The 117,863-nt window shown below is 53.8% G+C and overlaps 2 protein-coding genes across 2 annotated transcripts; one reads left to right on the forward strand and one right to left on the reverse strand.

Moving 5' to 3' along the window:
- Positions 1 to 21,056: 21,056 nt before the first annotated feature.
- CCL25 (C-C motif chemokine ligand 25) lies at positions 21,057 to 24,712 on the forward strand. Its single transcript, XM_004771683.2, has 6 exons — positions 21,057 to 21,102; positions 21,307 to 21,401; positions 23,217 to 23,334; positions 23,441 to 23,565; positions 23,888 to 24,007; positions 24,283 to 24,712. Exons 2-6 carry the CDS (start codon positions 21,332 to 21,334, stop codon positions 24,288 to 24,290), a joined length of 441 nt encoding a protein of 146 aa, XP_004771740.1. The 5' UTR covers positions 21,057 to 21,102; positions 21,307 to 21,331; the 3' UTR covers positions 24,291 to 24,712.
- Positions 24,713 to 26,143: 1,431 nt separating this feature from the next.
- FBN3 (fibrillin 3) lies at positions 26,144 to 78,941 on the reverse strand. Its single transcript, XM_045085108.1, has 63 exons — positions 77,515 to 78,941; positions 77,299 to 77,381; positions 76,675 to 76,773; positions 76,364 to 76,459; positions 76,026 to 76,121; positions 74,325 to 74,522; positions 74,106 to 74,231; positions 70,882 to 71,034; positions 70,590 to 70,772; positions 70,148 to 70,285; positions 69,915 to 70,034; positions 69,689 to 69,814; positions 68,488 to 68,610; positions 68,096 to 68,371; positions 67,767 to 67,820; positions 66,208 to 66,333; positions 65,997 to 66,122; positions 64,871 to 64,990; positions 64,589 to 64,726; positions 64,396 to 64,446; positions 64,005 to 64,130; positions 63,298 to 63,522; positions 62,971 to 63,096; positions 62,520 to 62,648; positions 61,414 to 61,539; positions 60,558 to 60,683; positions 60,317 to 60,439; positions 60,044 to 60,169; positions 59,016 to 59,141; positions 57,606 to 57,728; positions 57,279 to 57,401; positions 56,713 to 56,838; positions 56,483 to 56,605; positions 55,450 to 55,572; positions 55,202 to 55,363; positions 54,248 to 54,316; positions 53,304 to 53,429; positions 48,709 to 48,834; positions 48,170 to 48,319; positions 45,722 to 45,793; positions 43,681 to 43,806; positions 43,278 to 43,403; positions 42,840 to 42,965; positions 42,345 to 42,461; positions 40,737 to 40,865; positions 40,105 to 40,224; positions 39,221 to 39,346; positions 38,213 to 38,365; positions 38,022 to 38,087; positions 37,727 to 37,852; positions 37,333 to 37,452; positions 37,095 to 37,217; positions 36,252 to 36,386; positions 35,974 to 36,099; positions 35,131 to 35,337; positions 33,999 to 34,124; positions 33,382 to 33,504; positions 33,077 to 33,193; positions 30,485 to 30,613; positions 30,276 to 30,395; positions 28,599 to 28,827; positions 27,907 to 28,057; positions 26,144 to 27,121 (listed from the first exon to the last, which is right to left on the reverse strand). Exons 1-63 carry the CDS (start codon positions 77,703 to 77,705, stop codon positions 26,783 to 26,785), a joined length of 8,439 nt encoding a protein of 2,812 aa, XP_044941043.1. The 5' UTR covers positions 77,706 to 78,941; the 3' UTR covers positions 26,144 to 26,782.
- Between the last annotated feature and the right edge of the window lie 38,922 nt (positions 78,942 to 117,863).

Consider the following 117,863-nt stretch of genomic DNA (forward strand, 5'->3'; position numbering starts at 1 on the left):
AGCACACGTTTCTCAGAGCGCCCCATGCTTGCCGGTGTGCCGTGGAGAGCAAGGTGTGCGGTAGGAACAAGCCATGTGTTATCAGTCTATTAAGAGCTCACGCAAATTGATAAGAACCAAGGGAGCAAAGGTCAGAAACAGTTTGCAGGCAGAGTCCACAAACCTGAGAGCAAGTCAACCAGGGGGCCCAAGGGTAGGACCCAAGGTGTAGATCATTCCAGCATTGCCAGAACCCCCACACTGGCTTTCCCCAGGGCTGGCAGCCATGTGATGCCAGAAAGACACCCATTGGAAGATACCTGCCCAGCATAGAAAGAGGTTCACTTTCTGCCTCTGTCGCTGAAGTGCTGACCATTCTCCTGAGCCACCCATGAAAGGGCTGTAGGCCGAAGGACATTTGGCATTCTAGACCTTCGGCTTGGCACTGGTCCAAATGCCCAGAGATGAGGCTGGCTTAATGAATTGCCCATTCACTAGAAAAAATGGGTAGAGGCCTGCGACCATATGGAGTTAGAGTGGCTCCCGGCCTCTAGGTTGGTCACTGTGTGGATGCCTTTCCTTTTTAAAAAACTTAATTTTGGGGGGTGCCTGGGTGGCTCAGTGGGTTAAATCCTCTGCCTTCAGCTCAGGTTGTGATCCTGGGGTCCTGGGATTGAGCCCCACATCGGGCTCTCTGCTCAGCAGGGAGCCTGCTTCCTCCTCTCTCTCTCTTCCTTCCTGCTTCTCTGCCTACTTGTGATCTCTGTCTGTCAAATAAATAAATCTTAAAAAAAAAAAAAAAAAGATTTTATTTTTGAGTAATCTCTTCACCTGACGTGGAGCTCAAACCCACAACCCCAAGACCTCGAGTCGCCCACTCCACAGACTGAGCCGGCTGGCGCCCCTAAAGAGATGTTTGATATTATCATATGTATGTGAAGGTCCATTTGAAGTAAAATCGTTTTATTAGTAAACAAAGTTTTTTCCTCACGGTTCGTTCTGGAGGCCAGGAGCCCAAGCTCAAGGTGTTGGCAGGGCTGGTTTTTCTGAGGTGTCCCTCCTTGGCTTGCAGATGGCCGCCTTCTCCCTGTGGCCTCACACGGTCTTCCTTCTGTGTCCTATTTTTCCCCTTTCTGTAAGGTCACCAGTCACTGGATTCAGGCCCACCCTAATGGCCTCATTTTAACTTGATCACCACTTCAGTGGCCCTCCCTCCAAATACAGTCACATCCCAAGGCCCTGAGGGTTAGGGCTGCGACACATGAGTGTTGGAGGGGGCCCACAGTTCGGTCCGTCCCCCTAGGTAGGCCTGCTGGGTTTCAGCTCAGGTGGCCCTTATCTCCCATGGGCACTGCCAGCCTCTGCAGTTAGGGATGCGGGATTCTCTGGTGGATGGGGCTGGCCCAGAGCCCCGGTGGGAGGATGGGGGGGGGGGCCATCCGTCAGGGGCTCAGGCCTGGTGATGGGCCCCATGGATGTCCCCAGAGGCTGGCCAGATGAGCTACAGCTGGCACAGGAGCAGGAAAGGGGATCCATGGAGCAGCTGCCGGGGAGGGGACACTGGCCATCTTCCCAGACAGTCCTGCCCCTAGGAGCAGGGGTTCCACTGGGCTCACACCGAGAGGGAAGCCCCACAGGAGCCCTCCGTGCCTCCGCACCAGGCCCGGTTTTGCTCATACCCCTGCCTCCCTCCTTTCCCCTGGCCACCAGCCCCGACCCTTGCAGTAGCAGTGCAGCCAGCGTGTTTCCACAGGCGCTGTGATGAGAACAGAGCTGAGAGCCCCCAGCAGCCGCCAGCACGAGCCCTGCTCTCCCCCGTCGCTATGGCTCCCTACGGGACCGGCTGGTCTCGTCCCCACCAGTGCCCAGCACAGGGCCTGACAGCCAGAAGATGTCAGGTTTGTTGGCCGAAGGGGCTAGAAACAGGCCCTTCCTGGGAGGCCAGCCACACTTAAGACCCCAGCCTGGGTTTGTCCCATTCTGGCTTGGCCCGCCCCTGTTGCCCCCGGTGGTGAATTAGGCCACTCACGCCAGGGTCCCTTCCATGGCTGGTGAGCAAGGTCTCCCCACTCCTGCCCCAGCCCAGGGACCACACAGCTAACCCCTCCACCCGTCACCCGTTCTGTCCCCTGCTGCCCCATGCTTTGTGAATGAGCTAGCTTAGTGCCCGCCCAGTGACCAGTGTCCTGTGTCCTTAGTGCGTGCGGGGACCCAGAGGCCAGAGTGACAGCCTGGAGTGGGGCGGGGCAAGGTGAAGCGGGGTTGGTTGGGGTGAGGAGAAGCACCTCGGCTCTTCCAGCTCTTCAGGCCACTGTCCTGGGTCTGGGTCTTGCATTCCTGGGGGAGGAGTGTTTAACCCATCCGAGTGCACCCAGGGCAGGCCAAGGGTCAGGAGGAACTGAAAGCTGCTTTTCCCAAGAAAGGCAGGACTATTGTGAAAGGCCAAAGGTCTCTGAGCAGAATCCCTCTAGGGGGTGGGGGGAGCCCCTCCAAGTTTGGAGAGACAGAGCCAGGAAGCAGCTGATAGTCTCTGTGCTGTAAACGGGGCCTGGCCTCTCTCTCTCTCTCTTTCTCTCTCTCTGTCCCATTGACCTTTGAGCTGGAGGGGTCTTCCTGCGGGGGGCGGGGGCAGTGCAGCTCCAGCCGTCCCTCCTTCCCTGCTGTGCCAACCAGTTCTCTGTCCAGTCATTGCCAGGTGTCCCCTGCGAGCAAAATCGGCCCAGGTGAGAATCCCCCACCTGAGAGAACCAAGCCTGGAAAGAGGCCTCCTTTGCCTGGGGTTCGGAGGCTGATATCAGGGGCCTTCAGATCACATCCGGGGCAGCTATTCGGGGAGCCTGCTGTTTGATGTGCCCTGTTCGGGGGCCTGGAATTCTCCCCATCCCCACCCGCCCTTTTCCAGAACGGGGTCCACATACCACTTCCCCCAAGAAGTGTTCCGTGGGTGCTGTGGCAGGCAGAATCGTCCCCGGCCCCAGGTGTCCATGTCCTCATCCCTGGAACCTGACGCTGTCACCTTCCACAGTGGAAGGGACTTGGCAGATGGGGTTGAGGCAAGGCTCTGGAGAGGGAAGATGATCCTGGGTGATGCCGAGGGCAACACGTCATACAAGGGTCCTTAGGACAGGGAGGCAGGAGGGTCCGAGCCAGAGAGAGAAAGAGACAACAGAAGTAGGACACAGAGAGAGACCAGACTGAGCTCCAACTGCTGGCTTTGCAGGAGGAGGAAGGCCATGCGCCAGGGAGCATGGGCCACTCTGAAAGCTGGAGGGGCGAAGACACACATGGCCCACAGAGCCTCCAGAAGGATCTTGGCCCGGCCAGTAGCTTGATTTGAGGACTTCTGCCCTCCAGAACCAAAAGATCAGAAATTCATGTTGTTTTTAGGCACTCTGCTTGGGGGTAGTTTATGATGGTGGCCACGGGAGCTCGGGACAGGCATGCTTCCCTCTGGAGCCCGAGTCGGGGATGGGGGTGCTGGGCGGTCAAGCTGGCCTCTGTCCTTCTTGGGGCACGAGCTGTGCTCTACCACAGGCCTGCTGTCTCTCCCGCTTGTGCCGAGGACTCCGCGTATGAAGGTTGGGGGTCGGGCTTTGGGTGGACCAGACATTCTCAGGCTGAGGACACCGCAATGAAGCAGACCGGGGGGGCCCCTTTTCTCCCCACTCCACGCACCCAAGAATCACACATAAAAAGACCAGAAAGCTCCTGTCTTTGCTTCACGTTGCAGACTTGGAAAGTCTCGCGTTCTTCATGGCATCATGGGCCCCGTGCCTTTCGCCCCCATCCCCAGGAAGACGCCTCTTGGATTTTTTTTAGCCAACATAAAAGGGAAAGTGAATTTTGCGTTCAGAAGTTTGCAATTAGACACCTAGCCCAGGAGGCACCTCCAGCCCCTTTATCAGCAGCAAAAATACCAAGTGGGGCTCGTAGTGTGGCCTCAGCCTGACCCCAGAGAAAGGGACCAGGGACTGAACCATGAGAAAATGCTCTTGTCTCAGAGGTGACGGAGAGGAGGGGAGAAGGACCCAGAGCGGGTGGATCTTCAAAGCCAAGGCAGGCGGGAGCCCTAGGGGAGCCACCAGGGGTCTGCGGGCCACACAAGCAGCTGTCAGGGACCCGTGGAGCCGGAGCAGGGGTGACAGGGACAGTCGGCAGGAGGGGTCGGGGATGCCAGGTTTCTTGGGGTCGGGGAGACTGGAGAGGCATCCTTGGCCTTCATCCCCAGCAGACGGGGTGGCCGCACAAACAGGCAAGACGGGAGAACCGGTGGTGGGAGCAGAGGTGGGGAAAGTGTCCGCTGTGGTTTTTATTTTCTCTGCTCTGATGCTTTGAGTTCCGGGGGCCTCGCTGCTGTGGGAGGAACTGCCCCTCCCAGGGCTCGCTGATCCTAGAGAGAGCACATGCCTCGCCTGCCTCCGCTCCTCCTCCGACCCATCAGCAGGCTGCCACGCTCCAGAAGGCAGTGTCCCCTTGCCCTGATGTCCCCAGGGCCCAGGACCAGATGACTAGGCCGGCCACTGTCCCCCAGAGCCCGAAGACCTTGTTCAAACCAGCCGGTCCTAAGCCAACTGACCCTGCCTTCCGTCCTGTAGAAACCACTGTGAAGGCTCCTGCCCGCGTCTCTGGCTTGCTTGCTCCCTTGCGTGGCCGCACGGGGTGTGATGCCCCCTCCTCCTGGGGTCTGTGAGTAACGGACTGTCTCCTGCTCTGTTAGCCTCACCATATGGCACCTGGGTGGCTCAGTGGGTTAAAGCCTCTGCCTTTAGCTCAGGTCATGATCCCAGAGTTCTGGGATCGAGCCCCACATCAGGCTCTCTGCTCAGCAGGGAGCCTGCTTCCCTTCCTCTCTCTGCCTGCCTCTCTGTCTACTTGTGATTGCTGTTTGTCAAATAAATAAATAAAATCTTTTTAAAAATGTAACTTAAAAAATAATAATAATAATAATAAAACCTACATTTTAAAACCCTGGGGGACCCACCTGTCCCTGGGGAGGGCCAGAAAGGAGAAAATGGTGTCCAAAGGAGGTAGAGGGAGTGGACACACGGGCCCCCTTGTCTGGGTGACACTGGAGGAGGGGGGACTGCTCGCTCAGCTCGAAGCCCGCGGGAGCTGACGTGTGTGGGAGGTGACCCGTCCTGTGCTGTCATCCGCTCTCAGCAGTCTCAGGGCTCCCCGTGGGCTGTGCACCGGAGCCGCCACGCCCTCACCCTCTGCGGGTCCCACCCCATGATCCCCGTGAGGTAGCTGGCCTTGCCCCCCTCCTGGCTGGCACTGGCTGGCCGCAGCAGCCCAGGACGAAGCTGCCACTCGCCCCGCAGCACCAAAACACCCGCATCCTTGGCCCTGCAGCCAGAGTCAGCTGGGGGAGAGCCGCCCACGGGCCGAGCACCATGCCCCCCAGTCCCCCAGCCCCGACCCCCTGTTGCTGTCAGCTTGGGTACAGCCTGGGGCCCTGTGGGGCTTTCGGGCCCCTCAGCTTACCCGTCCCTTCCTTTTTTAATGGAGGCACCGCTCAGCCCAGCAGTTAGGAGGTGCCAGACTTCTGCAGTCAAGCAGGCCTGGCCGAGCTGCTCGGCCCTGAGTCCCCGCGCACAGCACTGACTGGCCCCAGCCTCAGTTGTCGCATCAGTGGATATAAAATTCCTGGGGAGGGGACCTGGCGTGTTGCAAGTAGATGACAGTGGCGGTTGCATTCTTTGTTGCTACAGCTGGGGGAGCCAGGGATTTTTGTCCGGGGACAGTTGGGGCTGTCACAACCAGGGAGCCATGCCCGTGGCAGCTAGTGGGTGGAGAGGCCAGGGATGCGGCCCAGCATCCTGTGACACACAGCATGACCCTCGGCAACACAGAAGTGTCTAGCCCCTAGTATCCACAGTGCCGGGACTGAGAAGCCCTACCCTTGAATGTGAGCTGTGAGAGGCCAGGGGTTTAGTTCCTATCACTCACTGTGTAGCCTCCTATTCTGGAACATGGCCTGGCAGAGAGTAGGCTCTCAGAAGCATCCATGGTACTCACGCTGTCCCAAGCCACGAGTGCTAACACCTGCTCCCAGCACCCTTGGACCCTTCCAAAGCACCAGTTGCCACTCCAATGCCCCTCGGCCACCAGCCTCCTAAACCACCTGCCATGGTGACAACCATGACAATGGTATCCCCCTTACAGGTGGGCTCGGACCACCACCAGGACCTGGAGGCCACCGTCAGCCACCGGATCCCCTTTGAACTCTGTACCTCCTGCATCTGCCTGTCCCCATCTTTCTATTCTGACCATGATGAGTTTGGCTTTGAGGAATGTTGCCACTGATTTTCCTCACCAAGCTCTTGAGGAGAGGGACCGTGCTGAGAAAATGATGGCACTGTGGGACCCACAAGGTGGCCAAGTTTTCGTCAGGATGGCAAGAAAGCAGACTGTGGCGACTGGGAGAGCAAGCTGGAGACCTCGGAGCATAGGTTACTCTTGGTGCAAAATGTGATTCAGTCACCACCAGCACTGCACAAAGCAGCCATCAACAAAAATGGCCAAGTCATCCCTGTAACTTCATCCAGTGAGGGTGACATCCATCAAAGACTTGGGCAATCACCTAACCAGCCTGCACAAAAAAGGACCCCAGAACCCCTGCATGGCAGTTTCTTTTTGACAAGGGCACCCCAGGAGGGTGATAATGACTGAGCCTTCGACAGGCTTCCCCGCAGCCATGAGTGACGTCCACGGCAGGGAGTGAACGTGCGCCGTGTGTTCCATGCCCTTTTCGCTCAGTGGTGTCCACTTCGTACACTTGTACCATTCCTTCAAATAGAGCAATTCGTTATCTCCTTAGGAATTGTGTGTGCCTATTTTGACCTGTCTGGGGGTTCCTTGAAGGAATGATGCAAGGCCCTGGCTTCTGTTTTTCCCACGTTGTAGCTCTCAAAGCAGAGAGGGACTATGCAGAGGGCATTCCCTGAGTACAGCTGACAGGCAAATGAACAAAGTGCTGCATATGCGGGAAAAGATGACAGTTGGGACAAACAATAGAAGTGCTGAAAGCCTGAGAGGAAAAGCTGGGGGAGGAGCTACTTTGGGGAGGAGCTACTTGGGGGAATAATGGCTTTGAAAATCCTCGCATCCCCGGGGCAGGATGTGTGCTCAGAAAAGATTTTAGAAGCCCCTAAGTGTTCACCTCTGGTGATCTTTAGTCTCACCCCAAGCAGGAAGTGAAGGCTAAGGCAGAGTTGTAAGCGACCTGGCTTGGAGTTACAGGAGTGCCCCAACGCAGAGTCAGTCTGCAAACACCAAGAAAGTACTTTGTCTCCTCTCCTCTTTCCTCCCTTCCACCCTGCCCTCTTCCTCTCTCCTTTTCCACCTTTCTCCATCTCCTCCCCCTCCTCCTCCTCCTTGTGTCCTTCCTTCAGGCCTTTAAGAAATGTCCAACAGCTGCTAATCAGAAGCTAAAGGAACTGACCACACACAGCAAGAAATACAGTTTTAAAAATATTCTAGGAGGGGCGCCTGGGTGGCTCAGTGAGTTAAAGCCTCTGCCTTCGGCTCAGGTTATGATCTCAGGGTCCTGAGATCGAGCCCCGTATTGGGCTCTCTGCTCAGTCGGGAGCCTACTCCCCCCTCACCGCCTCCCTCTCTGTCTACTTGTGATCTCTGTCTGTCAAATAAATAAATAAAAATCTTTTAAAAAATTCTAGGAAAGTCATTCAGACAACTGCAACCCACAGCAAATAACAAACCCAGAGGGGGACAAACCTGATTTACAGAATTACTACATTGTAGTATTCAAATTACCTACTTTTCAACAACAACAAAAATGAAGCATGTTGAGAAACAAGAGCATGGCCCATTTGCAGGAAAATGAGAAACTAACAAGTGATCCCTTGAGGACACATACATTAGACTTGAAGACTTTAAATCAACTGTGTTAAGTATACTCAAAAAGCTAAGGGCAACCATAGACAAAGAACTAGGGGAAATCAGGAGAATAATGTCTCATCAAATAGAGACTATCAATAAAAAAGAGAACTTATATAAAAGAAACAAATAGAAATTCTGGAGCCATAAAATAAGACAAGATGAAAATTTCCCTGGACAGTTTCAACAGAAGATTTCAGTGGGCAAAAGAAAGAACCACTGAACTTGAAAATTGGTCAATTGAAATTATCCAGCTTGGGGAGCCAAAAGAAGAAAGAATGAAGAAAAATGAGTAGGACCTGAGACCCCTTTGGGACACCAGCAAGAGTATAAGCGAGGGTATAATGGGCATCCCAGAGGCAGGGAAAAAATGAGAAAAACTTTCAAAGAAACAGTGGCTGACTGCTTGTTTAGTAACAATCATGAATCTGTACGTGCAAGAAATTTGACAAATTCCAAGCAGAAAATAAACCAGAGATCCACACCAGACATTATAATTAAGTTATTGAAAAATAAAACCAAGAGGGGTGCCTGGGTGGTACAGTCAGTGAAGCAGCTGACTTGGTTTTGGCTCAGGTCATGATCTCAGGGTCATGAGATCACACTCAGCACAGAATCTGCTTGACGTTCTCTCTCCCTCTGCCCCACTAAAATAAACAAATAAATAAATCTTTACAAAGAAAAAGAAGGACCAAGACAACCTTTAAAGCAGCAAGAGAGAAGTGACTCATTACATACAAGGGATTGCCAGTGAGAATAACAGCTGATTTCTCATCAGATATCATAGAGTCCAGTAAACAGCGAAAGTCATTTAAAGTGATGAAAGGAAAAAACCTGTCAACCAAGCATTCTGTATCTGGTAAAACTATCCTTCAGAAAAGAAAGAGAAACTAAGATACTCCCAGATAAACAAAAGTTCAGAGACTTTGAAGCTAGTATACTTGGCCTACAAAAAATTACTAAAAAGAGTCCTTCTGACTGAAATGAACACTCGCTAGCAATTAGAAGACCCAGGAAAAAATAACACTAGGAAGGTAACCACGTAAGTGAATATAAAATCCAGATTTACTGTATTCTTGGTTGGTAACCCCTCCCTACATATATGATTTAGGAAACAAGTCCATAAAGCAAGAATTATAAAGGTATGTTAATGGGAATACAATGTATCAAGATATAATTTGTGATAGTAACAATACAAAGGGGAAGGGATGCAGATGAGCAGAGTTTTTACACTGTTGACGATAAGTTGTACTAATTGGAACTGGATTGTCACAAGTTGAGGACACTAACTGTCGCCCTAGGTAAATAAGAAGAAAATAATGGAGCATATACAGAAAACAAAATAAGGGAATCAAAGTGGCACACTGTAAAAAAAAAATCAATGAAACACAGAAGAAAATTGTAATAAACAAATTAAGGAACAAAATAAGTATAAGACACACTTGTAAAACAAATAATAAAATAGCAGAAGTAAGTCCTTTCTATTTTCTTTAAAAGATTTTATTTATTTATTTGACAGATTGAGTGAGAGAGAGAGCACAAGCAGGGGGAGCGGGAGAGGGAAAAGCAGACTCCCTGCTGAGCAGGGAGCCCAATGTGGGGCTTGATCCCAGAGCTCTGGGATTATGATCCCAGGTGAAGGCAAGACACTCCACCAACTGAGCCACCCAGGCACCCCAGAAGTAAGTCCTTTCTTATCAGTAATTACTTTAAAGATAAGTAGATTAAACTCTCCCAAGAGAAGGCAGGCAGTGACAGAAGAGATAAGAGACAGGATCCAGCTGCATGCTTTCCACAAGAGACTCATTTTAGATCCACAGATACAAATAGATTGAAATGAAAGAGAGGGGAAAAGAAAGTCCACGAAAATAGTAATTGAAAGAGAGCTGGGATAGTGGCTCAGTGGGTTAAAGCCTCTGCCTTCCAATCGTGCTTCCCTTGGGATCAAGCCCCGCATTGGGGCTCTCTGCTCAGCAGGGAGCCTGCTTCCTCCTCTCTCTCTCTCTCTGCCTACTTCTCTGCCTACTTGTGATCTCCGTCTGTCAAATAAATAAATAAAATCTTAAAAAAAAAAAAACTATGAGAAACAAAGAAGAACATTACCAACTGATAAAAGGGTCAATCTACCAAAAAGATGTGAACATTATAAACCTACACCTACCAGGGTGCCTGGTCAGTGCAGCAGGTGGACCGTGGGACTCTTGATCTCAGGGCTGTGGGTTCAAGCCCCATATGGGGTGTACAGATTGCTTAAAATTTTTAAAAAATCATTAAAAATTAAAAAAAATAAACGTATACATACAAAACTACAGAGCCCCAGAAAATATGGATCAAACATTGGTGGAACTGAAGGAAGAAATAGACCCTTTTACAGTAGTAGCTGGTGACTGCAGTACTCCCATTTTCAACAACAGGTTTTTTTTTTTTTTAATTTGTTAGTTGTTTATTTATCAAGACAAATGATTCCATAAACCAATATTCGTGCTTCAGAGTTCAGGAACACATGTCAGTGACAAACTTCAATTGAACTCAACCCAAAGAAATTCTGTACATTCCAAAATCACTTGGCACTCTGAAAGATACCAGCCCTCTTCATCGCCTCAGAATCTTTCATGGAATCATAATTTCTGTAGAAATCTGCATATGCCTTCTTTCTGGGTTCAGCCACAGCAAACTTAAAGAAAGCTGCAACCCCCAGGGATACAATGAAGGCTCCAACAACATGAAATCGCAGATGCTTGGCCAGAAGGCCTCGCATGAGGTTTCGTCAAAGCATTGGAAGTCATGGTACTTATTCCCCTCAACACCAACCTCAAACCTAACATCCTTCCTACCTGATAAAGAAAATCCCCATTTTCAACAATAGTTATAACCAGACCTACTCGATATGCTGAGGATGCTCCAGCAAACAACAGCAGAACACACATTCTTCTCAAAGGCGTGTCATACATCCTCCTGTATAGGCCATAAGTCAGGCCACGCAAGTCCAGTGAATTTTGAAAGATTGAAATCACACAAACTATCCTCTCTGACCACAACAGAATGAAGCTAGAAATGAATGATGGAAGGAAAATTGGAAAATTCTTCAGTATTTGGAATTTAAACACCACTTAAAAAAAAAAAAACTCCAGTTAACATACAGTGTTCTGTTAGTTTCAGGTGTGCAATCCAGTGATTAAACACTTCTATACACTACTCAGTGCTCATTGCATAACCATAATCTTAATCCCCTTTACGTATTGCACCCATCCCCTACTCCATCCCCTCTGGTAACCATCTCATCGTTCTCCATGGCTAGCACTCTGTTTCTTGGCTTGTCTCTTTTTTCCTCTGTTCATTTATCTTGGTGCTTAAGTGCTACATACAAGTGAAATCATATGGTATTTGTCTTTCTCTGACTCATTTCACTTAGCATTATACTCTCCAGCTCTATCCATGTTATCGCAAATGGCAAGGTTTCATTTTCTTTTATGGCTGAGAAATATTCTGTTGCATATGTGCTATGTTGCCTTTATCCATTCATCTGTCGATGGACACTTGGATTCTTTCCATAATTTGGCCATTCTAAGTAATGCTGCAGTAAACATAGGGGTGCATATATCTTTTCAAATTAGTGTTTTTGTGTTCTTTGGGTAAATACCCATTAGTAGAATTACTGCATCACATGGTAGCTCTATTTTTAATTTTTTGAGGATCCCCCATACTGTTTTCTTTAGTGGCTGCACCAGTTTGCGTTCCCACCAACAGAGCACGAGGGTTCCTTTTTCTCTACATCCTCACCAACACCTGTTGTTTCTTGTGTTTTTGGTTCTAGTCATTCTGACAGGTGTGAGGTGATATCTCATTGTGGTTTTGATTGTATTTCCCTGATGATGAGTGATGTTGAGCATCTTTTCATGTGTCTGTTGGCCATCTGGAATTCTTAAGCAACACACTCTTAAACACCAATGAGCCAAAAAAGAAATTACAAGGGAAATTAAAACCTATTTTGAGATGAATGAAAACAAAAACACAACATGCCAAAACTTACAGAATGCAGCAAAAACTGCTCAGAGAAGTGTAAAGGTATAAGTGCCTGCGTTAAAAAAGAAGAAAGATCGTGGGGGCACCTGGGTGGCTCAGTTGCTTTTGGCTCAGATCATGATCCTAGGAATCTGAGATTGAGTCCTGCATCAGGTTTCCTGCTCAGCAGGGAGCCTGCTTCTCCTTCTGCTTACTGCTCCCCATGCTTGTGCTCTCTCTATCTCTGTCAGATAAATAAAATCTTAAAAGAGAGAGAGAGAGAAGAAAGATCTCAAACCAACAACTTCACTTTATACCTTAAGGAATTAGACAAAGTAGAGTAAATTAACCCCCAAAACTCGCAGAAAGAAGGAAATAATAAAGATTATAGAGGAGATAAGTGGAATAGAGAATACAAAACAACAAAGAACGTCAACAAAACCAACAGTTGGTTTTATGATAAACTGACAAACTACCTAGACTAAAGAAAAAAGAGGAAATAACTAAAATCAGAAATGAAAGTGGGGACAAAACTCTGGACCTCAGAGAAGTAAAAGTTTGTAAGACAATGCTATGAACAATTAAATGCCGACAAATTAGATAGCCTGAGAGTAATGAACAAATTCACAGAAATACACTACTAAAACTGACACAAGAAGAAATAGAAAATTTGACCAGTTCAATGTGCTACCCTAAGGATTTGACTCCTCCCAACCCCCGCTAAGTCAGTGGTTTTTCAAACTCTTTTCAGAGGCCTAAGGGTTCCCACATACCTAGAGTGAATGGGGTTGGGGGTGCTCTTAGGCACCCCAACCCCTGGTTGAACCACACAGTTCTATTTTCATCTGTTCTGTTCTTGGTGGGTGAAGGGGTCTGCAGAGCATTTCTTAGAGAGTCAGGCCCTGTGGATTTGACCTAGCAAACCCTGTGAAGAAGAAGGAAATCTGGCCAGGTGGAGGTGTCAGAGCTCTGTAGCCAAGCAAGGGGCAGTACCAGGCTGGGGCTGCTCAGAGGAAGGATGTGTACAGCCATAGCAGCCCGAGGGAGCTGCAGGTTCTGACAAGTCCTGCCTGGCTGGTCCCACTCCCCTCATGGTAGCCCTTGTCTCCTGTTTGATTGGCTGTTCAGTGTCCCCTGCAATTCCTTATGAATTTTAGACTCCCTTTTTCCATTTCTGCAAAAATGTTCATTGGTATTCTGATAGGAATTGCACTGAATGTATAGGCTACATTGGGTAGTACTGTCATCATAACCATGTCAAGCCTTCCATAAACATGGAGATGTCTTTCCATGTACTTAGATTTTCCTTAATTTCTTTAAGCATGGTTTGTAGTTTTTAGTCATAAGTCTTGTGCTTCCTTAGTTAAATTTATTCTTATGTATTTTATTTTTTGTTGATGCTATTGTAAATGTAATTGTCTTTTAAATTTCCTAGTCAATTGTTCATTGCTATTGTATAGAAATGTAACTGATTTTTTTATGTGTTGAGCTTGTGTTCTGCAACTCTGCTGGCTTTATTAGCTCTAATTGTGTGTGTGTTCTTTAGGATTTTTCTCTCTATATGATCATGTCATTGGTGAAGATAGTCTATTTCTTCCCAGTTTGATTGCCTTTTTAATTTCCTTTTCTTGCCTAACTGCTCCAACTCTAGCACTGAGCACACTGTTGATTGGAAGTGATGAAAGTGGGCACCATTTTCTTGTTTCTGATCTAAGGGGGACAGCTTTCAATCTCTCAACTGCAGAGTATAATGTTCAGCACTGGTATTTTGTAAATGCCATTTATCATTTGATGTTGAGGAAGTTTCTTTCCATTCCTAGTTTGGTGAGTGCTTTTATTGTGAAAAAGTGTTGGATTTTGTCAAATGCTTTTCACTGCATCTGTTGAGATGATTGTGTAGTTTTTCCTTCATTCTATTAATGTGTTATATTAAGTTGATTTTCAAGTGTTGAACTATCCTTGCATTCCCAAGATATATCTACTTGCTCATGGTCCATGATCCTTTTAATACGCTCCTGGATTTAGTTTGCTACTCTGGTGTTGAGGACTTTTTTTTTTTTTTTAAGATTTTATTTTTTTATTTGAGAGAGAATGTCAGCATGAGCAGGGAGAGTTGCAGAGGAAGAGGGAGAAGCAGGTTCCCCACTGAGCAGAAAGCCCAACACAGGGCTCAATCCTGGGACCCAGGGATCATGACATGAGCGAAAGGCTGACACTTAACCGACTGAACCACCCAAGTGCCCCTGGTGTTGAGGATTTTGAAAAATTGTTTTATTTAAACTCAACTTAATTAACATATACTGTATTATTAGTTTCGGGGATATGTGTTGAGGAATTTGCATCTGTCTTCATCAGGGACATGGGTCCCTGCAATGGCTTTGCCTGGCTGTGGTATCAGGGTAATGCTGACCTCATAGAATAAAATAAGGTAGAAGGTGTTCCCTCCTCTTCTGTTTTTGGGGAAGCGTTTGAGAAGGATTGGTGTTAATTCTTCTTTTGATGTTTGGTAGGATTCACCAAGGAAGCCATCTGGGCCTGCATTTTCTTTGTTGGTTTTTTTTAAATTAAATTTATTTATTTTTTTAATAAACATATAATGTATTTTTATCCCCAGGGGTACAGCTCTGTGAATCGTCAGGTTTACACACTTCACAGCACTCACCATAGCACATACCCTCCCCAATGTCCATAACCCCCCCCCTCGACACCCCCTCCCCCCAGCAACCCTCAGTTTGTTCTGTGAGATTAAGAGTCACTTATGGTTTGTCTCCCTCCCAATCCCATCTTGTTTCATTTATTCTTTTCCTACCCCCAAACCCCCCACGTTGCATCTCCACTTCCTCATATCAGGGAGATCATATGATAGTTGTCTTTCTCCGATTGACTTAAGAGTAATATGTTGGGGGGGTTTTGATTGCACATACAGTCACCTCACCTGTAGTAACCCTTTCCGGGTTTTCTGTTTCTTCCTGAATCAGTTTGGGTACCTTGTTTCCAGCAATTTGTGAGTTTCATTTAGATTATCTAATTAGTTGGTGTACAACTGTTCATAATATTCTCTTCTAATCCTTTAAAAAAATTTTGCGAGGGCAGTAGTTCATGCCTTCCCATTTAAAAATTATTTATTTGTTTGTTTATTTATTAGTGCTCTCTAGCCCCATATGGGACTTGAACTCATGGAACTGAGATTAAGAGTTGCATACTGTATGGACTGAGCCAGCCAGTTGCCCCTGCCCCATTTTCATTCTGATTTTAGTTATTTTTTTTTTCTCTTTTCCGGTTCCCTGTTTAATGTCATGTCAGCATTCCTCAGATGCCTTTCTAAACCCATTGTTATAAAGGTAAAATTAAAAAAAATCTTTGTCATAGTAGGGACTAAATCTGTCTTGTCACATGTTGTAACTACCAAACCCGGCATGTAAATATTCTCGGTAAATATTTCCTGAATTAGTTCTTGCTGGTGTAGAGCACGGAAGGGACTAGAAAGGGCCTTGCTCAAGCCCTAACAAAAGACAGGCTGCTACTCTTGAGTCTTCTCTTGCCTGGGCTGATGTCCCCACACTGTATCTTCTGCATGACCTTGGCAGAGCTCAGACACGGGGCTGACCACAACCCTCCCCTGGCTAAATCCCTCAGCAGCTCCCCGGTGTCCTTTCGATGAAGGTCACCCTTCTTGGCTCAGTGTGGGAGGCCCTGAATAGACTGCCCCTCCCACCTCATCTTCCACTACCCACCCCATCTCCCGCCCCAGCTGTCCTACACTTGGCATGTCCCTCAGGTGTCCTGCTCTGTCTGACCTCTGACACCTGCTTCCCCTGCAGGTCTCCATTCAGTAGCCATTCTCCCTGGAGACCTGGGGGGCTGCCCTCTGCATCCCCACAGTCTGCACGTGGACGGTCCTCCAGAATGTGGACTATGATCCCGCATCGGCTGGGGGCTTATGCGGGGAGTGGTATGTTGTTAGCTGCCCTCTGTCTCCAGCTTTCTGCACATTACTTGGCACCTGTTTTCAAAGATAGGTTTTGTTCTTTTTCAGATGTGGTGAGGCCAACAGATCAGGAGACAATGGCCATTGAAAAGACAGATTGCTGGGGCATCTGGGTCGGCATCTGGTGTCCGACTTTTGGTTTTGGCTCAGGTCATGATCTCAGGGTAGAGGAATCAAGTCCTGCCTTGGGCTCCCTGCTCAATGTGGAGTCTGCTTGAGACTCTCTCTCTCCCTTTGCCCCTCCCCCGTTCATGCACACATGCGCTCTCTCGCTCTCTCTCAAAATAAATCATTAAAAAGAAAAAAAATTGCTATTCACAGATCTCAAGAGTAGGGGGCACACCCTGCCACACTGGGCTGCAGGGGAAGCACGAGAGTTGGTCAGGAGGCAGAGGGAGTGAGGAAAAAGGGGGGTAAGAGCCTGTACTCCAGTTTCCGTGCGAGGGAATGGGTGAGGCAGCCCCTGCAGGCTCACTGGCTGGTTTGCATGATTCCAGCGGGCTCTGGGGCGTAGGGGCTGTGTCTTAGTTGTCTGGCACCAGGCTCTGGGGTGATCAGGGCACGGGACAGTGTCCCTGAGTGTGAGAGCCAGAAAGGAGGGGGCTCTGGTGTGGGCTCTGGATCGGCTCGTTTGCAGATGGGAGGTTCGCTTGGGAGGCATTTATGATCTCTAGGAATCTGCTCACCTTAGGACGGGCAGTCCTTCCATGATCAGGGAGGTCCTGGCTTTTGAAACATCATAAAAAAGACATGCTTGGAACACAGAGGATTTTTAGGGCAGTAAAGTACCCTGATGCCATAAAGATGGATGCGTCTCATTATACGTTTGTACAAACGCATGGAACACAGGGCCCCAGAGTGGACCCTGATATAAACTATGGACTTTGGATGATAGCGACGTGCTGTCCGGGGCTCCAGGGCGGGATGGATTGATAAGAAGACTGTCCATGCGTGGGGCAAAGGGTATGTGGGAAATCTCTGCACCTTCCCCTCGGTATCACAGCGAAAATTAAGCTGCTCTTTAAAAAAAAAATGTCTTTTCTTTTTTTAAAAGACTTTATTTATTTGACAGAGAGAGAGATCACAATTAGGCAGAGAGGCAGGCAGAGAGAAAGGAAGGGAAGCAGGCTCCCTGCCGAGCAGAGAGCCTGATGCGGGGCTCCATCCCAGCACCCCGGGATCCTGACCTGAGCCGAAGGCAGAGGCCTTAACCCACTGAGCCACCCAGGCGCCCCTTAAAAAAAGTCTTAATAAAGAACAGAAATGAAAAAAGAATCAGTATGAAATTATGAATAACAATTATCTGAGGCTAGAGCCGCCCTGCCCACTAAGGTAGCCGCTAGCCGCCCCACCGGGCTGTTCGAACGACTCTTGAAACGCCCTGTGAACCTATAGCCAAGTTCTATTATGCCAAAAAAGGGGGCGCATATCTCATGAGTTGTTCTTATTTGATTATATGTGGAAATGATAATATTTTTATAGATAGGATTAAATAAAATACAGTATTAAAATTTTTTTGAAGACATGCTTTTCTTTAAAAAAATAAAGATTTGGGGCGCCTGGGTGGCTCCTTGGGTTAAAGCCTCTGCCTTCGGCTCAGGTCATGATCTCAGCGTCCTGGGATTGAGCCCTACATCGGGCTCTCTGCTCAGTGGGGAGTCTGCTTCCTCCTCTCTCTGCCTGCCTCTCTGCCTACTTGTGATCTCTGTCAAATATATAAATAAAATCTTTTTTAAAAATTTAAAAAAATTAAAAAATAAAGATTTTATTTATTTATTTATTTATTAGGGAGCACGTGCAGGGTGGGGAGTTGCAGAGGGATAGGGAGACGAGGGCTCCCAGGTGAGCAGGGAGCCCAATGCAGGACTCGATCCCAGGACTCTGGGGTCGTGACCCCAGCTGAAGGCAGCCGCTTAACCGACCGGCTCAGAGCCAAGCTTCGAACCCGCCGCCACTTACTTGGGCAGACAATATAACCTCTTGTGCTTTAGTTGACTGAGTTTTTCCCAGTGAAATGGGGATGAATGTTAATCCTACAGAGTTGTGATCCCCTCCAGCCAGTCTCTTTGGAGGAGCCCAGGCCATCCCCAGCGTCTTCCCGTCACACCAGGACTATAGCCGTGATCCTAATCTCGAAGCATCTTGCTTCACATTTGCCGCGTGTCTTGTGTGCTCTACCCTGGGACCGTCTGTCTCCTTCACTGGTTCCCCTGGCACCCAGCCCGGTGCCTGGCATACAGTCGGCACTCGCTAAGTGTTCGCTGAATGAACAAGGTAACGAATTGCCCCCAGCACATGTTTGGTAAGGATCGGTGACATCACTGTCATCTTCCGTGGCTGGGACACATCGGCCATCACCCCGGGGCCTAGCAAATGGCCGGCATGGGAGAGGCGCCCAGGAAACCTGTGTAGAAGGGGTGACTAGAGCTCAGCAACTTCACAGAGGGTCTCCTGGAGGGCCCCATGGGCACGTCACCTCAGAGCCCACTGCCCTTCCTCCCCACAACAGCCCTGCCTGTGCCCCAGCCTGGCAGGCCTGGTAGGAGGCTCCCTTCCTACCTGGGGCAGTCCAGCTGGCCTGTCCCCCACACGTCCTATGAGAGCAGGGGAAGCACCAGGACTGAGGCCAAGGCTGCATGCAACCAGGGCCAGTGGCCCAAGTCCCTCTGGACGGCCTGGCCCCCACCTAGACAGACAGTCACCGCAGCTACCCCATGGAACACAGAGACCACTGGTCAGCCCGCGGAGGGAAGCCCCCAAAGCCAGCTTTCTAGGAGGTGTCAAGGTCAGCCACATCAGGAGCACAGTGAAAGGGGTCACACAGGGACAGTCTATAAATTAAGTCGCTGAAAGTCAGGCCAGAGGCTTGCAAGGCATCCTAGAAAAACCTTTTTTCCTCCCTTCCTCCAGTTGCCTGGTAACCACTGTGCATCTGGGCCAGAGCAGGAGGCAGCTAGGCACAACGGGAGTCCAGGCCCCCAGAAGGGTTGGTGTGCTCCTCCTGACATGCGCAACAAGGAGGCGTAGGGGGAGGGCCCCTAGCTGCTGCTTTCCCAGCCCACCTGAGCAGGGAGCTGGGGACACCAGAGGTTCAGGAGAGCTGTCCACAGCACTGGGAAGGGGGGGGGAATCTAATGTGCAGCAGCAACTTCAGAAGGACCCCCACTTCAGCTGGTGGCACTTCCCCAGGGCCCCTGTGCCTTTCTGATGACTCTCAGAGCCTCCCTGACCCTCTGTCTCTTCCTCTGCAAAGTTGTCCAACACTGAACACCTGGGAGGGTTCTCCAGCAGAGAAATGAGAGTTAGCCAGGCCCCCAGAGGAACTCACTCCAAAGGGAGCACCTGCGCCCGTGTGCCTCAGACAGTCTCCTCCCCGTTAAGACTGCGGGTGGGACAAACCGTGCGGGGGAGGGAGGGGTGGTGGGCTAGTTCGCGGGGGATCTCGGCCAAGTCGGGGTCACACCACGTCTTGGCGGCTGCCGCTGGCGGGACGAGCAGGTGCAGTAGACTGGAGCAGAGAAGCTAGCCGGCCCGCCACGCTGCGTCCCTACGCCCCCAGCCACGCGGAGCCGCGTCCCGCCCCCCTCCCCCACCCAGAGCAGGAGGTCGAGGAACTGCAGTCTCACGGGCCCTGGGGGCGGCCACAGCCACTGCCTTGGGACTGCTAGGCGCGGGGCCCCACTGTGGCTCACCCGCCAGAGCGGGGCGGGGCATGGCTCATAAGCTCCACCCCACGCCTAGGCCCCGCCCCGCGCCAAAGCTCCGCCCCCAAAGCAATTCGCTACCATCCAGGGGAGCCCCCCTGAAGGGTCCCTGCCAAGGGGCTCCCGTGGGCTGGGGGTGGGGGACGGGGAGATGAGAAATGGGTACGACAGTGATAAATTCCTGGGGTGGTCTCCAGTTAAGGATGCGGGGGATTAAAAACTTAAAAGTTTCAAGCGATCAGCTGCGAGGTCTCTGCAGAGGCCCCCTCCCGCGGCAACCGCCCACTCCCACCGGCGGCACCTCTGACCCGGTGAGCCATGCAGAGCCAGGGCAAGGCAAAAGAGGCCTTCTGCATGGGTTTTTGCTTTGCTTCGTGTCGCCGTGGTTACCTAGGAATCCGGGCATTTCTTCCCAAACTAGAGCATGTCTTTGTTCTGGTGGTTGTTAATAACATTTTCCCCAGATAATATTCGAGAAAATTCATATACCGCTGGAAGGGAAGGTCGCAGGGGCGCCTGGCTGGCTCCGTCAGCTAAGCGTCTGACTTTTGATTTCAGCTCTGGTCACCGTCTCAGGGTCTTGGAATCAGCTCCAACTGGCCAGGGCTCTGGGCTCAGCCCGGAATCTGCTTGGGGAGTCTTTCTCCCTCTCTCTCTGCCCCTCTCCCTGCTGAGCGTGTGCCTGCTCTCTCTCACATAAATAAAACTTTAAAACAGATCAAATAAAATCTTTAAAAAGAGAAAGCATAAGGTTCATGGGCTTACTGTACTCGTAGTACCGAACCCCTGTTCTTTCCTCCCAGCTCATGGCAATGACGGATTTTATTTTCTGCTTCTATGGATTTTCCTGCTCTCAAAACCAGGGCATTTCTGCAGAACTGTAAGGCTCCCCATTGTGGGGAAGGAGAAAAAAGTGGGGTGAAGTCAGGGCCCCATGGGAACAGGTGGCTTGGGAGCAGGGAACAAGGCAGAGGCTCTAGGCAGCCTGAGGCCGGTCTGTGGGAAGCCGAGGTACGCCCTGGGGTCCAGCAGGAGAGGGAATGCGAGGAGAAGAAAGGGTCCCTTGGGGGAGAAAGCAGGGGCTGGCTGAGATGGGGGAGGAAGTCACGGGGGCTCCCGAGGCAGCCAGCCTGCAAGGGGCCTGGGCAGGCTGTGTCTGTCCATCTGTGTGGTCCAGCCTCCAGCCCCCAAGGGAGCCAACCCTTGTCTGTCTCACATCCTCATAGTTGAGAATGGCAGTGTTTCCTGCCAGCTCTTTGAAGTAGGTCCTCGTGTCCCCAGGTATCTACAGCCAACTCCCTCCAGGCGCACCCTGACATGGGAGAGAGGAGCTAGGAAGAGAAACTGGGAGAAACCCAAGGTGGAGGCAGAGGCTGAGTGAGAGAGGAGGAGGGGGGCCGGGGTGGGGTGGAGGGCCTTTGGCAGCAGGGTGGGGCTCCCGTCTATAAAGGCTGATACCCAATAGCCTGCCAGGCAGGAGAGCGTGGAGACACTCCTGCAGGCACAGCTCCTGGGTCCCTGCAGGTGTTGGTGAGTCCCGACCCCTCTCCGCACCCTGGGCCCCCCCCCCCCATCTTGGCTGAGACCAGCGCAGGGGCCCTACCAGCACTCCTGGTCCCTCCCCTGTGCAGAGGGCCCTGGGGGTCGGACTTGAGATGGGGGTGCTCCCAGGGCCCGCTGCTGTCCATCTTGGGTCCTCATTACCCCTACCCCTCCCCTTACTCCTCAACACAGCCGAGGAGGAAGCCCAGTCTGCACCATGAACCCGCGGCTCCTGCTCTGCCTCGTGGCCAGCTTGGTGGGTGCCTGGTCTACCATCCACGCTCAAGGTAATGTCTTGGGCCATGCCCACCCTGCCTCCTGGGAAGCCCTCCTCTCCCTACCCCTCCTTCCTGCCCTCCCCCCTTTGCCCCTCCCCTCCTCCAGAAGCCTCCCTGTTCCATCTCTGCCCTGAATTCTGCCGGACAACTCCTGCCCCCCAGGGATGTAGGAACTCCTGGCATTTGTGAACCTCCCCAGGGCATGCAGGCCCCCCAGCCCCTCCTTCCAGAGCCCCTGTGATGCATCCAAAGGGGGTCGTGACCCAAGGCCTCCCTGCCGGGACTCTAGCTAGCCCAGGGACTGTGAGGAGCAGGGGTGGCATAGCCAGGGGCACACTGCAGCGATGGGACCCTACAGGAGTGAGTGTCCCCCTTCCCCCACAGGCTACCTGTGCAGTCTGGCTGAGAGTTACTACTCAGTCTTCATGAGCCTCAGTTTCCTCATCTGCAAAGTGGGGCTCTGAATTCCCGCTGCAGAGACAGGACACCAGAATCCAATGGGCTGATGTTTGCAAAATTCTTCAGTGCCCGGTGGCAACACAGCCAGCCATTACTGCTATTAATGGGGAGTCCCTTCCCATTGCTTCCCCTATTAGGCATCTGAGGGTTTGGTACATACAGAGTCCACCAAGAGCCCGGCCACTGTGTCCTGCGTCCCTAGGACATAGACAGGGCCCCAAGGGAGGCAGCTGAGCCCCAGTAACTGGCTAAGCAGGGACCCTGGCTTGGTCAAAGCCCCAGAGCCACCCCCACCGTCCCTGCCCGCCCTGCCCCGCCTGCCCCTCACTGGGCCTGAGAGGCCCTAGCCCTGCTTCCAGGAGACCTTACCTTTGCCCAGGTTGGGGCTGGGCTTCGTTCTCCTTGTCCTGCTATCAGAGGCCCATCCTGGGGCCCTTTGATTTTGGGGACAGAATGGCCCCCGGCTTGCCTGGTACTCCAAGCCAGGGTCCTTCCAGCACCCCTGCCCGTTGCCCTCTGGGGCCACGGTTTGGAGATGCAGGAGACCACTCAAGTCCTCCTCCCCCATCCTAACTACTGCACGTGGCCAGAACCCAGGTGTGGCACCTGGAGGCGGGGGTCAGCGGAGGGATGGATCCCACAGGGCTTTGAAGGCCTCTCCTTGTCCGTCTCATCAGGTCCCCCTGCTCATCCTCCCCGGCCCTGCAGGCACCAGCACCTCCTCTCCCAAGCCCGCCCTGCTCTGGGTCCCTGCTCCTCCACCTCCCAGCACAACTGACCTCTGGGCTCCCCCTGTCCCCAGGCTGGGAGATCCCCATGTCCAATTCCGCTCTGTACACATCCGGCACCTAGTAGGAACTCGAGATGCCTTTTTTTCAACCTACCAGTAAACGAACAGAGACGTCCTGGTTTCTGGCCCGCTGAATGAGTGGTCACTCTGATGGGGACAGAGGCAGAGGCATTTGAGAGAGCTCTAGGCGGGAGGGCCAGCCTGGAGCAGGAGCTGGGACATCAGGAGCAGCTGGCCAGACCCTTCGTTTTAGAAGGGACTGGGCTGGGCATGGGGGTCCCTGGCCCCCCCTTGGAGCATACCATTTGCACCCCTTGCCCTCTACCCCAGAGCAGGAGTAGAGACAGCTTTGATCCCTTACCCATTGTGTGGTCCTGGGCCCATCCCAGCCCTGGACTGTGGACCCCCTCCAACTCCTACCAACTCCCCATATCAGGGGTCAAAGGTGAGCCGAGCCAGCCTCCTTATCACCGGGGCTGGGAGGGCTGTGGTCTGTTTCGGGGTGCGTGCGTCTGGGGCAGTGCTTGCCCAGTGTGCGTGCGCACAGCGACCTGAGCCTCCGGCCGTGTTTGCAGGTGTCTCGGAGGACTGCTGCCTGCACTACAACCGCTGTGTGCGGTCCCAACGGCTCCAGCTTGCCCAGGGCTACCGGCGCCAGGAAGTGAGCGGGAGCTGCAACCTGCCTGCCGTGATGTGCGTGGGCTCACAGGAGGCTGGGGCGGCGGGGGGGCGGTGCTCATTCACAACTTTGCTCCCTGCTCCCACCCTAACCTGGGGACCCGCTTTCCCACCCCCACAGATTCTTATTACCGAAAAACAAGGTGCTGTGTGCGAACCCGAGGGACACCTGGGTGCAGAAGATGACAGACTTCCTGGATGCTGGGAACAAGACCTTCCCAAAACACCTCCAGAGACACTTTCACGGTGCGTGAAACCCAAGCCTAGCATCTGGGGCCTCCCTCTCCCTGCTGTGGGCCCCTGGCTTCTGAACCCCCAAAGGAGGGGATCAAAGTCCAGCATGCTGACAGCTGTCACCACCCCAAAGAGGGCAGATTGCTGGTGAGTGGAGACTGAGTGAATGAACAACTCTTTCAGCCCAGACTTTTCCATTGCTAGAGATGGCAAACTCAAGCAAATGGGAAGCTCATCAGCTCAAGTGACTAGCCAACAGTTTCAGGCTCGGCTGGATCCAGGTGCTCAGAGAGCACTGACGGAACTCTTATCTATTCCTTTCTCTCTGGTACAGGCCCCCCCTTTAGATGTAGGAAGACAGGCCCTGGAAACTCCAAACTCCCACCAGCCAAGTTTAGGAGGCCCGGCAGAATCAATAAGAGGGAAACTTCCTTCCGGACAAAAGCTAATGCAGGTAAGGATTCTGATGATGTGGTTGTCTCTCCACCCATCACCACTGCCACAGGATGAGGGCTCCTGAGCAGCAGATTGGGTGAGGGGACTCCCTTCCTGGACCAAGGAGGCTGGCCCTGTGTCAGCCCTGCAGGCTGACACTCAGGTGGCCATTTACTGCCCTAACCCAGTCTAGGGGGCTTCAGCAAGTACTGCAAGGAAATGACCAAGGGTGGCAGGGCCCCCAGCTCCACTCCAGTCCTGGTCACCTGCCGGCCTCTCCAATCCCCCCTGCAGGACCATGAGCCCGAGCATCTCCAGGATTAGCCCAGCACGAGATGGGCTGGACCTTTCTTCACCACAACGGCGCCCTGCGGCTCCGGGTGCCCCAGCCTCCCTGTCATTTGGGCCGAATCTCTGTGCCTGTGCCTGTGCCTGAGCCTGCGGCTGGCTACCTCCTATCGCCCCTGCCACATCCTGCTCCTCAGGCAGCTGGAAGGAGGGGGCTGACCTTATTTCGAGCCCCTTGCCTGCTCCAGGAGCCAGAGTCAGCGCTAAGCAGTGGGTTTGTAGAGGACGGTTGGAATACCTCGCCTACCAGAGCCTCTTGCCACCCGTCCTGGGCCACGCCTGCCTGGGTCCCTCTGAGTCCTTGCAAAGCACCCATCCCTGGATGCTTCTCCCAGACCGTGCTTTTCTACAGTTTTTAAATAAACCTTTGACAGAATGCCGTTCCTGTCGGTCACGTTTCATTATAGGCTGTGCATCGCGGCCCCCGCCTGTGTGGAATCCCACGTGACTGTCCCACCCCCAGATCTGTGCTGGCAGTCCTCACGGCGGACGGCTCCTGGGGGACATGCTGGCTGCAGGCCCGGGTGCGAGTCCAGCTGGTGACCTTGGGCAAACCACTCGTTCTCTTGGCACCTCTTTCCTCGCCTCTAAAACGGGGCTCACTGTGCTTGTTCTGCTCAGATCCCTGGGCTCAGATCCCCAGCTAATGCGGAGGAGTCCTCTGCAAGCTCTGACAGGGGTCCAGAGAAGCTCCTCGTAGGCCAAGGGGACCAAAACCGGGCCAAGAATACAGCCCAGGCATCAGTGACCATCCTGCAGGGAGAGGCAGGGCCATACTCTGGTCACTCGGCCAGACTCAAGCCATCCAACTGCCCTGTCCTCTGGCAGTGTGTTTCCGGCATGACAGAGAACATTCCAGATGAAAACCAAATGCTCCCTCTCTAGAGGACAAGAGGCAGTTTGTGGGCCAGTGGGTTGCACCCAGGCCCCACTAGGCTATGGAGGCAACTCGGGCAGATTTTACAAACTCGGTGAGCCTTGGTCCCCCCTTGTCTCGTAGAATGGGTGAGATCACTGCTTTTCTCAGACAAGTCAACAGGGGACTAAATGCATTACTCTCGGGGGGGGGGGCTGCCTGCCTGGTGGTCAGGACCCTGGGGTCGTGAGCTCCAGCCCCACATTGGGCATAGCAATAGCTAAAAAAATAAATAAGTAAACTTTAAAAAAAGAATGTACTGTCTGCGACAGGCATGGCATACACTCACGTTGACCACGCGTCCACGGTCTCCTGTTACTGAGCTGGGCCATCATGGTACGTAGATGTGGCCCGCCCGGGAACCAGGCATGATGGCCCGGTTGGTGACGGCAGAGAGGCGGGCCCAGATGCCCCATTTTGAACCCTGGCTCTGCTACCTGCCACTTAGGGTCACCTTCTGCTCTGTAGCCTGTTTTCCAATCTGTAAACTGGGGATGAGCCCAACAGCGTCTATTCCAGGCAGTTCCAAGGACAACGACATGGGTCAACGCTGGAGATTACTTAGAACGGGGCCCGGCATGTCGCACATGGTCAGGAAGCGTGAGCCGTTGTCATCTGGACCGGTGAACCCCACCAGGGCTTCCAGTGGTGGCCACCGGCAGCCTGGCTTTGTGTCAGTCATGAGTTTGAAGTTCACCCTGGGACTCTGTCTCCCAACCCCGGGGCGGAAGGTAGCTTTCACCTATGTCTCACCTGCACGCTTTCTCCTCCAAGCCCCGGGCTGAAGTCTATCCTACCCTCCGGGACCTCCTGCTCCCTGACCTGTGAGCCTGACCTGGCCTTGCTGAGCACAGCATCTCCTGACTTCCAGAACATGGCAGAGAGGCAGACTTAACCCAAAATAACTTTATTGTCATCTCTGCTTCTGCTATAATAGCGGCCTGGAACCCTAGCCCACCCCACCGGGGGCTTGAGCCTGGCTGTGAGTCACCAACTCTGGCTGGGGCCCCACAGGCTCTTTGGCTCGGAGAGTCAAGCCCCAGGCCCACACCAGCCGTCCGTTCCCATGTCCCACCGCCTCCCAGGGGTGACCCACGGTGCAGTGCAGCAGCATAAGCCTGAGATCGACCAGCTATAGAGAATCACAGGCCCCTCCTTGACCCTGGTTGTTGGAGGAGGACGGTGCATGCCATGGCTTCCAGCTGGCTTCCGGGGAGGACAGACTGTTGGGGGTCCCCCTGGGCAGAGGCTGGGTTCGCCTGAGGTCAGAGAATTGCATTTTACTCTTCCTGAGTTTTGGGGTTCCACCTGGTCAGTGATCCTATTGCTGGTGGGATCAGTAGCCCCCAAGGCCAAGGCTTCACTGGGGTCACCAGGGTCTCTCTGCGGTGTGTGGTGAGCTGAGTGACATCAGTTTCCCCCAAATCCTGCCAGAAGAGGCAAGGACGGGGCAGTGCCCACGCAGGGAGTCCAGAGATGGGGGCTGCGGGAGGGGCCTGGGGTCAGGCAGGAGAGGCGGGCTCCTCTGGACTACAGCAGCCGCAGGTGCACCTTCAGCCGCAAGGCCCCGCCCCCTGGCGTCAGCAGCCCCTCCGGCCAGGGGCTCCAGGGCCCTGCCACGCTTACTACCTCCAGCTGGTAGGTACCAGGCCCAGGCCTCCGACGCCCCAGCTGCAGGGAGCTGAGGCCCGGGAGGTGATGCATGCGGAAGAACCCTGGTCCGTTGCCATGGGCAATGACATAGCGGACCCGTCCCCCCAGGCTCTCCAGAGCTGGCCGCAGCTCCAGGATGTGCTCAGCCCGGCCCAGGCGGGAGAGGTTCAGGCCCAAGGTCAGCGGGGCTTCCGAGTCGAGGCTGGCCAGGCTCACCTGTGGACAAAGACCAGGCAGGTGCTTGTCAGAGGCGGGGAGAATCAGAATGCAGTGGGTAGGGGCCGCAGAGAGGAGCTGCCTGAGAGCTTTCCGGTTCCCCGGGGTAGGGGTGGTTGCTACGCTTCCTGCATCTGGGCTCTTTGAGAGCCCCCTGTGTGCAGATGACAAACCCCTCTTTATGTGAGCTGCTCTGAGTGCGCTCCTGGTCCTGGCAGTCGGACAGGGCCCTGAATAAGCCAGCGGCCTCACTGGCAGGCTAACCCGGGCTGGGTGACGCAGCCAGGCCTAAAGGAGGTGATCTGTGTTTTCTTCCTCTTGGCTCTGGGCACTGCTGTGTTTGTTCCTCCTCATTTACATGTTGAGGGGTGCTTTGTGGTTGTGTTAATGCTAGTCCTGTTTCCCCGCCCTTCTGGTCTGCAGACTTGAGCACCCGCCCCCAACCCGTCTTGCTCAGACATGTGCTCTTGCTGACACCTGCTGGCTGTCTTTGGTATTGCCGGCAAAGCCCAGGGAGGGGGCCTGGGGGCAGGGCAAGAGGTGGGGGGCAGCCCCCCCCAACCCAGATCCGTGGGTGCCCATCCCAGGAGCCCCAACAACCTGCACTCACTCTTACAGACGCAGGGCCCTACCCTTGTGAAGCTTATGGAAAACAATGGCAACAATAGGAAAGGGATAGAAGCGAGGGGGAAATAGGGCAAAGTAATGCATATTTGGTTAAATCTAATACTGAAAGCCCCTCAGACCCAACATTCCTATCTCACTTCTGCCTTCCTTCTCCCCACCTGGTGACCGCCGTAGGTGCTGCGCCGTGGCCGGTCATGAGGGGGGAGGCCATGGACCTTGCACTCATAGCAGGCTTCAGATGAGAGCAGCTCCTCCTCGTCTGGGGTCTTCTGGGGTCCAGGGCTGAAGCCCAGGCCAGAGACACAGTGCCTGGGCCAGGACAAGGGGGTGATGGGTCTTCAGGGGAAGGCTGTGGGGTTCTGCCCCCGCCACCCCCTCCAGCTCCCACTCTCCATTCGGAGCCATGTTGCTCGTGGGGACGGGTGCTGGTGTGTCAATGTGCAGGAGTGCCTCGTGTGTGTGCCTACACATGCGCATGTGTGCGTACATCCCTTAGCTCCCCGCGGGCAGAGATGTGGACCTGCAGGCACCCCATAACGCTGGTGTGTATTATGTGTGCACATGTGCACGCTAAGATCTACGAATGCATAAGGGTGACCACGGTGCTGGCATAGGTGTGAGTCGTGCACATGCTCAAGGGCACTACAGGGAAGTGTGCACCTACAGGTGTTTATGTGCAAATACGCAGGTGCACCACGCAGGCAACTACACCAGAGTGGGGTGTGAGCTCGCGTCTGCACAGGCAACTGCACCAGACTGGGGTGTGAGCTCGCGTGTGCACTCATACATGTGCGCACAGATGCTCTTGTGGGGTTGGGGAACCTCGGCCCACCCCCCTCCAGCCCCTCACCCTTGCCCAGCCCGGAAGTAGCCTTGGGGACAGCCGCACAAGAAGCCTCCAGGGGTGTTGGTGCAGCTGTAGCTACAGGGCCCGCCTGTACACTCATCTATGTCCTGGCAGCCCCCCAGGGCCTGGTCAAAGTCAAAGCCAGAGGGGCAGACGCAGCGGAAGCCGCCCAGTGTGTTGTGGCAGGAGGCACTGCCGCAGGCCGCAGGGGACAGCATGCACTCATTTTCGTCTGTGAGTGGGGAAAGCAAGAGAGAGAACATGGGGGGCGGGGGGCTCTTTGCACCTCCAGAGCCCCTGCCCACGGCACTGCCAGTCCCCGCGCAGTTAATTCAGGCCCCTCCTCCCTCAAAGCCCTGGGTCAGCGTCACCCTTCATCAGGCTCTGCGTAGGCCCTGGGCTAGGTCTGCCTCACCCCTACACTCCTCAGCTGCCCCAGCCCTGTAGTCCTTCAAAGCAGTTCTCAAAATTTCCCAGAAATCCCAAATCGTGGAACAATCTAGAATGAGGTTTCGTACATGGCACTCCTGACACTGGGGACCGGATCATTCCCTATGGTGGGGGCTGTCCTGTGCACCACTCGACACTGAGCAGCACCCACGGCCTTCACGCACGAGATGCCAGGGGGGCCCACCTCTCAGTCGTGATGAGTGGAAGGTCTCTAAGACATTTCCAAATGTCCCCAAGGGCGCAGAACTAGTCCCAGTTGGGAACCACTGGCCTAATTACTCCTGGTCCCCTCCACTAGAGAGCCAGAGCCAGAGAGCAGGGATGGAGTCTGCTACTTGGCCCACTTCTGTATCCCAGGACCTGAGGCAAGGTGGGTCCCGGGCACACCACAGCGGGAGGAGTGAGAGAATGCGTGCTCAGAGGGGGAGGCGGGCCGACCGGGAGGGACTGGCAGCGGAGGGGAAGGTCTGCGCAGTCCCCAGGGGCCAACCACTACGGGGCAGGACAAAGACAGAGAATGTAGCCCAGAACCCACCATCTGGGGCAGGAGGAGAACCAGAGAGAAGGCAGTGTCAGAGAGGTGGCGGGAGGGCAGGGACAGCTGCATCAGAGAGGCTGAGGGAGGAGAGTGTCCAGGAGGTGCAGACAATGGTGCCCAGAGCAGGGGAGCTGGAGGGGCCTACAGAGAGCAGAGCGGAGAGGGTAGAGAGTGAAAGCCAGACTGTAGGGGAGGAGCGGAGAGAGGTGATAAGGATGAGGCTGTCATGAGGAGGGCTTTGAGCACAAAGAAAAGCATGGGATGGAGAAGGTCGGGGTGCCGAAGGCTAGTCCCCCAGACAGAGGGCCTCTGCAGCAGCTATGGAGAAGATGCAGCACGCGCGCTCCTATTCCCTATTGCCACACCGTGGCAGGCATCACTAATCAATCCCAACACTCTTTCCCAGGGATCACAGGTACTGACTCAGAATCCTTCTCCACTGAGTCCCACCCAGGCCACTACTCCCTAAGAAGTGGACTTGAGCTTTGCCAAGCTTGCTCTGTGGCCCCCGGACTCCCCAGCCTCCCCAGCCATGGAGGTGGGGGCAGTGCCCAACCTCCCAGGCTGGACCATCTGTCCTTTAGGATTGTCCCAGCATCCTGGATGGGGGGTGGCTTATTGTGCTTGTCCCAGCATCCTTGGTTGGGGGGTGGCTCCTGGTTGTCTGCTCTCTCCCAGCCCTGGACACTCACCCACACACTGGCTCCACTGCGAGTGCGGGGTGAAGCCCCGAGGGCAGGCGCAGCGGTAGCCCCCCAGCTCGTTCTGACAGCCGTGCTGGCAGCGGTGGGGCCCGTCACACTCGTTCACATCTGCGAGACATGGACAGGGCCAGATGGTTTGCCTGGAGGCCCTCTGGACCGCAGCCTGGGCCCGCACCCCACCCAAAGCCCAGCTCTACCTTCACAGCCACGGCCCGAGCTGTCCAGGGCAAAGCCTTGGTGGCACTCACAGCGAAAGCTGCCGGGTGTGTTGTGACAGTGCCCATGGGTGCCACACGGGCCAGGCTGAGCCAAGCACTCGTCATTGTCTGCAGGGGACAGAGAACGGGGTGGTGGGGGGGGGACAGCCTAGCGGTTAGGGGATTCGGGTCAGAGACCACCATGCTGGACCCACTGCCTGATCGACAGTGTGGCTTCAGGGTGAGTCACTGACCCTCTCTGTGCCTCCGTTTCTCATTCTGTGAAGAGATCTGGATCTGTCCCCATCTCCCAGAAGTGCCCCGAATATTCGAGATCACGCACGTATAGGACTTCACTCCACCCCCCTCATCAGCATTGCCTCCAAAGCTATGCGACCCGGGGTGGCTGACTTGCCCTCCATGGGCCACGGGTGGGACCCCAAGGATGGGGTGAGAAGAGACACCGGAGAGCTTGCTCTCTTCTGCCTTGTGAGCACGGGAGAGAAGACAGCTGTCTGCAAGCTGAGAGGAGAGCCCTTACCAGAAACCGACCTTCCCGGCACCCTGACCTTGGACTTCCAGCTTCCAGAGCTGTGAGCAGCCCCGGTCTACTGTTTAAGCTCCGCCCCTCATTGCGGTCTAGGGTGTTTTTGTGACAGCAGCGCAGCAGAGATAAGGCTGGTGATGGTGGTAATGGCCCACGCTGGGGTTTGGGGAATAACACATTTCTGGTGGGGAACCCTGGTTTTGGCTTCCTAGAGTTTGAAGATCCTTGATCCTAGACACTTCCTGCTGGGGATGTGGAATCTCTCTTGGGTGCAAGGGACACAGGGGACATGGCACTTCTAAGCCGGGGGGCCCCTGTATCTGCTCGTGGACACACCCCTATCTGAGCTACCCCTTGAGGGGCCACAGAGATCAGCCCAGGATTCCTGCCAGGACCCACCAGAGAGAAGCATCCAGCACTAGGGCAGTTTCTCTCCCTTGCATCCAGCAAAGCAAACCAAGGGCCGGGGACCTTACCTGGTCATGTAAGTTTGATCCTCTAGTTCAGGCATCAGCAAACAGAGGCTGGCCCCCCACAACGTTTTTATAAATGAATTTCACCCGCACATGGCCACACCCATTCATTTGTGATGCACTGTCTGTGGCTGCTTTTGATCTACAAGGGCAAGGCTGAGTGTTTTCTACTAAGGCCATATAGAACACAGAGCTGAAAACATCTCCTATTGGGCCTTTGATAGAAAAAGTGTGGCATGGGGCGCCTGGTTGGCTCAGTGGGTTAAAGCCTCTGCCTTTGGCTCAGGTCATGATCCCAGGGTCCTGGAATCAAGCCCTGCATCGGGCTCTCTGCTAGGCGGGGAGCCTGCTTCCCCCACCTACCCGCCTGCCTTTCTGCTTACTTGTGATCTCTGTCTGTCAAATAAATAAATAAAATCTTAAAAAAAAGAAAATAAAAAGTGTGGCAATCCCTGACCTAGCTAGCCTAAGACCTCCCACGAGGAGTGCAGGCTACACAGGTGTGGGAGAGGAATGGTCTGGAGCCCTCAATCCGTGGGAGAGGAGTCCCACATGAGCTTGCCCGGTGTATGGGCGTGTGTGTTGGCCCAGGGGTCCCCGCGTGCGGACCTGCCTAGAGCTCCCCACATACAAACGCCACGTTGGACGTGCTCTTCAGAGACGGGGAAAATAACTGTGCAGAGAACGAGAAACGAATGTTTCCAGTCTCAGAAGGCTCGGCCCCAGGTGGGCGCACGACTCACTCTGGTACCTCCTTCAGCCCCTTGTACAAATGTCCCTTTTGAAGGGCTGGGACAGTCGGTGACAACAGTGGGCTGGTCTCTTGGGTTCACTGCTGTGCCCCCAGGGTTTAGGCCAGGGCTAGGCAAATCCCTTCTGCAAAGGGACAGCTGGGAAAAATCTGTGTGACTTTGTTGCAACCTCTTGGCTTGGGCTCTGCTGTTGGACCTCCAAAGCAGCCATATGTAAATGGAAGGGTGTGGCTGTGTGCCCATAAAACTTTGTTAACAAAATCAAGTAGGGGGCTGGGCCTGACGGAGGGGATTGGAGTGGGCATCCCTCTGGGCTAGACCACTGCCTGGTACACGGGAGATCTCAGTAGGTGCTGGCTGAATGCATTAGTGGGAGCCTGAATAGGGCCACCCACGGCTGACCTTGGCGCTCAGAGGGGGTCTCATTCTTTCAAGCCACAAGACACTCAAAAGTGATGGGAGTGGCTGATGCCCCCCCACAGCCAAAGCTGTGAACCGACTTCCCCTCTGGGTCCCATGAGCCCCTGGGTTTTGGGAGCACCCTGGGGAGCTCTAGGAGAGAGACCCAGCAGGGACTGGTCAGGGCAAAGGTAAGTGTGCTGGGTCAAAGTCAGAGGGATTCCTCAGAGCAGGCCTCCCACGTCCCTAGGGTGAGGAAGGGGACTGCCACCGGGGTCTGAGCACCCGCAGAGTGCCGACTTTGTTCCGATCACCTGTGTCCGTGATGTCTGGCACACACTCAGCGCTCGCTATGTATTTCGGAAATGAGCGAAGGTTGGTGCCTTGCATCAGCCGGGGGTGTGGGGGGGGCACGACTCACCAAGGCAGGCCTGGTGGTGCTGGGTGAAGCCAGGGGGACAGCGGCAGGTGAAGGAGCCGACAGTGTTGGCGCAGAAGAACTGGCAGTTGTGTTGCCTGGAGGAGCACTCGTCCAGGTCTGCGGCACAGACGGTCCCCACAAGCTCAGAGCAGGGACCCCTGGGGCTGGGGGCTTCCCAGGGGAAAGACCCCAGGGTTGGCGTCCAATGCCACGCAGTGGGGAGGGGATGAGTGGCTGGGGACACACCCAGGACATCCCAGGGGGACTGGGGATGGAGCCCCACAGGGCCTGGGGGGGGATGTCACCTCTGCAGGTCCTGCCGTCCTCCTCCAGCTGGTAGCCGCGGGGGCAGGCGCACAGGAAGCTGCCCTCCGTGTTTTTGCAGAGGAAGGCACACGGTGTGGGGGCCTGGCCACACTCATCTATATCTAGAGGGTCGGCAGGGGGTCAGACAGATGTTCCCAGAGACTCAGGGTCCCGGGGTCTCCACTCAGGCTCTAACCAACCAGACTGTATGGGCTTACATAAGGAATTGGCCCTTTTTCCACAAAAAGCCAGAAAATAGACATGTTTGGCTTTGCAAACCACATGGTTTCAGTTCCAGCTACTCAACTCTGCCCTTGCGGTGGGAAAGCAGCCACAGAGCGAAAGAAAACAAATAGGCGCGGCTGGGTGCCGATAAAAATTTATTAACAAATCAAGTGGAGGGCCGGACTAGTCCCTTGAGCTGGAGTTTGCTGATCCTTGACTTAGGTGAACATCTGCTAAAATCTCAGGATGCACAAACCACCACAAGGAAAGTGATCAGGGCAGGGAACTGCTTCCGGTTCAGGCCAGAAGCACCGGCTACGTGCTGCGCAAAGGGGGCGGGGCCGGGGTGGGGGTGGGGAGGCGGGGCCGGGGTGGGGGTGGGGAGGCTCACCCAGACAGGCCGTGGCAGCAGCATCGGGCACATAGCCAGTCTGGCAGCGACAGCGGAAGGAGCCAAGGCTGTTGATGCACTCGCCGTGGGGGCACAGGTGAGCGAGCATGCGGCACTCGTCCACATCTGGGGGACACGCAGGGCTCCGCTGCACTGGCCGTCTGGGGTCACTGGGGCACAGCTCCGCCCTTGTGTCCGCCAGCCCTCTCCCTGGGGCCATGCCAGCCTCTGTGTCCCCTCTCTTACCCCGGAGACCCCACCCTTGGGCTGTGAGTGGTACCTCTGCCAGCAGGACACACTCATGAAGCTCCCTCCACACACTGAGAACACCTGGCGGGGACACACTCTCCCCACCGCCTCACCAGGGCACCCACACGCGAACACGGAAGCACAGACGCGCACACACTGCACACCAGCCACACGCTGACGCTCCTGCAGACTCACAAGGCTACACCCTCAGGGGCTCCCCTGTCCCCCCAGACATACCCTCACAAAGGCACTTCCTCCTCAGCCCCTGGTGTCACGGCTGCTTCCTTGGGATGACTAGTCTCACCCTCACTGACACACTGGAAGGGACACACTCGTGCAGAGACACACTCACACTCACACACGCACCTACCCTTGCAGACGCTTGCTAGTCTCCAAACCACATGGATGGGCTCGGTCCCACTCAGCCACCTTCTGGTACCTTCTCCTCAGGCAGCCAGCACACACAAGACACACCCAGTTCCTCCCCTCACTGGCACACTTACCTGCTCATTAACACGCTCACACACTCAAGAACACACAGAGACACCCTCATGACCGAGCTTGCTCATAAGGGGAAGGCACACCAGCTCACACTTCTGCAGGCTCATTCACGAGTCCACAGAGAACAAAGAACACACACCTGCTCACCCTCTCACCTCAGTTCACACACGCACACAGCAACGAACAAGCCCCAGTGCACACTGGCTCGTACACCAGCCAGCACAGAGATGCACACGGTGAGAACAGGCCCCGGTTCACACTGGCTTGCACACCAGCCAGCACAGAGAGGCACACGGTGAGAACGGGCCCTGGTACACACTGACTCACACACCCCAGCTCCCTCTAGGACACAGACCTGACCATGAACAAACTCGCCACCCACCTTGGCCTTCAGCGGTGTAGCCGGAGCCGTGGGGACACAGGGTCCTGTGGGCAGAGGTGCCCGGCAGGGGACAGAGCTCACAGTGGGGCCCCCATCCCCGGCCGCCCCCGCAGCAGCACTGGGCCCTCGTGACGGCCTCACCGCTGCTTGATGGAGCCTGGCACACGGCCTGCAGCACCTCGGAGAAGCAGGGCCCCTGCCGGACGTCTGCGGAAAACAGGTGGAGGTGGTGAGCAGGAGAACCGTGCCCACCGGGGGGCCCCTTCCCTGGGGCGTCCGGCAGCCCTGAGAGTCTAGCAAGGATCCCAGATGTGTCTGGCATGCTGTGTGTGGGCACAGGGTGAAACCCTTCAAACCACCGTATTCCAGCCCCATTAGATGCCCTCTGTGGGCCAGGACCACAGCAGAAGCAGCAGACCCACAGGGCCAGAGAGATGCCTGCGGCTGCAGAGAGGGCGGCTTCCCAAGGTCAGAGGGTGGCATCTCCCAGCCGCGGAGAGCATGGATGGTCAAGGGCGGCCCGGAGGCCAGGGAACACTGGGGAGGAGGCCTGCATAAGTATGCGGGACAGACAGTGGGGACAGAGCAGATGAATGACGTGGAAGGGACAGACTGGGGACTGGAGTGGGTGAGGAAGAGGAGGCTGCTGGTGACTGCACAATGTGTTGACGCACCTGGCGTGCGGCCCAGCCCGGTGCCAGAGCATCTCTGAGTTGGAGTCTGGGAGGCAAGAGGGCCGAGCTGGCTCTGGGGTGATCTGTGTTGAGGGCATAGGCTTGGGGAGACCCCAGGCAGCAGCGCCACGTGGGGGTGGCCATGTCCATTGTGCCGGACCACACTCACCATGACATTCGGTGCCAGCAGGGCTGAGGCGGAAACCCTGGTCGCAGTCACACCGGAAGCTGCCCTCGGTGTTGACACAGCGGCCATTGGCGCACAGGCTGGGCTGAGCACGACATTCGTCCTCATCTGCGGTGGGGGGCATGAGGCAGGCCTCCGGGGAGGCCAGAGCCCCCCAGGCCAGCCTCCCCTCACCCTGGAGAGTCTCCTCCTGCCACATTCTCTTGCTTTGATTTCTCTCCCCCCAGGGGTGTCCCTGCACCCCCAAAGCGCCCCCATACCTGTGCAGCCCTCCCCGGAGCTGGGCTGAGGCCGCAGACCTGGGGGGCAGACGCAGGTGAAGGTGCCGATGAGGTTTTTACACAGCATGCCCCGCTCGTGGCAGGCCTGCTGGCCATCCGCACACTCGTCCACATCTGCCAGTAACCAGGGACAGAGAGCGGCCAAGGTCAGGTGCACCGTGGCCTGGCCCCAGGCTGTGGGGGCCTGGATCCCACCGCGCTCTGGGAGCCCCAGGCAGGGCAAGAGTGAAGTTCATGCAGCACTGCCCTGTGCCCAGGCCTCTGGAGAAGCCGAGGGGTCAAGAGCGGACCCCTGCCTGCACCCCATGCCCATATCTGAGTCTGGGAGTCTCTCTGGCCTTCACCACAGCCCGTGGAGCCCTAACCCTGAAGGAGGCCTGGAGGCCCCAAGTCCCAGCCCAGAGCTTCTCGGCTCTGACACTGAGGACACTGGGGACAGGAGAGCCCCTTGTGATGGACAGCCATTCCAAGGTCTGTGGTCTACTGACCAGTGTCCCTGGCCACTCCATGCCTATTGCCCAACACCCAACTGGGACAACAGAAACTGTCTCCAAACATTGCCACGCCTTCCCTGGGGGGCACAGCTGCTGTCCTCACTGTCCTACTCAGCTCTAGACAGACCACCACAGCCACTGACCTGTGGGACTCGGGACCCCATTTCCACAACAGAGGTGCCACTCACAGAAGAGCCCCCATAGCACCCCACGTGCCCCAGGGCTCCCCTCTCTTCGTGTCACCTTGGGGAGGCCCAAGCTCTCAACTCCCTGTCTTCTCCAGGACCGTGACCCAGCGAGCCCCCACCACCACCCCAGCCGGTCCCACCTCGGCACATGGCTCCGTCCTCCCGCAGGGCGTAGCCGGCCGGGCAGGTGCACACGTAGGAGCCCTCGGTGTTGCGGCAGCGGAAGGCGCAGAGCAGGGGGTTCAGGGAGCACTCGTCCACGTCTGCGGAGGCCAGTGCAGGCGCCGGCTGGGCAGGGTAGGCTTGTGGAGTCCACGCCCCCGCCCCCAGGGGCGCCCTCCGTCACATAGCCCAGCTCCTGGACTGACAGGGTCGTACCCTCGCAGGTCATCATGGGGCCAGGCTCAAAGCCCTCAGCGCAGGCACATTCAAAGCCTCCGATGACGTTAGTGCAGGTGCCTTCACCACAGGGGTACCCCACGGAGCACTCGTCTGTGTCTGGGGGTGCGGAAGGGGGCGGTCAGGGCCCATCCCCCCGCAACCGACCTCTGCAGGCTACACAGGGCCAGGTTTGGTCTCTGGGCGGGATGCAGGTCAGGCAAGCGCAGGGTGCTGGCCAGAGTGCGCGAGGGGATGAGGGAGTGAACCACAGGGAGGAGGGTCCAGCGGGCGGAGAGAGTGACAGGGGTTGAGGGACAGGATCCTGCCTTGGGTGGCGCCTGCCCTGCCCACCCTATTCCTTCCTCCCAGGGGTTGGGGGCTGGTCACGCACCCACACAGCGGATGCCTGTGAAGTCCAGGCTGTAGCCAAAGGGGCACTCGCAGCGGAACGAGCCGTCGGTGTTGACGCAGACGCCGTTGGTGCAGACTCCGGGGCTCTCCGCACACTCGTTCACGTCTGCGGGCGGCAAGGGGTGCCCGCACGGCGTCTGTCACTTCTCAGCGCTCTCCCTCACCCCCGGGGCCACCCACTGGTTGAGGAGGGAGCCTGAGACTTGGGAACAGGGGCAGAGCTCAGACAGAGGCGGGCGGCGGAGGGGCCCTTAGCACGTGGGCGAGGGGCTCACCTTCCCGAGAGTCATCCGGGCCTGGGACCGCCCCGTGGCCAAAGGGGCAGAGCTCCTGAAAGGCAGCTGGACACCAAGAGGGGAAGGGGGTGAGGGTCGGGGGCCGGTGCCGCCCCCAGGAGCCCCCTGAGCGGCTGCGGGTGGGCAGGCAGACGGAGCCGCGGGGACACTGGACAGGGCGGGGCGCTCACCGCTGCCCTCCTGAGGACACAGCTCGCAGGGGTCGTTCCAGCCCTCGCCAGGCCTCTGGCTGCAACAGCACCGGGCCTTGGTGGTGTTGAAAGCTTTGGCCACAGAACACATCCCAGCCTCAAAATGGGTGAAGCAGAAGCTCCGCCGCGTGTCTGTGGGGTGATGCCCAGGCAAGCATTGGAAGGGTCATCGGCGATGCCCGGCTCGGAGCCGGATCCAGAGAACCGCCTACCGGACCCTGCCAGCGGCCAATCAGGACCCCACAGACCCCTGACCGTGGTGAGTGGCTCGGAGATGGACACGTGACCCACCCTGGGCCAATGAGGGCCGGCCCCTGGACCACTGGGGATTCCTTCCAGGCACACCCCACCTCCACAGCTGTAGGGGTGCCCCCTTGCCAAGGAGAGCAAACTCAGCCACACTTGTTCTTGGCTCAGAGGCCCCTTCTTGGAGAGACAAAGTGATTCTGGCGAGCCAGAGGACCTGGGACTGGAGACCCCAAATCCTTGTCGTGGACCGCCCCTCCCCCCAGTCCTCAGCCCTAGATTCTCCTCAACTCGAGAATCCTCCAGGCCACGTTGGGCTCTGAACAACAAACACGGGTCGAGTTGCCCGGCCCACCCCCTTGTTGCCCCTAACCTGGGAGAGAAGAAGAGGCTGGCTCGGACTGGCTGAGGCTAGCCCCCATGGGACAGGGCTGGGCTAGCTGAGATGAAGCCCTCCCAGGTAGGGCAACCGCAGCCACCACAGGACGACCAAACCCCAGGAGACCAGGTTAGCCCAGCCTGCACCAGGATAGCCGTTCGCAGAAGCGACTTGTCTGGCCAACAGGTTGTCTGGACTCGAATAACCTCACCCATACAGAGAGCACCTCTGTCCAGGTAGGGCTCCGGGAGATCCGAAATCCACACAGAAACTGCAGCCCCCTTTTCTGGCTGACCGGCCCCTCTCTCCCTCCTTTCCAGCTCTTCTCCAAGCCCTGCATGCTTTTCAGGCCACAGACTCACCAAAGCAACGATGCCCATTGTCAGAGAGGACAAAGCCAGGTGGGCAGAGGCACTGGAAGCTCCCGGGGCTGTTGGTACAGGTGCCAAAGAGGCAGAGGTTGGGCTCCTCCAAGCACTCGTCAATGTCTAGAGGGGCGGGACACAAGCTGAGTGGGGGCAGGCAGGACTTCTGCCAGCATAGGACAGCCTTGGCTGCCAGAAGGGGCAGACAGAGTGGGGGCCCAGCTGGGGAGGGTCCAGGGACCAATGCAGGCCAGGGGCCCTCAGAACTCAGCATGAGCCAGAACACCAGCTGGGCTGTTTTGGGGTGGGGGTGGGTGTCTTTCCTAGAAGGTGTCTCCAGGATAGGAATCACAGTCAGGAGAAGTTCGTCTTTAGAGACTAACTCTGTACAAAGCTAATCAAGGTTGGATAAACTTAACTTACACTGGAGGAAGTTTGCTCAGGGTAACTGCTAGGGTAGCCCGATCGAGGTTAGCCCACCCTGTGCCAGGCTAGCCCATCTGCTTAGGCTAGACTGGTCCAGATTAGCCAATGTGGCACAAACTCACCCAGTTGGCCAATTACACCAGGGGAGCTCAGGTCAGACAGGCCAGACCAACCATCACTCATCGAGTAAGGTGTTCTATGTGCAGTGTGACCCCACACCCATGCCTGTTTGACAGGATTCATGAGGAAGCCTATGGGCCCCAGATAGAGAACCTAGACCAAGCAGCCAAATGATCCTAGTAACAGTAATTGTGTATGGAGCTCTGTTGGGTGCTGTGCTAAGTACACCTCCACCCTCACCATGACCCCAGCTGGCATTCCCATTTTACAGATGGCAAAACAGAGGCCCGGACATGCCTCCTTGGCCCCAGAGTGGAAGGCGGGGGTGGACTCACCAACACAGCGGTCACTCTGCACCTGGAAGCCAGGTGGACAGATGCAGCGGAACGAGCCCTCAAGGTTCTGGCAAGTGCCTGGCAGGCAGGTTCCCGAGAGGCTGAAACACTCATTGGTGTCTGTGGAGAGGAAGAGGAGGGGTCCCAGCACCAGCCCATGACAGGGGACAGGGAGCAGCTCCTACGGTCACTGCATGATGGCCAAGGGCCCCAGAACAAGTTCTGGATCCAGGGGAAGGGCTAAGACTCAGGAAGACAGGCACAGCCAGGGAAGGACCCTCCCGGCCCTCAAGTGAGGGTTATATACCCATGAAGCCACATGGCATCCAGGGGAAGGAGAAGCAAGTCCTGATCTTAAGCTACATACAGACCCTTTTGTGATTTCTGTGGCGCCCATCTAGAACCTTGTTTAAGTCAGCCTCACTGTAAACTGAGCAGAGAGCCCCATGTAGGGTTCAATCCCAGAACCCTGGGATCATGACGTGAGCCGAAGGCAGTCGCCTAAACAACTGAGCCACCCAGGCACCCCTCTTCTTATAACTTGAGATAAATGCCTGATTATGAAATGGAACCATGATCGCTTGGAAGTACCAACTGCAGGTAAGCTGGGAGCGGGGGGCTGACAGACTCACCCATGCAATTCCTCCCATCGGCTGTGAGCTCGAAGCCATCCTGGCAGAGGCAGTGGAAGGAGCCGGCTGTGTTAACACACTGGCCAGATCGGCACACCTGCCCCACCAGAGTGGTGCACTCATCCGTGTCTGCAGAAGGGGTACGGGCAGGCAGGGGTCACCCACAGTCTAGGGACCCTGAGCTTCCCTTGTGCTTTTGTCCACACGGCAGTTACGTGGAGGGTAGTGACTTTAGTTGATCCTGTACTTATGTGTGAGGCTCTGTATATTAATCTCCCACTAGCCGGTGAAGCAGATACCAATATCGTAGCACTATGCTATGAATTTGCCTCTGGGTACTCCAGTAGCTGAACCCCACAAATTTTGTTTGTTTCCATTTTCATTTAATTCAAAATATTTTTTGATTCCCCTTATGCTTTCTCCCTTGATCTCAGGATCCTTTAGCAGTATGCTGTTTCATTTCCAAATAGTTGGGGATTTCTCTGGATGTCTTTCTGTGACTGATTTCTACTTTAATTCACTTATATTCTGAGGACCTACTTTGTATGACTTCAATTCTTTTAAATTTGAGTGTTTTAAAAAAAATTTATTAATTCTGAGAGAGAGAAAGATAGGCATAGAACACGAGTTTGGGGGAGGGGCAGAGGGAGAGAAGCAGACTTCCCATGGAGTGGGGAGCCTAATGTAGGGCTTGATCTCAAGACTCTGAGATTATGACCTGAGCCAAAAACGAGTGTCCAACACTTAACCAACTGAGCCACTCAGGCACCCTAATTCTTTTAAATTTGTTAAGGTTTGTTTTATGGCCCAGAATATGGGCTGTCCTGGTAAATGTCCATGTGCACTTAGAAGGATGTGTGTTCTGGAATGTTCTATAAATACTGAGCAGGTCTAGGTGATTCACATTGTTGTTCAGATCTTCCCTAACCTTACTGATTTTTTTCCTTGTCCCCCCATCTTCCTGAGGGAGGAGTGTTGAAGTCTACAACTATAACTGTGGGCTTACCTATTTCTTTTTCGGTTCTGTCCATTTTTACATCATATGTTTTAAAGCTCTATTGTTAGATGCATATGATTTTACGGTTGTCATGTCTTCTCAGAGAATTGCCCCCAGATATATGAGTTCTCTCTTCATTTCTGGTAATAGTTGTTATTACAGTCCATTTGGTCTACAATTAATATAGGTAGGGACTACTATTAATCTCCTTTTTGCATAGGAGGAAACAGGAGCCCAGAAAGGTAGTTGACTTGTCTGGGGTCACACAGCAGGCAGGTAGCAAAGCTGGGATTTGGATTCATGCTGCTTGGCCCTGGAATGCATGCTTTTAACCACTGCACTCAGCCATAAGCCATCACCCGGGTCTTCGCTGTTCTCCCTGTCCTGTCTACCTGCCTCCACGAAGCTGAGTGTACACTATAGCGGGAGACCCCCTGACCCGATGGTTGAAGAGGTGCGGGAAATCTTGAAGTTGTGAGGAAATTTTGTAGTTTTCCTGGCGGGATCCCTGGGGCCAGATCCTTTATTTCGGAGGGGGACCCTGAAGCCAAGGACCCACTTTTCGGGGGGGGGGGAGCAATGAGGGCTGCCCCCCAGCCCAGGTGGCTCACCCACGCAATCTCCGCTGTGTGTTGCCACGAAGCCAGGGAAACAGAGGCAGCTGTAGGAGCCGACGATGTTCTTGCAGGTCCCGTTTCCACATGGCTGCCGGTCACACTCGTCGACGTCTGCCGGAGCAAAGCCCCCAAGCCCTATCCAGCTCACCACAGCATCGGGCAGTGCAGGGAGGGAGGGCCTGGCCGGACCCAGCCCGCCTCCCCTGCACCCAGTCCCGTCCAGGTGGATGGGCAAGGGACACCTGGAGGGTAATGGCCAAAGGTGCCCCTGGACCTATTTATCAATCTCGTTTTGCAGACTGAGGCCCAAGGGCATGAATAAGTCATTTACCCAAGCTCTCAGGTGCCGGGACTCAAAGCTGGGTTTGTCTGTGAACCAGGTGGATGATGGTGCCGACCTCACCCCAGGGGAGGTGCAGACTTGTGGCCGCCACCCCAGCCTCACCTGGCAGCCTCGCTCTCCAGGAGGAAGTGGGAACGGACTCTCACCTGTGCACAGGGTCTGGTCCGCCGAGGCCCGGAAGCCGCGGTGGCAGAGGCACATGTAGCTGCCCTCTGTGTCTATGCAGTCACCATGGCTACAGACGTCTGGGATCTCCTGACACTCGTTCCGTCCTGGGGGAGGGCAGGCAGTGTGGGGCCCCCAGAACCCCTCCTCTGCATGCGTGCATGTGTACACACACACACACACACACACACACACAGAGTTTGCTGAGCCCTCATGCACCATGACGGGGAAGCCCCCATTCAAGCTGCTGCCAGCACCAGGTTCCGGTTCCACCTCCCACCCCCCACCCCATTAACAGGTGCTCGGCATCCCTGCCACCCCGTGGCACAGCCTGTAGAACCATGCCCTACTCAGGTCACTTTGTCCCATACCCTATACCCTCAGCCCACATCCTGCACCCTGCTGGGGTCCCCGCTCACCCACGCAAGCCCCGCCGGGTGACAGCTTGTACCCTCGGGCACACACGCAGCGGTAGCTGCCGGGGATATTGACGCAGTCGGCGTTCTGCTGGCAGGGGCCCGCCCCGACGGCACACTCGTTCCTGTCTGCGGAACACAGCCAACGGGGAGGAGTGCAGGAGGAGGCCTGCCTGCTGGAATCCAGCCCCGCACCCTGCCCCAGGCTTCAGAGCGGGGACTCCCTCTGGGAGGGGCAGGAACCCGAAGGAGAGCGGTGATGTGGGATGGAGGCCCCTGGACAGGCATGAGCCCCATTCTACAGAAAGGGAAACTGAGGCTTATGGCACTTAAATGACACGTCCGGAGCGCACGCGGTGGGGAAGCAGCCTCCCACCCAGGGCCGGGGAGGTCTGGCAGGTGGCACCTTCGCAGACCAGCAGCACGCCGTTGTAGCGGAAGCCGGCGGGGCACTCGCACCGGAAGCTCCCGATCTGGTTGATGCAGATGCCCCCGGCGCAGAGGGCGGGGATCTCCCCACACTCGTCGATGTCTGGGGAGGGCGCCAGCTGTCAGGGGCAGCCCAGCCCCCGGGAGCATCCGGAGGGGCCCTGAGCCAGGCCCCTCCCCGCTCGCGCCCCCCACCCCCTACCCCGCACAGTCTGGCCACCTCCTCCCACCCCTCAGCCCGGAACCAAGGATTCTGCAGTGGCCAAAATCCCTCTGCCACCAGAGAGAGAGCAGGATGCGGGACCAAGAGCAGGAGGTGCGTGTGTCTCCCGACTGAAAACCCACCTGCTGTGGCCCAGCAAGGCTGCCTGTCCCTCCTGGGGGATCACAACATGGCATGCCTCGAGGGCACGCAGCTCAGTGAGGGAAGCTGATGCGAGAACCTGTACCATACAACCCCAGGGCTGTGAAATGCCCACAAGAGGGAATCCACAGGCACAGAGAGAACCGCGGATGCCAGGGGCTGGGGGAGGACAGAACGGGGAGTGACCACTCATGGGGAGGGTTTTTTGTTTGTTTGTTTTGGCATGATGAAGATACTTGAACCTAGATCCTGGTGCTGGCTGCACCCCTCTGTGAAGACACGGGGAACCCCAGAACTGTACTTGAGCTGGGCCAAGTGTGAGATATGTGAGTTAAATCCCACTGAAGCTGTTACGTATACAGTTGTCGCTTAAACAGTGCAGGTTCAAACCACAAGGGGCCACTGATGCAGGAGTGTTTAGTTTTTATAGAAAGGCAGTACTTTCCTCCTGCTTTTCTTAATAAGGTTTTCTGGACCCTGGCTTACTTTATTATAGAAATGCAGCGTATTAAACACACAACGTGCGAAATAAGCATTAATCTGCTATTTACCCTATTGGAAAGGCTTCCGGTCAGGCAGACTATTAGCTGGGTGATGGGGGAGTCAAGCGTTACATATGGAGTTTTGACTGCACTGGCTTTGATGCCCCTCCCCCTCGTGCTGCTCAAGGGTCAACTGTAGGAAAAGGGAACCCAGCGCCCATCCAGGGGGACGGGCTCGTGAAGCAGGTCCAGAGGAGCCGCACAGCAGGCAGTAACCTGCCCAGGGCTCCACTACTCGTGGCTGGCTGACAAAAGGTGAGTGGCTGACCACTATGTAGGGCATTCTAGAATTATAACATCTCTCACTCCCCAGGAAACATTGCCATACGTTTTCAGTGGGGACCACTATGTATACTGAAAAGCAAGAAGAAGGATCTAGAAACCCCCGGGGGCTATACGGCATGGGAACTGTGGGAGTGTGAAGGGGACTTTGGTTTGACAACAGTCACTGCACCTGCCGTGTTCTGATTGTTTCAGATAAGGAGGATACCTCCATGGGGTTCGACTCTGCACGGCTAAAATGTCGCACATGGGGATTAGACTGTACAGAACCTTGTGTAGTCAGAACAGAAGTGTTCTGACCCTGTGACAACATGGATGAACCTTAGGGACATTGTGGAACCTTAGGGACAGAAGCCAGACCCAGAAGGACGCATCCTGTAGGACTCCACTCCCAGGAAGTCCCCGGAGTCGTCCTGTCCCCAGAGACAGAGAGGAGATGGTGGGAGCTGGGGCTGGGGCAGGGGCTGGGGAGTCCGTGCTTCATGGGGACAGAGTCTCTGTTTGGGCAAATGGAAAGTTCTGGAGACACAGAGTGGGGGTGGTTTCATGACAATGTGTGCTTCACGTCCCTGAGCTGTGCACTAAACAATGGTTAAGATGGTAAATATCGTGTTGTGTTTTATCAGAATTTTAAAAAATGAGTAACAACTTGATAAAAATACTTTTTTTTCCCCTCTCAAATAAAGGGTGGTGTTTGGCGACAGGACTCCTGGCCTGGTCTGGGGAGTTGGAAGTGCGGGAGCATGGGGTGAGCGTGCGTGGAAGGGAGAGGTCGGGGCTCTGGGGACAGAGGAAACTGGGGCTCTGGGCGGGGAGCCACCGTCACTCACCGAGGGGCTTCCCTGTGTGAATGTCAATGACGAAGCCGGGGGCCTGGTGTCCGCACAGGAGCTGGTAGTCCACTGGGCAAAGGAGAACGGGGCAGAGGATGCTGGAGCTGCGGGTTCCCAGGGAGGACACCTCCTCTTCCTGATCCCCTGCATTGCCTCCTCCAACCCCTGCAGCCCAGCCCACAGCTGGCCTCCCGATAACTAGTCCCTCTTCCTCCCTGTGCTTTGACTGGCACAACGGGCAGCCGTCGACCTGGCAGTGTGATCTTCCAACACAGAGACGCAGAGAATGTGGCCTCGCTCATCTCTTCCCTGCACGAGGGCCGCCACCCATGCCCCGCTGTCCTCCCCAGAATAGGTAGACTCTTCAGTTTGGACCTCAAGACCTTCCCCTCTGGCCCTACGACTCCAGCAGTAACTCCTGCCCTCCTATCACACTGCTTTCATCACACACCAGGAGATGCCCTACTCTGCCGTGCCATCAGAACTTCGCACATGCTGTTCCCTTTGCTGTTCCCTAGCAAAGCCTTGAGGACTCAGGGCAGCCCACAGGGAAGGCTCCCTGGGTCTCCCTGCTCACCCACCATGCTGGCACCGGACAGCTGATGGCACTGTCCTTGGGTTCCCCTCCCCCCGCCCCCACCGGGGCAGCGCCGTGTCCCCTTGTCACCTTTCGCCGGGGGCCTACCCTGGCTCCCACTCACTCTTCCATCTGCATCGTGATAAGAATGGACCCCTGGCTGGCGTGGACTCCTGCCTTGTCAGAATCTACCTGCAGCTCAGTTTCAGGTGCGTGAGATCCGGGTAGATACCCAAGTCCCAGCATCCAACTTAAGGGTGACTTTTGATCTGTCTTGACAATCTCCTGACCAGAGCTGGCAATTTGCAGCTTCTTCCCCCGCAGCCTGCACAAGCCTGGGTCTGCCCAATCTTGTTTCCTAGAACCCGGAACATGTGCATCTTCCCAGAAGTGCCCTGTAACCATCCCTCTCCATCGCCCTGCCCTGGACGGACACTCACTGTCCCCCAAGTTCGTGTCCACCCAGAACCCCTGAGTGTGACTGTTTGGGAAACAGGGTCCTTGCAGATGGAATCAAGATAAGGTGAGGCTATCCTGGGGGTGGCTCAGTGGTTAAGCCTCTGCCTTCGGCTCAGGTCATGATCTCAAGGTCCTGGGATCGAGGCCCGTATCAGGCTCTCTGCTCAGTGGGGAGCCTGCTTCCCCCTTTCTCTCTCTGCCTGCTTATGATCTCTCTCTCTCTGTCAAATAAATAAATTTAATTTAATTTAATTTAAAAATATGTCGTCATCCTGGATCACAGTGGGCCCAGAATGCAAAGCCTGGTGGCCTTATAAGAAGAGACACGCAGAGCCTCGGAGCTAAGAAGCCATGTGAGGGTGAAAGCAGAGATTGGGGACAGACACGAAGGATGCCCAGAGCCCCCCAGAAGCTGGAAGAAGCAAAGACAGATTCGAACCTAGGGCGTCTGGAGGGGACATGGCCGCCTCCGACACCTGACACCTTGGCTTCTGACTTCCAGTCTTCAGAACTGGGAGAAAATGAATTTCTGGGTTTTTTAAGCCACAAAGTCTGTGGTCATTGGTTGCTGCAGCCCTAGGAAACCACCTGTCTTAGCCAGCGTGGGCTGCGTGGTGCTGGTGGCGGCGGTTGGGGGTGGGGGTTTGCCAAAGCAGCAGACATGTATTTCGGACAGTTCCGGAGGCCGGGAGTCCAAGAATTCGGAGTCTGGTGAGAGCCACCTCCTGGTTCACACTGGCTGTTTTCCCACTCTGTCCTCATGTGGTGGAGATCATCTGCTTTCCCTGTCTGCTCACCCCATTCAGGAGGACTCCCCCTGCAGGACCTAATCCCCTCCCCCAGGCCTCACCTCCTAACACCACCGACTGGAGATCTGGGCTGGAACATATGAATCTGGGGGACACATTCAGCCCCCAGAACTAATGCTTTAACCTCCTCATTGCTCACTTTCACTGCCCTCCTCTTTCGGCTCTTTCTGATACCTGGGCCAGCTGCCAGATCATTCTGTTAGCTCTCGCTCCAGCTGCTCGTGTGGTCGGGGGCTCCGGGCCTTTGCTCATGCTGTTCCCCGCGCGGAACCCCCTTCTTCATTGCAACCAACATTTTAGCAGTCCTCACCAGAGCTTCCCTGAGTCTGCCCCTTCCTCTGCTCAAGGATCTTTACCACAAATAGAGGCTTCACTGACCCATTTTGAATTCCCCAAATGTGCAAAACAGAAGGAAGGATGCTTTGCTCACCCTAAGAGTGAGGATATCCATACACCAACTAGGACATAACTGAAACTCTTCAGCCCTCATCAGAGTAATGTAGGATGAGGGCTAATCTGGGCACCCTAAGCAGGGTGTGCCCCCTTAAATATTGCACTAACAAGGACCAAGCTGGAAGGAAGGTGGGGGAGGGTACTCACAGCTGGCAGGAGTGGGGCAGGCCTCGCAGGGTCTGTTCCAGGCCCGGCCAATGTTGTACGAGCAGCAGCACATCTTCTGGGTAACGTTAAAGGCCAGCTCATTTCCACACGTGCCATTATAGTGCCGGAAGCAGATGCTCTTCCTCATGTCTGCAGTTGGGTTAGGAAGAGGGGTGTGGATGAAAGATAACCAAGCCAGAGGAAGAGAGAGCCAGAGAGCTGAGAACTCATTCATGGATCCATTTGAAAATAACTGGCTTGATGTCTCTCCCCCAAGACACATGAGGTGCCATTTATAGTCTAGTTTTTGGGGGGCAGAGCACAACCTGAACAACCATACATGGCAGCCCTGAGCCCCCAAGTCCTGCATCTTCTTCTCTGCTGCTGACCAGCCACTCATACACTCACCCTCCATCTCTCTATTCCCCTAAACACACCTCTGTGCACTCTTTCAAAGCATGGAGACTCCAAGAAGTCCCTCCCACACCCAAGTGCTTTTCCCACAACTATCTAGTCTCCCCAGTCATCACATTTTATACCCATGCAGTTGTTGCCACCATTGACTTGCAGGTACTCCGCGGGGCAGACACAGGTATAGTTCCCCAGGGTGTTGTAGCAGGTACCGGGGCCACAGATGTCCGAGTGTTCAGAGCATTCGTCGATGTCTGCAGGGGAGGGAGGGGGAGCATCTGGGAGCTGTTTATATAACCCCACCCAGGATCTGGATCTGATGGAGCCACTTCATCATGGGCTTGAACTTGGTTTCAAGATTAGCTTAAATGGTGCAGGTATCTTAGTGATAAGGGGAGACCCAATATGGCAGTAAGTGGAGGAGGGGGAAATTACTGTGCTCTCACTTCAATTAAGCTAGTATGAAAATAATAACACCTGAGCCCATGAGTCAATTACACGATCACCAAGAATGGGGCAGCCGTGTGCTTCCTAATGAGAGGTGACAGGAAACAAGCACCCCATGCATGCATCAAGTGTTTTTGGAAAAAAAGGACTCTCAGTCTGATCAGTTTTCTAATCCAGGAGCAGCAGATTTTTCAAAAAGCAGAGAGTAAACTTTTTTGTTTTGCAAGCCAAACAGCGGTCTCTGACACCCATTCACTCTACACCTGCGGTATGAGAAGAGGCACAGATAATAGGTAAAGAAATCAGCATGGCGGGGTGCCTGGGTGGCTCAGTTGGTTGAATGTCTGCCTCGACTCAGGTTCTGATCCAGGGTCCTGGAATCGAGCCCTGCATGGGGCTCTCTGCTCACTGAGGAGCCTGCTTTCCCCTCCGACCCCCTGCTAGCGCTCTCTCAAATAAAGAAATAAAATCGAAAGAAAAAAGGAAAGAAAGGGAGGAGGGATATCAGCATGCCCGCGTTCCAATAACACTCGATTTTTGAAACTTGACATGTGAATTTCATGTACTTTTCACATACTGCAAAATACTATTCTTCTCTTGATTTTCTCCAACCATTTAAAAAATGTAAAAAGCATTCTTAGCTGGTAGGCTGTGCAAAAACAGGCGGTGGAAATACCAGCACGCTAGGAGTGGCGTCCTCAAAGAGGGCAGAGTGAGGAACGCCAGCCCCCGTTCCTCCACAAAATCTACTGAGCTGGCAAAAGCTGTTGAAGTCAACTTTTGCAGAACTCTGGAATCCAGGTGAAAACTCACAACCATGGAATGTGATGTATAAGATAGCCTAAAGGATGCCCAAGACAAAGGAGCGCCTGGCTGGGTCCGTGGGTAGAGCAGGTGATGCCTGATCTTGGGGTTGTGAGTTCGAGTCCCACATGGGGTGTAGAGATGACTTAAAAACAACAAAGTCTTTAAAAAAATCCAGAGAATTGGGGCACCTGGGTGGCTCAGTGGGTTAAGCCTCTGCCTTCGGCTCAGGTCATGATCCCAGGGTCCTGGGATGGAGCCCCGCATCGGGCTCTCTGCTCAGCGGGGAGCCTGCTTCTCTTCCTCTCTCTCTGCCTGCCTCTCTGCCTACTTGTGATCTCTCTCTGTCAAATAAATAAATAAAAATATTTATAAAAAACATCCACAGAACAAAACCTGTTAGGGCTAATTAACACGTGAGGTCAATATAATTGCGGCAGATAAAACCAAGACACAAGTATCAACCTTATTCCTGTATCCTGTCAGTGAGAAATCGAAGAGGAAACTCTGGAAAATTCTGCTTCTAATCGCGTCCAAAAAATTAAATACCTAGGAATAAGTTTCACCAGAGAGGTGCACGAGTTGAACACTGAAAACTACAAAAGATCACCGCGAAAAGAAAAATTTTAAAAAGACCCACAGAAATGGACAGACCCCGCGTTCATGGGTCAGAAGATTTGACACTGTTGAGAGGGGAGTAGTTGCCGAAGCAATCTCCAGTATCAATGCAAGCCCCTCGAAATCCCAATGACTTCTGCCGAAATGGGAGAGCTTACCCTGAATTCATATGGAATTGCAGGAGATACCCAAAACCATCTTGAAGAAGGAAAAATAAAGTTGGGAGGGTTCACATGTCCTAATTTTGAAACTTACAAAGCTCCTGTAATCAGGACAGTGGGGCGCTGGCACAAGGGTAGACCTATAAATCCATAGACTAGAACTGAAGAGTTCAGAAATTAACCATTTGTCATGTGATTTAGGGGAGCTCAGGAGAGCCAAGACCATTCAATGGGGGGAAGATGAGTCTCTTTCACAAGGCGTGTGGGGACAGTTGGAAATCACATGCAAAAGAAGGAAGCTGGATCCCTCCCTGACACCATATGCAAAAGTTAAGTCCCAAGAAGTAGGGGTCCTAAATATAAGAGCTAAAATGATAAAACTCTTAGAAAAAGGTGCAACTGCAAGACATTGCCTGTATTTGGCAATGGATTCTAGATAACACCAAATGCACAGCTGTGGAAGAAAGAAAAAAACCTAGATAAATAGGGCCTCAGCATAATGAAAGCCTGTTGCGCATCAAAGGACACCATCAAGAAAATGAGAAGCCAACTACAGAATGGGAGAAACTATTTGCAAGTCAGAGGTCTGATAAGGATCTTTTTTTTTTTTTTTTAAGATTTTATTTATTTGAGAGAGAGAGAGAGAGCATGAGCATGAGCAGAGGGGAAGGCTAGAGGGAGAGGGAGAAGCAGGCTCCCTGCCCACTGCAGAACTTGAGCCCAGCCTCCAGTCTGGGATCATGACCTGAGCTGAAGATAGAGCCACCCAGGTCCCAGAATATATAAAGAGCTCTCACAATTCAACAACAAAAAGACAAACAACCCTATGTAAAAATGGGCAGAAGGCGTGAACAGATACTACTCCAAAGATATATGAATGACTAACAAGCACATGAAAAGATGCTCATTAGTCATTAGTCATCAGGGGACTGCAGATCAAAACCACAATGAGATGCCACTTCACACCCCCTAGACAGTATAACTCTGAGCAACGGAAAATACCGATGTTGATGAGGATGTGAGGAAACTGGGACCCTTGCACATTGCTGGTGAGCACGTAAAATGCTTAGCTACTGCAGAAAACAGTTTGGCAATTCCTCACCCAAAACAGAAGAGTCAACAGAATCACCATACAACCCAGCAATTCCAGGAGTGAGACCCACATTCGACAAGGACCAGCTATAGCTACAGAACATGCCCAAGGCAAAATGAAGACCAGGGCTTCCTTGTTGGAGATAGAATGAAGAATTCTCAAGAAATTCTCATGAAGAATTTCAAGATGGCAAGAGCAAAGCATTAAGCCAAGTGTGGGCCCTTCGGAGAACAGCTTCCTGTGCTACTGCACAAGTCCCATCCCTTGAGTCTGACTGCTGGGGAGGGCTGAGAGGACTGCAGCCCTCAAGCACACTGCTAGTCCTGCAAGGCTGCACATCCAAGGTCAACATTCAGGGTCAAGTCTGCTGACCCTGTGATCATTATTTTTTGATAAGAACTTTTAAAAAAATATATTTTATTTATTTATTTGAGAGAGAGAGTATGAGTAGGGGGAGGGGCAGAGGAAGAGGGAGAGGGAGAAGCAAACTTCCTGCTGAGCAGGGAGCCTGGTGCGTGACTCCATGCCAGGACCCTGAGATCATAATCCGAGCCAAAGGCAAACATTTAACTGACTGAATGACCCAGGCAAGCTACCCGGGGCATTTCTCTTTCTCCCTTGATATCCTAAGGGACGTGGGAGGTAGAGAGGAATGAAGTGTATTTCAAGTATCTGGGTTCTGATTCTTGAAGGTGTGACAGCTTCCACCTCCATGTACAATGGAAATCGGTGCGTTGATCTTAGATTTCTCCCTTCCTTCCCCATTTCCTTGAGTTTCTAAAGAGCACTGCTCGGAGAAAGAAGATACATATCCTGTCCTTGTGCGCTGGTGTTGGTGTCTGGCTGCATGTAGGGGTCCACTCGATATTGTTGAAAAGGAGAGACAGAATGAATTGGTGGACGGATGGGTAGATACACAGAGGGAAGGATGGGTGAACAGGTAGATGGGCAGATGGACGGATGGGTGGATGGATAGACAGACTTGGTTATACTGTATTGGAAGAGCTCAGACTCAAGGACCAGGATATTTGGGTTTCCCTCACTTACTAGCTGGTGCGTCTGGGCAAGTCACTTATCTCCCTGAGCCTTAGTTTCTGCATCTGAAAAATGGGATCATAAAAGGAACACGCCCTCATGGGGCTGCTGTGGCGAATGAACAGATGACAACGGCAGATGCTCAGTGCGGGGATGACACACACAGACTCCAGGTACCTGCTGGCTGTTACTAGGATGCACTTAGCAGAGCAGGAAGGAGGCAGGCGAGGCACTGCTTGAAGGAACAGTGCGGCTACTCCCTCTGCATCTGTCCCTTCCCACTCCCAGCACTGGGCCTCCGTCAGCTTTTGCCCCAAGGAGGCAGGGCATCGCTGCTATAGCAAACCCAGGCCATTTCTGAGTGGGTAGGAAGTCAGAGGGAGGCAGCAGAGCAGAGAGCATCTAGAAGGATCCCAGGAAGCCTTCCCTGCCCTTTCGATGCCCACCCCCACCTCCCCACCAGCAGCAAGGCAGGTGAGCTGGCGCCTAGGGTCATTTCAGGACCCAGCACCTGAGGACAGATGTGCAGCTAGGGAGGAAGAATGGGGGTGGGGTGCATACTCACCCTCACAGGTGCGGGTATCCCCATTGAGGTGGTAGCCAGGGGGGCATGTGCACCCAAAGCTGCCAAACGTGTTGCCACAGTCGCCCCCCTGGCACAGCCCAGGCAGCTCCTGGCACTCGTCAATGTCTGTCGGGGAGTGAGGGAGCCGTGCTTAGAAGCGAAGCCCAAGCAGAGGCCTCTGGGGACGCCGATGCCCTGCCCTGGGCTCTCCGGGGGGCCCAAGGAGAGCCGACCTGCTTTTTCAAGAATACCTGAGAGCCGTTGGCTCTCTGGAGGGCTCAGGCCAGGGCTGATCTTGGAGGTTTCACTTTGACTGTTTTGGGCCAGTGTCACCCTGAATTCACCCCCTTTCTCTTCATTTCCTAGTCCGTCCGTCCATCCGTCCATCCATCCATCCGTCCATCCATCCATCCATGCCCTGGTTCCTCCTCTCCAATCTTATCAGCCCTGTATATAGAAGGCTGGAGGGATGGGGGGCGCCTGGCTGGCTGGTTGGTAGAGCATGGACTCTTGATCTCAGGGACATGAGTTCAAGCCCCACTTTGGACGTCGGGCTTACTTTAAAAAAAGAATGGTTGCGTGCGTGGAGGGATGGGTCACTGGGTAGGGGACCACTGGATAGGAAGATGGATGGATGCATAGAAGAAGTTGTGCCTGAAGAAGCAAGTAGGTCGATGACAAGATGGACGGATGGACGGATGGACGGATGGACGGATGGTGGGGGAAGGAGGAGTGGACGGATGGATGGCGGATGGGCCCACAGACCAACAGCTGGAAGAAGGGGTGGATTAAAAAAAAATCACCACGAACTAGAACAGTTTAGTATCACAGCCTGGCCTCCGGGCAGGAAGGGCTGGGGCCCCTACGGCTGCACTTGGGTGAAGCTGGGGTGAGATGATGGTCGAGCAGCAGGTACGTGGCTGGACGGTCTGCCAGGAACTCACCTTCCAGGATGACGGTGATGGGGTTGGGCCGGAAGCCCTCGCCCCCCGGGCACAAGGTTCTGTACTCGGCTGCAAGGGAAACAGGCGCTTCTGAGGGGCAGAGCCCAGAGGGGGCAGGGGACTTGGGGTCCTGGAGGGCCCTGCACCCCACTACGACACCAACTACAACCCCTGACCTCCTCAGCCTTTTGCAGCCGAGAGACCCTGGTCAATCTGGGAGGATGGGCTCTGTGTGTGTGTGTGTAAATATATTCACATCTAACATGTGAACCGATGAACTGTGTGCTAGTGGCTGAGCGTGGAGAGAGGAAATGTTTTCTGACCCCAAAGCAGACCAGTGCGACTGCAAATTTCCCCGTTGAAAGAAAGACCATGGACATCATGGACACACAGACACACACACAGAGACATACACACACACCTGAACAGGTGGACAGGCGTGTGAACCCGAGGCCTTTGCACATGTTATTCCCACTGCATCACATACCCTCCCCCCTGCTCTGCCTGGAAAACTCCTACTCATCCTTCAAAACCTCATTTAAGCCCCTTGTCCTGGGAAGGCTTTTCTTACCCTCTTCCACTCCACGGCCATCACTGAGCCTCAAACAAACCCTTAGAATCGCTCTACTCTACAGCCCAGGGACCACTGGTTGATGGGTGTGGGGCAGTGTGCAGGGCTGTGGCTCATCCTTCCCTGGGTCCCCAGCCCCTTGCACAGGACAGAGAGGAACTCCCATTGTTTGCTGCTGGGCGGAGGAAACAAGTGAAGGGAAACAGAAAATTCGCAGGAAGGGATGGCATCGAGAGAGGCACAGCCTATGAACTGTCAAGAATGTGCTGTGTGACCCAGGACAGCCCCTTTCCCTCTCTGGTTCTCAGGGTCCCTCCCGTAGCAAAGGTGACTCCCCGAGTCCTGGGGCGTGCTCGCCTGTGTCCCCCCGCCCAGGGACTCACTGGTGTTGGCCATCGGGCACAGTTCACAGGGGTTGCCCCAGGCCCACCCCAGGGAGCAGCAGCAGGACGCGCGACTGACGCCGGCCCCAACCTCCGCCATGCAGGAGATGCCGCCGTCGCCCCGGTCGTGCGTGTCCAGGAAGCAGTTCCCGACCCGGGTGTCTGAACAGGCAGAAAGGGGCAGTTAGCGAGTGGTATGCCCAGCTCACCTGCCGTGAGAGCCCCAGGCGGAGCCGAGGCTTACTCACCCACACAGCCCACCCCGCTGGGGTTCAGCTCAAAATCCTGGGGGCAGTGGCAGAGGTAGCTTCCAGGGGTGTTGACACACAGGCCATTGATGCAGTTCACGGGGTCTGCGCACTCATTGACATCTGTGGAGTAGGGGGGCACCGTCAGCGGGGAGCCCTCCCTTGACGCCCGTCCCTCCCACCTCCCTCCGGGGAAGCTGAAACCCTCAGTGTCAGATGTGGGGCTGTGGGGCGAGGCCATGTCCCCCGCTCGGAAGAAAGCCCGAGGGGACGGCAGCCTGCAGAAGCTGCTCTGCCCTGTCCAACCCCCTCTCCTCCTGGCTCTGTTCCACTTGGCATAGAGGTTTGCCCCTAGAAAGTTCCCTGTGCCCTGGCTTCCGTGCCGCTATCATACAAAGCCAACATTTAGAACATGTTTTCAAACCAGGGGTTGGCAGACTCTTATCTGGGGGCCAAATCCAGCCCCCTGCCTGTTCATGTAAATAAAGTTTTATTGGCACACACCCATGCCCACGCATTTACATACTGCCTGTATCTGCTTCGAGGTACAAGGCCTCTGAGGAGCTGTGACAAGGACTGTATGGCTGGAAAGCCACGGATTTCCTAGCTAGTCCCTTGCTGGAAGAGTTTGCTGAGCCCCATGTAAATAAAGTTTTATTGGCACACATTCATGCCCGCTCATTTACATACTGCCTGTATCTGCTTCGAGGTACAAGGCCTCTGAGGAGCTGTGACAAGGACTATATGGCTGGAAAACCACGGATTTCCTAGCTAGTCCTTTGCTGGAAGAGTTTGCTGAGCCCCGTTTTAAGCACAACAGTAAGAGACCATTCCGACGACCGCAGTGGAGGGAGCACGCTTTGTTCCTTCCCTGCATTCATCCAGGAGATGAGAGATGACAGGTCGATGGGAACAGGAATCCGTGGGGGCAGTGAGACAAGCCCCCCGCAGAACAGGACATTCGAGAAGGTCTGAGGGCAGGGGTCAGTGAGCCCAGCGCCCGCGCACACCCGCAGCCCGGTTGACCCCACACCTGTGCAGTTGCCCCCGCTGCGGTCCAGCTCATAGCCCCGACTGCAGGCACAGCGGAACATTCCAGGCAGGTTCTCGCAGCTCCCGAACATGCAGAGGTTCCCGAGAATGCACTCGTCCACATCTGTGGGGGCCCCAGGTCAGCCCGCCTCTCCCGGCAGCCTGCTCCTGGTGCCCTGCTCGCCGGGACCCGCCTGCTGCGTCCCCCAGCCCGGCAGCCCCAGGCCTCACCCCGGCAGGCGCGGTGGTCCTCCGTGGGGCTGAAGCCCATCTCACACTCGCAGCGGTACCCGCCCGGGGCATTGAGGCACTGCCCGTTCTCGCAGAGGTCCACGTCCTCAGCACACTCGTCCCTGTCTGCGGGACCCCGAGAGGCAGAGGGCTGGGGGCCAGCGGGCCGGGACCCGCACAGGGTGGGCAGATGGCCCCAGTCAAACCCTCTGTGGTCACCCAGGGCTCCTGGGAGCAGGCAAGCCACTCTGGGAACTCGGACCCCGGCTCAGGGAGACAGGGGACGTGGTGACATAGGACCCGGGTGGAGGGGTCTGGGGAAGGAAGCGAGTGTTCCTGTCCCCACACCCCGAAGGCTCCGTGCATCCGGAGTCCAGGGGAGAAGACAGCGCCCCGTGATGCTGGGCCAGGTGTGTGGCCCCGCGGGCTGAAGGCACGTCCTCTCCAGCACCCCAGCGTGGTGTGGGCGGTGGGTCGGGGTGGGTCGGGAAGCCCGCTGACCACCGTGACCCCCTCGGAATCCAGCCCTCATGGCTACCCCTCTCGGGCCCCCGTCCCGCTCTCACCTTCACAGGAGAAGCCGTCCCCGCTGAAGCCGCGGTGGCAGACGCAGCGGTAGGAGCCCGGAGCGTTCAGACAGTCGGCTCTGGGGCTGCACCGGTGCTCCCGGAAGGAACACTCATCCAGGTCTGCACGACACGGAGCCCGGAGCCCGGAGCCCCGAAGTGTGTGCATTGGGGGGCTGCAGGGAGGCAGACCCTCCGATCTCGGCCCTGACCAGCCCCCACAGACACCCCCCCCCGGTCCAGCCACCCCTGCCCTGCACCCTTCCCCCACCTGCCCCCGACCTACCTCTGCTGCTCTGCCCAGACCGCCTGCCCCCAGGCACTCACCGTGACATGCGAAGCCGTCCCCCACCCAGCCTGGCAGACACCTGCAGCTGAAACTCCCAGGGACGTTGAAGCAGGAAGCGTGGCTGTCACAGCTGTGTCCCCCAAGCTCACACTCGTCGACATCTGCGAGGACAGGAAAAAGGTCACGGGAGGGTCAGGAGTGGAAGCAGGGCAGCAGGGCACAGCACCCCCGCCAGGCCCGGGGCTTAGGGTTAGGGCCTCAGGTGCAGAGCGGGAAGACAGTGCAGCGGTGGGCGGGGGGGGAGCAAGGACCCTCCTGGGGGAGGGCTGGCCCAGAAAGCCCCCCCCCCACTCCAGTAGCTTCCACCTTCACCCAGAGCCCAGAAGAAAAACCCTAAAGCCTAAAAGGTATGACTCCCAACAGCCCTGCAGTAGTTTGAAATAGCAACAAGAGAGACTTAGCCTAGACCTTAAGAGTAACCGTCCTAACGCGCATGTCCTTGTTCTAGAGCAGGCTTCCCTCCAAACCAGTCTCCAATCCACAGCCGAGTCTGCAGTCTGCCTCGCTCTTCTACGCTCTGCAGCGTCCCCCTACCACCTCCGTGAGCTACTGGGTACTGGTCATTTCTTTACACCCTCTGCGCTGTTACTTGGGCGAATGGATTTTAAAAGCTAATTTTACATCGACCACGGTCTCTACAAAGTCACGGGCGTGATGCCGTTTCGTAACGTGGGGCTCTAACACGCGTTCAGATAACTGCGTAACTGTGTTTTTGTATTTGTATCCTCCAGAAAGGTACATTCAAGTCCTGACTCCTGGAACCAATGAACTGGACCCTTATTCGGAAATGTAGCAAGTTAGGATGGGGTCCTCCTGGACTGTGGGGACCCTTATCCAATGACCGGCATCCTTGTAAGAGGGAAATTTGGACCCAGACGCAGACAGAGCCCAGGTGAAGACAGACAGAGTGGAGTGACATATTTACGAGCCAAGAAACATGGAGGACTGGTGGCCACCACCAGAAGGCTGCAGAGGCACAGGATAAATCCTCCCCTTAGACTCCCAGGAAGGAACCACCCCTGTGCACACACTGATTGCAGATTTCTGGCCCCCGGGACCATTTTTGAGGGAGAATACACTTCTGCACTTGTGAGCCACCAGGCTGGGATGAAACTGTGACAGCAGCGCAAGGCGCCCAAACCAAGGACTGTTGAAATGTTGGAATGTGTGCCCCCGTGTCGCTTAAAGTCATCAGGCTGGCATGCTTTGGGGACACTGCCGGGGACACCTGGGACTGCAGAGGTTTGTGCTAAGGGGAGCCCCGGGGGAACCTGACCTGGTCCTGTTTCTGCTTTAACACCACCTGTGCAAATCTAGAAGAATGAGGTCTGGCTGTACTCAGCCCTGAGGGGAGGGGTAGACCCCAGGACCCCTGGCCTCCTGCTCACCGGAACAGCCTGTGGCTCCCTTGCTGATGATGTAACCGGGCTGGCAGTGGCAGACAAAGGAACCTTCTGTGTTCTCACAGTCCCCGTGGAGGCAAATGTGAGGGATCAGGTCACACTCATTCACATCTGTGGGATGACAGGAGAGGAAGCAGGTAAGGGTGGGGGGGGGTGCGTGAGCGGGGCTGCGTGGCCTGCCACGTGTTGAGGCTGTCCCCGTCCTTCTCCAGGACTGGGGAGCTCCTTCCGGTTCTACCACCATGCGACTAGGAAGGTCAACACGTGACACGGCGTATTCTGTGGCACGTATCCGGCACATGTTCTCAAAAGGATTTTGTGGCTGAATACATTTGGAGCACATGGGGCTAAATGAAGCAAGCTGGGTTTTTCTGCTACAGGCCTTGTCCGAGCCTTTATGCCAACGTGGATCTGCGAGAAGGCCACGGAGCCATAAAAGAATTCCCTGTTTGATTTGACCCGAAGCGCAGAAGTGCTCCCTAAGACTCCTGCAATCAGAACCCCCAGCTGCACCCGGCTGGACTCGTCTCCTGGGGAGGGAGTTACACTCTTCCTTCCTGGAGCGTCCCCACTCTGGCCCCAGCCGTGCCCTGACGGGGCAGACACCTGTTCCCCAGAGCCTGGCAGCCCGGACAGGACAATGACCACGGTCTGAGAAGCCTGGGGTCCCCAAGCTGGGCTCAGGGAGCAGTTCTGAGTGTCCTTCCATTTTGCTCACTGTTACATCTAAGAGGCCTCAGGGTGCAGTGATCTTAAAATGCAGCCCGGGAAGCAGGGTATGAACCTTTGTGTGTATCAGGTACCGGGGGAGGGGTTGGCACAGCGTTCGGGGCTCTGCTGCTCTGAATCCGATCCCACAGGCTCTGGCCCATCCCCCTTGCCCACATGTGACAGGGAAGGGGCATGCGACAGGGAAGGGGCCCGACGTCGGCCTCGGCTGTGTGCTTCCCCGTGGAAGACCTGGCCTGTGAGTTCAGACGCTGTCTTCTGCACCCCCAGGCCCAGCTCCTCACCAACGCATGTCCTTGCATCCAGAGTCGCCATGAATCCTTCATAGCACAGGCAGCGGTGGCCCCCAGGCACATTGGTGCACTGGCCCCCATCACAGATGTCCGGGATCTCCGCACACTCATCCACGTCTAGGGGAGCAGGGAGGGCGGCTGGGCTGTAATTGGGCAGGAATGGAGGGGGAGCCCAAGGGGGCCTGCCACAGCCTCTGGCCTGGCCTGTCCCAGGTCTGGCTGGTTTCACCTGGGACGGCTTGTTGGATCCCCCCTCCCACATACCTGCACACGTCTTCCCGTCGGGCATCAGTGAGTAGCCACGTCCGCAGCCACAGCGGTAGCTGCCCTCCGTGTTGGTGCAGTGCGCCTCACAGCCACCGTTCCCAGTGAGACATTCGTTTATGTCTGCGGGAGGCAGGGCAGAGGTGGAGGGACGGGGCCATGGGGCGGGGCCAGGCTTGGGGCTGGCGGGCTACTCCCACCCCGCCCCGCCCCTCTGCGTGGCAGGTGGGCGTGGTCTCACCCGAGCACCCCTGGCCGTCAGGCGTGCTTTGGAAGCCAGCGTGGCAGGAGCACTGGAAGGCCCCAATGACGTTGACACAGTGGCCGTGGGGACATAGGCCGTCACTCAGGGAACATTCGTCGACATCTGTGGGGGAGAGCGCGTGGCTCGTGGGGCCAGGTGTGAGCGGATGGCCGACATGGACACTTCTGCCATCTACAGGCCCCTGAGACACTCGGACACGCGTGTGCACCAGTGCTCTCACACACGTGCAAACACCCTCGCACGGAACACACTCTTCCTGAACGAACACACGCCCACACTCCACCCACTCACAAGGCTCACACACGCTCCCTATATGCACAGACTCGCCCGCTGTAGACGCACATTGGCACCCACGTGCTGGTTCACAGACACTCACACACACACACACTCACAGTCACAGACACACACATTCACACCATGTGCACTCCCACGGACTCACAAACACCTGTCACCCACAACTGCCTTTGTGTCAATGCACATTCAGCTGCACACTCAGACCCCCACACAAACACACCCTCGGACCCCTTCACCTGCAAACACCCTCACCCAGGAGCAAACACATACCCATACTGAGACACACACTTCTTGCAAGCTCATGCAGACCCACAAATAGACGCAAATCACACACTCACTCTTGTATAGACACCAATACACACCTCCACCAGACACACACAGGCTCTCCCATCTCACACGTGCGACCGCTCACCTGTACACGGACTCATGGACTCACACGTGCACACTCACACGCAGGTACGTCATCAGACGTGCACAAACATGCATTCCCACTACAACACTCACCCCACCGATGCCCGCACACTGGGGGCACGCTCACCCTCACAGGCGGGGCCCTGCGCCGTCAGCGCATGTCCGGGGGGGCACTGACATGTGAAGCTCCCATCCGTGTTGACACAGCTCCCGCCCCGGCACAGCAGTGGGTCCCGCACACACTCGTCCACGTCTGGGCATGTGAAAGAGAGAGGAGCTGTGAAAGCCTGGACGAGGGCAGGGCGGGGCCGGGCTCATGGAAGCTGCTCCCCTCCTCCCCCCACACACACCCTAGCCCTGCCCAGGAGAGCCCGGAGGCTTGGAGCTCAGGTGAGAGAGTTTAAGCTGAAAGGGGCAGGGGCAAGTCAGCCCAAGAAGGAAGCTGGAATCTGCAGGACAGTCAGGGCCACGAGGCTGACATTCCCAGAGTCACTGAAGGAGACCCTGAGAAGCCACCCTGTAGCACACAGTCTCCAGGCATCAGCGTGGGGAGCGGGCTGCGGCTCCAGCCTCTTCAAGCTCCAGTCTCGTGTCCCTCCTTCCACCCCTCGGGCCCACCCCAGGGCCTTGGCACCTGCTGTTCTCCCTTCAGGCCGATCTTCCAGCCCCTCATCGCCACATTTAGTCCCACTCTCTCTCAGCCACAACCTCAGGTCCCCCCAGAACGGGCCATCCCTGGGGACCCCACCCCACCATGTGGCCCCCTCAGGGGCTTCTCACAGTGGCCATTTTGCATGTATCTGGGGATTCGTTTTAGGAACATCGGTCTCCCCATCAGGTCATGAGCTCCGAGAGACGGGCTGCCTGCTGCTGAGCGCTTAGTGGTTCTTCTCAGTAGAGACACATGGAATGTTCACGGAATACATAAAAAAGGGAAGAGGAGCTCCTCTCTCCAGGGCCTTCTCTTCTCACAGGATCCCTGCCCTGGGGGAACTCACCCAGACCTCGGTCCCTAGGCCTCAATTCTGCATGACAGACCCGAGGTCCAGCAGCCTTCGGGACGCCACCGTGTGTCACCCAGATTCGCCGGGTCTCTGCTGGGTTGAGCTTCTCCCCACAACCCCTGCCTCGTCCATCACGGCAGCGTACCCACCACCCCTCCCCTCAGCCCCAGCACCCTTCGGACATCACCCTGCCCGGGGCCACCCGCGCAACAGCCCCGCGGCCACCTACCCACGCAGTTCTTCATCAGCACCAAGCCACTCTCGTACCCACGGAAACACTCGCACTCAAAGCTCCCCGGGGTGTTGACACAGGTGCCCCGGCCACAGAGGTCAGGGGAGATGTGGCACTCGTCAATGTCTGCAGAGAAAGGGGCAGGGGACAGACTCCACATCTGTAGACACTGGCGGGGGCTGTGTGGGAGCCTGAGCTGCCGAACTGAGCCCAGGGGTGCGCCCACCGGCCAACTGCAGGGAGTTTCCTCCCTGGAGGTCCCCTCTGTCAGCCCCCCTTTCACAGTCAGGGTCCCTAAGGGCCAGAGGGGCAGCAACCTGCCCTGGGTCATGCCGCCGGCGGGCAGCCAGGACTAGAGGTGCCCATGGAAGGGGGTCTCGACTCCACATCTGCTTCGAAGCCCCCATTCCGGCCGGCGTTCCCCACGGAGGCCAAGGGAGGCCCATACCTGTGCAGTTCCTTCCCTGAGCATCAAGGGCGAAGCCCCCGGCACAGGAGCACCGGAAGCTGCCCACGGTGTTCCTGCAGGCGCCGTGCACGCAGAGGCTGGGGAACGCCTTGCACTCGTTCACGTCTGCGGTCCGGGAGCAGAACGTGCGGTCGGTCAAACACCTCCCTGGGTTTGCTCCAGAGGCTTTGCGGTGGGGATTCTCCCCACAGACGCTCTGTGCCGCCCGCCCCCCGACCCCCGCCCCGGCCATGCACTTCCCACCTCCAGGCCTACGCCTGGGCTGTGCCCTCTCCCTGCCCTCGGGGCTCCTGGTGCTGCACACACCTTTATAAAAGGGTTGGCCTGACAGGAAGTCCCTACTGGCGAAGCCCGGGCCCCGGGGACACAGGCTGGCAAATGCTGGGGACTCGGGCTCTGGGCATGCCTCGCACGCAGCCCCCCAGGCAGCCCCCACGGAGCAGCAGCAGACGTCCATCCGGTGTTTGCCAGGCAGGGCAGCCCCACACTCATCCTCGTCCCAGTGCAGGAAACACGGCTCCAGGCGCATGTCTACACAGAGGGCAACAGTCACCGGGTCCCCCGTCCCCTGCCACCACACCACAGCACACCTGCCACCACATGGGGCATGCGGTCTCCCGCTAAACAGCTCCGATCTCTGCGCCTGAGGGGGAGCCATTCAGAAGGAATGTTGGAGCCCGGGATGCTGAGGGAGATTGCGGGCACACTAGGGGTGCCCAGTGAGCAGACCCACCCCGAATCAAAATTCTTTGGTGACGAGAAAGAATGAATACATTTGCAGACGCTACATCACAAGACCTTAGCAGGTGCCGCGGGCCTTGTTAAAGGGCAGCGAAGGGAAAGGGTGAGCCCCCAAAACACACAAGACCCTCTCTTGAGACACGTCAGCAAGAAATGAGCAGGGAGCAGAGGGTCCCGGAGGTCTCCATAAATCCCTTCTGACCCCAGGAGGGGTCTCCAAGCACAGGGGTAGGGACAGTGGAGGGAGGGCAGGTGGCCCCGCACGGACTCACCCACGCACAGCTGGCCCGTGGCATCCAGCGTCAAGCCATAGGGGCACTCGCAGCGGAAGGAGCCAGCAGTGTTGAGGCAGTGCCCGTTGGGACAGACCCCGGGGAAGACCTCGCACTCATTTACATCTGGGCGGGGACAGAACAGGAGGAGGGCAAGGCCTGGAGCTGCTCCCCTGGGACTTGGGACAGCCAGGTTGTCCCTTGGGAGGTAGGAAGGAACAGGGCCAGCCTTGGGGAATGGGGAACCTCAGGGGCAGACCTGGGTACCAAGGAGGGGAAAATTCTGTCTCGATCTCAAGACTTCAGGACCCCAGGCACCCACCCATGACCTGCACCTGTCGGTGTGTCGCTTACCTGGGGGTGGGGGGACTACAGAAGGGCTGGGAGTTACCTTCACAGGTGAGCCCCGCTGTACGGGCAAAGCCATGGGCACAGGCAGGGTCTGTGGTTGGGAGAACCAGAGTGGGCACAGGAGTCACTCTCTCCATCAAGAGCCCCGTTCTCTGAACGGGCACCCAGGAAACCGCAGTGGCCATGCCTGGGTGGTCCCCCAGAGCTCAGGTGGAGGGCTCCCAGGGCATTACCAGGCTCGCAGCGTTCGCAGGGGCTCCCCCAGGCAGCGCCGAGGGTGGCACAGCACTCAGACCGCAGGGAGGCTCCACGCAGGTTCGCTTCACAGCGGCCCTCCTGGACCTTGAGCCAGCAGGTGCCCCTGGTGATGTCTGCGGAGCAGGCGGTGACCCCGTTCACCTGCCAGCCCGCACCTGCAGGCTGACCCACAGAGACCTACCCTCCCCCGGGATGGGATGCAGGGCTGGGCAGCAGTAGCAGTCCCTGCTACTCCATGGGACTCGGGGCCCTCTCACCTAGGCACATGGTGCCAGAGGGTCCCAGCCGGCTGCCAGGGGCGCATTCGCAGGCATAGGAACCGGCCAGGTTCCGGCACACACCATTGACACATGGGTTGGACAGGCACTCGTTGATGTCTGCAAGGACAGCCCCCCATTGGGTCCTGAGCTGTTGGAGAGGGGGCCCCAGCTGACCAGGGCCCCCTCCTCCCCAGTGGCCACCACATGCATATCCATGCGCGTGCACCTGACAGACACGGCATGTGCATGCAGGCAGGGTGCCCAGGGATGGAATGCGCAGAAACGCACGAGTGCTTGCACTGAGCTGTGCAGGACACCCATGCAGGCACGCTGACACGGAGGGTCCTGTGAGCATGCACACGCGACTGATGGGGAGGGACAGACACAGTGGGGCTCAGTGACCCTCAAGGGGGTCACAGCACACAAGAGGAGGAGAGGCAGGAGGAAAGCCCAGAGAGGACAAAGCCAGGATGTGGCCGGGAAGCAGGCAGCTCCAAGGGCTGAACGGAGCGGGGTCTGAGGACGGACACACGGGGGACATGCTGGTGGACATGCTGGGGGACATGCTGGGGAACGAGGACCTTGCTGCAAAGTGTGTGCATGGTTGGACACGTGTGTGTATACATGCGTGTGCATGCACAAGGCACAGGTGTGTGAACACACATCTAAGCGTGAGCCTAATGTGAAAGCATGAGAATGTGGGCACACACATTTCTTAGAGAGTGTGCATGACTGGGTGGCCCTGTCTACGAGTATGAATATGGGTGTGTGTATGTGTTCTGAGTCAGTACCAGTACAAGTGCCTGGTTGCACACGCACACATGTGAACGTGTGAAGGTCTGGATGCACGCATAAGCATGTGACTCTGTGTGGCTGCGAGTACAAGCGAGTCAAGTGTGAGAGTAAGTGGGTGTGTGAATGTGGGTCTGAGTGTTCGAGTGCACGACACCCATGCGTGTGTATAACTGTGTGAGACCAAGTGGGACTATTTGCCCGTGAGTGTGTTTGAATGAGTAAACATGCATCTTCCAGCATGTGTGTGTGTGTACACACCACACTCAGGTGTCCGTGTGCACGCCCGTGTGTGCGCACGCGCCTCAGGCAGCGCGCTGGGACCGGATACCTTCGCAGGTCTCCGTGTCCCGTCTGAAGCTGAAGCCCCGGGGGCAGGAACAGCTGTAGCTGCCGGGGTTGTTCTGGCACCAGCCGTTGTCACACAGGAGGCTGTTGCGAGCACACTCGTCCACGTCTGCGGGGTGGGGTGGGAGAGCGGGGTGAGGGGGTGCAGCGCGGGCGGCCCGCGCACCTGCCCGCGATCGGCTGGGCGCGCTCACCCACACACTCCTTGCCGGCGCCGCCGGCCTCGTAGCCTGGGCCGCACACGCAGCGGTAGCTGCCCCGCAGGTTCTCACATGCGCCGTGGGCGCAGATGTCGGGGTCCAGGGCGCACTCGTTGATGTCTGCGGCAAGAAGGAGGCGGAGCGGCTGCCGGGCTCACGGGAGTCTCCAGAACCCTCCTCCGCCCCGTTTCCCTCTAAACCCGCGGTTTCCCGACACTGTGGACCTTTGGGGCTGTTCTTTGCTGCGGGGTCCGTCCTGTGCATTGGAGAATGCTTTGGCCTCTACCCACCCCATGCCAACCCCATGCCTTCCTGATATTTCTCCAGACCTTGCCAAATGTACCTGTGCAGCCGTGGGGGGCGGGGGGCGGGGGGGGGGTTGTCCTCAGTTTGGAACCCATGGAACAAAAACTTGTACAGCAGCAACGTGATAAAAATTAAAGCAATCATAATTGCTGACATTACAGAGTGTGTATTATTTTGTGCGTGTTGACTCACGAGACCCTCATGACATCCCTGAAACAGGTCCTATTACTATCCCCACTTTGCAGACAAGGAAACAGAAGCAGAGAGGGTAAGTAGCTTCCCCCCCATTACACAATCCGTCAACAGCAGGGCCAGGATTCGAACCCAGGCATCTGGCTCCAGACCTATGCCTTTCAGTGTATGAGAGCGTGGTGGTCCAGACATCTGTCCTCCCCTGATGGCCCAGCAGTCAGTGAGAAATCAACTGTATCCTAAATCCTTTCGTTTCTGCATGTGTGTGTGTGTGTGTGTGTGTGTGTGTGTGTTCAGCCAACTAACACAGAGACACACACAAGGGAAATTTCCTTTCCTTGTAAGTTTCAACTCTACAGATCAGGCACTTTGGGGTGAGACCTGCCGGCCACAGGAGATCAGCCCGGGACCCCAGGGTAGGGACTGTCCGGTTGTGGGGGCAACGGAAAGAATCACAGAGGCTGCAGAGTGAGCGGGCCAGAAAACACAGATCAGGAGGGAAAGGAGCCGTGGGAGAAAGCATAGCTTTACACATCCACCATCCCCAGCTCTGTGGGTTGAATCGTGTCCTCCGCAAATTCATACATTAAAGTCCTAACCCCCAGGACCTCAGCACCTGGCCTCACACGGAGAGCAGGTCTCTACGGAGGTAATCCTATTAAAACAAGGTCATGAGGGTAGATTCCCAATCCATGCCAATATGATGATTGTCTACTTACAAAAGGGAGAAATTTACACAGACACACACGCAGGGAGAGCCCCACGTAAAGATGGAGGCAGAAAACGGAGAGATACTTCTACAAGGCAAGAACACCAGAGATTGACATTGACCACCAGAAACTGGCAGAGAAGCAAGGAAGGGCTCCTTCTTCACAGCCTTAGAAGAAACCGAAGCGGCCTACACCTTGATCTCAGATTTTGAGCCTCCAGAGCTGCGGGAGAATACGTTTCTGTTGCTGAGCCCCCCAGCCTGGGGTCCTTGGCTAGGACAGACACAGCAAACTGACACGGTGCCCCCCCCCACCAGCCCTCTCCCAACACCCGCGGCCACACACCTCTACCATCCGTGGTGACGCCCAGACCGCCGCGGCACAGAACCTGGAACTCGGCTGGAGTGGCAGGGACAGGGAGAAGAGGGGCCAGTGGTCAGTGCTGAGCCGCAGCCACTCCCAAGGCTGCGTCGCACAAGAGTCTGGGACCAAGATGCCTCCCCTCATGGAGAGAGTGATTTTCTGCTGCCTCTACTTGGGGAGAGGCACCGGCAGAGAGATGTCCTCCCCACAAACCCATGCAAGACCTCTGTGCCTTCCCACCCCCGGGGTGATGAACTAGAAGGCGTACAGGGACGAAAAAGGCAGGTAGGGTCAGGCAGCAGGACACTCACCAGAGTTCCTGGCAGGACACGGCTGGCAGGGCTCCCCAAATCCGTGGTCTGGGCTAGCACAGCAGCACTCGGATTTGGTGACCGCACCCGGGAAGGGGCGGGCACAGGAGCCCTGCTCCAGGGTTCCATAGCAGGTGCTGCGCACATGCGTGTCCACGCACAGGCGGCCGTCCGCGCCCACGGCCAGTCCCCCCGGGCAGTGGCAGCGAAAGGAGCCCTCGGTGTTGGTGCAGTGGCCGTTCACGCAGATGCCTGGAGTCTGGCACTCATCGATGTCTGTGGGGGTGGGGGAGGCCCGGGGGCTCTGCATCACGTCCTCCCCAAATCTCTCCCCTCCCCGCCCATCACCGTCACTTCCGTCCTATCCCATGCTACCCAGCCCCTGGCCTCACCCACACAGGCGTGGCCGCTGGGCGCCAGCAGGAAGCCGGATTTGCAGAGACACGTGAAGCTGCCGTCCTCATTGATGCACACTCCGTTGGTGCACGTGGTGGCGGTGGCACACTCGTTGTGATCTAGGGACACCCGACCCCTCGCTGGGCTAGCCCTGCCTGCAGACCAGCACCTCCCGCTCACTTCTAGGTGATGCAGCAGAGCGAGTGCTGAGCCCCCAGGACCCCACCCAGAGAAGCTGGGGGCCCGACTGGGCACCCCGTGGTTTGTCTGTGATTCTGTCTGCCTGGACGTCAGTCTGTCTGCTGGAATGCAAGCTCCCCTGGGGCTCGACAGGGCTGTCTCCTCAGTCTGCATCTCTCTCCTGGCCCAGGTAGGTGCTCCATAAATATTTGTTCAGAGTTAAATAAATGAGGGGGCAGTCGCACGGCTCTGGGCATGTACTAAATGCCACTGAAATGTTCACTTCTAAATGACAGCATTTATCTCACCTCCGTTTAAAACAAAGAAAAGGGGAAAACAGCTGACAAAAACATGGTCTAGGGGAAGGAAGAGGTAAGTGTAGGAACAAATATGAAAGCATCAGTTTTGCACAAAAAAGATTGCACCAGAAAAGGAAAAGATATGAACGAAATGTCACGAAAATTTGTGCATGGATGTCCACCGCAGTATTCTCTGTAATTGTGAAAAGTGGAAACAGCCCCGATGTCCGTCAGCTGAGGAGTGAAGAAGCGAGATGTGGCCCTCCACCCCCACACCCCACACGGGCACGTCACTTGGCCACCAACAGGGGCGAGGCGCCGACACAACACAACGCTGCCTTCCAGTGTAAGACCAGGAGCACCGCGGGGAGCCTGACCCAGGCACACCCCCTCCCCACCACCACCACCAAGGTCCTGATCCCATACTTTCAGCCAGATTCGCTGCCACCCAGCAGGTCCGAGGACGCGCTTCGGTCCCGGGTCGGACAGCCCTTGCTGGGATTCATGGCATGAACTCGGGAGCGGGGCAATGAAGAGTGAGTGAGGCAACAAAGCGCAAGATGGAATCTCAGGCAGGTTGTCTGGGTTCCGAAGGGGGAGCACAGCCTCCATCTTCGGGAGGGACGTGGGTGATGCGGCAGGGGAGACGCGCAAGTGGCCCTCACGGGAGCCACCGGGGCCCCCAGGCCCCCTCCCCGCCCGCCCATCCCCAACTCACCCACACAGTTCTTGCCGCCTGGGCCGAGCTCGAAGCCGGCATTGCAGACACACCGGAAGCTGCCGTCGGTGTTGACGCAGCGGCCGTGGCGGCAGAGGCTGCTGCCCACCAGGCACTCGTCCACGTCTGCGGTGGGGGGAAGGCGGCAGGCGGTGAGACCCGGACTCAGGCCGCAGATCTGCGCCCTGCAGCCCCGGCGTCCCCGCTCTCCGGTGGACAGCCATACCCACGCACGCCTGCTTGGCGGGCGTCGCCTGGAAGCCCTCGCGGCACCGGCAGTGGTAGGAGCCCGGGGTGTTGACGCAGTCTCCGTGGTGGCAGGGGTTGCTGGTGCATTCGTTCACGTCTGCGGGCAGACGACCCTGAGCCCCCGCCCACCGGCAGGCGCGGCCCCGCCCACCGGCAGGCGCGGCCCCGCCCACCGGCAGGCGCGGCCCCGCCCACCCAGCCGGGACTCACCGATGCACTCCCCTCGAACGTCCTGCGTGTAGCCCGCGTTACACTCGCAGCGGTAGCTCGAAGGGGTGGGCAGGCAGCGGCCATTGAGACACAGATTGGTGAAGTGTCGGCAGATGTCAATGGTCCGGTTCAAGGTGGCTGTGCCCGAGGGAGAGAACAACAGGTGCCCCTGAGTCGAGGGCTTGCCCCTGCGTTGGGACGCCCACTCTGAGGCTGGAACCCTGCCCACATCGGCCTGCCGTGGTGCCCTAACTTCAGACCCTCACCCAAGGCCCAGATCCTGCCTTTGAGACCCAGATCCCAAATCTAGGCCCAGTCCAGACCACTGTAAGTACTTTCACCTGGGTTAGGACCCCCAACCCCCAAAGAGCTGACCCACCCTCTGAAGCCTGGACCTACTCCCCCAGGTCTTGGATCCCTCTTCCCAAGTCCCAGGCCTCACCAATGTGGGCATTGCCAAGGCCCAGGCTGGGAACACCATGCCCACTGGAGCCATGGGGGCTGTGGCGACCCGGCCCAAAGCCAGGACGCACACCATTGGACCCAAAGCCAGGGAGACCGGGTAAGGGGCCAGGGTAGGAGGGCAGCAGTGGGAGCCCCTGCACACACAGTCGCTGGAACTCATCTGCAAAGAAGCAGGGTTTAAGGTCAGGCCCTCTGTCGTGTCCCAGGGCCCCTCCTCTGCAGGGAGGTCTGGGGGCAGAGGAGGGTAGGGGCAGCCCCAGGCCACTCACCAGAGCCCCGCAGAGGACACGGCTCAGGGGCTGGGCCAGCTGCCCAGCACCTGCCCCTGTCACAGCAGCACTGCCTCTGAGTGTAATGGCCAGCGAGGTCTCCAGCACAGCGGCCTCCAATCAGCGTGGAGAAGCAGGTGCCGGCCCGGTAGTCTGCGACGGGGACGGGAAGGATTGGTCACCAGTCCTGGGTTCAAACCCCAGCTCCAAAACAGTCAGCAGGACAGGACTCCTTGCAGCTCTGTGCCTCGGTTTCCCCATCCCTGGAACAGGGGTGCTCAGAGCATTCACCTCCCCTTGGAAGAGTGTTGCTGAGATAAAAAAGTGAAGCACCCATATCTGGCACGCAGCCGATTCTCACTGGATGAGAACCTTATTACAAAGATTTCCAAATTATCCCGGGAGATGGATTTGGGCTCATTCCAAGCAAAAGCCTTCCAGCACCTACAGCAGGCATTGGTAATAAGCTCCCTGTCACCCCAGGCATTCAACCACACTGAGAAAGACCTCTGGGATTGGGGGTCTGCCCTGGCAGGAAGGTCAGACACAGGGATCTGTGGCTATGTGCTCCCACCTGATAGCCCTGGGCATTTCGGGAAACCTAATTCATAGCCTAAGAGGCTATGAATTTGAGGAGGGGCCCAGGCGCAGACTGCTCAATTGACGACTGCAGCCTCAGGGGGACTGAGGCAAAGGCTTCCTGGACTGGAGAACCACGGACACCCTTCCCCATCCCATTCTGCTCTGGAGTTTAACAGTGTTATGCCATGATCAGATTTCTCAGGCTCAAAGAGTATATTTTTAGCTTAAAAATGCACAAATCTTGGCCAGTGGCCCACAGTGAAACCTCTTCCACCAGCTGGGAGGGCCCCTGACAGCAGCCCCATGCCCTGCCCTGCCCCAGGCTGAGAAAACACGCAAACATTTCTCTTTTTTGAGAGAGAGAGAGAGAGAGAGAGAGAGTGAGCGCACACCAGCACATGCACAAGCCGGGTGAGGGGTCGAGGGAGAGGGAAAATCCCAAGTAGGCTACACACTCAGCATGGAGCCCACTGAGGGTTTGATCTCAAGACCCTGAGGCCACCACTCAAATAGAAATCAAGAGTAGGACGCTCAACCACCCGAGCCACACGGGCGCACCAACACGCAAACATTTCTGCCTCCCCTGCCCCAACCCATGGGGACCCCCAGGCGCACATGGAGGAGTTGGGGCTTTGCACTCCCAGCACCATCCTACGCCCTTGACAGGGGCGGGAAGCCCCCCCACGGGACAAGGCCTGCCCAGGTTGGGGGAGGTCAACAGATTCATTCAAGGTCACACCGGCTACTGAAGAGGGAAAGGGGACAGGAAATCAGATACCAGAACCCCAGGGGATCTGACCAAGCAGCTGCTTCTCAAGTAGGGGAGACAGAAACAGAACATAAGAATTTTAACAAAAATGATGCTGCTTTAGATTCTAAAGCATCCGCTGTGATCAAGGCCCCACTGAGCACCCCAGCAGCACTGTTCTTTTGTCTTTGTGAACATGTGTTGAGTGTCGACTATACCCAGCTCCCCCGGCAAATCATTCCAAAATTGTATTTAAGAGGTAGGTACTTCTGTGATCCCCATCTGACAGATGAGGAAGTTGGGGCACACTTGCCCGAGGTCACAGAGCTTGTGAGCAGCTCAGGTAGCAGATGGAACCCAGGACTGCATCCCAAGCCCATGTTCAGAGGCAGCCTGACCTTGGTTCAAGTCTAAGCTCCACTGTTTAGTAGCTGGGAGAGGACCCCTTATTCCAGGGAACTTGCCCAGGGGTATCTTCCATGCTGGAGATGACAGCCCCCAAGGGGGGAGGAATAGAAGGTCTAACGTTGGCCACAACACATGGGCAGAACTCCAAACACAATATTCCCAGCCCTGCCTGGTGGAGGCCCAGCCAGGGGCCCTGGTGATGCTGGGGAACAGCCAAGCCCCTTCCCTCCTCTCTAAACTCTGCCCATCCCCCACCACAAGGGTCCATAATCCTGGCTTGGCCCATTAGCCATTGACAATGTCTAAAGTCTACTGATGAGTTCATCCAAACAGCAGGACAGGGAGTGAGAGCCCAGGGTCCCCTGCCACTGGGGCGGGGTGTGGGGGGTGAGCATCCAGGGGCAGGCATGGCGCAGAGGACCTCATCCTGGCAGGAGTGTCTGGGTAGGGCATGGGTACAGGCATGTATCTGTTCTAAACTTACCGAGTTCGCTCAAGCAAACCTCCCCTCTCTGGGCCTGTTTCCCTATCTCAAACAGAGGGTGTGGGGCAAGATAGGAAGCATCTGGGAGGGGCCCCTGGGTGGCTCAGTCGGTTAAGTGTCAGGCTCTTGATTTCAGCTCAGGTCATGATCTCAGGGTTGTGAGATGGAACCCCCTTGGGCTCACACTCAGCAGGGAGTCTGCTTCTCTCCCTCTCTGGGATGCCCCCCAGCCCGGACTAGCATGTAGTCTCTCTCAAATAAATAAATCTTTAAAAAAAAAAAAAAAAGTGTGTGGGAGAGAAAAGAGGAATATAGGTAGGAAGCCAGAAAAACCAATGGGCAGAAGAAGGACACAGAGATGGAGGGAGGTTGGAGGGTCAGGAGGGCATGAGGAAGGACCACGGGAGGCAGGAGGGCCCTAGAGTCAGAGCCACAAAGGGACCACGCGGCTGGGGGCGGGGCTAAGGGGAGGTGGGCGTGGCAGGGGCGGAAGGGAGGGGCAGTGGGCTGGTGGGCCCAAGAGATCAAGACCGAGGACCAGAGAGCTACAGTGTGCACAGAGACGGAGGGCCAGACTGGGGTCTAGAGAGCACAAAGGCTGATGGGTAGGGCGCCAGAATGCCAGACGGGAGGGAAACCGAGGGCTGGAGGAACCCCCAGGCCAGAGGGTTGCAAGGACGGATGAGCGAAGGACCCCTCTCCTCTCTGCGCTCTGTTCCTCCAGACCCCTCAGGCCCCCGCTCACCCAGGCAGCGGGAGCCGTCCAGGCTGCTGGCAAACCCACGGGGACAGGTGCACACGAAGCTCCCACCGGTGTTGGTGCAGTCGCCCCCAGAGCAGAGGCCTGGCACGCTGAGACACTCATCTACATCTGTGTAGACGGACACCTGTCAGAAGAGGGTCCACCCGCAGCCCTCCCGCCCCCTCCTACTCCTTGCCAGGGAGCCTGAGCACAGGGGAGGTTACTCCTCACCCCCCTCCCATCGCCCTCCCATGGCCCACCTTCACACTTGGCACTGTTCTCGCTGAGCCGGTGTCCCGGCGGGCAGCGGCACTCAAAGGAGCCCACGGTGTTGAGGCAGCTGCCGCCCTGGCACAGGCCAGGGACAGCCTGGCACTCGTCCACATCTGCAAGGGAATGAGGGGCCCATCGGAAGGAAGAAGCAAGGCCGCGAGGGCTCCCACTCAGCTCCAGCTGTCCGTCCTCGCGGACTCGCTTACCTTGGCAGGCCCCTGTGTGGATATTGGGGATGAAGCCCCGGCGGCAGGGGTGCGGCTGCGCAGGGCAGAGCTCACAGGGGATGCCCCAGGCACGGCCCACGGTAGCACAGCAGAGCGCCTTGGTGCACACGAGACCTGCGAGCCGGTACTGGCAGCCCTCGGGGCCCACTTGACCGAAGCAGGGGCCGGTGCGGTAGTCTGCGAGACGAACGGATTTGGGGAGCTGGCCCCCAGCTGCCTCGCACCCCAAGCCTCTCCATCACTGCAGCCCTTCACCCTTCAATTCCCCTCCTCTCCAAAGCCTTCTCCAACCAGCCTCCAAAAAGGAGGCCAGGACCGCCAAGCTCGCAAATCCCAGGGCACACCGGAAGAATGTGACCACTCCCCCAGCCCCCCAACTCCCTTCTGGCCTGGGCAGAGACCACAGACACCCAGCAGGAGAGCCTGTCTCATCCACGAGCTTGCGTCTTGCCCTGCCAAATCTCCCAGACCCAAGGAGGACCCCAGCATCTGCCCCAAGGCTCTGGGCCTACAACACTCCACCCCTGAACCCTGAACCCAGCCAAAGGGGTCTCATCGGTGCCCCCGCCTTGGGACACGGGCTCAGATGTGGCTTCCTGACTCCAACCTCCAGATGGTTCCAATCAAGGGGCTGGCAATGGACCAAGGGAAGCCCCTCCCAGAAGGAGAAGCCAAAGCCAGCCCCCCAGACCCAGGGGGAGGAGGAGCTGCACAGAAATCCACAATGGTCCTGACTCCCCGAAGCCAAAACAATTCTAGAATCTCACCTAATTCACCCAGAACTCAGGACTCCCCCTCACTCTGGCCTCTCTGGGGGCCCGCACCATCCACCACCCACTTGGGCCTCCCCTCTCTCACTCTCCGCACTGATCCTCCCTCCCCCTCAGCCAGCCCAAATTCCAGTTTCTAAAATCACCCCACCCCTCGTGCCGAGATAACCCTCCCAGCCCCGGCTTCTGGCTCATGGCTACACCCTCTCCGCCCGGGCTTCGGCCCCCGATGTGCGTCCTCTCTCAGGAGCACCTCCCAACGCCGGGGTCAGTCCCAGGCCCTGCCCGCATCCCCGGCTCTGGGCTCCGCACGGGGCGGTCTGACCGCCCGCACAGCGGAGACCCCACCAGCCTCCCGGCCTGGGCATGTCCCACGCTGCCCGCTCTTGTTGGCTTTCTCCTTCCCAGCTTCCCATGGGCTCCGTGAGTTCTCTGCACCCTGAGTCGCCCTCCTGGATCTTCTGCAAGAACCTCAACCACCCCGCTTAGCTTCGGGCCCACGCATAGGGAAGCCGGGGACTGGCATCCAGCTCTTCCCACCTTCCCCAGCACCAACTTTCCACAATACACCGTTGCTTCCATCGTCTGAGTTTGGCCAAAGGCCCCCACAGGTGATCCCGCCCCCCTCAGCCCTGGCAGTACACTGACTGATGGCCGAGGATTATGACAGTCGGGGGTGGTTTGCAATAAAAGGGGGCTGGCCCCCCCCATGAACTCTGACTTATCACTTCCTCTAGGAAGCCCTCCTTCACACCCTTCTCCGGAGCAACAGTTTCTCTGCCCTTCACAGCATCAGACACACCAGAAAGGAGGCCAGCTGGAGCTTCCCAGGGCCTGGCTACCTCTCAGAGGCTGCCAGGAAGCCCCCCTCCATCCACCCATGCCCCTCCCTCCATGCCCAGCTTGGTACCTCTCTCACACTGAGGCCCCATGAAGCCATACACACAGGCGCAGTGGTTCGGTCCGATGCAACGGCCCCCATTGTGGCAACCATGGTCACAGACAGCTGCGGAAGAAGAGAGGACAGTAGCCTGATGTCCCCTAGCGGCAGAGGGAGCCGGGGCCCAGAAAAGCCCATTTTCACCCAGGAGTCCCCACCATTGGGTCCAGACCCAATAATAAGACTGGGACGGTGAGCACCTCCCTCCAAACCCTGGTCACAGAAAAAGGACCCATGGGCGGTGGGCAGGTGACGTCAGAGACCGCTCACCGGGATCCCAGGCCCGGGTGCTCCTGGGGGATACTCACGCTGCGCACACACAGTGCCGGTGTAGCCCCGCTGGCAGAGGCAGGACTCCCCTTGGCAGCTACCCCCGTTCATGCAGCTCACGCTGCACCCTGACCCTAAGGACGGGGAGGAGGGACACACAGTAAAGCGACAAGTCCCGCAAGGCCTGTGAACAGCCGCAGCACTAGGCTTGCCTGGCCCAGCTCTCGTCCTCTCAGGCCTGCGGCAAAGCCAACCTGTAGCACCACCACCCCGTGGCCCAGTGGCATCTGGAGGCCTCTACCCTTCTCCTCGGGTTCCCTAGGGGACATTTCCCCTCTCCCCAGCTCACCTCGGGTCACCCCGCAGCTGGGGGCCAGCTTCCCATCAGCACAGGCGCACAGGCTGGGTCTGGTGCAGAAGCCCTTGCCGCAGGCGCGCCTACAGACGGCTGGAAGGGGCGCATCAGATGACGGTCAGGACCGGGACCTGACTCCTGTGCCCTCCCCACCCCATCGGTGCCCAGGCCAGCTTCTGGGTGTCTGCTGGAGCCATCGGGAGCTGGGCTCTTTGGGCCAGAAGTGCTGAGCGGCGAGGACAGAAACCGGACATGCTGGGTCGGTGACGGTGGTATTGGGCCGGAGGGCTCTCCTGGGAGTGGAGTCAGATTCTAGAATCCCGAGGTGGCAGGTACAGACTGACAGAGAGATAGAGACAGAGACGGGACAGAGACAGGGAATGAGAGCGGAGACAGGCAGGCAGAGAGACAGGGAGGTAGTGGCGCAAAGGACAGGAACAGGGCAGGTGGCCCGGGAGCCTGAGGACAGGCAAGGGCCAATCCCATGGTTCAGCCTGACGCCCCTGGCCAAGTCCGCTTGGAAGTCCACTTGGGGTTCGGCTTGCCAGCAGGTCAGAGAGCTGCCCCAGCGTCCCAGCCCGAGCACCGCGCCCCCCTCCAGATGGCAGTGGCACTCACGCACAACACACTGGTTCCCGCCTGGCAATGTCCTCCAGCCAGGGCAGCAGTAGGCATGGAAACGGGAGCCGCACACATTGGGCCTTCGGGAAAGCGTGGCATAGCTGGTGAGCCCCCGCCCTGTGGGATGTTCCCCAGGCCTTGCTCCCCCCAACACAACGGGACAGCCCAGCCCAGCCCAGCCCACACCCTCTCAGCATGCCCGGTACCACGCACCCCTGCAAGATGCCTGGGCCGCCTCTCCTCCGCACGTGTCCAGAACCTGCAGACTCCAAGGCCTTGTCCCAACGGCCCTGGACTCCCACCAAGCACAACATGGCCATCCAGGCCAGCAGGAGTCGAGCCAGGGGGCCCCAGGCCATGGTGAAAGCACCAGCCCCTCTCCTTGCCAGCCCCTTCAGAACCATGATGTGTCGTCCCTTACAGGCTGTCGAGAGGAAACAGAGTCAACCCCAGCAGAAGCCCTTGGCCACAGACTACTCAGAACCAGGAGCGCTGGGATGATGGCAGGGCTATGGGAAATGGGGGGTGAGGGGTCCGGGTGTGATGGGGGAGCTACTAGAGCCCTGACCCAGAAGCAGGGGAACAATCAGGCAGGCTTCTTGGAGGAGGTGTGATGTCTCAGAGATGGAGTTAGCCAAGAGAAAGGTGCTGGGGCCAAGTGCACAGTGAGAGCAGAGGGAGAGAGGGACAGGCGGGCTGGTGTCGCAGGAGTGCACTGTGTCGTGGAACTTCTACCTGTAGATCCAGGGTGATGGAGAGCCCTTAAAGGGCTTGACGTAGAGGAACACAGGAGAACGGGTGTTTGGAGCGTGGAAAGGCTCTCAGGAACCTGGGAGGAAGTATGCAGTGGAGGAGGCTGGGGCAGGGGTTCAGAGGAGAGAGGAGAGGACAGAATTCCAGGGAAAGTGAGGAGGTGGAGTCACCAGGAGGTGGAGACTGCTTCCAAAGAAGGCAGGAGACATGGAGGAAACTCCCAGAAACCTGGCTGGGAGGGTGGAGGTGGCAGGTGCACCTTCTCGGTAGGGCACTCCCTCCACCCAGCAGGGAAGGAAGAGCTTTTGTGCCCACTTTGTGGATAAGCAAACTAAGGCCATCGCACAGTTAGTGAGGGGCTGGCTGTGGGCGAGTGCTGAAGCCTAGGCAGAAGGGAGGGAGGGGAAGAGGTGGAGGGGGGAGGGTGTCCCACTGCCTCCCAGGAGGTGGCTTGTTCTCTCCAGGACCTGAAGGTTGGGAGGCGGGGCATGAGGACAGGACCACTCCTGGTTAGGAGAGGACCAGCGGAGGGTAGGAGGAAGGAAGCTGAATATTTGGAGGGGCAGATGGTAGAACAAATGGCCTTCTGGGGAGCCCTTTCGGGCCCTCCTTTCCAGACCAGGGAGAAGAACTGGGCTCAGGCAGGGAACGGGCAAGGACTGTGCTGTGTGCCATTGGGCAGCTGGATGCCCCTCTCTGGGCCTTGGGCAGAGAGAGCCTGACCTGGTCCCAAGGTCCTTGAGGAAGGAAGAGACCCTTGTCCGCTTTGGCGGAGAGGCAGAGAGGAGCCGACCTGGCTGCGGAGGGACACCCCCTTCCTGCTTCCAAGCCATTCCACGCCAGTCTGCGCCCCGAGGACGCCTTCTCCAGGCAGCCTCAGGGCCTGCGCAGCCTCGCTCCCCGCCTCCCCCAGGCTCCGGGGCCCGTGGCCCGGCCTGACCCGGCACCCCCCACCCCCGCCCCGCCTCCGCGCCCCGCGCCCGGGAGGTGCTCGAATGAATGAGCGGGGAGGGCGCGCGCGGCGCGGGCGGGAAGCGAGCGGTCCCGGGCTCCGCGGACGAGGAGGGGCCCGCGGACCACGCTCGCCACCCGGCGGGGCCCGAGGACCGAGGGACCCCCCGGGCTGCGACCACGCTCGGCTCCGCCCTCACCTGCGGGTGGGGCGCCCCGGCCGGGCGCGGGGAGGGGAGCGGGTGGGCCCGGGGCTGCCGCCGCGAACAAAGGAATCCCCTCCCCCTCCCTCGCCCCGGCCTCCCCGGCCCCCGCCGTCCCCGCTCGCGCCCCGCCGCGGGCCCGGCGCTCCCCCGACCTGCGAGCCGGCGCGCGTGGAGGCCGGCACGGCGAGCGGACGCGGGGCTCCGCGCTCAAGGGGTAGCTCGCGCCGCGCGGGGCGCCGGGGGCGGGAACGCGAACCGAGAGGCCGACCCCGCCGCGATCGCAGCCCGGAGCCGCCGCTTCGGGGGGAGTTGGGGGCGGGAGGAGTCGGGGGAGGGCGCGTTTGCACCTCGAAGCTCCCGGGGCGGGGGCCGGGGGCTCCGATCCGGACTGGGGGAGGGGCTGGAGCCGGGGGAGGGCCCGGGGCTGCGGGTGAGGCTCGGAGGGGCTGGAGAAACGGGAGGGGGACCCAGAGCTGTGGCCCGGGCTGAGCCGCTGGATGGGGGGGCTCCGGGCGCTTGGCGGAGGGAGCATGTGGGCTGCGGGGACCGCGTTTTCGGGTAGGAATTGATCTGGAGGTAGCCCTGAGGTGGGACTCCAATTTGGGGGTGGTCGGGAAGAAAGCCAGGGCCGGGAGGTCCCGGGACTCACCTAGGAGTTCCTCCTCCGTCCTCTCAAGCCACCTCCCCTTCCCTCGGGCCGAGAGAATTCCAGGAGTGACGCTGGGAACTCACCTGGCGGCTCCTGGAGCCCGGGTTTCTTCACTAGAGTAAGATCCGGAGGCCCCTAAGAATGTACTCGAAACATGGGGCAAAGATGCCTTTCCTGGGGAGAAAGTCCACATTTTTCATCTGATTCTCAAAACGAAGAGTTTAAGAATCCAAAAGGTCTAGACTTTCTGAACCCCAGTTTTTCTCACGGGCCAGAATTGTAGCTGCCAGTTTGTACTGGACAAGCTGAATGAAAATTTCTGCATTTCACCCGCCACTTCATTACCTTTGAGAACAGACACCACCACTCAGGGTGGCGATCAAATTTGAGCTGTTCATTGGACCTGAAACTTAGTTATCCCGCTCAGCAAACTCCTATGCTCCCGGCAAAACCCAGTTCTAAAAGCCCCTCCCCTGGGTGCCCCACTCCCAAATTGTTGGTTTATCCTATTGAATTCCCAAAGCTAATTAGGCTGATCATACCTCATCACAGCACTTCAGGAATGTAATAAATAAATAGTAAAAATAATTTGAGCTAATATTTATTCCATGCTTATATGCCCGGCTTGGTGCTGAGGGTGTCGTACACATTATCTCATTAAATAACTAAAAACCCTACGAGGGAGAGGCTCATAATCACCCAGTGTGGGTGTCAGGAGACAGACTTGGACTCCGACACTCCTGGGCTGGAGAAGCGGAGGAAAGGAGCATTCTCTTTGGGGATGGGAGGCTTGAGGGTTCAGTAGAAAGGAGCAGATCAGAGAGGGAAGGGCAAACAGGAGAAACAGGTCAGACAAAGGCCCAGAGACAAGAGGGTGTGGAAATGCAGGAATCGAATGAGGCTAGAGCTTTGGGGGAGCAGAGAAAGGGAAAGAGGGGAAGAGGAGTCTGGCCAGGTAAGCAGACGCCAGGAGCCCTCAGGAGGCTCCCCTTACATGGCGGGGTTCCCAGGAAGGAGAATCACTCTAGAAGCTGCACTGTGGGGGTTAGAACGGGGGCTGGTCTGGGAGCAGCTGGATTGGTGTTCCCCGGGGGAGGGTAAGCCAGGGAAGGAACCCCAGGATCAACCAGAAAGCAGTGATAGGTAGGATTCTAGTGTGGAAGGAGCCAGGGGCTGTCATGGATGAGCCAGCTTCTGGGGACACTTCTGTCACCCCCTTCCCAGGCTCCTTTGCTGGGGCCCACCCTGGTCTATGCTTCACCTAACAGGTGTGTCTCACGTGGGCACGGGGATGGGCACCCCGGGCCCCAGAAGCAGTGCAGCACTTGTGCAGAAGCTGGGGACGAGCCCAGGAAGCTTGGTGGATCAGTGTTTCGGTTCTAGAATTCTCCCCATCCACTCTCTGGAAGCAGAGGACAAGGAATCCACAGGGTTTGGTGAGCTGGAGGAGGTGGGGAGTTGAACAGAAGTTCTCAGTGACAGTAGAGCAAGTATACCCGGTCATTGTGCCGCCTCCCCTGCCACACCGCCCTGCTTTCCAGTGGCTCCCCCACCTGGATCTTTCTGTGACCTATGCTGTCACTCCGTCACATCACACTGTCCTGATGGGGCATTTAGGTTCTCACCCACACTCTCCCCAGCATCCCAGTGCCACCCAGAGACTGTTGTAAGGGCAGAGCATGTCACAGTCTCCCTTTCACTAGCGCCATATCCCCAAGTCCCTATACAAGGTCACCTGTCACTCGCCGCTGTCACCCGCTTATTTTCACCCAGAGCACACCTTGCTGTACTCTGGCTACTCTGCTGCCTGTCACATTTGTGTTGCCATCTTTACGCCTTACCCTTGTTGCTGTGACTTTGTCACCTGTTAATGGCTGTACTGGCCCCCAGAGTGCCAGGGTTTTTAAACTACAAGCAACAGAAATCACCCTCCACAGAAAAGGCTCTTGGTTGCACACAAATCCCTCCAAGGAGAAAAGCAGCCAGCAGGGTGACTCCCCAGTTGCCCACAGATCTGGTCCCACAAAGACACCTTCCATCCTTCTCTGCTCCCCGGGTTTCAGATGAAGCTTAACGGTCCCAGACGCCTGAAATCAGTGCCCCCCTCAGCAAAACGGGGTCCAGGGGTTTCCCACCTCTTCCAGTGCCAGCATCTGTCAAATATGAGGGTGAGGGGGGTGCCTGGCTGGAGGGACATAGGGGGCGTATCCCCACCTTGCTGTGAGGAGGCCAGGAAAATGGATGTCTCGAAGTCCTGTCGTGGGATCTGTCTCATGAGGGGTGCATTTCCCAGACCCAAGGAAAGGTCCCTTGAGTCACCTGATGACCAAGTCGATGGCAAAGGTCCTGTAGGCTGTGCTGCTCCTAACTTGTCATCAGCCCTGTTCCCGTCACACCTTCCGACGTCTTCCTTCTGTCCGTCACCATCAGAAACTGTCTTAACGTGGTCATCTCTCATCGCCGTACTGCTTCTCCACTGCCACCTGTCATGTTCACACACTGTCTCATTGTCCTTTACCACCGGATTCGAGCCTCCCCACCAACAGTACACCAGTCCCGGGGCGGAGCTCTTCTATTACAATGTCCTCTGTCGCAGTCAGCCTGTGTCCTCTTTGCCACCTGTTGCTGTCGTGCTGTGTCCTCATTGTCACCTGTTGCTGTCACACTGTCTGTCCTTCACTCCCAGCTCCTACTAATTGTCACCTGTCCCTGTTACCCTGAGCACCCCCCCTCACTGCTGTCCCCTGTGGAGGTCATGATGGAATGTCTGAGTCATTCCAGGTCCGCTCTTTCTTCCCACATGTACCCCTCCCGCCCCCTGTGCTGTCCTCAAGTCCCCTTAGGCAGACATGACACCACCACGTGTGTCCTGGGCTAGGAGACCACCGTCGGCCCCCTGCCCCACCCCCGCCATGTCCATTAACCCGGGCTTGAGGAAGGGGTGGAGACAGGGTGGGCGGAGCATGCGCAGGAGCTCAGGGCCAGGACAGGAGACAAACACATATGGCAGGAGGGGGTGCCTGGAGTCTGTGCTGTGTGGGGCACTGTGCCGGGTGGCCTGGGGACAGAGCTGTCTTTGTCTGAGCACAGGAAGCAGCTGAGCCCGGAGGATGGAGCACATGGGCGGGGAGTTTGGCCAGATGCCCGGGCATGAGGCTGGGAGGTGGTGGGTCCTGGAGGGCCAGGGGAAGGCCCAGAGGAGGTCAGAAGCAGGCCAGGAGGAGCAAAGAGAGCAGCCGAACCCTGAGCGCTTCCCCATCTGGCTCTCGGGACACCACAAGACCCCCCAGTTCATGGAGTGCTCCCTGTGTGTGGGCTGAACCCTCATCACAGACCCCCGAGGTGGCTCTGCTATCTTCCCCATTGCACGGTGGAGAAACTGAGGCACAGAGTCCCCAAGTCACTCACCCCAGTCTCCCAGCCAGTAAAGAACCCAGGCAGACTTGAACCCAGGCTGCAAAGCCCCAAGCCGCAGTCTGCTGGGCGAGGGGAGGTAGCAGAGTGCTGTGTCTTTCTGATACATATGCATATACTCTTTTTTCCTTAACAGTAAACACAAATGTTAGCGCCTGTGTACATTGTTCTGTCCTTGGTTGTCGTTTCTTCTTTGGAAAAACTTATTTTACTCGTAAACTAAATAAGTGCCTCTCGATGATTGTCTTTTTTCTTTTTTTTACTGTTTTTATAAAATTAAGGTAACATTCAAATAACATAAAATTAGACATTTTAGGGGTGTCTGGGTGGCTCAGTGGGTAAAAGCCTCTGCCTTCGGCTCAGGTCATGATCTCAGGGTCTTGGGATCGAGCCCCACATCGGGCTCTCTGCTCAGCAGGGAGCAACCCCCTGATCTCGGGGTTGTGGGTTCGAACCCCACATTGGGTGTAGCAATGATTTAAAAATAAAATCCTAGAGGTGCCTGGATGGCTCACTGGGTTAAGGGTTGGACTCGGTCTCAGCTCAGGTCTTGATATTAGGGTCTTGGGTTGAAGCTCTGCACTGAGCTCCATGCTAGGCATGGAGCCTACATAAAACAAAACCAAAAAAAAAAAAAAAAAAAAAAAAAACAGTAAAAATAAATAAATAAGTGGAATCATATAAAATGTCAGCTTTTGATCTGGCTTCTTTCCCAGAATGATATCAAGGTTCCTCTGCCTCGCAGCAAATGTGGGTGTTTTGTTCCTCTTAATGGCTGAACAGTATTCTGTTGTTGGGATGGATCCTAGTCTGTGTGTCTGCTCACCAGCAGACAGATGTCTCAGTTGTTTCCACCTTTTGATAATGGCGACTAGTGCCACAACGAATGTACTTGCTCTTTTCATGTCTTTTTTTTTTTTTTAAGATTTTATTTTTAAGTCATCAGTACACCCAACATGGGGCTTGAACTCACAATCCCGAGATCAAGAGTCTCATGCTTCACCTACTGAGCCAGTGGGGCGCCCCCTACTCTTTTTCACTTCTTAAGACATCTTGGTCCTAGTTCTGTGTTAGTTTGGAGAGAATTTGCTCTTCCTTCTTTACGTCTACGGGGGGCTCCATGGATGAGCTGAACTGTCCTTTATTTGGTTACTCATCTCCTGACGCACCTGCCGGCGTTGAACCTTTTGTAAATTTCAGCATTTCAGGACAGCATTTCAGGAAAGAGCCTGGTACAGGTGTCATCTCACACTAGCTATCCCATGGGCTTTTTACAAATCTTTTCGCTATGGAAAATGTCAAACATATGCAAAACTAGAGAGAGTATGTAGACAGCATGGCGAACTCCTGTGGATTCATGGTTCGGCTTCCATAATTACCATCGTCACCTTCCACCCAACCAGCCTGTCTGCTGAAGGGACAATGGACAGAGTAGAGATGCCTGGGAGATGACAGCTGCCAACAGGATCAGCCACCGGGGAGCAGAAGCCCAAGAAGCCCCTGGGACAACTGTCCCAGGGGACTGCTATGAAGACAGAGTGACCGGGAGGGCGGGAATAGCACATCCATGGGGCATGACGAGGAGCTCTGCAGAGAGAATTGGGAGTCATCTCAGAGCTGCTGACAGCACTTAGCCTTCGGGTGGTCGAGCCATCACTCAGCCTAGGGGAAGGAAGGATGGCCACTGCTGGTGCCAGACCGCTGGCCAGGGGACCAATGGAAGAAAGGTCGCCCTGCAAAGACACTCAGAGGTGCAAGGCAGGGACCTCCAAGTGGGAAGGACTTCCCGACACCCCCGTGACAGACAAAGCAGACAGAGCCATGGAGCAATAATGGGCAAACATTTCCTGAGCTGAAGACAGACCTATGTCTCCAAAGGGAAAAGCTCCTGACTCTCAGATACCTCCCAACCCAGGACACAGCCCAGAGAAGGGACACGCTCCTGCCACATCTGGAATGTCATGACGTGGAAGATGAAGAGGAAGTCCCAGGAGAATGTTCTCATCGGGAACTGCCAGAAGGAAGAAGGCAACGGACAACCACTCCATACTGTTGAGCGGCGAGCTGGGGTGATGCCAATAAGATGCTACCTCAACCCCACTCAGAGCGAGGTTATGAGAACCAAGGAAACCGGTGTTGGCAATGAAGTATCATTCATGAGCCAGCAGTTGCATTTCTGGGTCTATAACCAAGAGAACTGAGGGCAGGGACTCAAACGTATATGGAGACACCCATGGTCCTGGCACCGCGATTCACAATAGCCAGAGTTGAAGCAATCCCAGTGACCGTCACCAGGTGAATGGGTAAACAAAACATGGTCCATCCACACAACGGAATATGATGCACGAAAAGGGAAGGAGATTTTGACACATGTTATAGCATGTGTGAACTTAGAGGGTGAACTTAGAGGACATTATACTCAGTGAACCCAACACAAAAGGACAGTTCCTATAGGGTCCCACTTCTATGAGGTCCCTAGAGGAGTCAGATCCATGGAGACAGGAAGTAGATGGTGGGAGCGGGGAAGGGGGGTCAGTGTTTCATGAGGACAGAGCTTCGTTTTGGGAAGCTGAGAAAGTTCTGGAGATGGATGGTGGCGATGGTTGCCTCCCAGTGTTGACTAACCATTCCACAATGTATACGTACATCAAATCATCACACGGCCCATTTTAAATAAATATGATTATATTTGCCAATTCTTTCTCAATAAAGTCAGGGGGAATTGTAAGAATTTTAAAAGTGGGTAAGATGGTAAATTTTAGGTTCCACCTATTCCATCATGATGTTTAAAAAATGTGGAGGTCACAGGACGCCTGGGTGGCTCAGTTGGTTAAGCAGGTCATGATCCCAGCGTCCTCGGATCGAGTCCCATATCGGGCTCCTTGCTCCGCAGGGAGCCTGCTTCTCCCTCTGACTCTGCCTTCCACTCTGTCTGCCTGTGCTCGCTCGCTTTCTCTCTCTCTCTTACAAATAAATAAATAAAATCTTTAAAAAAAAAATGTGGAGGTCACAGTTTTACCTAGCACCAAGGTGTCCTTAGGGATGCAATCCTTCTGAAGGCTCCAAGGAACAATGCCTTTCCTTGCATTTTGCACCTTCCAGAAGCTGCCTGCACTCCTTGAATTGTGGCCATCTTCAAAGCCAGCAGCGTAGCACCTTCCAATCTTCCGACCTCCTGGTTCTGAGGACCCTTGTGATGACATTGGACCCCCAGGTAATCTAGGATGTACGCCCTTCTCCAGGTCCTTAACTGAATCCCATCAGCAAGTGTGTTCTCGTCCTAGGTAACCTATTCACAGGTCCCAGGGATCAGGATGCTGGAGGTGCGTTCCTTAGCCTACCACAGTGAGTTCCCCATTCAGCACTAGGTCCCAGGAATGAGCAAGACATGGAGTCCGAGCTCTGTGTCCAAGCCCTGCCTCTCGACCTCCAGACCTCGGCTCCTCCTCTTCAAAATGGGAAAGAAAATCACTCTTTTGCTCATTTTGCTGCAAAAATCAGGTGAAATCAAGCGGGTGGAAATGTGCAGTGTCCACATGGTCAACCCAAGACACAGGCGATCGGTGACCCAGGCCTGGGGTCAACATTTCTTCCTGCCACAAATACTTATTGACCACTTACTGTGTACTAGGCACTGCTGACAGGAAGGCAAGCAGAAATAGACCTTGACCTCCTGTAGAGCCTGGGGAACATTCATTCAGCTGACGTTCATTGAGTGCCTACTGCATACCAGGCACTGTTCTAGGGGCTGTGGGTTGGCGGGGGGTGGGATGCATCATCAAACATAGCACACATTCCTGGAATTAACATTCTAGTCGAGGTAATTGCCACAGAAGGAAGGTGCCCAGTGCCCACCCTTAAGCGGGGTGGGGGGGCATCAGGAGAGGTTTCTCTAAGGCAGTGACCCTCGCTCTGAGATTGGCCAGACAAGGAGTTAAACTGAGAGCAAAGAGTAGAGCATCCTAACAAGAGAGAACAGCATCAGCAAAGACCCTGGGTGAGTTTGTGTGGCTAGAGCACACGGAACAAAGGAAAGAGGAGGGAGGGGGGAAACTGTGGGGACATCCTTGCTATTTCAAGGTCAGCAGGGATCCATCTAGGGCTTTTTGTGGAAGGTGATCACAAGTGGGTTCTGCAACACCTGGGACCACTGGGCCAGGTGTGGGTTAGTCCTGCTAAGGAGGTGGGACCTGGGCACCCACCCTTAGCCCTGCCATCTGCACCCATCTCTCCGGGGTTCTGGGATCTGGCCAGCCTGTCTCCCGGGTGTCCCATTCACGTCCAGCTGCTCTCAGCATCTCTTCTTGCAGCTTCCTGCCCCGTCCCCCAAACTTCCTGGATGCCATTAGTTCAGTCAACCCCTATTGGGCATCTGTGTGCCAGATGATATACATTTATTATCACTTTGAGTTCCCCCAATAATCCCAGACAAAGGCATGAAGCCCAAGGTCAGAACCTGAAGGCAGCAAGCAGCTACCGATGGTTTCAGGCAGGAGCCACTCAAAGTTGGGAGGACTGTCCAGGAGGGTGGTGTTGATCGGATCTGTCGCTAGGGGGCACTCGAGTCCTCCTATGGATGGTCTCCAAAGCTACTCTGCGCAGATTGGTGGCTACTGGCCACAGGGTGAGCGCTTGAAATGTGGCCAGTCGGAATCCAAATGTAAGCATAAAAATACACACCAGAGTCCGAAGACTTCGTAAAAGAAAAAGAATGTAACACGCTTCGCTAAGCCCTTTAAAAAATACTGTGACATGTTGAGATGATGATCTTTGGGGCACACTGGGCTAAGTAAATTACATTATTAAAATTTCATTGGTATCTTTTTTTAAAAAAGTTTATTTATTTATTCTTTTAGTAATCTCTGCATCTAACATGGGGTTTGAACTCCCCACCGCAGGATCAAAGTCACATGCTCTTCTGACTGAGCCAGGCAGACACCCCTTTAATTTCTTGTAAGACAATACAAGAGTGTTTGTTTCTACCAAATCAAGCCGGCTTTAGAGAGAAGTTACTATTTTCAGCTGTTGTAAGGGAGCAAATGACCCTCTTTTTCTCTCATTTCCTCTTATATTGGTCATCCTTCAAGTTAACCATCTACAGTGTTTCTGGCCAGGCTCTACCCCTCACTCACTGGGCAAAAGTCCATATTCATAGACCAAAAGTAGAGACAGGGTCATATAAATAGGTAATCATACTGGATACACTTTTTCACCCAAGATATCCATGGAAACTGCTCAGACCCTCTGCTAAGGTCCGAATTCACTCCTTTTAATTTCTTAAGGATCTTCCCTATATGGTGTAGATGAAACAATAATTTATTCAATCACATCCTCATGGACAGGTCTCCACTCAGTTTATAGGTTTTATTCTCTCCATGATCAAAAAGAAAAAGAAACAAACAAAAAACCAAAGCAGGGGTGCCTGGGTGATTTAGTGGGTTAAGCCTCTGCCTTTGGCTCAGGGTTGTGGGATCGAACCCTGCATCGGGTTCTCTGCTCAGCGGGAAGCCTGCTTCCCCCTCTCTCTCTGCCTGCCTCTCTGCCTACTTGTGATCTCTCTCTCTCTCTGCCAAATGAATAAATAAAATCGTAAAAAAAACATTGCAATAGATATTTTTATACCTATGCCTATATGCACTTAATGATTCTAAGGGAAAGATTTCGAGGAGTGAGATGTTAAGCGAAGGGTTTGTGTGTTTTTACTTTGAATAGACTTTGTCAGGTCCTAGGTATCAACAAATCGATTCCAAAGCTTGTAGAGAAAAGCAAAGCCCTAGACTAGGGGCGCCTGGGTGGCTCAGTTGTTAAACATCTGCCAGATCTGCTCAGATCATGATCCTGGGGTCCTGAGATCAAGCCCCACATCAGGCTCCCTGCTCAACGGGAAGCCTGCTTCTCCCTCTTCCCGCCCCCACTCCCCCCACTTGTGTTCCCTCTCTCGCTCTCTCTTTCTGTCAAATAAATAAAATCTTTAAAAAAAAAAAAAGACCTAGACTAGCCAACACAATACTAAAGAACAGAGTCGGAGGATTGACACTACCAATGTCAAGACTTTCTATAAAAGCTTCAGTAATAAGGACTATAGTGTTGGCAAAAGAACAGACAAATAGATCAATGAAGCTGAACAGAAAGCCCAGAAATAGAGCCACACAGATAAAGGCAACTGATCTTTGACACAGAAGCAGCCCTTTCAACAGAGGGTGCTGGGAGAATTGGATGTCCATAGGCACAAAAATGAGTCTAGACACACACCTTACACCATTCACAACAATGAACCCAAAATGGATCATAACGAGGTACCTTGAATTAGCAAGTTCAGAGACAAAAAGTTGAATCTGGGTTACCAGGGGTTGAGGGGGAGGGGAGTGGAGAGTTATTATTTAACGAGCACCGTTGCTATTTGGGATGATGTAAAGTTCTGGAAATAAAGAGTGGTGTGGTTGCCCAGCCTTGTGAATGTTATGGATGCCCCTGAGTTATACACTTACAAATGGCTAAAATGATAAGTTGTTTACTATGTATATTTTATCGCACACACACACATAGGGATCATAGATTTAGATGTAAAATGAAAATCTATAAAACTTCTAGAAGGAAACATGGGGAAAAAATCTAGGGGATCTTGGGTTTGGCAATAGGTTTTTAGATAACAGCATTAAAAGAATAATCCATTAAAGTTAAAAAAATGTTGAACTTTAATAAAATTAAAATTTTGCAGGGGGAGGGGGATGCCAGCTGGCTCAGTCAGGAGAGCATACGACTCTTTCTTTTTTTTTTTTTTAAAGATTTATTTGTTGGGGCACCTGGGTGGCTCAGTGGGTTAAAGTCTCTGCCTTTGGCTCAGGTTGTGATCCCAGGGTCCTGGGATTGAGCCCTACATTGGGCTCTCTGCTCAGCGGGGAGGCTGGTTCCCTTCCTCTCTCTGCCTGCTTTTCTGCCTACTTGTGATCTCTGTCTGTCAAATAAATAAACAAAATCTTTAAAATTATTTATTTATTTATTTATTTGAGAGTGAGAGAGCAACCTTGGGGTGGGGGAGGGGCAGAGGGAGTGAGAAATGTCAGCAGACTCTGTGCTCAGTGTGGAGCCCAATGTGGGGCCTGATGTGGGGCTCCATCTCCTGACCCTGAGATCAGGACCCTGAGATTCCTACCTGAGCTAAAACTAAGAGTCGGCTGCTTAAGTGACTGTGCCATCTGGGTGCCTGGAACAAATGACTCTTGATTCCAGGGTCATGAGTTTGAGCTCCACACAGGGTGTAGAGGTTACTTAAAAATAAAATCTAGGGGTGCCTGGGTGGCTCAGTGGGTTAAGCTGCTGCCTTTGGCTCAGGTCATGATCTCGGGGTCCTGGGATCGAGTCCCGCATCAGGCTCTCTGCCGGCAGGGAGTCTGCTTCCTTCTCTCTCTCTCTGCCTGCCTCTCAGTGTACTTGTGATTTCTCTCTGTCAAATAAATAAATAAAATCTTTAATAAATAAATAAATAATAAAATAAAATCTAAAAGAAAAATCAATTTGCTCTGCAAAAGTTGCCCTTGACAAGTCATAAATGGGAAGAATTAGTATCCAAAATCGATATTGTCAGGGTAAAGAATTCAAATTTCCACCAACCATGTATGAGTGCACTTTTCCCCACAGCTTCACCAGCAATGAGGGTTTGCACTTTTAAAAGTTTTTCCCAGTTTGAGAAAGCAGTATCTCACGGTTATCTCAATATGCATTTTCTGACTCCCAGCCCCACTGAGCACTTCTTCATGATTTTGAGTGACTTGGATTCATTTCTCTGTACACTACTTATTCACGTTGTGTCTTCTTTTTTTTTTTTTTTTGAATCATCTTTTTCTCAATTTATACTCTTTGTCATCTGATTTACTTGCTTCAAAATTTTGTGGTATCTTTTACCACCCAGAATTCTCTTTGCTCCTAAGGAAACTCTCTTTTGTCCTCAGATTGTACACATAGTCACTTAAATTTCCCAGAAGAACTTTTATCCTTTTGTATTTGAGTATTGGCCCTATCTGGTCTATATTTTTGCTTATCGTTTCAACAATAAACAAAGGCTTTACTAAGGGTCTACTTGTTTTTTGCAGGTGGATGTTCAGAATTGGGCCAACACCATTTTTAAAATAAATCACCCTAAAAATAGAATAAAGTAAAATAAAATAAATCACCCTATTTCCTGAGAATTAAAATACCACTTTCCTCATATATAGACTGGGATATGTTCCTGGACTTACATCCTTTTTCTTCTTCTTTCTTCTAAAGATTTTATTTCTTTATTTACTTATTTACTTATTTTGAGAGAGAGAGAGAGAGCATGAGCAGGGGTTGGGGCAGAGAGAGAAGGAGAAGCAGACTCCCCAGGAGAAGGGCCCCTACACAGGGCTCTATCCCCAGATCCTGGTGACCCGACCGAAGGCAGACGGTCAACCAGCTGAGCCACTCAGGTGCCCCTAGAATTTTTCTACATTCTCAAGTGCTCTGTACTCCTCTGTCCTGTCATTGTTAAGCTTTGGAATTGAGGTCATGAAATGGAATTCATAAAATGAAGTTACAGATGCATCGTAAGAGTTTTCTGTATTCTCCCCTAGCACAACTGACCTCATCAGATGTTCCCCTTGGGTCAGTGATCAAAATGTGCATTTGTCTCAGAAATCGTTCATTTCCAGGGTGCCTGGGTGGCTCAGTGGGTTAAAGCCTCTGCCTTCCGCTCAGGTCATGGTCTCAGGGCCCTGGGATTGAGCCCTGCATCAGCCTCTCTGCTCAGCAGGGAGCCTGTTTCCCCCCTCTCTCTCTCTGCCTGCCTCTCTGCCTACTTGTGATCTCTGTCTGTCAAATCAATAAATAAAATCTTAAAAAAAAAAAAAAAAAGGAATTGTTCATTTCGTCTCGCTTTTTCAGAATGTTGCCTGGACCTGCATGGAGCGATCTCTTATTTCATGTTTACCTGGAGACTGAGACCTTAGCTCCTAATCTTGTTTACATTTCTGCTCTGAGTTTTTAAAATTAACCAGGGTGGTAAGAGGTTATCTGTTCCTGGGTCTCCTCAAAAGAATCTACTTTCTTAGGTATGTGTTCACCTTTTTTTCTCTATTTGATTCATTTGGGTTTTTTTCATCTCTAATCCATTCCGTTCTTACTACTTGGCCTACATCTCCTTCTTATATTTGTTTCGTTCTTTGTCTGATTCGTGAAGGCAGGTCTGTGTTTCCTTCATGGTCCCTTTCTTTAATAAAGGGGTGATTAAGGCTCTGGATATTTCTCCAAGAGTAGTTTTATCAGTTTCAGGGATTCCTTTCTTTTCTTTTCTTTTTAAGATTTATTTATTTATTGGTCAGAGAGAGAGAGAGCACAAGCAGGGGAAGCAGCAGGCTCCCCACTGAGCAAGGATCCCAATGCAGGACTCGATCCCAGAGCCCTGGGATCATGACCTGAGTGGAAAGCAGATGCTTAACCAACTGAGCCACCCAGGTATCCCAGGGGATTTCTTTTTCTTTTTTTTTTTTTTTTTATATTTTTATTTATTTATTTGACAGAGAGAGATCACAAGCAGGCAGAGAGGCAGGCAGAGAGAGAGGAGGAAGCAGGCTCCCCACTGAGCAGAGAGCCCGATGTGGGCCTCGATCCCAGGACCCTGAGATCATGACCTGAGCCGAAGGCAGCGGCTTAACCCACTGAGCCACCCAGGCGCCCTCCCAGGGGATTTCTATATAAAATGTTCTCTTCAGGCCCGCCAGTCTGGCCCAGTTGGAAGAGCACATGACTCTTGATCTCTAGGTTGTGAGTTTGAGCCCCACATTGAGTATAATGATTACCCCAAAATAAAATCTTTAGGGAGAAAAAAGTTCCTTTTACTGTTTACTAAATAGTGCCCAAGTTCCCCCCTTGGCTTCCTGTGTCATTCAAGACACTGTAGGGCAGGTTTGGGGAAGGGAGGGTGGCCAGAGTGTGGGGGCAGGGATCATGGTTTTTCTCCCTCTGTTCATTCGCTTTATCTCTTCCATTGGAGAATCCCACCCTTTGTAGAGAATCTGGGCGTATCTTTTTCTTTGTCCCTGATTCTGCCAGATGTATACCGTCCTGTGTGCACGAGTCTTACCTCGACCCACATGGTTCTGTATTATCTCTAGCTCTTGTTTCTTCCTATCTCAATTGGCATTTTGCTTTTTGTTTGACTCAGAATCTGTATGTGTTTATTTATGGATTTTCTTGAGATACAATTCACACACCATAAAATCTATCCTTTGAAGTGTACAATTCGGTGGTTTTTACTCGATTTGCATGGTTAATTCCAGAACGTTCTCATCTAATGAAAAAAAAACAAACCTCATTTCCCCCGTGCCATCACTCCTGAGCCACTCATCTGCTTTCTGTCTCTGCGGATTTGCCGGTTGTGGACGTTTGCTATCCATGGAATCCTACAGTATGTGACCGTGATTCACGGCTGCCTTCTTTCACTGCAGTCCTCAAGACTCGCCCCCCGCTGAAATGAGACTTTACGGCTGGATGAGACTCAGGATGTGGAAGGATGTGACGACATCATCCACTCATCGGTTGACAGGCATGTGGACTGTTTCCATGTTTTAGCTGTTACGAAGCCCTGGGTTAGGAAGATCCTCTCACAGAGCTTCTGGGGAGTCTGGTCTGTTCCCTCCAGCTCCCCACAGGACCCCGGGCTGTACAACCCCACCTTCGCCACCCACTCCCTCAGCGAGGGAGCCCAAGCCCCTCCAAACCCCCACCAAGCAAAAACAATGATGCAATGAACTTGGCTGTTTCTCTTTTTTATTTTAAAAACCAGCATTCTGTTCTTACGCTCTTGATCTAATCAGTACATCTTCTGCTCTTTCTCTGAAGATAATCATGGTGGGGTTCTGTTGCTTTTTCTGTCACTTTTTGCATTTTATCCCCCTGATGTTGTTTGTTTGTCCAGTGTTTACGCTGGTTTCTGCCTTTCATTTTGACAGTGTCTCCAAATCTTGTATTTGGATGCGAGGCACAGGGGCTGACAGTGATGGAAGCGGGGGTTCATATTGGTGGGGGGTTTCACTGAAGCTGAGCCCCTCCTCTTTATGGGTCAGTCCCTAGAGATTTTCTCTGAGACCATTAGGTTTCCCCAGAGAGGACTCCAGTCTCCTGGGCTGGTGGGGTGGAGGGAGCACCCTTGGCTTTCTTGGGACCCAGCAGGGAAGGGGCTAGAGACCTCCAATACAGAAGTTTCACCCCATCCCTTGTTTTGTTTTGTATTTATTTATTTATTTATGGGGGGAGGGGCAGAGGGGGAGAGAACCTCAAGCCGACTTCCTACTAAGTGTGTAGCCCTATGTGGGGTTCAATCTCATGACCCTGAGATCATCACCTGAGCCAAAACTAAGAGTCAGACCCGTAAGTGACTGAGCCACAGACACCCCCGCACACAGCATCCCTTGTTCTCGACATGGCACGTCCGCTACCTGCCTCCTCACAACCGGTTACCTCTCAGGTGGAAGCTAATTTCACCAAAGAATCAACTTCCTCCCTGCCATTTCTTCAAATCCTAGTTCTTCTCCTCAGTAGTCTTTCATTGGACGCCAACTCACTGACCAGCACCATCGGAGACACCGGCAGTACACGCTGAGCAAAGCAGGTCATTCCTCCCACCAGGAGTGTGCCCATTCTGGTTCCTTCTGGAACCTTCTCTACTGACCATTCTAGTTCCTTCTGGAAACTTCTTTATTGGAATACTTGGATTTAACCTCCATGTCCCTTAAAATTTTTCCTTCCATAGTTCCCATCTCTCATTAACTAGCCTCATCTATGTCTGGTTCCTTTTCCAACTACATTTTTTGTTTCATGATAATAGACCTTTTCCCGTGTCAATAAATAGATACGCAGCCATCTTTTTTTTTTTTTTTTTTTAGTGATCATATAGTACTCTACTACTTGACCATACCATTATATACTTAACCAATACTCTATTATTGGGCACTAGGTGCTTTCTGATTTATTACCATTGTTATAATAGATATAATTATATTATATATATAACTATATTGTGTACATATTATTATATATAATTACATATAGTTATTTAACTACATTACATATATATTTTATGTATATATAGAATATATATACATAAATATGTTATATGTAGGTAGTATGCATATATGTTATATATTACTATATATTCTATATATTCTATATGTTGCTAAAACTCTAATTCTTTAATTTTTATCTTAGAATGAAGACCTAAAAGTAGAATTTCTGGGTGAAAGGCCATTTATTAAACTTTTGGATACGTGTTGTCAGTTGCATTCCAGAAACATCCAACCCTAAACGGGCCAAGTGGGGGCTCCAGCGAGTGAACCCCACAGCCCCTTGCAAGTCAAATACCATCCTGGGGAAAAAAATTAACAATCTACAAGCAGCAGACAAGCTGGCCGGGAGCACAGCCCTTTGCTGGAGACTGTGTGTGGCCCCACGCAGGAAGGATGAGATCTGCCCGGATTGGGAAGCAGCGGCAGTCCTACTGGGGTCATCCATGTGTCAGTGCGGGACACAAGGAACCATCTTCCCAGAACCCAGAAAAAGAGCAAAGAATTCTGGCTGGAATTAGGAGGCCCAGCCATGGATGGGACTCTGCTCCCGTGAACTCTTCTCCACTTACACCACTCATAGACTGGATGCCTGGTTTCCCTTTGGTGTCTGAGGCTTTAACTGGGGTGAAGAGAGGGTCCTTGAGTCTGGAGAGGTGTACAGGCTGGATGCCTCTGCTCTATCAGCATCTGATCCATAGCTCTAGCCTCTTGGGTTCAAGCTCTCTGGGCTCTGATCTCCCATCTGGAAAATAGAAATGATAATCTGTGCCCCCAGGTCCCCGTACGGAGTTGAGGTCACATACGAGTGGGGCATGTTAAGAGTCAGAATATGGTTTTCCTGTGCCAGGCACTGCCTTTCTCTTTACATACATTATCCAGTTCCCAGCCAGCCCCTTACACAATGTGCGGGTACCACTGCCACCCCAACTTTGCACAAAAGCAAACTTTGAGGCTCAAAGAGGTTGAATAAGCTACTCAAGGCAGCCCGCCTGGCACACAGACCCCACAGCCCACACCTGTGACCCCTGTGTGCTCCTGCCTTTCAGGAAGTACAGGTTTTTGCCACCTACACAAAGCCACCCAGGGTTATTTACTTATTTTTATGAAGTAATCTTCACGCCCAACGTGGGGCTCGACCTCACCAACCACAAGATCAAGAGTCACATGCTCTGCAGACTGAGGCAGCCAGGCTCCCCAAAGGCACCCCGTGTTAGAGCTGGGGGCTTCCTGTCCCTTCCCCTGGGGGAGCTTAGACACATCACAACCAGTCCAACAGTGATCATCGACTACTACGTCTGAACTCCCACCGACCCTGGTAAGGTCCAGCCTGGGGGCCCCACATCCCCTTCTGGCCTCTGATTCTGACTCAGGTCATGATCTCAGGGTCATGATATGCAGCCCTGCAGTGGTCTCTACGCTGGGAGTGGAGCCTGCTTAAGATTCTCTCTCTTGGGGCGCCTGGGGGGCTCAGTCATTAAGCGTCTGCCTTCGGCTCAGGTCGTGATCCCAGGGTGCTTGGATCAAGGCCCGCCTCGGGCTCCCTGCTCAGCAGGAAGCCTGCTTCTCTCTCTCATTCCCCCTGCTTGTGTTCCCTCTCTCACTGTGTCTCTCTCTGTCAAATAAATACATCTTTAAAAAAAAAAAATTTCCAGATGGACGCATTAGCTCAGAGGAAAAAGTCAGATAAAGACAAATAGATTGTATGATCTCCATTATATATGGAGTATTTACAAAGTCAGGACAAAAAAGCAAAACAGAGGAAGAGTGGTAGTTAACCAGAGACTGGGGGTGGGGGAAATGGTGAGATATTATAGAAACTTCTAGTTATAATTTTAAAAGCTTGGGGATCTAAGGTCCAGCCTTGCGATTACAGCTAGCAACACTGTATCATACACTTGAAATGTTGCTAACACACGGCAAGGAAAGGAACGGTTTGTAAGTCTGTGTCACAACCAGAATGGTAGCTAACGTGGTTATGCTGGGAAACATTTCGCAATGTATCAAATTGACACATTGTACACCTTATGTACACCTGCATCAGAGCCGGTGCAGGGCCCTCTCTCTAAGCAGGCACACAGATCTCACATGCGAAGCTGGTCTTGGGGCTCCCTTTAATAGAAACAGGGCACAATGTGCTTGAGTGCCCCCAGCTAGGAAGCCACAGCACTGCTGACACCTGTCTCATCCGTGCACACCTGGGCCGCCTCTGAGAGGTGGGAAGGAGGTACTGCACTTCCACCTGGGCTTCCAGTCCCTACCGGCCAGCTCAGCACCAACAGCTGGTTCTCCTTCAGCGCGCGTTGTTTTTGTAAATTTGAATTGACACTTAGAATTGATGCGTGGAGAAAGGGCAGAGGTGAAGAGAACAGAGAAGTGCTGGTTCACATGTGTTCTTCCTCTAGCGCTTTTTCACAATTAAAGAGAAGTCTGAACAACGTATGGGAAATCTGATTTTAAGAGAATTAATAAATTATTATTTTAAAAGACTTTTTTATTAAAAAGAAAAAAATCTGAAGAGCTATAAAAAAAATAATAAAATGCCCTCCCACCAGGCAAGTAGAGGCTGGATTTTGTGGCGGAGTTTTTTGTTGGGTTCTGTGGCTCGGTTTTGTAGCTACAATCCGTGGCTGGATTCTGGGGTTGAATCTGTGTTGAGTTCTATGGCGGAGTTTTGTGTTGGGTTCCACAGCTGGGTTCCCCAGCTGGATTCTGTGGCTGGGTTTTGTGTTGGGTTTCGTGGCTGGCTTTCATGTTGGGTTCTATGACTAGGTTTCATGGCTGGGTTTTGCTGTGGATTTCATGGTTGGGTTCCATGGCTGGGTTTCACAGTTGGGTTCCATGGCTGGGATTCATGGTTGGGTTGCATGGCTGGGTTTCACGGTTGCGTTCCATGGCTGGGTTTCGTGACTGGCTTTCATGTTGTGTTCTGTGGCTAGGTTTCACGGCTGGGTTTTGCCTTGGATTTCATGGTTGGGTTCTATGGCTGGGTTTCATGGTTGGGTTGCATGGCCGGATTCTGTGGCTGGGTATTGTGTTGGGTTCCATGGCTAGGTTTCATGTTGGGTTCCATGCTGTGTTCCATGGCTGGGGTTCTGTGACTGGGTTTTGTGTTGGGTTCTGTGGCTAGGTTTCATGGCTGGGTTTTTTTGTTTTTGTTTTAAGATTTTATTTATTTATTTGACAGAGAGAAAGAGAAACCACAAATAGGCAGAGAAGCAGGCAGAGAGGGAAGGGGAAGCAGGCTCCCTGCTGAGCAGAGAGCCTGACGACCTGGGTCCCAGGACCCTGGGATCATGACCTGAGCCAAAGGCAGAGGTTTAACCCACTGAGCCACTCAGGCGCCCCACATGGCTGGGTTTTGTGGAGTTCATGGCTGCATTTCACAGCTGTGTTCTGTGACTTGGTTCCATGGCTCACTTAGGGCTTCAGTAGCTTTGACACCTTCTGCTCTCTTGCCTGGGGAACTTTCAGGGTGAAGACATTGCAAAGACATTTTGTCCTACTTTGAAACAATAAATGAATAAAGACAACCACAGGCCAGATCAGATTTAAACTGGGTTAAAAGTGGCCTTAGAAGCAAATGCCATCACCACAAAGGAGGAGGCAGGCAGGCGCCGGGTTTTGAGCCTGGAGAAGGACCGGCACAGATGCCAGGGAAGGGTTACCTGGAGTAAGGGTTTGACCAAGACACCAGCTGGTTTTCTTAGTGCTCTGGGTACAAAGTGCCATGAGTTGTATTGCTCTCCCCTCAACCCCATTTTCCCCCAATTATCTTTATTAAATATAATATTTAATGTATATTGTAATGAATATCCTGCTCTAACATTAGTAATGTATTATTCGTATATTACATAAACATATAAATAATGTCCCATTAGTTTTGAAATGTGAGTTTTCAGAACACCTGATTTTTCAGGAATGCATTAGGATGTTTCAGTAGAAGTACCTGGTGTGTCAAGCACCTACTGTGAGTGAGACACTTTCTAGGTGCTGAGGACACCACAGCGAACCATCCAAACCCTCCTGCACGTGGCATTCCAGTGGGGGATGGGGCAGACTGTATTCTCCAAAAAGAGCTGTAACAATCTTGACCATGCAACTTGCTCTTCTTCAGCACAAACTTGACACCCCTGGACAAGAGCCGGGGATCTAGGTCTCCCCCGCTTTTTTTTTTTTTTAAGATTTTATTTGTTTGACACACAGAGAAAGAGAGATCACAAGTAGGCAGAGCAGCAGGCAGAGAGAGGTGGGGAAGCAGGCTCCCTGCTGAGCAGAGAGCCCGATACAGGGCTCGATCCCAGGACCCTGGGATCATAACCTGAGTCGAAGACAGAGGGTTTAACCCACTGAGCCATCCAGGTGCCCCTAGGTATCCCCTCTTGAAGCTGGGCAGAACTGTGTCTACCTTAGCCACTAGAGTACAGTGGAAATGACGTTAGACCCCATGACTGAGTCATAAAAGGTGATGCGGCTCCTACCCGGGTCCCTCTTGGGGCGCTCCCTCTTAGAACCAGCCGCCATGATGTGAGGAAGCCCAAGCCACGGGGAGGGGCCACAGACAGGTGCTGTCCACAGCCCCAGCTGAGTTCCCAGCCGGTGGCCAGCATCCACAGCCACTGGGGTGAGCCAGGAAGCCTGGAAATTACTCCAGTCGCCCGTAAACAGAACCATAAACCGTAAATAAGAACCACCCAGCTAGACCCACCCAACCCCCCGGATTGCGAGAGATAATATGTTTTGTTATCATATTCTCTAGAACCAGGAGAGACAGCTATCAAAGAGACAAACAAGTGAGTTTCGGCCAGGGATATGGGGACATGTAAGCAGAGTGATGGGGCCGAGTGGGCTGTTTTAGATGGGGGAATCCGGGAGGACCTCTTAGAGGAGGTGACCTTTGAGCTGAGGCCTGATGGATGAGAAAGAGTGAACTATGATAAGAACGAGGAAACAGGGCTCCAGGCCGAGGGAAGAGCAAGTGCAAAGGCCCGGAGGTAGGAATGATATTGGGTGTCTGAGGAATAACAAGGCAGCCAGTGCTGTTGGAGTAGAGAGAGCAAAGGAGTGAGTAGCAGAGGGAGGTTCTGGGGGCCTTGTCGGCTGTGGTCCCTCTGAGTGTGCTGGGAAGCTGCATGATGATTTCGAGCAGGGATAGGATGAGACCCAACCCCTAACAGGGTAAGGAGGCAGGTGGGGCTGGGGCTTTCCTGGGAGGAGAGCACCAGGGTCTCAGAATGACTTTTGTGGGTCATAAGCACTTTTACCCAGGGGCCCCTTCCTTCATTTATAATGAGAATTGCATGGGTATAAAAATTAATGCACTCCAGGCCAGGTTCATGATTATGTATTCATCATTGTCTATGCGCTTTTTTTCTTCTGATCTTAAAAAATATAAAATTTAAAACATTTTCATGAGCCCCCAATAGTATCCTGGGCCCTGGGCACAGTGCCTAAAGGATGAGCCAGACCTTCAAAGCCATCCAGGTGACTGAAAGCCACATGGTGCCACAGCTGGGCATAGACCCAGACTCGATGGACAGTCAGCCAACCTGGCAACAGTCTCACCCTTGGGGAATCCCAAGTCCTGCCTGAAGCCCCCACTGATGGATGGACTGGTGGAATGATCGAGACTCAGCCAGCTTAAGAGAGGATAGCGGTGGCAGAGAGCCCTCCGTCATACACGCTGTTGGAAAAAGTTCCAGGGGAACAAAAATTCTGCATTTTGTGTGGCTAAGCCAAGAGAGTTGGCCCCTCCCAGAGCTGCTTCTATTTCCCTCCGGGAAGCCAGGGCCACACAGGCAGGGGGTTCACAGAAATTATTCTCTCTGGGCATTTGGCTGCCTCCCAAGACTGGCTCAAGACATCTGCCATCCCTTGAGTCATCTCTAGGTGAGAACAGTGCTTCTCTGGGGACAGCAGCACCACAGTGGAGAGGCAGGACTGTGCAGGAGCTCCAACAGTCTTCAGAGTTGGGTATTTAAGTTATTAGCCTCAAGGTACTGGGCAGCTTAGGGACGTCTGTGTTCTCAGCTGTGAAATGGAGGAAATAATTGTACCTATGCCCAGCGTGGAAATTGTGTAATCTAAACCAGATAGTGGTGGGTAACCCTTAGAACCACGTCCGGCATGATCCAGTGCGGCCCCCATAAATGGTCTAGAAAATAAAACTAGGGAGACAAAGCGATAGCTGACCTGCTCCAGACCTGAGCAGCTGTCCTTAAATACCAGACCCTGAATTAAAATACTATGGGAAATTGGTGGGGGCCTTGACAGATCAGCTCAAATATTCCCAAGCAGGAGGGGCATCTGGTTGGCTCAGTCGGGAGAGCACATAACTCTTAATCTTGGGGTTGTGAGTTCAAACCCCAACTTTGGGTATAGAAATTACTTAAAAGTAAATTACTTAAGGGGTGCCTGGGTGGCTCAGTGGGTTAAGCCTCTGCCTTCGGCTCAGGTCATGATCCCAGGGTCCTGGGATCAAGTCCCACATCAGGCTCTCTGCTCAGAGGGGAGCCTGCTTCTTCCTCTCTCTCTGCCTGTCTCTCTGCCTACATGTGATCTCTGTCAAATAAATAAATAAAATCTTTTTTTAAAAAAAGTAAATTACTTTAAAATTATTTAAAAATTACTTAAAATTTTAAAAATTAAAAATTAAAAAAATAAATTTTAAAATTAAAAAAACTAAAAAAAATTACTTAAAAATTACTTAAAAGTAAAATCTTAAAAAAAAAAATCCCCAGGGCACCTGAGTGGCTCAGTCAGTTGTCTGCCTTTGGCTCCAGTGGTGATCTCAGGGTCCTGGGATGGAGCCCTGCACTGGGCTCTCTGCTCAATAGAGAGAGTCTGCCTCTCTCTCTCCCTCAGCCCCTCCCTCCAGCTTGTGCACTCTCTCTCTCTCAAATAAATAAATAAATTCTTTTAATAAATAAATAAATAAGTCCCAAGAAGGATAAAGAGGTAAAGATAATCAAAGCAAAATGAAAAGGAGGAAGGAAGCCTTGCCAGATATGAAAACACAGTAGGCAGTGGGAACCGTGGAAACAATGTTGCTTTAGCAATAGGATTGCAAACCAAATTCATGGACCAAAATCTTGCATGATGCACACAGGTGTGTGTGTGTGTGTGTGTGTGTGTGTGTGTGTGTGTTTGATTCTGCAATTAAGTATTTGGGAGACAAAAAATAAATAAAATCCTGGTCTCATACTACATCAGAACCACTTGAATTGCATGTGGCTATGCATGACCAAGAAAGAAAGAAAGAAAGAAAAGGAAAGAAAGAAAAGAAAAAGGAGGTTGGTTTTCCTTTCTAATAAAAAACAAGAGCTTTCCAGAAGTCCTAGCATCTATGTCCCTGTGCATCTCACTGGCCATAAACAGGTCAAGGCCCCCCTCTAGCTATAAGGGAGTCTGGGGACTTGTGTTTTAAACTGAGCAGATTGCTGTCCCGGACATAATCAATGTTCTTTTTTTTTTTTTTTAAGATTTTATTTATTTATTTGACAGACAGAGATCACAAGCAGGCAGAGAGGCAGGCAGAGAGAGGAGGAAGCAGGCTCCCCGCTGAGCAAAGAGCCCGATGCGGGGCTCGATCCCAGGACCCTGGGATCATGACCTGAGCCAAAGGCAGAGGCTTTAACCCACTGAGCCACCCAGGTGCCCCCAAAACAGTGTTCTTTAGTAACGAAAAATAGACAATAAATAGGCAAGCAGGGGCGCCTGGGTGGCTCAGTGGGTTAAGCCTCTGCCTTCAGCTCAGGTCATGATCCCAGGGTCCTGGGATCGAGTCCCACATCGGGCTTTCTGCTCAGCGGGGAGCCTGCTTCCCCCTCCTCCTCTGCCTGCCTCTCTGCTACTTGTGATCTCTCTCTCTCTCTCTGTCAAATAAATAAAATAAATAAGAATCTCTAATAAATAAATAAATAAATAAATAGACAAGCAACCAAGCACCTTTGAAAAAATACCCTCAAACGAATTCCAGGCATGGAGTGGTCAACCCCCAAGATGGCCCCCTGTGATCGAATGTCACCTCCTGATATTGGAATCCCTCCCACATTAAATCAGAGGTGGGGTGCCCTGTGTGATCAACGGAATTCTCTAGAAGGACAGTATATGAGTTCCAGGGCTAGGTCATAAACGTCGTTGCAGTTTCTGTCTTGGTCATCAGCAGGGCTAGGCAAATTTTCCCATGAGGTGCTAGATAGTAAATATTTTATGCGTCATGAACCATGTGATCCTCGTCACGATTCAACCTGCTAAAATTGTTCTTGAAAAAAAAAAAAAAAAAAAAAAAGCACCCACAGCCAACATGTAAACACATGGGCGTGCAGCTATGCCAACAGAAGTTTATAAAAACAGGCAATGGACCAGTTTTGACCCATAGGTGGTATTTTGACCACCTCTAATCTTTCAGACTGCTTGATCCATTCAAGGAGCACCGTGGAAGGGCCCAGGTGATGGGGGGCTGAGACCTCCCCCCAACAACCGGCACCAACTTTGCCAGCCCTGTGAGCATGTCACCTTCAAAATGAGTCCAGTCCAGGGTGACATCCGGCTCTGACATCCTCTCAATTTCTGATCTGCAGAAAATTGGGAAGGAAATAAACGTTTGCTGCTATATTCAGCCGCTATGTTTTGGGGTCATTAGTTACGCAACAATCAGCGATAAGCACAAGGTGGTCTCAAGAATTAAATACCTAAAAATCGAACTACACAGTTCTGTGTAACTAGAAGAAAAAAGAAGGGAATAAGAGTAAATGGATTTTGAAACTCTGAGATCTCAGAGTTCATTCTAAGCTTACGAGCAGTGGGAGAGATGAGAAAGGAAGGGACTGGGTTGTCTCTCTTTAAAACTTAAGGAGCTTTACCCGAATCGATTCATGTTAATATTCCAGCCCGGAGAAGGAAAAGACCATGAACAGAGAAATCACAAATACCATGGTGAAACAGGCAGACCAGCCATGCGGACACATGAGCAAAACACATTCAACGCCTGAATTCTCCCAGATACTCGTTGCTGGGAGGAAATGAGACATCTCGTTGTCTATTTCAATAGTGACTATTTTTTTTTATTTACAGAATCTCGCTTTGGCTTGCTGTTTTCAGCATAAATTGCAGCCTTCTGGAGAGCACTTGGCAACGTGTACCAAGAATCATCAAATGTTTGCCTCTTTCAAGCCAGTATTTCCACTTCTGAGAATTCACTCTGCAGAAATATGAGAAGTAGGCAAATATTTACCCACAACAATACTGGTGGTAGTATTATTTCAAGACTCAGGTAGCGCAAAGCCCGAGGTACACAGTTAAGCCAGCTAGAGTACAATAACATGACAGTTCACACCTCAAACCAACATGACACTGAAGGATAGCCAGACTGGAATTAAAATAAAACCTTCATTAAGAAATACAGGGGTGCTTAGGCGGCTCAGTCATTAACCCTCTGACATTCGATCTCAGCTCAGGTCTCCATCTCAGGGCTGTGAGTTCAAGCCCCGTGTTGGGCTCCATGCTGGACATTGAGCCTACTTTAAAAATAAAGGGATGGGGCTCAGTGGGTTGGGGCCTCTGCCTTTGGCTCAGGTGATGATCCCAGGATCCTGGGATCGAGCCCCACACCAGGCTCTCTGCTTGGCAGAGAGCCTGCTTCCCCTGCCTCTCTGCCTGCCTCTCTGCCTACTTGTGATCTCTGCCTGTCAAGTAAATGAATAAAATCTTTAAAAAAAAAAAATAAAGGGAATAAATAAATAAATGGGCACCCGGGTTGGGGGGGTGGGCTCAGTCAGTTAAGCGTCCAGGGCTTGGTTTCAGTTCCAGGCATAATCTCAGGGTCGTGAGATGAGAGCCCCACATAGAGCTCTACCCTGAATGCAGAGTCCGCTTGGGATTCTCTCCCTCTCCCCCTCTGTCCGCTCGTGCACTCCCTCTCTCCCTAAAATAAATATTTTTGGGGCGTCTGGGTGGCTCAGTCATTGAGCATCTGCCTTTGGCTCAGGTCATGATCCCAGAGTCCTGGGATCGAGCCCTGCATTGGGCTCTCTGCGTAGCAGGGAGCCTGCTTCTCCATCTCCCACTCTCCCTGCTTGTGTTCCTTCTCTCGATGTCTCTCTGTCAAGTAAATAAATAAAGTCTAAAAAAAAAAATCATACAAAAAATAATAAAATAAATATTTTTGACATAAGTAAATAAATAATAACAAGGACAGGAAAAAATAACACAATGAAATCTATCATGCAGTCATCAAAAATGTTTTGAACAATTAAGAACAATATGGGAAGGTTTTTCTAACAACACAGAAAGATTTTTCTTCTTCATTTTTTTTTTAAGATTTTATTTACTTGTTTGACAGACAGAGATCACAAGTAGGCAGAAAAGCAGGTAGAGAGAAAGGGGGGAAGCAGGCTCCCTGCTGAGCAGAGAGCCTGATACGGGGCTCGATCCCAGGACCCTGAGATCATGACCTGAGCTGAAGGCAGAGTCTTTAACCCACTGAGCCACCCAGGCGCCCCCAGAAAGATTTTTCTTAATAAGACAAAGTGTTTTCACATAATTTTTATTATTATTTATTTATTTGACAGAGATCACAAGTAGGCAGAGAGACAGTCCGAGAGATTGGGGGGGGAGGAGGCTCCCCGCTGAGCAGAGAGACCAATGTGGGGCTCGATCCCAGGACCCAGAGATCATGGCCCAAGCTGAAGGCAAGAGGCTTAACCCACTGAGCCACCCAGGCACCCCTTCACATAATATTTTAAGAAAAAGTTGCAAGTAGCTAGAACCCAATATTTTGGCTGGGATCTCTCTGATTTAAAAATCCTGTTGCAGGGTGCCTGGGTGGCTCAGTTGGTTAAGCGTCTGCTTTCAGCTCAGGTCATGATCCCAGGGTCCTGGGATCAAGTCCTGAATCCAGCTCCTTGCTCAGCAGGGAGACTGCTTCTCCCTCTCCTTCTGTCTGCCACTCCCCTTGCTGTGTTCTCTCAATCTCTGTCAAATAAATAAATAAGTCTTTTTTTAAAAACCCTGTTGGTGGGGTGCCCGCCTGGCTCAGTCAGAAGAGCCCATGATTCTTGATCTCACGGTCATAAGTTCAAGCCCCACGTTGGGTGTGGAGATCACTTAAAAACAAAAAAATCTTAAAAAAAAAATCTTTACAAAAAAACAAAACAAAACGGAAAAAACTCTGTTGCCCGTGGAGCAGCAGGAGTCTTATTCGCTGTTGCAAAACCGTGCGACCACTTTGGAAGACATTTTGGCATTTTGTTCCAGAAATAAACATATCCTTACCATAAGACCCAGCAAATGTATTCTTCAGTATTTACCCAAAGGTGTTGACAGCTATGTCCACACAGAAACCCGCACACGAATGTTAGTAACAGCCTTATTCAGAAGTGCCAAAACTCGGAAGCAACCAAGATGTCCATCAGGAGGGATTGGATAGATAAACTGTGGGACAGGCAGACAATGGAAAATTACTCGGCGCTAAGAAGGAAAGAGCCATCCAGCCACAGAAAGACATGGAGGGGGCACCTGGGTGGCTCAGTTGGTTAGGCAACTGCCTTCAGCTCAGGTCATGATCCCGGAGTCCCAGGATCGAGTCCTGCATCAGGCTCCCAGCGCCATGGGGAGTCTGCTTTTCCCTCTGACCTTCCCCCCACTCATGCTCTCTCTCACTCTCCCTCCTTCAAATAAATAAATAAAAATATTTTAAAATAAAAAGTTAAAATAAATAAAAAAAAAAAAAAGAAAGACATGGAGGACCCTTCAATGCACATGATCAAGTGAGAGAAGCCGGTCCGAGAAGGCCATGCGCTGTAGAATTCCAACTCGGTGACATTCTGGAAAAGGCAGAAGCACAGGGAGTAAAAACACCAGTGGTGGCGGGGGCTTGCGAGGAGGGGGTCGCGAGCAGACGGAGCACATAGGATTTTTAGGGCAGTGAAACTATTCTGTATGATATTAAAATGGCAGATACATTCATCAGTCATCTGTCCAAACTCACAGAATGTCCAGCTCCAAGAGTGAACCCCAATGTCAAACGCGGACTTTGGGGGGTAATGATGCATGTGCAGTTTCGACGACAGTGAGAAAGGTACCCTTATGCCATGTTGCTAGGGGGACAGTCTAAGCATCTGGGGGCAGGAGGCATATGGAAATTCCCTGTACTTTCCACTCAGTTTTGCCGTGAACCCAATAAATAAAGTCTATTAAAAAAGTATAAAATCCATTTGCCTTATGCTGAATGAAAGGAGCCAGTCTCAAAAGGCTATAAACCGTGCATTTCTGGGGTGCCTGGGTGGCTCAGTGGGTTAAAGCCTCTGCCTTCAGCTCAGGTCATGATCCCAGGGTCCTGGGATCGAGCCCCGCATTGGGCTCTCTGCTCAGCAGGTAGCCTGCTTCCCTTCCTCTCTCTCTGCCTGCTTCTCTGCCTACTTGTGATCTCTGCCTGTCAAATAAATAAATAAATATTTTTTAAAAATTAAAAAAATAATGATTATAAAGAAAACTTTACTTTCCCCCTTTGTTATGTAGCTCTGTGAATTTTAACCTGTGCAGAGATTTGTGTAATCACCGTGATCAGGACACAGAACATGTTCCATGGCTCCCACATTCCCTCACTCTGCCCCTTTATCGTCTCCCCCAGCCCCTCCCCACAACCTTGGACCTGTTCTTGGTCACAACAGTCTGGGCTTTTCTAAGACTGTGGTGCAAATGGAAATGAACGGGTTTTTTTGTTTGTTTGTTTGTTTTGTTTTTAAAATCATATGTCAGATCTTCAGCCGTCCGCAGCTGGCCCACAAGACCCTTTCCTGTTTCGTGCTCCGCGTCAAGAGTTGGTATGTCTGGGCCTTTTGTAAGCTGGAGGCTCAGAGGAACTATGACTCTTGATCTTGGGGTGGTGAGTTCAAGCCCCACAGTGGGTATAGAGAATACTTAAGTAAGTAAGTAAGTAAATAAATAAATAAACTTAAAAAAAAAAAAAAGAAAAAGGCACAAGACTGCCTATCTCTCACATGATTTCTAAGGTCTGCAGTGGACCCTGGACCTCATAGGGAAGGGCCTGCTTCATCATACCCTATATTGTCTGCAGAGCTGCAGGACAAATTCTGTGGACTCTGCCGATCCACCAGCACCTGCCTCATCTGTGGCTCCTTCTAGGATCCCACCTCAGCAATGGCCCCAGAGATCGGGGCAGCATTCTCTGTTCCTGCCTCTCCTTCTCCTCCACCGAGCCCCCTAGGTCTATTGACTTTACCTCCTGAATGCCTCCCAAAACTTCTTCCAAAATAACTTGCTGTAAAAGCATCTGGCAAATGACTTGTATCCAGCATATATAAAGAGCTCTTGCAAATCATCAACAAGAAAAAAAGGCAGAACCCCCAAAGGAAAAATGGGCCCTTCCCAAAAGGTCATCTCCAAATGACCAACAAAATGGAACCAGTCACTGTAGAGGCAGCAGGAAAAGTGGATGGTGAATTAAAAGAAATAAAAAAAAAAGACTTCTGAGAGGTGCCAAGGAGCCAGATATGAGGACTTTACTGCAGTGCTGTGAAAAGTGAAAAGTTAGAAGCTGCTGGAACGTGCACCCGTGGAGGAGTAGAGAAATGGAAAGGAGGATGGTCCTGTGATGGAATATCACAGAGGAGTCAAGAAAGAATAAATAGTTTCTCCTCTCATCTCTATCTGGACAGAAATGCATCTCACAAACATACTGGTGAGTGAAAAAAAGTTGTGCAATGATAATTCAGTGTGATATACTATTTATATAAATCATATAAAGCACACACAATCGTTCTATATGTTGTTTACAGTTCTGTCTCTTCCCAGGAAGGTAGATACAGATTATGGAAGTGGCTCTCCCTATGGGGAGTACAGTGATTTTGTCTTTCGTGTGTGTCTCCCTGAAGTGGCCAGAGAAATGGACCGGTGGGGTCATCAGAGTGGAGTGTGACCTGATGGCCAACACAGCTGGGGGGTATCAGTGTGATGTAGGGGTCCAGAGGGACAAGAGGGACAAAAATAAAGGTGGCCCTTATGCCAGCATATGTCCACCATATATAAAGAGCTCTTACACACCAATAAGAAGAAGGCAGAAACTTCAAAGGAAAAAATGGGCCCTTCACAAAAGGTAATCTCCAAATGGCCAATAGGTTATAAATATGCCTGACATCATGAGTCAACAGGCAGCTGTACATTAAACCCAAAACACCATGTCATGCCACATCTACCAGAACGGCTAACATGAGAAAGACAACACCAACTCTGTATCTACACTGCTTTGGAAAACTCCACAAAACTGATTAAGCCCCGGCGCTGTCATTGGTAGGGATAAACCCAACAGAAATGCAAACTCGAGTTCATAACACTCCTGCTCATGATAACCCCACACTGGAAACCACCTCTATATCCAGCCAAAGGATAGGTCCATCAATTGTGGTAACTTGACAAAATGGAATATTATAAAACAGCGATTCTCAAACAAAAAACCACAAAAAACAGTGATTCTCTACAGGGGTGATTTTGACATTTGGCCATGTCTGGGGACATTTCTGGTGTCGTGGCTCGGAGAGGTGTGTTGTCATCATCTCATGGGTAGAAGCCGGATGCTGTTCAACTTCCTGCCGTGTGTGGCACAACAAAGAATTATTCAGCCCCAGACGTCAGTGGTGGTTGAGAGACTCTGCTATACAATGACAATGAACACAGACCTCAACCCGGAGCAACGTGGGGAAATCCAACCGCACACTGCCGGGCATAAAGGGAATGTGAAATCCAAAGGACAGGCAAAGGGATCCTACAGTTATTCAAAGTCAAGTTAGGGGTTACCTTGGGTGGGCGTGAAGGGAAGGAGACGCAGCATGGGCTTTGAGGGGCTGGCGGCATTCTGTCGTGGATCTGCGTCCTGGCTACATGAACCCAACATTGTGACTTGTGCACGTTTTCTGTATGTGTGCTTGTGCACGTTTTCTGTATGTGTGCTTTAGAACCCTCTGCCCTGTTCAGCTCTGCACTGGGTGCCTTCTCTGACCTCTCCCCTCTCCCCTCTCCCCAGCCACCTCCAGAGAACAGCTAAGGGATCTCTACGGCTGACACTGTGTCCCTCCCTGCTCTAAACCCTTCCATGGCTCCCTATGGCCCCCAAGGTTAGATCCAAGTCTTTAAGGACTTTCTTGGCGCTGGTCCTGCTTTGTCCTCTCATTGTACGTACCTTCACTACTCCTTGCACCATCAAATTAACCTTCAGCCCCAAATAAGCTGCTTCAAACCTCCAGGCCTTGGCACCTGCTTTCCTCTTTGCCGGATTGCTTGGCTGGCGTGACACACTCTTGCCCTCTGAGGTTCGGCTCCAAAGCACCCTGGGTTTTGCAAAATACAAGAGAAGGCTTTGAGTAATATGCAAAAGCTTACTGGCTCACCCCTCCAGGTCCTTTCCTCCAGGGAAAGCCCCCACACCCTCTGAGCCACCCAGGGATCACTGGGCTGGGTAGAACTGAGAAAGCCCAGATCTCGGCCAGAAGGTTGTGCGCCCTCCCCCCCGCCCCGCCCCTTGGGGAAGGACAAGACAGGGACCCTAAAGGTTCAGAGCATGGACACTACCCCTCTTCTTTCCCAGCAGCCCCCACGTCTCCAGCCCCCTACCTGGGTTTTGCCTGTCCTACCCCATTTCCTCACCCATCTCCCCCCATTTCCAGAAGACTCTGCGCTGCCCCGCCCCCGCACAGGCCTAGAGCAGGTTCAGAAGGGGAGGTGGGGGGCGAGGAAAGTTCCGGGGAGGTGGAGTCAGGTCAGCCCCGCCCCCAGCACTCCCGCGGGCCTTGGGAGATTGAGTCCAGCGGGTCTCCGGCTCCCACTTTTCCCCAGAACCGAGCCCAGGCAGGCTTCACGCAGGGCGGCTCGCTTTGCGGAGGCACCCGTGACTCGCCGGGCTCCGGTGCTCGCACGCTGTGTGACCCGGGGCCGGCACCCAAGGTCTCCGTGCCTCAGTTTCCTCGCCTGCGAAAGAAGATAAGGGTGCCCACCTCACAGGGCCACGGAACGGTCTGATGAGTCATTTAATGGCACTCAAGGCATCCCGGGACAGTTTTTTTGTGGGTGTTTTTACTTTAAATAGGCAAGAAGCCGAGGACATGCCCTGCCTTTGGGAAATGGTCAATACATGATGTTTTCCCCTCCCACGCCTCCTCGCGGATTGTCTCCGTGCTGTTCTTGACCCAGGAGGATCTAGAGGCCAAGTTCCAGCAAGTCTGCCCCATGGCCTCTGCTGCCTGAGTGCAGAGGGCAGCCCATTCCACCAGCCCTGGGAGATAGGCAGGACAAGCCCTGGCCAGCGGCCCCTTGCAGTTAGGCCTAACCTTTCTCCGTAGCCCCCTCTCTTGCCCTCACCCATGGGGACTGTCACCTCCGGGTGTCCTGCCCTCCCATGGCTCTGCCTGCGGGCGGACACCAGGGACCACACCTCTCCAGCTCAGAGAGACACAGCGAGCTTCCAATGCATCCCTCTCATGGTCATTAGGACTTCTCCCCTGCGACCGGGCACTGTCCCACCAAGTCTGCTGTTGCCCCGTGCCCCCCACTCAGGGTCACCCACCTGGCCAGCCAGTCAGAGAGGGATATCATGCGACGCGCAGTCCGGACCTACCCATGACTCTCTCAGGCTGCCCCCTCTCAGGTCACATTGGACTTTGTTTCAAGGGACCCCCCACCCCCACCCCACCCTGCTTCCCAGCCCCCTGAATCTCTGCCTACCTGTCCCCTAAGCTAAGGGACATTCTGTCTTTGGGAAGATCACCGTGACCTCCTACCCATGTCCTGAACGTCTCGTGCCCACCCAACGTCCCCCGTCACACACCCAGCCCATTGACCTGGAATAACCAACAGGCCTCTTCAACAGCTTTGGCTCACTGGTCCCAGAGAAAAGCCCCTCCAGTGAACACTGGCACCAAAAGGCCAAAGCGAGAAACAAAAGGGTTGATTGGAAGGAACTGTGTCTTTTGAAAACAGAGTACAAATTATGACAAGGAATTCATTCTACTTTAGAGTAAACAAGATGTGAGCTTCAGTTATACACTACAGGCTAATTCTTCAAACAAAAAAAGAAATTAAATCATTGGGAGTTTTTTGGAAGGGCATTCCCCCCACCACCAAGTTGTATTTCATAATTTAAATTTAATATTGTAATAGGATTCTGGAGTCATTGGAGGAGAAAATAGACAAAGAAAGAGAGAGAGCGCGCAAAACACAACAAAAATGCTTGGAGGGTACTGTGGTTTGAATTGTGTCCCCCAGAAAGATATGTTGAAGTCCTAACTCCCAGTATCTGGGAATGTGACTTTTTAAAGATTTTATTTATTTATTTGACAGAGAGAGAGACAGCGATCGAGAGAGACAACACAAGCAGGGGGAGTAGGAGAGGGAAAAGCAGGCCTCCTGTTGAGCGATGCCAGGAGGTGGGGGGCGGGGGTAGGGGTCGATCCCAGGATTCTGGGATCATGACCTGACCACCTGATCCAGGCAGATGCTTAATGATGGAGCCACCCAGACACCCTGGGAATGTGACCTTTATTTGGAAATAGGATCTTTGTAGATACAATCAAATCAAGGTGAGGTCATCCTGGAATTGAGTGGGCCCGTAATCCGAGGACCTCGCGGGAGAAGTTTGGACAGAGAGACATGCAGAGGGAAATGCAGGCACCGGAATGACATGTCCACAAGAGTTCAGGCAGCCAAGGAGTTCAGGCAGCCATGAAAGCTAGAAGAGGCAGGAAAGAGCCTTCCTTGGAGCTGTCGGAGGGGGCACGGCCCTGTGGATCCCTTGATATTGGACAAGGAACTCCGTTATGGCAGCCTCAGGAAACCAGACAGGGGTCTGCGTCTGACCCATCTAACGTCTGAGTCACTCGCCCGGGAGCAGCCTGTCCCGCCTCAACCAATGGGCACTTTCTCCGTGTTTAATTATTCCTCCAGCCCACCACCCATCCCTCCTTGGTCGAAAACTCACCTGCGTTTTGGTCCCTGCCCACAGCCACTTTCTCTCACCACATGAAATCCCACCAGGTTGCCAGGCTGGTCATATCATTTTTCAATAAACTTGCATTGTGTTCACGTCGTTTTGGGGGCGGGGAGGGGGACAAACAAACAAACAAAGAAACATCGTTTGGGGGAATGTTTACAACATCCCACAACCAGAGAACAATGGATCCCCTCCGCCCCACCAAAAAAAAAAAAAAAAAAAAATCGTGTTCCATGGTTGTGGCTTGGGGCTGATATAATCCTAGAGACTGAAGTGGGGTCTGATTTCTTAAATCATCAATTTAGTAATAAACAGCTTTCCCATTGTGACAACTCTAGCTTCCCTCCACACTCTACTACTACCCTCCTTACAGAAGGGACGGCCCTAGCCAGCTCCCAGATCGCACATCTAAAGGATGGCTGATGCCTCAAATGTCGCGGGGACAACCAGGAGAATAAGTCGGATCCCTACCTCACACCTTACCTCAGTATAAATTCCTGAGGGGCCAAAGTTTTACACGTGAGAAATAAAATCATGAAAGGTGAGGCTGAGCGAGGGGAAAAAAAACACATGGGGACCTCATAAAAATAGTAATTTGAGAATAGGTAAGGTCTTTCTAAGAAAAATAATTAAACACAAAAGCCGTGAAAGAAAGCAGAGTCCAGCTTCCTAAAAATCCAAATAGATGCATGGGGAGAGAACACTATAAACCAGGTAAAAGTACAACAAATGGGGGGTGGGGGTGGAAACGGTATTGCTGCTTGTATCAGAGAATATGAAGTTATTTCCTTATATTTCCTTAATACTGAAAAGAGCTTTGGGGCACCTGGATGGCTCAGTTGGGGGACCGTGAGAACCCTGATCTCAGGATTGTGAGTGCAAGCCCCACATCAGGAGTTGAGATTGCTTAAATACTTTTTTTTTTTTTTAAATCTCCTAGATGTATGGGGCACCTGGGTGGCTCAGTGGGTTAAAGCCTCTGCCTTTGGCTCAGGTTGTGATCCCAGGATCCTGGGATCGAGCCCCACATCAGACTCTCTGCCCAGCAGGGAGCCTGCTTCCGCCTCTCTCTCTCTCTGCCTGCCTCTCCACCCACTTGTGATCTCTGTCAAATAAATAAATAAAATCTTTTAAAAATAATAAAATGAAAGCTTCTAGGCGTATTTTCCCATAATTTTTTAAAAAACTGAGACGCTCAGCCTCACCTAAAGCAATTAAAAATGCAAACTCCATTATTGTTAATTTCTCAGATTAGCAAAGCTTGATAGAACTGCTACTGTGCAGAGTGGGGAACCGAGGCAAAATTCTACCTTTGGGAAAAAATCTACCTTTGACACCCTCTGACTGGCACTTCTTCTGGGGATGTATGGCTTGACATCACCTTAACATCACTGGCTAGAATCACCTCTGCACCAGGGTCCTCAAAGGAAGGGACTGGTTCCCTTAGAAAGAACAATGGCGTGGGGGACCTGGCCAGCTCACTTGTTAGAGCACGCGACTCTTGATCTTGGGATCATGAGTTTAAGCCCCACACTGGGTGTAGAGCTTACTTAAAAACAAACAAACAAACAAAAATACCCAGATGGTGATAGTTTCCCAACTCTGTGACTATCTTAAAAACCCTCCACCTGAAGAATGTTGTAAATAGGGGAATTAAATGGCATATGAGTTATATCTCTAAAGCTACTATCAAAATAAATAAATAAGTAAATAAAACGACCTCCCTTTCAAAGTGAGAGAGAGAGACCTCTTCATCTATTGGTATCAAGGGACACCCAGGAATATTAATAAAAAACAAGGTTCCGTTTTCTCAGAAAGTTGAACCTAGTTTTACCGTACGAGCCAGGAACTCCTCCTCTGGGTATCCCTGGAAAGCAAGGACTCCAGGAGGTCCCATACCCCATGTTCCCTGTAGCACGACTCACAGTGGCCGGCTGGTGAAACGACCCAAGTGTCCATCGACACATGAATGGATAAAGAAGATTTGGTCCATCCGTGCAATGGAATATTCCTCAGTCATGAAAAAGAATAAAATTCTAATACACGGATGGACCTTGAAAACATTATGTTAAGCGAACTAAGCCAGACACGAAAGGACAAATACTAACTAATTCCACTCATACAAGATGCCTCAGATGGGTACATTCACAGAGACACAGAGTAGATGGTGGAAGCCAGCTGCGGAACCTGGGGGTGGGGAGTCAGTGTTTCTTGGGGACAGAGGTTCAGTCCAGGAAGATGAGAAAGTTCTGGAGATGGATGGTGGGGATGGTGTTTGAATCTTCTTAATGCCCCTGAGCTGTGGACTTAAAAATGTTACAGTAGAGGGGCGCCTGAGTGGCTCAGTGTGTTAAAGCCTCTGCTTTTGGCTCAGGTCATGATCTCAGGGTCCTGGGATCAAGCCCCACATCGGGCTCTCTGCTCCGCAGGGTGCCTGCTTCCTCTTCTCTCTGCCTGCCTCTCTGCCTACTTGTGATCTCTGTCTCAAATAAATAAATAAAATCTTTTAAAAAAATGTTACAGTAGAGGGGGTGCCTGGCTGGCTCTATCAAGAGAACATGTGACTCTTGGTCTCGGGGTTGTGGGTTCGAGCCCCACGCTGGGTGAAGAGATTACTTTAAAAAATAAAATCTTTTAAAAAAAATTTAAAATGCAAAAAAAAAAAAAAAGAAGAAGAACAACAAGAAGAAAAAGGAGGTATACATTTATACACAAAAACTAATTTCAGGAAGCTGAACCAATTTATTGAGCCTCTAGGAGCCCAGAGCTGGGGACTTGGGAGACAGACAGGGTAGGACTCTTGGCCCTAGTAAACCTTTGCCCAGCGTTTGAATGTTATGTACTGACTGTTCCAAAGAAAAAACATTTCAATGCAAACCAGATTGTCATCTCCTATCTTAAAAAGACTTATAAAGGGGCGCCTGGGTGGCTCAATGGGTTAAGCGTCTGCCTTCAGCTCAGGTCATGATCTCAGGGTCCTGGGATGGAGCCCCAAGGGTGCTCCCTGCTCTGTGGGGAGCCTGCTTCTCTCTCTCTCCCTCTGCCTCTCCCCACCCCTCATGCTCTCTCTTGTTCATTCTCTCTCTCTCAAATAAATAAATAAAATCTCAAAAAAAAATTAAAATACAATGAAATAGTACTCAATTTCCTCCTAATCAAATCCAGGAGAGGGGATGTTGTCTTGAATCTGCAGGTGTTGACATGAGGGCTCCCAGTCTTGCTGTGTCACCGAGGGGAAGTACCCTCACCTCCCACCAGGATGACCAAGCACCTCAGTTGGCTCAGGACCGTCTGGTGCCAGCACTGGAAGCCCCGTATCCCGGCCACATTGGATGGCTGGTCACAGCCCCTCCAGGCCCAGGATGTTTTATCTGCCGGTTTGTACAGACCTTGCGGGTATGCAGGTGGGGATTGGGAGAAATGAGAGCTTCCCGGATGCCCTTGGAGTGTCGGGGTGGGGTGGAGGGGGGAAGGCAGGAATCAAGGACCCAGGAGCCTGGAAGGTAGGTGTGGGGGCCCTTTCCCATTACCCCCAGGGGGCCAGGCCAGCCCTGGGGATAGGGAAGTGCGGACAGTGAGTGAGGGAGTGAGAGGTATGAGTCTGCCAGGGCTGAGGGAGGGTGAGGATCCTCTGTGTCCCCACCTGGGTGCCTCCAACCCCACAAAGGGAAAGAAAAGTGGGGTTGGGGCACCTGGGTGGCTCAGTGGGTTAAAGCCTCTGCCTTCAGCTTGGGTCATGAGCCTGGAGTCCTGGGATCGAGCCCCATATCGGGCTCCCTGCTCGGTGGGGAGCCTGCTTCCTCCTCTCTCTCTCTCTCTCTGTCTGCCTGCCTCTCTGCCTAATTGTGATCTCTGTCAAATAAATAAATGAAATATTTTTTTAAAAAAAGAAAAGAAAAGGGGGGTTGCTGGCGGAGGATAAGAGGTCAGGAGGAGTTGAGTTCAAAGCTGCCCCCTCTCTGGCTGTGTGGCCTTGGGCAGCTAACTGCACCACTCTGGGCTTGTGTCCTCATCTGTGAAACGGGAATTTTAAATGCACTTGCTTCACAGACAGGCTTGGAGATGTTCACCTCCGTAAAGCTCCCAGCATGTGTGCCTGGCATCCATGCAGTCATGCTGTTCCCTGCCCAGTCATGCTGTTCCCTGCCTGGCTGCTGGGAACCTCAGGCCAGCGGGGGTGGGGGTGGGGGGATGTTGCATCATCAACTCAAGAGGATTAGCCTGCTGCCCCTGGGGAGCTGGGAGGGCCCTTGGAGAGGCAGCAGCAGAATTAGAAGAAGGCAGAGCTGCTCCAGGGAGAAAAGCGCATCTTCCTTCCTCCCACATCCCCACCCCTGCAGGCAGCCAGAGAAGTTGACGCTGCCTGCGTCCATGCTCAGATGCTTGCACACAAACACACACAAAGAAACACAGAAACACACAGAGACCCAGACCTGCAGGCGCACAGACAAGGACACACAGACTCAGACACACCCAGCAGGCTCCCTTCTGAACCTTTCCAGAACAGACTTCAT

The sequence above is a fragment of the Mustela putorius genome, unplaced genomic scaffold (genome assembly GCF_011764305.1).
Source record: "Mustela putorius furo isolate JIRA1106 unplaced genomic scaffold, ASM1176430v1.1 tig00000095_pilon_pilon_pilon, whole genome shotgun sequence".
NCBI lineage: Eukaryota > Metazoa > Chordata > Mammalia > Carnivora > Mustelidae > Mustela > Mustela putorius.

Coding starts and splice junctions, on each gene's coding strand:
- CCL25 (XM_004771683.2), top strand. CDS start 21,332: ATGAACCCGCGGCTCCTGCTCTGCCTCGTGGCCAGCTTGGTGGGTGCC. Junction 21,402..23,216: donor GTCTACCATCCACGCTCAAG/GTAATGTCTTGG, acceptor CCGTGTTTGCAG/GTGTCTCGGAGGACTGCTGC. Junction 23,566..23,887: donor CCTCCAGAGACACTTTCACG/GTGCGTGAAACC, acceptor TCTCTGGTACAG/GCCCCCCCTTTAGATGTAGG.
- FBN3 (XM_045085108.1), bottom strand. CDS start 77,705: ATGGTTCTGAAGGGGCTGGCAAGGAGAGGGGCTGGTGCTTTCACCATG. Junction 30,614..33,076: donor GCACCACCAGGCCTGCCTTG/GTGAGTCGTGCC, acceptor TGTCCCCTGCAG/ACAATGACGAGTGCTTGGCT. Junction 28,058..28,598: donor TACTTCCGGGCTGGGCAAGG/GTGAGGGGCTGG, acceptor GTCCTGGCCCAG/GCACTGTGTCTCTGGCCTGG.